General features: G+C 38.4%; 7 protein-coding genes, 1 long non-coding RNA gene and 1 pseudogene across 8 annotated transcripts; 4 read left to right on the forward strand and 5 right to left on the reverse strand.

Annotated features, from left to right (window-relative positions):
* Positions 1–8161: 8161 nt before the first annotated feature.
* On the reverse strand, positions 8162–43533 carry PDE149 (integral membrane TerC family protein). The gene is made up of 14 exons (XM_088097318.1): positions 43191–43533; positions 43035–43109; positions 42469–42587; positions 42296–42372; positions 41797–41884; positions 41570–41650; positions 41419–41475; positions 40969–41050; positions 10838–10887; positions 10603–10659; positions 10444–10522; positions 10001–10059; positions 8624–8681; positions 8162–8542 (listed from the first exon to the last, which is right to left on the reverse strand). The coding sequence occupies exons 1-14, from the start codon at positions 43306–43308 to the stop codon at positions 8451–8453; spliced, it is 1092 nt and encodes a 363-aa protein (XP_087953444.1). The 5' UTR covers positions 43309–43533; the 3' UTR covers positions 8162–8450.
* On the forward strand, positions 32111–37237 carry LOC148194251 (uncharacterized; annotated as a pseudogene).
* A 20924-nt stretch (positions 43534–64457) lies between the features above and the next one.
* Positions 64458–66014, reverse strand: LOC124819903 (uncharacterized). The gene is made up of 3 exons (XR_007027296.2): positions 65555–66014; positions 65342–65485; positions 64458–65211 (listed from the first exon to the last, which is right to left on the reverse strand). It is a non-coding gene; the product is annotated as an uncharacterized LOC124819903 (long non-coding RNA).
* A 1513-nt stretch (positions 66015–67527) lies between these two features.
* On the reverse strand, positions 67528–73235 carry LOC148194252 (uncharacterized). Its single transcript, XM_088097157.1, has 2 exons — positions 73190–73235; positions 67528–68291 (listed from the first exon to the last, which is right to left on the reverse strand). Exons 1-2 carry the CDS (start codon positions 73233–73235, stop codon positions 67528–67530), a joined length of 810 nt encoding a protein of 269 aa, XP_087953283.1.
* A 59-nt stretch (positions 73236–73294) lies between these two features.
* Positions 73295–75296, forward strand: LOC148194253 (uncharacterized). The gene is made up of 2 exons (XM_088097158.1): positions 73295–74189; positions 74266–75296. Exons 1-2 carry the CDS (start codon positions 73295–73297, stop codon positions 75294–75296), a joined length of 1926 nt encoding a protein of 641 aa, XP_087953284.1.
* A 4311-nt stretch (positions 75297–79607) lies between these two features.
* On the reverse strand, positions 79608–80675 carry LOC148194254 (uncharacterized). Its single transcript, XM_088097159.1, has 2 exons — positions 80177–80675; positions 79608–80095 (listed from the first exon to the last, which is right to left on the reverse strand). The coding sequence occupies exons 1-2, from the start codon at positions 80673–80675 to the stop codon at positions 79608–79610; spliced, it is 987 nt and encodes a 328-aa protein (XP_087953285.1).
* A 2057-nt stretch (positions 80676–82732) lies between these two features.
* On the forward strand, positions 82733–84193 carry LOC148194255 (uncharacterized). The gene has a single exon (XM_088096084.1). It carries the CDS (start codon positions 82971–82973, stop codon positions 83832–83834), a length of 864 nt encoding a protein of 287 aa, XP_087952210.1. The 5' UTR covers positions 82733–82970; the 3' UTR covers positions 83835–84193.
* An 11133-nt stretch (positions 84194–95326) lies between these two features.
* Positions 95327–96473, reverse strand: LOC148194256 (uncharacterized). The gene has a single exon (XM_088097474.1). The coding sequence runs from the start codon at positions 96471–96473 to the stop codon at positions 95613–95615; it is 861 nt and encodes a 286-aa protein (XP_087953600.1). The 3' UTR covers positions 95327–95612.
* A 2286-nt stretch (positions 96474–98759) lies between these two features.
* LOC148194257 (uncharacterized) lies at positions 98760–99660 on the forward strand. The gene is made up of 2 exons (XM_088097160.1): positions 98760–99028; positions 99195–99660. The coding sequence occupies exons 1-2, from the start codon at positions 98760–98762 to the stop codon at positions 99658–99660; spliced, it is 735 nt and encodes a 244-aa protein (XP_087953286.1).
* The last annotated feature ends 20367 nt before the right edge of the window (positions 99661–120027 follow it).

The raw sequence follows: 120027 nt of genomic DNA on the forward strand, positions 1-120027 counted from the left end.
CATTTGTTGGATATTAAGTGACTTTGTGAACACTAAAGCATGTGTATGTCTTGATTGAAGTCTTTGTCATGAGCTTAATTGAAGTTTTTACTTATCTTGAAAAGAGGATTTTTGAATGGAGTAAACCATTGTATTGATTGGTAGAAGATTGAGTTACATTTTGTTTCCTTGAGGACAAGCAAAGTTCTAAGTTTGGGGTTGTGATAACAAAAACTGTTATTTTTGTGCTTAAAACTGATACTAAAAGCAACCTTTAACACTTAGAAACTAGCTTGGAATCATGTTTTTGTTCATATTTTTGGAAATAAGAGAGCTGGACAGGTTTATGCTTGATTTCAGTGTTTTATGCAGGTTTTAAGGTGAATTTGGTGAAAGAAGTGAAGAAGGATAGATATGGAATCAGAAAAGAATTCAAAAAGTGCAAAAGGAGAAGTCGCAACTACCGCTCAGCGGCAGTTTATCGCTGAGCGGCACTCAGAAACCCACGTTGGCTCCGTTGAGGGGTGAAAATGACGCTGAGGGGAAGAATCAATCTCACGCACTCACCGCTGAGCGGTATTTTACCGCTCAGCGGCACTATTTTGGGCTTGGGCCTAATTTTCTGTAATATTACGAACAGTATATAAGCTTTAGGTCTTCCTAGGGTTGGTATCTTTGGCTGGAAACGAAGCAAACACTCTCTTTTCCACCCCTTGGAGGAAGATCTTGGATGTTGAGGCTACCTACTCATCCTTCTAGGGTTCTATCTTTCATTCTTTCATTATTGTTCATCTAGTTTCACCATGAATATGGTGAACTAAACCTTGTATGGTTGTTGGGGAATCAATGTAGTCTTATGAAACTCTCATATATGAATTATTGTTCATCTAGTTACTTTTATGCTCATTCTACCTGGGTCAATGTAATTGACAAAATATATTGTTGGCATATACATTTCATTAACGTTGTTAGATAGCTGCTATAATGCTATCACATTCTGGAATTTCTCAAATCCATGATTGCAACTGTCTCCTATTGCAACTGCTATCATTGATGTGGTTGTGGTGTGCTGCATAGTCTTGTCATCACTGACAAATCTTAAACCAATTGGACTTCTGGAGTTAACATAATATTAATTTTTATTTATTTTGCGAACAACTTAAGTTTTATAGATATATAATTAATCTAACATATTTCAACTGTTTTGTGAGTTACGCAATATGATGTTGCAGATTATTGACTTTCCGCCATTTTCCGCAATCTACGATTAAGAACATTGCTTTTTCACTTGGCATGCCATTGTCTGCACTGATTCAAGTTTTACTGTGTTGTTCGCTTATCATCTAAAATCATATTTCTGACAAAATTATTGCAGCGTACTATGATGGAGATCGATTCATAACAAATCTTGGTGGGGTGTGGAAAGTAAGTTGTAAATTACTAATCGTCTTTATTTTGATTAATTTTTATATTTTTCTCAGTATGATTACATTGACACTAGACAATCATGTAATTACTTAACTAATTAAGACTTTGAATAACAATTTTAGGGTTTTTGAATGCAAAACAAGAAATTAAATATGAATGCAAATTGATCAATTGAGGCTAAACACTAGAATGAATGGATGAAGTTGAAAATATGAGATGAGTATGTTGTTGGGGTTTATATTTCACCTAGTTTACTCTCATGCATATATGAATTTGTCTTCTTCATTCAATTGTTAACATCACTTTCTAAATTACTTAAAACCCAATGTCTCGGCGAAGAAAGCTTATCCTTAATTACTAGATCACAATGTCTTGTATCACTAGCAATTAATTCTGCATTACGATTAGAAGCTTAAGATGACTAAAACTCATATCCCTATGTCTAGGCAATATTGTTTTTGGGAGAAAATTCTCTAGATCTAGGTTTCCCCGTATGTGTCCATATCACAAAAACCAATAATCATGTCATGAATGAGTTAAACATAACAAGCATAGAGCAAAGAAGAATAACCCTAACAATTGATGAAAGAAGCATAAATAAAGATGTTTAAACTTGCATACAGGTCATTCTAACTTCAAATGAATTATTCTAATAGCTGTAATACATCAGTTTGGAGTTGTTTAAACTTCGAAACATCACAGAATCACAACATAACGAAAAATGATCTGTAATGACTCAATTATGTAGAATTTTGATCAACCACACCACTAAAATGAAGTTCAACAGAATCAAATGTTAAGGTAGCAATGAAAATGACTCAAGAAGGTCCTAATACATTAATCTAAGCTAGAAAAATGAAGCAAGCATGATTAAACTCATATTTTGAGAAACCAAGCTATGCAAATTGCATTTCATTGCTTGTTGTGGTTTGTTACACCTTTTGCAACCTTAAACAACACCAGACAGTGGTGTAAATTGCTCCAAACAGAATTAAACATAATTACAAAATGCTTAAAAGAGATTTGAAATTTAAAGTAGAAATAAAAATTGAAATAAATGTCTAGTGCTTTTGCTCATATCACCAAGGCTAGAACAGGTTCTCAATACCTTATTTGGTTGATATATGGCTACACTTGCATCTAAACTCAATCAAAACCAAAATGAAAACAAAAGCAGATTAAACTGGACTGAAAATAGTGGTAAAACTACAAAAAAATTAGCACATGACCTTTGACAAAACAGATTTGGATTTAAAACGAAAATGACTCAAAACATAAAGTTTCACCGATTAAAATGCTAGAACAAACATGAGTAAATACTTGAATTACATAAACACTGATTGGAAATACAAAATCAGCTGAAAAACTCAAATTAAAAACACAAAACAGTGAACTGAAACAAAGAACAGAACAATAAGGAAGAAAATAGAACGAAAGAGTGGCTTAGATCTTGATGGAAACATGGATGACCTTGCTCTGACTACCAAGTGATGGAAGCACATCCAAGCATCACACGGACAATGCATTCCTCAGTCTAGAGTAGTAGTGGAATGTAGAGAATGCCATGGAGGTTTGGTGCATTGAAGGTGTTTGATGAAGGTTGGAATGAAGAAAGGTGAATGTGTGGAGTCTCTAAGCTCAGTAGGCCTTCCTACCAGGGAAGGAAGCTAGAGGAGAGTGAGAGAATAATGACTCAAGGTTTGACCCAAGAGTATAAGAGCCGGAAAACATTTATACAGCATTTCATTATAATTCAAAGGTGCTTTTTACAAGATATTGGCCCTCTTATATATAGGTGAAGAGGAGCCTTCATTCTGACCAAGTTTCTCTCCAAAAACCAAATACAAATCGTGCAAGAGGCGTCATCTAGTAGATCACACGTCTCATGCTTCAAATAATATTAGATTTCACACATGTGTAAAACATCTCTTGCATGGCTAGGCTTCAGAGGGTTTTGGCTAGGCCACTTCTTCAATCCGGAAGCTAAAATCCTTCATGAGTCAAAATCGGAAGTCATCCTATCCAATCCAAAAAAACACCCTTTTTGCATCCTAGCTTTGCTCCTTTGCTTCCCTTGGTTTATCAAGCTTCTTGGTTGGTTGATCCATGATCTCCTAACCTTATTGGACCCTACAAAATAACAATATAAGTATATTTTGAAAAGAGAAGAAGGATTTAGTAAGTGATTTTCCATAGAAGTAAAGTGTTGTGTGATCCTTCTTCTTCTTGAATTCTCCTTAACATTGCTCTTGTAAGGAGAAGGAATAGTAGTCTTGTGGACTACTCTATTATAAGCAAATTCAATGTACAGTAGATGATCATCCCAATTTTTCTTATTGCCTCTTACTATTACCCTTAATAAAGTAGATAGAGACCTATTTACCACTTCAGTTTGCCCGTCAATTTGACATGTGGTTAGTTATTTTAATTAAAAGATAAAATGGTTTGTTATTTATATTTAAAGGATATAACTTATCTATTTTAGTAATATTTATATATATAATTGTACAAATACATTTTTTTATGTGACACTTTTGTTTTATGATTTCATGATATATTAAAATAATTGTTTTATTTAAGAACGTAAAATTATGGTTTTAATATGGTTTGGGTTGGTTATAGTTTTATTTTATATATATATATATATATATATATATATATATATATATATATATATATATATATATATATATATATATATATATATATATATATATATATATATATATATATATATATATATATCCACATTTATATGCCGTACTTATATATAAATAAATAATTGTTGTCAGGGTTTTTGGAATGTTGAGATATTATTGTTAGGCAATAATAATAACAATAATAATAATAATAATAATAATAATAATAATAATAATAATAATAATAATAATAATAATAATAAAAATAGTAATAATAATAATGATAATAATATATTATTAATAGATTTGTCAAAATCAGTTAGAATAAAGAGTTATGATAAACTATATTATTTATTAACTTATTAGAATCAATTAGAAGAAAGATAATTTTATTTGATTATATTATGAAAATAATGGGGTTTTATAAAGATTCAAAAAATAAACCGAATAAAGAGAGGTAAGTCTCCTATTTATATTATGTTAGCATAGAAACCCTACCCATGAGGAAAAAGGAGATAGAAACTTTGAGGGTGAGAGTGAGAGTTTGATCGAGTGAAGATTTGTGAAAGCTTAAGGGTGTTATTGAAGGGCATTGTTTATTCTAGGAAAAAGTCTTATCAGAAAAACCAGGTAAGGGGAGCTTACATTGTTGACTTTTGTTATTCTTTGTTTTTATATTCTCGATTTGTTTTCATGTGTGAACTGTGTATATGTGTGTTGTCGTTTGGATGTATGCGTGTGAAGATATGATAGGTTAGTGAGGGGTTGTCTCGTCGTACCTAGTAAATCCTTTTTTGCCATGCGACGCGGGAAAGGGGTTCTCTTCTGTCGTGTGATGCGAGAAGAGGATGAGTTTGGAGATTAATGGCAAGATGACTCGAACTGGGTGGTTCTTATGAACAGGGGGTATGGTAGGGTACGATGGATAGATCACTGGTTTGTGATGATGATGGTTGACTGTATTTGAACTATTGGTGGGTTGTTGTTGTGTTTGTTTTTGTGATGAATGTATAGCATATGTGTTTATGTTATTCTGCGTATGATTGATTCTCAATTAACCTGTATGTTTGTAATTGTGATTTTCACCTACGATGATCGTTTATTACGGGAGCAAATGATCAAGCAGATAATTCAGATGCAATATAGCCTGACTAATGAACAGGGGGTATGGTAGGGTACGATGGATAGATCACCGGTTTGTGATGATGATCGTTGACTGTATTTGAACTGTTGGTGGGTTGTTGTTGTGTTTGTTTTTGTAATGAATGTATAGCAGATGCGCTTATGTTATTCTGCGTATGATTGATTCTCAATTAACCCGTATGTTTGTAATTGTGATTCTCACCTACGATGATAGTTTATTACGGAAGCAAATGATTAAGCAGATAATTCAGATGCAGTATAGCGTGACGAGCGAATTGAGAGAGTTAGAAAAATTTACGAGTTTATTTTAAAGTAAACTATTTTTTTGGGAATTTTATTTTGTGATCAATTGGAATTATGGTTTACTTTTTGTTGATTGTAAAAGCTTATGGAATTTGGATTTCTGCATATGTTTTAAAATTTCAATTTTTACTCGTAACTTTCACATTCCAAAAATTGGAGTGTTATATTTGACATATTCTAGCTTAAACGTCAATCCAAAAAACAATTTAATACTAAAAAAATTAGTAATGTGGATTTAAAAGATTACATCTATTCATTTGTAAAGTTGAAAATCAAAATATATTAAAATTTTGAACAAAAACTAACTCTAATTTCATTTACAAAATTAAAAACATACTTAATATTTATTTAAAACATTTTACGAATATATATATATCTATATATATATATATATATATATATATATATATATAATTCATGCTAATTTTTTATTAAATAATATTAGTTTAATTTTTATATAATTAAAATATGAAAAATATTCAACAATAAGAATATTTATATAATAATTTAATATAATAATGATAAATATAATCTTTTATTAATAGTTTTTTTAAATAAAATTATATTATTTTTAATAAATATATATTAATTTTTAAAATAATATTATTTTAAGAAATAAAAATAAGATATATTTTTTCTAAATTTAATTTTTTTTATATGAATAAGTAATTAAAATCATAAAAGAATAAAATTAAAAATTAAAAAATAGTATGAGAAAATAATTAATACTTTAAATATAATTTAATCATTAATAACTTATTAAATGATCAACCAAGATATAATTATAAAGAATGAAAAAAATAACAGAAAAGAAAACTTAATACTTTAAATATAAGTTATTATTTAATTATAAGTATATTAAAAATACATTAGATAAAACTTTTAATTATAGATAAAATGTATTAAAAGACACAGAATAAAATAAATAGCTATTAATTTATTTTAAAAGTTAACTAACTTTTAGAAAGGGTTAAATATGTTTTTCGTCCCTTAAATATCACATCATTTTGGGTTTAGTCCCTACTCGAAACTTTGATGGTTTTTAGTCCTCATAGTTTTGAAACTATTAGTATTAGTCCTTAAAAATGGACGGCGTTAAGTTTTAGTAGATGAGGCAAACGGCGATGCCAGGTTTGATGCCAGCTGCGCTCTGCACTCTCTGCCAGGTTAGATTTCTGATTTTAATTAGGGTTCTTAAAAGAGATTTTCTCGAGGATTAAATTCCAGAAACATTGGGATTTAATTTCATATTTTATCATAAACATTAAAGTTTCCCGAATTGGATTTATCATTAATGCTAATTGGTTTGGGTTTCATATACTGGAGAATACCAACTATGGAAGAGCAGTGCACCGAAGGAGAAGAAGAGCAGAAACAGAACGCGAAAACCAAAAATGGCGAGACCTGATGTGCGAACTACCACTGCCTGCGCCTTCACGACCTGAACCAGGAAGAAGAAGAAGCCTCTAGAGGTTGTTTCTCCACGGCACCAGAGAAGAAGGAAACCAGAAAATTGGATTTTCCTTAGGGTTCAGGAGCATTAGGGTTTCAAATTGAAAATTTTTCCAATTTAGATTTCTTATTTTAATTAGGGTTCGAGATTTTCTGGATTAAATTCCAGAAACATTGGGATTTTAATTTTCAATTTTATCATAAACATTAAAGTTTCTCGAATTGAATTTATCATTAATGCTAATTGGTTTGGGTTGGAGAATACCAACTATGGAAATTTTATTATCATAATTCAAAACGCATTCATGAACTAAGAATTTAATGTAGATTATAAACCATTAAATGAAAACCCCCCAAAACCGCGACTTCTCGTCGCGCCTTCACCAGCAACCTCAGCTAAACTCAGAAAATCAAACACAAAACAAAAATCCCTAATTTCTTAAAATAAACAATTACATTTCTGCCACGGAAAAGACTCTTTATTTAAATAAGAAAGTCCACATAATCAAAAAATACATATCAACATATTATTTGTGCACCACGTCACCAAATATTAACTTGTGACAATTTAACGAATAAGGTAAAATTGACTTAATTTTACAAATATTATGACCCAATTGAGACAGTTACAAATATGGATACCCAACTGAGATTCTTATACAAATATGAGAATCATCCGAGGGTTTAAACAAAAAAAAATTATACTTTAAATAAAATTTATTCTTTAATAATTTTTTAAATGACTAACTAATTAAAATTTATAATAGTATAAAAGTAAGAATAAATAAATAATATAGACAAATTAGTTTAAAAATAAAATAAATAGATAAAAAAGTAAAATAAATATTATGTACATGTAGAAGTAATATAAATATAATTAAAAAAATTAAAAATAGCAAATGGTTAAAAAAATTAACTTTTGAAACACTTGCTCAAAACAAAATGAATAATACCGTAAATTTGCTAGTATATTCTTTTCTTATATTATAATATATTAGAAATGCCTTTCTAGTAACTTCTTAAACAAAATAGAGTTTTCTTTTGGTAGAGAAAATTTTATATCCAAAACTTTTATTTTTAAAAATCAATGAAACTTATTTCTCAATATAGTATTTTTGTGCAAACTTCTGTAAATCCATAAAAAATATGTTAACTCACAATTTAGGACTTGTTTATTCTAAAATTAATTTTGAACTATTTAAAGCAATTGGAATGTGTTAAAAAATTAACTTCAAACACATTTCACATTATAACTTGTATCACTGAAGAATTGATAATGAACATTTTCCAAAGTGATACTTAGAATTATGCTTCATCATTGAACATCAACTTTACAGAATAATCAGCAAACTTTCCTCAATTGGCAAATGAAACCAATGTATTAAACAAATTATCCTCACTAGAGGGTTTTCAACATAAAAGAAGAAACGATGGGTCTATTTTCATTGTTTTGGGGAAGGTGTGTCTGGGGATGGAGACGATGATGAGTTGAAATGAGCTTCTGAGTTACTCAGACTTCTTAGCCAGACTTAATACCACTCCAATGGTAAGACTTGAGGCTACAAAACCAAGAGATTCCTCTGTGGAGACATGAAATCCTGAAGAGTGAATGAGCAGATGTGAAAAACCAAGCACAGTAAATTTTGTATAAATTAAGTTGACAAGCAATGTATACTCACCAAAATAGTCCAGGATCATCTTAACCCCAATAAATCCCAGAACAACAGCAATGGAGGGCTAAAGAAAACCAAAAATTGGAAATCAATAACAAGGATGAAAGTATAAGTAAACAGAAGCGTTGTAAGATACAACAATTAATATGCAACATGCTATGTAAGGAGACAACAAAATTCTAGGTAGCAGATTGTCCTGAGCTTAAATTAATGTTGGGACGCCCTTCTATGAACTTCAGTATAAAATACTAGATTAGTAAATATATGACATAGATGTTACAAACCAATCATAATTCGTTTCAAGACTTATTACATTGGATAAACTACTAATAGTCATAATTTAGAGTTCAAACGGATTATCGCGTAATGCTTTGAACCAAAAACCTTTGACAGAACAACCACGAATTTGAGATTCTCAATGATGTATCAAGTGGATCACCAACAATTTTGGTTTCTGAAAGGAATTTAATAAGCAATGTGCAATAAAAATAGCCCACATTAGGTGTACAAGAAAGTATTTAGTGTCCCGCAAATGCATTGGTAGATGTGCAGTATAGTACCCAGCGGTTTTATGCTAAGTTAACGTTAAGGTGACAGCAATACAATTGCAATTGGTTTTTATTCTTTCATTTCAATTTGTGATTATTGATTGCTATTCTATTTTAGATTATCTTAGGGAGTGAGGACTGCAAATAAACCATCAATGTAAATAGTAGAGCTGTCAATTTGGTCCACCCCACAAGGCTTGACCCTGACCCACATGGATTAAGGTCAAAAAATCCCATAAGATCAAAATGTCCATAAAAACCCTGTTGTCTAAGACCAGTCCATGGACTTTCTTTTTAAACATGACAATTATTAACTTTTTTAAATATTTTATTAGACATTCGGTTTAGACTAGCTTGTCTTGACTTTCAATCGACTTTTAATCTGAATAGATCTAACTTGACCTTCAGCCACACAGGCTAGGGTCAACTTTCAGCCCAGGCTAGCCCATCTGACCTTTTGATAACTTTTTGTTGCTGTCCTACATGACTAAGGCATTCCTTTAGTATAATCATGAAAATTGTCTATCTTCCTTGAAGGATAAATTTGCAGTAACTTTTGTTTTCCACTCATCATAACTCAAACACATGTCTATTTTCCTGCAATAATTGTGCTCCCGATAAAAAAAAGAGCATTTTTTTCAAGGACAATTTAGGATGAAGTAGAAAATTTCTATACGAAGCAGGAAGCCCAAGGAAGCAACAATTTGAAATGATATCAGAACCATAGTTTAAGTCCCAACAGTAATACACATGGTCATGTTAAATGATAGACATGTAAACGGAAAAAGTTATGCAGCAGCCAAGGTATATCAAAACAGACAAAGTCAATATTTACCTGTAAGTATTTCAACTCAGACATACCCTCCGATACTATTAAATAAAGCGACCTTAAACCTACATTTGACAAACAGAAGTGGTTTAAATACAAATAAACTTCTGAGAAAAAGCATCCATAATTGGACAGATACACACGTGATGAGAGTACGACAAGAATGAACTATTTTGCCTCTCTGCGCTCCATAGGGCAGTGAAGTACGGAAATATAATATAGTTAGAAAATAACAGTTTCTGTGCAACAAATTCTCAGTTATAAAATTATATACTACAGCATGTTGCCCAATAAAATAGATGAACTATACCGTTCAAATCTTTAACTTTAGTTTGTAAGCTTTCTGGGAATCAGTATAGTATACTAAAGGAATACAAATCCCAATTCCAAAACATTATAGAAAACAAATTCAGATATGCATGAGGGGAATGTAAGCAAAGAGAACGTACCCAAAATGGCAAAAAGATTAGAAGTAAAGACTATAAATGGATCCCGCGTTACACCAAATACTGCAGGTATTGAGTCAACCTAAAGGAAAACTGAGTTAACATTCCAATGCGAACTTAACTAGACATTCCATACGAAATAGATGGAGGAGAAAAACCTACTGCAAATGCAATGTCACTGAGCTCAATAACAGCTACCGTAAGAAGCAACGGGGTGGCCTGCCCAAAATGTTTGATCCCTGTTAGAAATCAAGTTCAAATTAATTTAATTCATAAAAAATATTTTTTTACTGAAATAGAAGGAACAACTATGATGTAGTAAAAAGTTCAATGTAATCATACTGAGAAAAATATAAAAATTAATCAAAATAAAGATGATTAGTAATTTACAACTTACTTTCCACACCCCACCAAGATTTGTTATGAATCGATCTCCATCATAGTACGCTGCAATAATTTTGTCAGAAATATGATTTTAGATGATAAGCGAACAACACAGTAAAACTTGAATCAGTGCAGACAATGACATGCCAAGTGAAAAAGCAATGTTGTCAATCGTAGATTGCGGAAAATGGCGGAAAGTCAATAATCTGCAACATCATATTGCGGAAGTCACAAAACAGTTGAAATATGTTAGATTAATTATATATCTATAGAACTTAAGTTGTTCGCAAAATAAATAAAAATTAATATTATGTTAACTCCAGAAGTCCAATTGGTTTAAGATTTGTCAGTGATGACAAGACTATGCAGCACACCACAACCACAACAATGATAGCAGTTGCAATAGGAGACAGTTGCAATCATGGATTTGAGAAATTCCAGAATGTGATAGCACTATAGCAGCTATCTAACAACGCTAATGAAATTTATATGCCAACTCTGGAAATTAGGTTAAATGGAAATTGATATATTTATTACAAAGAGATCATACAAGATATATACGGGAGACCTAAGCTATTTTAGGAAATATAATAACTATATTCTATTCTAGAATCCCTTGATTTATGGGATTGTCCCTATTTATTCAAATCTGTACTGATTACAATAAAATATATACTTGTTATGAAATACACAAATTTCCTAATTTATTCTTTCCTAAAATACTATTTGATTTCCCACACTCCCCCTCAAGCTGGTGAATAGATGTTTTCCATTCCCAGCTTGGATACAATCTTCTCAAAATTGTGGCAGCCCAGCCCCTTGGTAAGAATGTCTGCAATTTGATCTTGAGAGGACACATATGGAGTGCATATCAAGCCACTATCAAGCTTTTCTTTGATGAAGTGTCTGTCTACTTCAATATGCTTTGTTCTATCATGCTGCACTGGGTTGTGGGCTATGCTGATTGCTGACTTATTATCACAATAGAGCTTCATAGGTTCTTCCCATTTTATCCTCAAGTCTTCTAAGATGATTTTAAGCCATAGCAACTCACATATACCTTGTGCCATGGCTCGGAATTCCGCTTCAGCACTGGACCGAGCCACTACACCCTGCTTTTTGCTTCTCCAAGTCACAAGATTTCCTCCAAGAAAGGTGCAATATCCTGTAGTTGACCTCCTATCCACAGTTGACCCTGCATAATCAGCATCAGTATAGGCTTCAAGCTTCACATTACCATTCCTTTTGAATAGAATCCCTCTTCCTGGAGTTCCTTTAAGGTACTGTAAAATTCTGTGGGCAGCTTGTAAATGGGTCTCCTTTGGGCTATGCATAAATTGGCTAATTAAACTCACTGCATAGGCAATATCTGGCCTGGTATGAGACAAATATATAAGTCTGCCCACTAATCGCTGGTACATCTCTTTTTCAACAGCAACGTCTTCTTCTGCATTTCCAAGCTTTATGTTTGGTTCTAATGGGGTACTAGCAGGTTTGCACGCTGCCTTGCCAGTTTCCTTGAGCAAATCAGTGATATACTTCTACTGGGATATAAATATCCCTTTCTTGGAGTGGGCAACTTCAATTCCCAAAAAATATTTTAGTTTTCCCAAGGTCTTGATCTCAAATTCCTTGCCCAAGCCTTGGCTCAACAATCGCTGCTCTTCTTTATCATCTCCAGTTAATATTATGTCATCCACATACACCAATAATATTGTTACTCCCCCTGACTTAGAATGTTTAAAGAACAAAGTATGGTCCCCTTGGCTTTGTTTGTAACCTAGACCTATCATAACTTTAGTAAACCTGCCAAACCATGCACGGGGGGACTGTTTTAGCCTATATAATGCCTTTTTCAGCTTGCAAACAGTGTTGGTAACAACGTCTCTACCGTATCCCGGAGGTATCTCCATATAAATTTCTTCTTCAAGGTCTCCATGTAGGAAAGCATTCTTAACATCAAATTGTTCCAAGTTCCAGCCATAATTGGCAGCAAGAGACAATATCACCCTAACTGTGTTCATTTTGGCAACCGGAGCAAAGGTCTCCAAATAATCAACTCCATAGGTTTGGGTGAACCCTTTGGCAACTAGTCTTGCCGTATATCTCTCAATTGATCCATCAGCCTTGTATTTCACTGTATAAACCCACTTACATCCAACTGGCCTCTTTCCTATTGGTAAGGTGACTAACTCCCAGATGTTGTTCTTCTCTAACGCCTCCATCTCTACATCCATGGCTTGCCTCCATTTTCTGTCAGACAATGCCTCAGATAGGGTATTAGGTAGGAGTGTAGTGTTTAGGTTTACTAGGAAGGCTTTATGGGTAGGAGAGAAATTTTCAAAGGACAGGTAATTTGAGAGAGGGTAGATTGGCTGTTTGGTGCATTTTCTTGGCCCTTTTCTAATGGCAATTGGGAGGTCAAGATCATTTTGGGTTTCAATTTCAAGATCATTTTGGGTTTCAATTTCAGCCTGCACAGCTGGAGAAAAAATTGTTACCTCTTTTTGTGGATTTGAGTTGGATTCTTGAACATTGCTTGATCCTGGAATGGCCTTAGTCTTTCTTGAGTATACCAGCTTCTTACCAAATTTTCCAGCTTCAACATCTCCTTGATCAGCTTCACAATTAATTTCACTTTCTTGACCTATTTCACTTGGTACAGCTTCAATTTGATCTAGTTTAGGTTCAAATATCAGGTATGGAAGAATGGGAAAACCAGAATTACTACTTTCCTTATCTTCCCTGAAACTCTCCCCCGGAAGATAAGGTTGATGGAAATAGCCCTCTTGTTCATTGAAGGTAACATCCCTAGACACAAAGAATTTTTTGGATGGGGGGTGGTAGCATTTATACCCTTTCTGAGTGAGTGAGTAACCAACAAAGACACACTTTAAGGCTCTAGGATCAAGTTTCCCCCTGTCTGTATTATGAATATGGACATATGAGATGCACCCAAAAACTCTTGGTTTAAGATTATTTGTAGTGGATAGGTTTGGATAGAAAGACGACAAAGCTTCCATAGGGCTTTTTGATCCTAAGACTCTAGAGGGTAGTCTATTGATAAGGTGTGTTGCTGTAAGAACAGCTTCCCCCCAGAGATTTTTTGGAACACTATTTTGGAACAACAATGCCCGAGTCTGATTTAATAGATGCCCATTTTTTCTTTCTGCGACCCCATTCTGCTGTGGTGTTTTGACACAAGAGGACTCATGAATTATACCTTCTTTTTGACAAAAAGAATTAAGGACATGATTGAAGTAATCTTTGGCATTATCTGACCTAAGCCTCTTAATATTAACACCAAACTGACCTTTTATCAGGGAGTGGAAGTTTAGGAAGACAGAACTGACTTCTGATTTTTGTTTAAGTAGGAAAACCCAAGTGACCCTTGTACAATCATCTATAAAGGTGACAAACCATCGAGCACCAGACACATTTGAAACATTAGAAGGTCCCCATACATCAGTATGAACAAGATAAAAGGGGAAATTGCTAATTTTATTACTTATTGGAAAAGATACACGCTTGTGCTTAGCAAGTTCACACACCTCACAATGAAGACTCTCAACATCTAACTTTGTAAACAGAGAGGGAAACATAATTTTGATCACTCCAAAGGAGGGATGTCCCAACCGACAATGATAAAGCATGATTTTTTCTCTGTTGGTCATCAAAGATTCAGATATAAAGGAATGAGAGATTCTGTTTTTGTTGTACAGATTTGGATCTTCAAGATACTAAAGGCCATTCCATTCTCTAGCATGTCCAATCATCCTCCCCGAATCCTTGTCCTGAAATACACAATGATCGTTGTAAAAAACAACCTTACATGACAAATCCTTTATAAGTTTTCGTATAGAGACTAGGTTGGTGGACAGCTTTGGGACATGGAGAACATCTTTTAAGGTTATTAAAGAATTGATTTGGATATTTCCTTGACCAGCTGCAGTTATAAGGGTTCCATCTGCTGTGGCAATTTTCTTGTTGCTGGGACATGGGGAATATGTGGAGAAGTGTTTGGCTAATGGTGTCATGTGGTCTGTGGCTCCAGAGTCCAATATCCAGTAATTGTTAAAGGGTGTATCTGAGACATTTAATCCAAAAGAAAGTGGAAACTTACCTGAATATGCCAAAGAACACACACCTGTAGGTTTTTCCAGCTTACTAAGAAAGGTTCTCACCCTTTCTATCTCCTCTTGATTAAGATGGGCAGCAGCTTCTGGATTATTTCCTTCATTTGTTCCAGCAGCAACATAAACTTGTCCTCCTTTCCTTGAGGGGCCTCCACTGTGTCCCCCTTCTCGATCTCGATTTAAAGGCTTCCCATGCAACTTCCAGCACTTCTCTCGGGTATGACGAGGCTTATTGCAGTAGGTACACCAGAGACCATCACCTTTTCTCTCCACATTTGCTGATCCTCCTTTCTTTTGTTCGGCTACCATGGCCAACGTCTGTTCTCCTTTATGGTCAGCCACCATTGCTGAGTTCTCTACTACTGCTGGACTCTCCAACATGAGACCCCTTTTGCTTTCTTCACTTCTCACAATAGCCACCACTTCATTGAAGCATGGTACCTTTTGCTTCCCCAATATTTGAATCCTAACTTGATCAAATTCAGGATTCAAACCAACAAGGAAATCATAAACTCTGTCTTGTTCGATATATTCCTTGAGAAGTGCTGAATCTTCAGTACATTTGGCTTTTATGACTCTATAATGGTCTAGCTCCATCCATAATGATTTCAACTGATTGGCATATTCTGTAACAGTCTTGTTCCCTTGTTTTGCTGCCAAAGTTTTCACCTTTACGTCATATACTTGAGCAGCATCTTTGGCTTTAGAGTAGGTTTGCTCTACAGCATCCCAAATCTCTTTTGCCGAATTAAGGAACATGCATGTGTCGCTGATTTCTGGAATCATTGAATTCCACAGCCACGCCATGATCATTGAATCTTCCTCATCCCATGTAGTAAACTTGGAATCCTCCTGTTTGGGTCCAGACTCCATCAGGTGACTCAACTTCCCCTTTCCCTTCAGCACTGTACGAACAAGTTTGGCCCACTTCAAATAATTTCTTCCATTGAGTCGATATGCAGAATGGATATTCTGCAGTTCTCCAGGAAGCTGGGAATGGGAATTCCCTGTTTCTGGGGTTGGGTTCACAACTTCCTCTTCCCTTGACATCATAGCAAGAAGATGGCTGAGCGGAAAAAAGGAAAGGCTGTGCAATTAAGGCACAGAGAAGACAGCAGCAACAGAAGATTGAGCGATAGAGAAGGTTGCAATAGCAAGGGAAAAAAATGTAATGAATATAGGAAAAGATGCAGCAGCAATGCAGGCTGCCGTCTTAGGGTTAAGAAAAATGCAGCAGCAATGCAGGCTGCCGTCTTAGGGTTTACAATGCGCAGACAGAGCTTCCTAGATCGGAAGCTCTGATACCATCTGGAAATTAGGTTAAATGGAAATTGATATATTTATTACAAAGAGATCATACAAGATATATACGGGAGACCTAAGCTATTTTAGGAAATATAATAACTATATTCTATTCTAGAATCCCTTGATTTATGGGATTGTCCCTATTTATTCAAATCTATACCGATTACAATAAAATATATACTTGTTATGAAATACACAAATTTCCTAATTTATTCTTTCCTAAAATACTATTTGATTTCCCACACCAACAATATATTTTGTCAATTACATTGACCCAGGTAGAATGAGCATAAAAGTAACTATGTAGCTACGCCTTTGTTTATCCATGTATTCTAATCAAACATTCCAAAAAGGAACCGTGGATCAACCCAATATAAAAAAGTATTCCAGGTTATACTAGAAGGAAGCTACAATAGGATATACCTTTCTCCACAATTCTGGTCAAAATATATTTTAAGAAATTTTAGATTTTATTCCCATGAATTTAATTTGTTATATTCTCTATATCTTACTATTATTACTAGAATAACAATCCCACAATTTCAGGGATTTGTTCCGTAGAATAGGTTGTTCATTCAATAAGCTCTTGTGTATATATCCAATCCATGTAAGGAGACAAATAATAAGAAATATATTCTCTCTCCTAAATTTAAGATGGTATCAGAGCTCCTGATCCTTGGAAACCTCTATCCGTGTGATTTGATTGCAGCCTTCATTACTGTCCAACCCTAGAGTTCCATCACATTCATTGATGTCCAACCATAGAGTTCCATAGCAGGCTTGATTGCTACCCAACCCTAGAGTTTCATCACAGCCTTCGTTCCTACGTAATCTCAAACACTCATCATCAGTCTTCGTGTTTGGTGCCTTAATTGCATATTTTTGTAATGGTTGAAATGGAAGATGGTATCTGTGAAATAGTAGAGAAGATTAGGAGAAATCTCCCTTATGTGTTTAGCATACACATAGGGTAGTTTATTTATAATGTAAGATAAGGGTTAAACCCTAAATACAGAATGGGCTACGCCCAATTAACATAAACACACAACTTAACATCTAACACTCCCCCTCAAGCTGGAGCATATAAATCATATGTTCCAAGCTTGTTACAAAGATAGTCAATTCTAGGTCCTCTTAGTGAATATGTCTGCCAACTGGTTGCTTGAGTTAACGAACTCAGTCTTGATATCTCCGGATATGATTTTTTCTCTAATAAAATGACAATCAACTTCAATGTGTTTGGTTCTCTCATGGAAGACAGGGTTAGAGCTAATATGAAGAGTGTGAGAACCTGATAAATTAATACACACTAATCCATAATCTGATCACTATTTTACTGCACCGTGCCAATTCAAATTTCACTTACACTTCACTGCATGCATCTGCCAAGTGTAATGTTTGAATGTTTGGAATTTAGATAGTGGAAAACATTTGGCAGTGGACGAATGGATGTTCATTCTGCGTAAGAGGGAAATCAATTTCACTCTCTTAAATTCTGCATACACTGAATGACATCTGTTATGTTGGAAGCTTCTAAAAGCTGTAGTGGAAGCCAGGTGGCATTGCATGAGTGCTTCACCGTTTGAAGAGGAAGAGAAAAACAATTTCTCTGAAAACATCTCTCTCCTTCCCATGCAATCTTCTTCTTTCTCTCGAATTCTGATTTCTCATCTTCTCTGTATTTCCCTGCACTCTTTCATCTTCTCTCTAAGATAACTCACTATCAATTCCTCCAATCCTATTTCAGACACCGTAGAAACCTCCTCTCGCTGTGAGCATCATTTTGATCCGAACAGAACTGAGAACTGATCTGGTAAGTTCTCGTCCCTGCACTTGGTCTGTTTTAGTTCATGCGAACCAAATCCTGGTTGCATGCATGGGTTATAGGTTTGAATCTGATGTCCTTTTTGGTATCAGATTTAGTGGAATTGGTTGAGTGAATTCCTGGATAGAAAGCCGTGAGTGCAAGAGTGAAATTCTAAGCAATTGGAAGTACACTGCAGTAACAGGTAAGGGAAGCTTTAGGGATTTAATTTAATACTGTTTGATTGTATGAAAGCAATGTAATGTACTGGAATGTCTGAACTGCATGACAGAAATTATGTTTGAGTGTGCATAAATGAGTATGGTAGTACCGGATGTTGGAATTGTATGAAATATATTAATTTTTGGAGTCTGCATGCGAGATTCTATTGTACTGGTTGTATATGATTGATAAAATTTGAAACTGTATGTGGATGATGCTATTGTTTGAACTGTATGCAGAAAATGATATGTATGAGTAGAACTTTGATTGAATTCTGTATAAATTGGAAAGATGATTTTACTGTATATTGATGATGATATGTTGAACTGGAAAATTCTGTATTTAGGAGATGATAATACGAATTCTGTAATGTATGAAATTATGTTGAAGATAAATTCTAAGTCTATGAATTGTATGAAAACTGTGAGGTTATCGTGAATGAAAAATCTGGAAATCTGATCTTCTCTGATTGATCATGAACGCTCGTCATCGAACGGTCTTATACCGTTCGGTTTCCCTGGAAAATTTCTTAGAATGAGGATCCTTTCATTTGGAAAGGACTCTGGTTGTGAACGAGCGTTATTTGTGTGAAGGATTAAGTTTGAGCGTTCGGTTCAGCTTAACGTGCCCAACAATTCAAATAAATTGAAAGTACTTAGAGCGTTCGGTTTTGTTTATTAGCATTCGTCATAAGCAGCGCTTAGTATTATACTGAGCGTTCGTCCAAATGAACTCTCGATCTTAGATTGAGCGTTCGTCCTAGTTAGCGTTCGGTCTGTTACCGAACGATCGTTATGATGCACGTTCGTTCAAGTGCACGTTCGTTCAATTACGCGTTCGTTCTATTTGGCGCTCGGTCATTGGTCTGGTGTTCGTCCGAGCAGCGTTCGGTTTTGTAATTGAACGCTCGTCTTTCATGGCTTCGTGAGCGAACGTATCTGGCGTTCGTTCAAATTATTAATTTACGTTCGGTCTTTGACTGGCAGTGTTGCTTTCTGAATTCAATCATATTTGGTTGTTTATCTAAATATTTCTTACTGGCTTTATTCTTTGGATTCTGCCTGGAGTCTTTATACTTAAAATTTTTCTAAGTATTATCCATAATTTCTAAGATCAAGCTATTCAAAGTATTAAGTGTCATCAAGTATCAAGTGGATAAATGGCTCGTTTCTCTTGTTCAGAAACGTGGATGTATGAGTACTGCAACATGTTCTTTCTTATCTAATGAATGATGGATGTTCCTTAAAAGTAAGAGAGTGAATACAGAATGAAAATTTGATTAAGAGAAATTGTGAAAATGTGCGAATGATGATTTGAATGGATTTATGGGATTGGATTGTGAAAGAGCGTTCCAAGGAGGAACTTCTTATGATGTGAATATGAGAAGTAGTGTAGTATGACCATGGATAAGCTACTGATGGCTGTTCATCCTGATATTCCGTGATTGCTTATCCTCATGTAGAGGAGAGTAGTTCATGCGTGGGAATGGCAGGAGGCACTAGTCCTACATAGTACTTTGGGCTGATAAGGGTTAACCTCGGGTGGCAGCTGTTGAGGGTATCCCAGTTACTACATCACCCGGGTGCAAGAACGCCTGTAGATACATGGATCATACAGTCCGGACAGTCTTTAATTATGAGAATTTGGATGAGTTACTGTATGCGTGGATATGTGTTTAATATTGTATGAATTGTATGACTGATTTTATATGTTAAATTATGTTGATTGTATTGAATTAAATTACCTAAGCTTACCCTTGCAAATTTCCTTGTGTTGTCTACTGTTCTGTATGTCCGTCTTGTCAATGCAATGATCATCCGTTATGGATGTGAGCAGATGGTGAGGCACCCCTTGAAACCATGCTGGAAGAAGAAAATTTGGAGGATGCCAACCTTGTGGAAGTTGAAGTTAAAGCTGAGCAGTAGAGGCGCGTTTCTGTAGTAGCTTTAGTTAGTTTTTCTGTACTGTATTTTGACATTTCTGTATATAGTTATGCAGAATAGTAAATCAGAACTGGTTTCTGTATTTATTTTGAATTCTGAATACTGTAAAGTGCTGCATATTCAGTTTTAAATATGTGTGAGCAGTTGATGTAAATTGCTGTACGTGCTGTTTTCTTTTTGAGCAGCTACTGTAAATATTAAGACTGTACTGTATTTTCTGTAAATGTGATTAGTTCTGATTAATGGTGATTACTATTTATTGGGATGTTACATTTATTGGTATCAGAGCAGTTTTGTTCTTTTAAGGACATGTAGGGTATGAGTGCACTGTGCTTTTCGTTGTGTGCTTGTTGTATTAAATTTTAACTCTTGAACATAACTAACGTACGTTTTCTCTGGTCCAGAAAACGAATGGCTCCTAGACTTCCTCCCCCACCTCAGCCGAATGAATCTGATGCACCAAATAATGCACGTGTGTTGGAGGCAGTCATAGACAGGCTTCAATAACAAAACACGACCTTGATTGAGCAGAACGCTGCCTTGATGAGGCAAAACCAGGAAGCACTGAATAGCTTGGAGGCTTCGCGGGTTAGTTCTGAGGCAACGCAGAGACAGTTGATGGACATGCTGTCTGCTGCGAGAGGCACACCAGGAGCCTCTTCTTCTACTGCTACACCTCATGCAGAATGGAGTTTGGAGAGTTTCTTACAACACCACCCAGCCAAATTTAATGGGAAAGGACTGTCGGATGAAGCGGATCAGTGGTTGAGGGATATGGAACGGATCTATGATGCAAAAAGATGTCCAGATGACAACCGTTTGGCGTTTACAGAATATTTGTTAACCGGTGAGGCTAGTCACTGGTGGACGAGCATGAAAGCCATATTGAGGGACGCGCAGAATCCCATTAATTGGGAGGTTTTTAGAGCAAAATTTTATGAAGAATATTTCCCGGACAGTGTGCGGTTTGCAAAGGAGGTGGAGTTCCTTCAGTTGGTACAGGGTGGTATGTCTGTCTCAGAATACACCAACAAATTCAAACATCTGGTCCGTTTTAATACCATGGCTACAAGCGAAGAATGGCAGTGCAGGAAGTTTGAGAATGGACTTAGAAGTGATTTGAAAGTGTTGATATCCTGCCTGTGCATTCGGTCTTTCCCTGCCATGGTTGAAAGAGCAAAGGTACTGGAGAAGAATGTGGCTGAGAACGAACAACAGAAGAAGCAGCAATTGAATAGGGGGCAGGTTACATCCAGAAACACAACTAACTTAAGAAGATCCCCATACGTTCGTCCAACTCAATCATCTGGTGGATCACAGGCCTTGGTCACTGTTGGCCAAACTGGACAGCCAAGGACTTTGACGTGCTATCAGTGTGGAGGACCACATTTGAGATGGGCTTGTCCTCAATTGACTGGAGTAAAGCATTGCAACAAATGTGGGAGAAATGGACACTCGGATCAGGAGTGTAATATGGGAGGCCGTGCGGTAATGAGACCTCCAAATGCTGGAAGGACTCAACAAGGTAGAGGTGGACGTGCACAAGCAACAGGAAGGGTGTACGCTATTACTGGTGCTGAAGCTGCTCGCTCAGGTACCCTTATCACCAGTACTTGTTTACTGTTTGGAAAGCCGTGTGGTGTATTATATGATTCGGGGGCGACTCACTCCTTCATCTCGAAGGCGTGTGTTGAGAAGTTGGGGCTAGTGGAGAGCGAGTTACAGTTCGATCTGGTGGTGTCAACCCCAGCGGCTGGTGGGATCAAGACATCTACAGTTTGTGTAAGATGTCCTATAGAAGTTGAGGGGCGTAGATATAAAGTTAATCTCATTTGCCTACCCCTTCAAGACTTAGAAGTAATTTTGGGGATGGATTGGCTGACTACCAATCATCCTCATTGATTGTGGGAAGAAGGAGTTAATATTTCCAGATGTAGAAGAAGAAGAACTGTCAATCACTGTTGGGCAGTTTAGGGAGGATATCATGGAGGGAGCAAGCTGTTTTCTAATAATGACGTATGAAGACAATGAGGTTGAGCGTTCAACCAATGTTGATAACAGTAGAGGACGAACTGTAGTAGATGAATTTCCGGATGTCTTTCCGGATGAAGTCCCTGGACTACCTCCCATTCGTGAGGTAGAATTCACAATTGATCTGGTAACCACTGCTGCACCCATCTCGGTTCAACCTTACAGAATGGCACCAGCTGAATTAGTGGAACTTAAGAAACAGATTGAGGAATTGATGGACAAGAGGTTCATCCGTCCAAGTGCTTCACCGTGGGGAGCACCTGTATTATTGGTAAAGAAGAAGGATGGCAGCTCCCGTCTCTGTATTGATTATAGGCAACTTAATAAGCTGACCATCAAGAACAAGTATCCACTGCCAAGGATAGACGATCTGCTGGATCAATTGCATGGTGTGCGTATTTTCAAAAATTGATTTACGTTCGGGCTATCATCAAATCAGAGTTAAAGAGGAGGACATTCAGAAGACTGCATTTCGGTCTCGTTATGGCCATTATGAGTATGTGGTGATGCCCTTTGGAGTGACAAACGCACCTGCAATCTTCATGGATTATATGAACAGAATTTTTAGATCGTACCTGGATAAATTTGTTGTGGTGTTTATTGATGACATCCTCATTTATTCCAAGAGCTTTGAAGAGCATGAAGACCATTTGAGGACTGTCTTGAGCGTATTGAGGGAGAAAGAGCTGTATGCCAAGCGTTCAAAGTGTGAATTCTGGATGAAGGAGATCCAATTTTTGGGACACGTTGTGTCTGCTGGTGGTATTGCAGTGGATCCAGCCAAGGTGAAGGCAGTGCTGGATTGGGAGAGTCCACGTTCAGTCACGGAGGTTAGGAGTTTTGTGGGACTCGCTGGCTACTATAGGAGGTTCATTGAGGGATTTTCTAAGATAGTAGCCCCTCTAACTTACCTCACCAGGAAGGACCAGCCATTTGCTTGGACAGATAGATGTGAGGAAAGCTTTCAGGAACTGAAGAAGAAATTAACAAGTGCTCCTGTGTTGGTGATTCCAGACACGGCCAAGCCTTTTGAAGTATATTGTGATGCGTCGTATCAAGGCTTGGGCTGTGTACTGATGCAGGAAAGAAAGGCAGTGGCATACGCTTCCAGGCAGTTGAAAGTTCATGAGAAGAATTACCCCACACACGACTTGGAGCTGGCAGCAGTGGTGTTTGCGTTAAAAATCTGGAGGCATTATCTGTATGGTGCAACGTTTCAAGTATTTAGTGATCACAAGAGTCTCAAGTACCTCTTTGATCAAAAGGAGTTGAATATGAGGCAAAGGAGGTGGCTTGAATTCTTGAAGGATTACGAATTTGAATTACTGTATCATCCTGGAAAAGCAAATGTGGTGGCTGATGCATTGAGTAGGAAAGCCGTAAGGGTCTCTGCAATGATGGTGAAGGAGCTGAATTTGGTGGAAAGCTTTAGAGATCTAAGATTGCAGTTTGACTTGGGAACGGACGTTATCAGATGCTGTAATCTCAGAATTTCCAGTGATGTGTTTGACAGAATTTGGATGAAGCAACGTGAGGATGAAGAATTGGTGAAAATCTTGAGCGTGCTTGGTACAGATCAGGCTAAGGGGTTCAATGCTGGAACGGATGGTCTACTGCGGTATATGGGAAGAACGTGCGTTCCAAAGGACAGTGAGTTGAAGAGGATAATAATGGAGGAGGGACATCACAGCCGTCTTAGCATGCATCCTGGCATGACTAAGATGTATCAGGATCTTCGTTTATCCTTTTGGTGGCCTGGTATGAAGAGTGATATTGCACATTTTGTGTCTTCTTGTTTAACTTGTCAACGTGCAAAAGCTGAACACCAAAGACCAGGAGGATTGCTGCAGCCTTTGGAAATTCAGAATGGAAGTGGGACAGCATCTCTATGGATTTCGTGACTCATCTGCCACGTACAGTCCGAAACCATGATTCAATTTGGGTGATTGTGGACAGATTGACTAAGAGCGCTCACTTCCTGGCAGTTAATTTGAAAATGTCCATGACAAATTTGGCCAAGCTGTACGTTAAGGAGATTGTTCGGTTGCATGGAGTTCCTTCAAGTATTATTTCAGATCGAGACACGAGATTCACATCTCGTTTTTGGCAGTCATTGCAAGGAGAATTGGGAAGCAAACTGCAAATGAGTTCTGCTTATCACCCTCAGACGGATGGCCAATCTGAACGAACCATCCAAACTCTTGAAGACTTGTTGAGGACCTGCGTTATAGATCATATGGGAGTATGGGATGAGGTTCTGCCGCTTGTGGAATTCACGTATAATAACAGTTATCAAGCAAGCATAGGAATGGCACCGTTTGAAGCTCTTTATGGAAGGAAGTGTAGAACTCCTTTGTGTTGGTTCCAAGAAGGTGAAAATGCAGTAACTGGACCTGAATTAATCCAGCAAACAACTGAGAAGGTGAAACTGATTCAAGAACGTTTGAAGACTTCTCAAAGCAGGCAGAAATCGTATGCAGATAAGAGAAGAAGACCCTTAGAATTCACTGCTGGAGATCACGTGTTTCTGAGGTTGAATCCAATCACTGGTGTGGGAAGAGTCCTTCGTCCAAAGAAGCTTTCTCCCAAGTACGTTGGACCCTATCAAATTCTGAAGAAGATTGGAGCAGTGGCGTATGAATTGGCTTTACCACCTCAATTGTCCAACCTTCATCCAGTCTTTCATGTTTCCCAACTCCGTAAATATATAGCTGATCCATCACACGTACTGGAGTTAGAAGACATCCAGATTCGTCCAGACAGGACACTGGAGATGCAACCTGTTTGTGTGGAAGACAGCCGCACCAGACTCTACAAAGGAAAGGATGTTCGTCTGTGAAAGTGGTGTGGAATGCAAAGACTGGTGACTCAACATGGGAGGTGGAAGAGGCTGTGAAGGAATTGTACCCTCACCTATTTCCTGGTAAGCTTTAGAATTTTCGAGGACGAAAATTTTTGTAGTTAGGGGGAATGTGAGAACCTGATAAATTAATACACACTAATCCATAATCTGATCACTATTTTACTGCACCGTGCCAATTCAAATTTCACTTACACTTCACTGCATGCATCTGCCAAGTGTAATGTTTGAATGTTTGGAATTTAGATAGTGGAAAACATTTGGCAGTGGACGAATGGATGTTCATTCTGCGTAAGAGGGAAATCAATTTCACTCTCTTAAATTCTGCATACACTGAATGACATCTGTTATGTTGGAAGCTTCTAAAAGCTGTAGTGGAAGCCAGGTGGCATTGCATGAGTGCTTCACCGTTTGAAGAGGAAGAGAAAAACAATTTCTCTGAAAACATCTCTCTCCTTCCCATGCAATCTTCTTCTTTCTCTCGAATTCTGATTTCTCATCTTCTCTGTATTTCCCTGCACTCTTTCATCTTCTCTCTAAGATAACTCACTATCAATTCCTCCAATCCTATTTCAGACACCGTAGAAACCTCCTCAGCGCTGTGAGCATCATTTTGATCCGAACAAGAACTGAGAACTGATCTGGTAAGTTCTCGTCCCTGCACTTGGTCTGTTTTAGTTCATGCGAACCAAATCCTGGTTGCATGCATGGGTTATAGGTTTGAATCTGATGTCCTTTTTGGTATCAGATTTAGTGGAATTGGTTGAGTGAATTCCTGGATAGAAAGCCGTGAGTGCAAGAGTGAAATTCTAAGCAATTGGAAGTACACTGCAGTAACAGGTAAGGGAAGCTTTAGGGATTTAATTTAATACTGTTTGATTGTATGAAAGCAATGTAATGTACTGGAATGTCTGAACTGCATGACAGAAATTATGTTTGAGTGTGCATAAATGAGTATGGTAGTACCGGATGTTGGAATTGTATGAAATATATTAATTTTTGGAGTCTGCATGCGAGATTCTATTGTACTGGTTGTATATGATTGATAAAATTTGAAACTGTATGTGGATGATGCTATTGTTTGAACTGTATGCAGAAAATGATATGTATGAGTAGAACTTTGATTGAATTCTGTATAAATTGGAAAGATGATTTTACTGTATATTGATGATGATATGTTGAACTGGAAAATTCTGTATTTAGGAGATGATAATACGAATTCTGTAATGTATGAAATTATGTTGAAGATAAATTCTAAGTCTATGAATTGTATGAAAACTGTGAGGTTATCGTGAATGAAAAATCTGGAAATCTGATCTTCTCTGATTGATCATGAACGCTCGTCATCGAACGGTCTTATACCGTTCGGTTTCCCTGGAAAATTTCTTAGAATGAGGATCCTTTCATTTGGAAAGGACTCTGGTTGTGAACGAGCGTTATTTGTGTGAAGGATTAAGTTTGAGCGTTCGGTTCAGCTTAACGTGCCCAACAATTCAAAATAAATTGAAAAGTACTTAGAGCGTTCGGTTTTGTTTATTAGCATTCGTCATAAGCAGCGCTTAGTATTATACTGAGCGTTCGTCCAAATGAACTCTCGATCTTAGATTGAGCGTTCGTCCTAGTTAGCGTTCGGTCTGTTACCGAACGATCGTTATGATGCACGTTCGTTCAAGTGCACGTTCGTTCAATTACGCGTTCGTTCTATTTGGCGCTCGGTCATTGGTCTGGTGTTCGTCCGAGCAGCGTTCGGTTTTGTAATTGAACGCTCGTCTTTCATGGCTTCGTGAGCGAACGTATCTGGCGTTCGTTCAAATTATTAATTTACGTTCGGTCTTTGACTGGCAGTGTTGCTTTCTGAATTCAATCATATTTGGTTGTTTATCTAAATATTTCTTACTGGCTTTATTCTTTGGATTCTGCCTGGAGTCTTTATACTTAAAATTTTTCTAAGTATTATCCATAATTTCTAAGATCAAGCTATTCAAAGTATTAAGTGTCATCAAGTATCAAGTGGATAAATGGCTCGTTTCTCTTGTTCAGAAACGTGGATGTATGAGTACTGCAACATGTTCTTTCTTATCTAATGAATGATGGATGTTCCTTAAAAGTAAGAGAGTGAATACAGAATGAAAATTTGATTAAGAGAAATTGTGAAAATGTGCGAATGATGATTTGAATGGATTTATGGGATTGGATTGTGAAAGAGCGTTCCAAGGAGGAACTTCTCTATGATGTGAATATGAGAAGTAGTGTAGTATGACCATGGATAAGCTACTGATGGCTGTTCATCCTGATATTCCGTGATTGCTTATCCTCATGTAGAGGAGAGTAGTTCATGCGTGGGAATGGCAGGAGGCACTAGTCCTACATAGTACTTTGGGCTGATAAGGGTTAACCTCGGGTGGCAGCTGTTGAGGGTATCCCAGTTACTACATCACCCGGGTGCAAGAACGCCTGTAGATACATGGATCATACAGTCCGGACAGTCTTTAATTATGAGAATTTGGATGAGTTACTGTATGCGTGGATATGTGTTTAATATTGTATGAATTGTATGACTGATTTTATATGTTAAATTATGTTGATTGTATTGAATTAAATTACCTAAGCTTACCCTTGCAAATTTCCTTGTGTTGTCTACTGTTCTGTATGTCCGTCTTGTCAATGCAATGATCATCCGTTATGGATGTGAGCAGATGGTGAGGCACCCCTTGAAACCATGCTGGAAGAAGAAAATTTGGAGGATGCCAACCTTGTGGAAGTTGAAGTTAAAGCTGAGCAGTAGAGGCGCGTTTCTGTAGTAGCTTTAGTTAGTTTTTCTGTACTGTATTTTGACATTTCTGTATATAGTTATGCAGAATAGTAAATCAGAACTGGTTTCTGTATTTATTTTGAATTCTGAATACTGTAAAGTGCTGCATATTCAGTTTTAAATATGTGTGAGCAGTTGATGTAAATTGCTGTACGTGCTGTTTTCTTTTTGAGCAGCTACTGTAAATATTAAGACTGTACTGTATTTTCTGTAAATGTGATTAGTTCTGATTAATGGTGATTACTATTTATTGGGATGTTACAAAGAGCAGCTTGATTATCACATATAAGTGTCATGTGAGTGACATCTCCAAATTTCAATTCACTAAGTAATTGTTTAAGCCACACAAGCTCGCAAGTAGCAGATGCCATAGCTCTATATTCTGCTTCTGTGTTGGACCTTGCCACAACACTTTGCTTCTTACTTTTCCAAGATATCAGGTTGCCACCAATAGAGACACAATATCCAGAAGTAGACCTCCTATCAGAAGGGGAACCAGCCCAATCAGCATCTGAATAGCAAACGATTTTTGTATCGTTGTTAGGGCCATATAACAACCCTTTTCCAGGTGATCCTTTAATATACTTCAGTATGCGAACAACTGCATCCCAATGGTCTTCACATGGGGAGTTTAGAAATTGACTCACCACACTAACTGCGAAGGAAATGTTAGGACACGTAACAGTAAGATAGTTTAATTTACCAACTAATCTTCTGTACCATTCAGGATCTGAGAAAGGCTCCCCCTGATTTGGTAGGAGTTTGATGTTAGGGTCCATAGGTGTCTCAACAGATTTACAGTTCATTAACCTTGTTTCCTCCAAGATGTCTAACACATACTTCCTCTGAGATATGACAATACCATCATTGGATTGTGCTACTTCAATACCCAAAAAGTACCGGAGTTTGCCAAGATCTTTGGTTTGAAAATGGTGACAAAGGTGTTGTTTCATCTGAGAGATACCGAGATAGTCACTTCCTGTGAGAACAATATCATCGACATACACTATTAAGTAAATACATCCAGCACTTGACTGGCGATAGAACACTGAATGATCCGCTTCACTGCGAGACATACCAAATTGTTGAACAACACAACTGAATTTACCAAACCAGGCCCGAGGAGACTGTTTTAGGCCATATAAGGATTTGCGAAGACGACCTACCAATCCAGATGACTCCCCCTGAGCAACAAAGCCAGGTGGTTGCTCCATATAAATTTCTTCATGCAAATCACCATTTAGAAAAGCATTTTTGACATCAAGTTGGTAAAGAGACCATTGTCGAAGAGCGGCCATGGCAATGAATAGGCGAACAGAGGTATTTTTGCCACTGGAGAAAAAGTATCACCATAATCCAAACCAAAAATCTGTGTGTAGCCTTTGGCAACCAGTCGAGCTTTCAGACGATCAATTGTGCTATCAGGACCAACCTTGATAGCATACACCCACCTACAACGAACAACAGACTTTCCAGATGGTAATTGGACAAGCTCCCAAGTTTCACTTTTTTCTAGCATAGCTTGACGCCAGCCAGGATGAGTTAAGGCATCACCCACAGATTTAGGAATTGACACAGAAGAAATGGATGAGACAAGTGTAAAAAGATGGAGATAATCTGTGGTAACTAAGAACAGTATAATGGGGGGAAGGGTTACGGGTAGAGCGTATACCTTTACGGAGGGTAATAGGCAAGTCAGACTCATTTGCTGGAGCCGGAGGAGACACAGGAGGCGGCACTGGAAGTGAGTCATGAGGGAGACAATTGCGGCGACTATAAACCTGAAGGGGTGGTGGTGAAGGACGATCCTGTGGTGAATGAGAGTCTAAAGAAGGAGGAGACAAAATGGGTGGAGCATCACCAGGAGGATCACAGATAAGAGGAATATCAACAGTAACAGGGAGAAGTACAGAACTAGAAGATAGATGTGTAAAGTAAAAAGAAGATTCATCAAAAGTGACATCAGCAGAGATAAAATGACGATTGAGGAAAGGGGAAAAACACTTATAGCCCTTTTGTGACCGTGGAAATCCTAAGAAGACACATTTGTGAGACCTAGTAGATAACTTATCAAGACCAGGACTAAAATCATGAACAAAACATGTAGACCCAAAAACTCTAAGAGGTAATGTAGAGGGTCTTGAGGAAATAAGATAGAATGAGGGATTTTGTTATCTAGGATGGAAGATGGCATGCGGTTGATAAGATAACATGCCGTGAGAACAGCATCACCCCAAAAACGTGAGGGTACTTGACCATGAATGAGAAGGGTACGAGTTGTTTCAATAAGGTGTCTATTCTTGCGCTCAACCACCCCATTTTGTTGAGGGGTATAGGCACATGAGGTTTGGTGAAGAATGCCATGAGAAGCCATGAAATGTTTAAACGGTTGAGAAAGGTACTCACGGCCATTTTCACTACGTAAAGTGCGAATAGAAACCCCAAACTGAGTTTTTATTTCATTGAAAAAAGATTGAAAAATAGAAAACAACTCAGAACGATTCTTCATGAGAAACAACCAAGTACATCTGGAATAGTCATCAATAAAAGTAACAAAATACTGAAATCCTAAAGTTGACTTAACACGACTAGGTCCCCAAATATCAGAATGAACCAATGAAAAGGGGGATGACACTCGTTGTGAAACACTACGACGAAAGGAACTACGAGTATGTTTACCTAACTGACAAGACTCACACGACAAACTTGATAATTTCGACAGACTCGGAACAAGTTGCTGCAGTTTGGCAAGACTGGGATGACCTAACTGAGCATGAAGAAGGGATGGTGACTCCATGATTACGCCAGCATGTGGAGAAGGGTGAGATGATATAGGCCATGAGACTCACATCCTGTGCCAATCATGTGTTTCGAACTCCGATCCTGCAACCAAACAGAATCTTTGGTAAATGAAATAACACAATTAAGGGAACGAGTTAGACGACTTACGGACAATAAGTTAAAAGGAGACCCAGGGACATAAAGTACATTATCAATGGATATGGACGGAAAAATATGAACAGTACCAATACCATGAGATGAGACTCTAGACCCATCAGCCATCGTTACCGAGGGTAAATTATCCGAACATGACAAGGAAGAAAACAAGTACTTGTTACCAGTGATATGATCGATGGCCCCGCCTGAGTCAAGGACCCGAGATCCGAGAGAGTGAATCAGACCAACATAGGAGTACTTGTGCGTATAACAGAAGCAGATGTAGTGGAACTAGAGTGCTGACGGTCCTCGTACCATCTAAGAAATTCCTGAAAGAGTACAGGGTTATTTATGGTATTTGATGAAGTAGGATGGTCCACAGACGGTGATCGGGGAGGACGTCCATGAAGCGCATAACATCTATCAATTTTGTGGCCTAGCTTGCCACAGTGGTCACATTTTAGACGTCCTTTACTTGGCTGGCGAGACCGACTCCGATCATCAAGTTGGACGCCATGGAGAGGGAGAAACCCTAAAAAAATCCAAAGTGCTCCGATTGACGCTACGACAACAGATCCAGAAAGAGGACGAGGACGCGAGCACGACGGTCCTGGTCGGCGGCGGATCTCGCCGGCGACGCGCCGGCACGCGCGGCGGGAAGCGGCGGATCTGGTGACCTTTGCGGCGGCGCGTGGAGGCGCGTGGGTGGTCCGTTCACCGCGATCTTTGTACCACGGTGGTCGACCGGCCGAGACGATTCCGATGGTGTGGTCGTCAATCGATTCTGGAACTCCGGCTACAGTTGCGGCGGCGGTGGCAGCGGCGACGGCGACGGCAGCAGCGGCGATGGGTACCGGAGACTGTGGAACTGGCTGGAACAAAACCTAAGCTCTATCCGTGTTCCATCATAGCCTTCATTGCTGCCCAACCCTAAAGTTCCATCGCAGCCTTCATTGTTGCCCAACCCTAGAGTTTAATCGCAACTCATCATCAATCTTCGATTTTGTGCCTTAATTGCACATTTATGTAATGGTTGAAATGGAAAATGTAGACAAGTTCCAGAGTATGGGAGAATTGTAGAATGTTCATTCAACTTATCGATTGAATGGAAAAAAATATCTTAAATGGTCTCAACTCATTAAGACCATTCTAAAAGGGAAAGGAAAGGTCAACCATCAAACTAATGATGCCCCTACGAAAGATGCCAGATTCAAGTTATGGGATGAAGAAAACTCCATGATCATGACATGGCTATGGAACTCAATGGTTCCCGAAATTAGTGATACATGTATGTTCCTTACTTCTGTGAAGGCTATATGGATTGCAATAGAGCAAACCTACTCTAAGGCAAAGGATGTTGCCCAAATTTATGAGGTGAAAGTAAAAACAATGACAGTCAAACAAGGCACTAAAATTGTCACAGAGTATGCTATTCAACTCAAATCTTTATGGATGGAATTAGATCATTACAGGGTCATAAAGGTGAAATGTTCTGACGATTCAGCAATTCTAAGAGAATACATTATTGAACAAGATCGAGTGTATGATTTCTTGGTAGGCCTAAACCAAGAATATGATCAAGTCAGAATCCAAATATTAGGCAAGGGGAAGGTTCCTGGACTCAATGAAGTACTGGCAATTATTCAAAGTGAAGAAAGCAGAAGGATTCTAATGCTATTGACCCCAATTGCAAATAATTCAGCTATGATTATTGAAGGAGAAATAGCCAGGGCTGCAGAACAAAAGAAAGTAGGCCCTCTTCCAAGAGGACAAAGAACAAAAATGAAGGAGTTTGGTACCTATTGCAACAAGTCGTGTCACACAAGGGACAAATGTTGGAAGTTACATGGAAAACTTCAAAGCAAAGATTGGGGACACAAAGGAGGCCTTCGAAGGAAAGGGGGGCAAGCTCATGTTGTTGCTGGTCCTAAAAGTCAATAAGGATCTATCCAACTCAACCATGAGGAGTTAGAAAGAGTAAGGTCCTTTCTTAGTAAATTGGAAAAATCCACACGTACGTGTTCATTGACATACTCCAATAATTTCCCATTTTCTTGTGGATTTAATGTCTCAAATACCCCCTTTACTCATTATTGGATACTAGACTCTGGAGCCACAGACCATGACACCATTTGTTAAACACTTCTCCACATATTCCCCATGTCCCAACAGCAAGAATTTCTATAGTTGATGGACCCTCATAACTACAGCTAGACAAGGAGATGTCCAAATAACCCCAACCATAATACTAGAAAATGTTCTTCATGTCCCTAAATTATCCACAAGTTTGATATCTATACAAAAACATACCAAGGACCTCTTATGTAATGTAGTTTTTCATCACAACTCTTGTATATTGCACGACAAGAAGTCAGGGAGGACAATTGGACATGCTAGAGAATGGAATGGCCTTTACTACATAGAAGATTTGAATCTGCCCATTGAGAGTCACTCTTTAATATCGTAATCCTCCATAGCCAACAAATAAAAAATCCAATTGTTTCATTGTCGTTTGGGACATCCTTCATTTCAGGTCATAAAGTTAATATTTCCTTCCTTGTTTATTAAAAATTTAAATCTGAAAGATCTTCATTTTGAGATGTGTGAGCTTGCCAAACACAAGCATGTACATTTTCCTATCAGCAACAAAGTAAGCAATTCTCCATTTTATCTTGTTCATACGGATGTATAGGGTCCCTCTAATATTCCTAGTACCTCAGGGGCTAAATGGTTTATAACCTTTATAGATGATTGTACAAGGGTAACATGGCTTTTCCTTCTTAAACACAAATCTGAAGTCAACTATGTTTTTCTACCGTTTGTTTCAATGATTAAATATCAATTTGGGGTTAATATAAATGTTGGAAGTGCCACATCGACTAGAGATAAGGCCAATTCATAGTATATAAGTGGGTAGAAACCTTACCTTACAAGCCAGTTTTGTGGGGTTGAGTTAGGCTTAAAGTCCACTTCTTAACACGGTATCAGAGCCATGATTAGAGCCTATCCTAGCGATATTTGTTGTTTGTTGGGCATATTGTTCCACCCGCTATCGGGCCGCTATCGGACCACCCATTAATGTCTAGTCCCAAGCTCGAGATATATATATCTCGGCGTGAGGGGGGTGTGTAGTGCCACATCAACTAGAGATAAGGCCAATTCATAGTATATAAGTGGGTGCAAACATCACCTTACAAGCCGGTTTTGTGGGGTTGAGTTAGGCTTAAAGTCCACTTCTTAACATGGTATTAGAGTCTATCCGAACGATATTTGTTGTTTGTTGGGCATATTGTTCCACCAGCTATCGGACCGCTATCGGACCACCCATTAATGTCTAGTATAAAAATAATTAGGTTAATGCCAAAGATTACTTCAATCATACTCTAAATTCTTTTTGGTTAAAAGGAAGGAATAATCCATGAATCCTCATGTGTAAACACACCCCAACAAAATGGGATTGCAGAAAGGAAAAATGGGCGCTTATTAGATCAAACTAGAGCACTTCTTTTTCAAAATAATGTTCCGAAAAGATTTTGGGGAAGCTATTCTCACTACTACTTACTTGATTAATTGATTACCTTCTACTGTTTTATCCTCAAAGCCTCCATGGAAGTCTTAAACTCATTCTACCCACACATATAATCCATAAAAATAACCTTCAACCTAGAATATTTGAGTGCATCTCCTTTGTACATGTTCATAGTAATGGAAGAGGAAAACTTGACCTAAGGGCAATAAAATGTATTTTCTTGGGGTACTCAGCCACACAAAAATGGTATAAGTGCTTTCATGCCCCATCCAAAAAATTATGTGTCAAGAGATGTTACTTTCAATGAATGCGTAAGCTACTTTGACCAATCTCATCTTTAGGGGGAGATGTTAAGAGAGGAAGCTGAGCCTTTTATATTACCAAATCTGTCTTTTGGACCGGAAACAAAAATTCAAAAGAATACTACCACTATATGTGAAGCTAAAGCTGAAGAGGAACAAGTAGAGGTGAATAAAATACCTCAATCTGCAGGACCAACAACTAAACTAGATGATAATACAAAGTTTGGGAAAAATTTGGTGTACACACAAAGAGGAAAGGACATTCCAAGATCTACTCATGTTCAAGAATCCAACCCTACAACATTACTCAAGGTAATTCCTTTGGATCCTATAAATTCTAACTCTACTGCTTGTGATGAATTTCCTTCTGAAAAATCAGTTCAACGGATATATCATAATTTAGACCTCCCGAACATGCACCAAACAACAACCTTACCCCTTGACAAATTATCTATCCTTTGGAAAATTCTCACCTACCCATAAAACCTTTCTCACAAGCCTAAACACCACAACTACACCTTCTATATCTGAGGCATTAATTGACAAAAAATGGAAACATGACCATGGACTTGGAGATGGAGACGTTGGAGAAAAACAATACTTGGCAACTAGTCACCCTACCACCTGGAAAAAGGGTTGTTGGTTTATACTGTGAAGTACAAGGCCGATGGGACTATTGAGAGGTATAAGACAAGGTAAGTGGCCAAGGGATTCACCCAAACATATGGAGTGGATTACTTAGAGACTTTTGCACCATTTGCCAAAATGAACATGGTTAGAGTAATTTTGTCGTTGGCAGCGAACTACAATTGGGAATTGCAACAATTTGATATAAAAATGCATTCCTACATGGGGATCTTGAAGAAGAAATATACATGGAGATACCACCCAGGTATATGGGACAAATTGAGGCCAACATAGTTTGCAAATTAAAAAAGGCAATATATAGGTTTGAAACCGTCACCTAGAGCATGGTTTGGGAGATTCACCAAAGTTATGACAAGTCTTAACTACAAATAGAGCCAAGGGAACCACACTTTATTCATACTTGAGATTAAAACTGAGAAAATATATTCTTGAGGGCTTAACAGATCCCTCTCATTATCTTCTATATATATTGAAAACACAAGAGTACATGGAACATCAAGAGTCTGCACTAGACCTCTAGGTACAAAACTAGGTACGACTCACTAATGGTCTAGCAAACAAGCCTTAATGATGATATATAACAGTAATTATTCTAACACTCCCCTTCAAGCTGGAGCATACAGATTGTATGTACCAAGTTTGGAACAAATAAACTCAATCTGAGGTCCCCTTAATGACTTAGTCAACACATCTGCGAATTGGTCATTTGATCCAACAAACTCAGTACATATTTCTTTTGACAATAACTTTTCCCGAACAAAATGACAATCAATTTCTATATGTTTAGTTCTCTCGTGAAACACTGGATTTGATGCAATGTGAAGAGCAGCTTGGTTATCACAATACATCTTCATACTCTGGATGTCACAGAAGCTAAGCTCTTGAAGGAACTGCTTCACCCATATAAGTTCACATGTTAGTGACGCCATTGCCCTATATTCAGCTTCAGCTGTTGATTGAGCCACTGCATTTTGTTTCTTACTTTTCCATGAGATAATGTTTCCTCCAAGGAAAACACAATATCCAGTAGTAGATCGTATATCAATAGGAGAACATGCCCAATCGGCATCACAATATCCTGCCCAATCGCACAAGCGGAGAGCTTGTCTAGCCCCGGAGGCATGTCGTGAACAAAACATACATAACCAAAAACTCGAGGAGGGGTGTGAAAGAGAGGATCATTAGGAAAGAGAATGGAGAAAGAGACTTTATTATTGAGAGAGGAGGACGGCATCCTATTAATAAGAAAACATACAATTAAGATGGCATCCCCCAGTGATGAACAGGAATATGGACACCAAGCAAAAGGGTACGAGCAGTTTCAACCAAGTGTCTATTTTTTCTTTCGACTATACCATTTTGCTGGGGTGTATGAGGACAAGTGGACTGATGCAAAATACCATGGGAGCTAAGGATTGCAGAAAAAGTGGATGAGAAATACTCTTTAGCATTATCACTTCTTAAGATTTTAATTACTTGACCAAATTGGTTCTTGATTTCATTCAAAAAGGATGTGAAGATGGATAACAATTCAGAGCGATCTTTCATTAGATAAACCCAAGTACATCTAGAATACTCATCAATAAATGTAACAAAATACCTAAAACCAAAAGAAGAGACGCGACTAGATCCCCAGACATCAGAATGAATAATAGAAAAACTAGAATTACACATTGATTGAGACCTTTTAGGAAAGACAGATCTAATATGTTTTCCTAGTTGACAAGACTCACATTCTAAACTCTGGAGACCACTAAGTTCAGGACACATCTTTTTTAACTTTGACAGGTGAGGATGGCCAAATCGGTCATGTAACACTTTAGGAGGAAGAGCTGCAACACAGGATACCCGTGGACGAGATCCAAAATGGTATAAACCTCCAGCTTCATATCCTTCTCCAATCTGTCTCCCCGAGCCACGCTCCTGTATAACAAAAGATTTTGAATCAAAAGTTATTGAACAATGTAACATTTTGGTTAACTAGCTTAAGGAAATTAAATTGAATGGACAGTTAGGGACAAAAAGAACAGATTTCAGAGTTAGACAGGGAGACAGGGAGACTTGACCGACTCCCTTTGAACAAGTTTTAGAACCATTTGCAAGGGTAATGAAATGGGGTTTTTCTTGGAGGGAAAGGGTTAAGAACAATGAGCTATCACCAGAGATGTGATCAGAAGCACCCGAGTCAATTACCCATGAATTTTGACCTTCCATGGATTGAGAAATGCAAGCTGTGGATGTACTTGGGGATTGAGATGATTGTGCCAAGCTGTTAGACTTTAATCGCAGATACTCTTGATACTCTTCCTCAGTGAACTTGGAGTTGGAAGTGGGAGTTTCAGCCTTAGAGATATTGGCTGTTTTTGAAGGAAAACCATGCAAGGAGTAGCAGTTTTCTTGGGTGTGACCCACCCTCTTACAGTAAGTGCACTGTGGACGTCCCCGACCTCTACGTCCTCCTCCTCTAGTGCCATGTCCTCCTCTTCCTCGCGTGGCAACCATGACAGATGGTTCCATTGTTTCATGAGCTTCCTGAGATTGAGGCACTGGAACATAAAGAAGACGTGTGGTCAAGGCTTCCAAGGAAGGGACCTCATGAATTGTTCAGAAGTTGATCTCTGATATGATTCAAATTTGGATGTAAAGCACGGAGGATCCTCACCATATAATACTTGTCAAGCTTCTTCTTGATGTCTTCCGAAGAGTCCACTTCCAAGAACATTCTCAACTCTTCCACAGCTGCTTGGGCTTCAGTCATGAAGGAGACCATATCATGGTTTGTCATTTTGAGACATGCAAGCTTGTTTGTTGTATCATAGAGACGTTGCATATCATTAGCATAAATGCTTTGAGCTTTCTTCCAAAAAGAGTGACACATTTTGAAGGCTCTAAGAGATATCAAAAGTCGGAGTTCCACAGATTGCCACAATAGGACACACAATTGGAAATCTGCTTGTTTCCATTGTTCAGCTTTTTCAGAAGGTACTTGGCTTCCATCCTGCTCAAGGTGGTCATAATGTCCTTGACCGAGGAACCACAATTCCACGGCAGCAGACCAAGACAGATAATTCTTTCCGTTTAGCTTTTCGAAAGTAATTGAGGGACTTCCAGAGAAAGAAAGAACACTTCCAGACGCCATTCTTGATAAAAATAGGAGAAGGAAAAGCACGATAGTGAGGAACCAGAAAACCCTAGAGGGTTTCTTAGGGTTTTCTTCAAGGGGAGCTTCTGGACTTCAATGAAGTAAGGTTTTGAGGGTCAGAACAGAGAAAGGAGGCTCAGGTGACAGCTATGGAGGTGTCACGGTGACTTTCCGACGAGCAGAGCGTGGAGGAGAATCAGACTCTGGCACCGGTGGGGGTGGTCGTCGCATGAAGAGACGAACCAGATCCAGTGGTCGCGGGACAGAACAGTGACGGCAGATGGCGGCAGACGGCGGCGGACGGCGGACAGATGTGAGATGGCAGAGAACCAAGTTGAAGAGCCTCAAACTGCAGTTGACAGCTGCAGATAGTGACAAGACAACCGCGGACAACGGCAAAGGGTACCGGACAGATGCGAACAGAAATGACAATGCTGGTGGACAACCCAGGACAGAAACCAGAGCAGGATGAACCTGCTCTGATACCATATTAGAAGGTGAGTTTTTAAGCCTAACTCATCCCCACAAAACAGCTTGTAAGATGAGGTTTGCACCTCAATTATATATTAAAATTTGGCCTTATCTCTAGTAGATGTGGGACTTCCAACACACCCCCTTCACGCCGAGGTATAGACATCTCGTGCGGGATAGTAGAGATTGGATGGTCTGATAATGGCCCAATAGCGGGTGGAATAGAAATGCCCAAGAAACAAGAAATATCGCTAGGATAGGCTCTAACCATGGCTCTGATACCAACTTGAGATTAAAACTGAGAAAATATATTCTTGAGGGCTTAACAGATCCCTCTCATTATCTTCTATATATATTGAAAACACAAGAGTACGTGGAACATCAAGAGTCTACACTAGACCTCTAGGTACAGAACTAGGTACGACTCATTAATGGTCTAGCAGACAAGCCTTAACGATGATATATAACAGTAATTATTCTAACATTCATCAAACATTCTGATTTAGGGAGAGTAACAATACTAATGGTCTATGTGGATTATATAATTATTACTGGAAATGATAAAAAGGAACAACAAAGGTTGAGCCAATACCTTGCCAAGGAATTCGAAATCAAGACTTTAGGGAACCTAAAATATTTTTTGGGGATTGAAGTAGCCCATTCCAATAAAGGAATTTTCATATCCCAACAAAAATATATCATTGATTTGCTAAGGAAACAAGTAAAACAGCCTGCAAACCAGCAAGTACACCTATTGATCCAAATATAAAGTTCAGGAGTGTAGAGGAGGATGTTTTTGTGGATAAAGAAACGTACCGAAGACTTGTGAGAAGACTTATTTACCTATCTCACACTAGGCCAAATATTGCCTTTGTTGTGAGCTTAGTTAGCCAATTTATGCATCAACCAAAGGAAGCACATTTACAAGTTGCACTTAGAATTGTCCAGTATTTAAAAAGGGGACTTCAGGAAGAGGAATTTTGTTCAAAAGATATAAGAATGCTAGTCTTGAGATGCTGATTATGCAGGTTCAACTATGGATAGGAGGTCAACTACTGGATATTGTACCTTTCCTGGTGGAAACCTAGTAACTTGGAAGAGCAAAAAATAAAGTGTGGTAGCTAGATCTAGTGCTGAAGTAGAATGTCGAGCAATGGCCCAAGGAATATGTGAACTTTTATGGCTGAAGATTATATTGGAAGACTTAAGGATAAAGTGGGATGATCCTATAAGGCTATATTGTGATAATAAATCTGCAATTAGTATAGCCCACAACTCAGTACAGTATGATAGAACCAAACATATTGAGGTGGACAAACATTTTATCAAAGAAAAGCTTGATTTGCATCCCATATGTGTCCACTCAAGGTCAACTTGTAGACATACCCACCAAGGGACTGAGCAACAGTAATTTTAAAAGAATTATATCTAAACTAGGAATGAAAAACACTTATTCACCAGCTAGAGGGGCAATGTCAAAATATATTTTAGGAAATTTTAGATATTATTCCCATGTATTTAATTTGTTATATTCTGTGTATCTTGCTATTATTACTAGAATAACAATCCCACAATTTCAAGGATTTGTTCCGTAGAATACGTTGTTCATTCAATAAGTTCTTGTTTATATATCCAATGCATGTAAGGAGACAAATAATAAGAAATATATTCTCTCTCCTAAATTTAAGACTATGATATAGTACTTGTGAAATCAAAATTACTGTTTGCATTTACCAAAGAACATGAGTTACACTTATATGGACATACACAATTCCATAAGAAAAAACTAAAATTTTCTAGACCATTGGCAAATTAAACTTTGATTCCGCCATTTCTGCTTAAACATCCATTTTCAATTTTAGCTAAGTCAGATTAAGCTTTCCACCAATTCTTGTGATTTTTTCAAAATATAAATAAAAATTCAATTTCAGAATACCCAAGAAATCAGCACTGAATTATCGAACTACGAGAGAAATAAATAATCATGATTAGAGAACATTACTTGTTACAGGGATAAATTTCTGGCACGTCTTCACCACAAAGTTATCAGATAAGTCGGATTCATCTTCTTCACTGGAAAACAACTATTCATAAAACAATAACATGCTGTGATTAAAACCAGTGCATAGAATTGAAAATACCACAAGTATGAACCTCCTAATATATTATATTGTAAGAGATAAAAATACTCTAGTGATTCCGTCTAAAAGTTTAATATTTTAGATGATTTGTTTGTGATCCTCGTGATTCTCACTCCTTCATAATTAAACTGAATTTTAAAAGTAATTATAAAATGGAAATATTCTTTAATCGTTGTATAATATCAACATTCATATGCTTTTGTCTAATATCTTAAGCTATTAAGGATCATGTTTCCTTGACAAACATGAACATGGATAGTGTTATAAGGATCAATAGATGGAATCCAAATTTCAAATACTGTGAACATCACCTTAAATGATGAGTAGAGTAATATTGCGGCCAAGAGAAGGTTGACTGCTTCAAATCTCTAATGGCATGATAATGAACAAGATGATCAGCAACAATTATAAAAGTCACTGAAAATGGTTAAATATGGAAAATATATCCATCATGAAACACACCTGAAGGGTAGCTGTTCCAATAAGTATTAACGTCAGACGAAAGATAACTGCTCCAGCAATACCATAGGAGAGCACACGATTCTGTGAGTTCAATAAGTAAAGGGAAAATGACCAATTAACAGTTTTATTAATTTTTATAATAAAACTAAAAATTCATAATCTGAGAACCATTAGAACAAGAAGTTGAAATTGCTCATAGTTTACCCGCGACAAGTTCTATACATCACCTGATATGTAACCGGCACTTTGAAGTAATTGAATATCAGAACAAAGAGAAAGAGATTATCTACAGAAAGACTTTGCTCCAATATGTACCTAAGAAATACATAAAAGTCAAAGGCCACCATTCCAGTAAGTACATCACTCAAGAAAGTGAAAGCAAACCAGAGAGAGAAATGAAGTGGTGCCAGCAAGGTTCAAACCATAGACATAGAGTTCATAAAACCAAAATAAGCATCCAATATGCTATAACTTCAAAAATCGGTGTTTGATCAATCTCTAGGATATGTACTTAATCAGAGGGCATAAATATAGAGGAACAGGAGAAGCATATTGAAAAGAGAGAGGGAGAGAGAGATGAAGGCATCAGAAACACCCTATGATAAGTAATCTTCAAGAAACTTTGCATGATATCAAACTTTGACTCATCCAGAACCTTAATTACTCTAGCACTGTAAAATTGGACCAACTTTCTAGTTGATAACGAAATTAAATTATTCAGCGTACCCTGCAAAGAATTCCGATGCTTTGTCAAAACCTTCCTTAAAACCCAAACCAACACCAAATGCCACCGCAGCGCAGACCTACAAGAAATCTTACACAATTGATGTAATTCTAATTCTATACAACTAGAGAAATTGTAAAAGAAAGCAGTAAAGACATAGTAGATGTGTGCCCACCCATAAGGCTACATTTCTAATGGAGGAATTGTAATCTTCATTCGCTAGAGATTCCTGAGAAGGAGATTTGTCAATATTGCCAATGTCATCCTTTGGTTGAGCATTAATCCTCTTTACCTCTGAAAATTCATACGATTTTCACTTACAATTCTTTTGAGAGAGAGAAATTATATATTATATATAATACACGGATCAGAAATGAATAGTTTAGCCTCCAACTTCAACATGGGAGTATAACTCCAACGAAGATGGATTTCTATACATAATTTGAAGTGAATAAGAGCATGCTTGATTCCCTGTTACCTTTTTGGTTTTAAAAGCTGTTTTCTAAAAGAATTCCAGACTACTCATGATAAATTCTTATTCAAAATCTATTAAGTTTTGAAAATCATTATGGAAACAAATGTTTTAAACACCAAAACACGGTGATGCCCCCTCATCTTCAAATACCTTTATGGGCAGTCTTATTTAGTAGCATTTCAAAAACTAAAACCAAATAGAAATCAAACACACCCTAAGCAAACAAAGCAAACAAATTTCCTTGTTCTGAATGCAGGGGTCATCACCTGAGGCATAATTGTCTTGCCCAATTCGTCTGGAGATTAAAAGGGGAACAGGGTGAGGAGGTCGATGATGGTACACTGCCACACACAAAGAAAACCCTTGAATGATATGAGTACGTTTGCGTTTGAGGTAAGAGAAAAGAGAGAGTAGCAGCAGACCTGAACAAAAGGAAGAGATGGGATGGTGAAGTGCATAAGCAGAGTGTGAAAGCCTGCGAATGTGATCCAACTTCAATGGAATTCGGACGCCGTTGTGAGCAACAGAGGCCAATCCCATAACTTTGGGGTTGGGTTTGGGACACTTCTTGATGGGTACAACACAAGTTGCCACACAACACAGCAATGAAACCAAAGTTAGAGAGAGAGAGAGAGAGAGAGAAGGAATATAGGAGGAATCTCTGATGTGGTGCTCTTCTCCCACAGCTGTGTTTCGACCAGAATTGTAAAAGGGATAAGCTGTTGTTTCTGCCTGGTTCGTGTAGTGTTTGTGTTTCGATCAGGTGTGGTCACCGCTTTGTTTTAACAGAGATCTACAAATATTATTATGTAATATTTTAAATAATTATTAAGACGGTTATCATTTATTTTAAGTAAATAGCTAATTACGGAAGAAAATAAAAATTTTAGCTTATTGTAAAACAAATAAAAACGCTTTTACATGTAAAAGAAAATGAAAAGTGTTTACTTTCCTAAAACGTGAAATTCATAATGATTTTATAAGAGTCAAATAGAATCGAAAAATGATTTTTAGATTAATTATTCTCAAAAATAAAAAATAAATATATGTTTATTTTCTTTTATAGTATAGCTTTTCTTGAGTTTTTATTAATTCGCTTTAGAGAAAAATAAAATAAAATTGTGTGTCAAAGACTTTTTTTCTTTATTTGTTCGGAATAGCGAGTCTTAGTCCTACGATTAGAAATTTAATATATTTGGATTTTGGAACTAAGTATAAGGTTTAGATAGGAAAAAAAATTAATTTTCTTTTATTTTATTTCACCAAATTCATTATCTTATTATTCGACAAATAAAGTTTTAAACATGAGTAAAACTTACTTTACATAAAAATTGAGATACTAAAATCAGATTTAATTCTTAAATTAATAACTAAATATTGGTTAAAATATCACATACAAATAAATAAATAAATAATGTAAATTAATATAAATAACAATACATAAATGTAGATAAATTCAATAACATAAAATTAAATTTCATGAAGACGACTATGCCTATATGAAGATATAAATAAAATAATTATGAATTAATAAATATGGTCCATGCATAAGATTACTGCATGATTGGAGATAAACTAGATAACATAAACATAAATATATGAAAAAGACCGATGTGGAGATAAATTAAATTACATAAACATAAGTAAATAAAGAGGATTAGTGTAACTCAAAGATAAATTAAATGACATAAATATAAATAAACAATAATTATCAATGCATAACTAAAGATAAATTAAATTATATAAATATGAATAAATAAAGGGCGGTAGTGCATAACTAGAAATAAACTAAATGACATCAATATAAATAAGGCTTAATACCCTATTTTGTCCCTAGTTTCGTTCGAAAAAGTTAAATTAGTCCATCCTTTAAAAAATGCATCAATTACATCCTCACTTAATAAAACATTAATAAAATAAATAAAACATTAATAAAACACAAAAATTTATAATATTATCTAAAATTGAGAAATGATTGATAGATTAGACAATCTGGAAAGTATTCTCAAATTTGATATTGTATTTTGGGTTGACTAATCTAAAAACAACATGTGTATATTAGATTGAGTAGTCTAAAATAAATTCCAGGATCGGATACTTTAGATTAGTCAAGATTGAGCATTTCAAAGCAGCTTCTTCTTCACGCAGAACTAGGGGATTCTCTTCTTCTCTCCTAGGGTGTGTTCACTTTAAAGGATTGATTTGGACGAGAGTGAGTAGATGAATTTGAGAGGATTTTGAAAGTGACTTTATTGTTGTTTTTTGAAGGGGTTTGGAGGAAGTGAGAATGAATTTATAAGTAAAGTTTGTGAAAATTAATGTAGAATTTGACCAATGTGACAAATAAAAAAAATGTTTAATTAATAAAAATTGAAGATTACTAAAATATCATTAGTAGTAAAAGTAATATTAAATTGTAATTGTTAATATTATATATAATTGTAAAAATTATAATAATAAGAGAAAAAAATAAAATTAATTTTTAACATGAAAAAAAATTGTATCATTATTATTATTATTATATTATCATTATTATTAGGGTTAAATATGCTTTTCATCCCTTAAGTATCACTGATTTTTGGTTTTAGTCCCTACTCAAAACTTTGATGGCTTTTAGTCCTCATAGTATTGAAACATGTAATATTAATCCTTAAAAATGGACGGCGTCAACTTTTTATTGATCTGGCAAACGGCGAGACCACGTCTTCTTCTTAAGTATATGTCATGTTGCTTCTTCATCATCTCAGTTGGGGGCAAAGCTGGATTCTTCTTCTGGCTAGCAGGGTGCAACCTTGTAGGCCCCATTCCTCCTTCTCTAGGAAACTTGACGAAGCTCACAAACCTCGACTTGTCCATGAACGAACCTCGACATTACTTTGCTTGATGAGTCTTCGACATTGTCTGCGGAGTTTCTCATACTGCTTTCTGTGTATAAAGATATCGAATAAAATTAAAATGATGTTAACACCCCTCCCAAGAAGGAAAAAATCCAAACAATATACATTTTAAGTCTAACAGGACATGATGGATTGAGCACAAGCAATAAAATGAATCAAACATTTGGAGATAAAACTTGCATTCCCACCTATTTTGAGTTCTTATAACATCTCTTTCACCCTTGGTGCTGCCTAAGTCATACCTGCATGTTTAAAGTATAATTAGCAGTTGTATAAATTTTATCTGAATAAATTTCAAATATATACATGATGAAAAAGTATAATCAAGGAACTTATTTCCACCATCACAGAATTTACCATCTTTTGTAAACAAGGATTTGCATTGATGAGATGACAGAACGTGTTTTCTTCTCCTTTGTGACCATGGTGATTTAAGTCGGCCCCTAAAACACGGGGTAATTAATTACTACTTGCAAGTTATAGAATAAAGGATAAGTAGCCAATTAATCATGAAAGTAACGAAAGTTGCAGAAAAATGCACATACAATTGTATCCCAAAAAATAAAAAGCACAGAGAAACATTCTTCCACAAGTAAACAACAGTAGCATAAAAGACAACTTCTACAAGTAGTTGTGTCGGTGCAGGGGAGCTTGCGAGATGAAGGCGCGACGGAGAGGCTTAGACGATTTAGGGTTCGTCGCAACACTCGCGATTTGGGATTTCGCTTGGTCGTGGTTCTCGATTGGTCGGAGCGAACTCAGTGTTCCAGCACGATGCGATTTGGGATTGGGGTTGCTCGTGTTTTCTGGATTTGTCTGAGTTTCAGGTGATTCTGGGAATGCCATGGATGACTCGCGAGGAAGAAAAATGGGCTCAGTTGTTTGATTCTTTGCAGGTGAAGAATGGAGATGCTTGCTTGATCTGCGGTTGGGGCTGTTGCGCGATTGGGGTGATGGTGCACGAGAAGTGAAACCGTGATTGCTCTGCCGGAGAAGATGAATGAAGTTTAAGCACAAGCAACGTGGCAGAGAGTGAAGAGGCAAGCTGTCATAAGACGTGGCCTTGCCGTTTTCCAGATCAATAAAAAGTTGACGCCGTCCATTCTTAAGGACTAATATTACATGTTTCAATACTATGAGGACTAAAAGCCATCAAAGTTTTGAGTAGGGACTAAAACCAAAAATCACTAATACTTAAGGGACGAAAAACATATTTAACCCTTATTATTATTATTATTATTAGTAAGGGCTATTTTGTAATTTTGTTTTTCATCCCTCAAATCCTCTCATCTGAGGAGGGATTGCTTTTAATCTTCACCCCTCAAATTCTCACCCACAAATCAACACAATTCAAGTGAAGTGAACATAATGAATCTATCCTTTGCCTTCCTCTTCTTCACAAATAGTGCATTCTCCCAAAGTGAACACAACCCTAATTTCTTGTCCTTCATCAACCAATACAGACCCACATCTTCATCTTCATATATACACTGTTTCCATAACTATCTTTGTCTTCTCGAATTCAATTCTCCAACACCGCACTAATTCCTCACATAGTCATAACATTTACACAATTATGCAACAACATTCACTCAGGTAATTAGCCAAAACAGATGCATTGAAAAGAAGATCATGCATAGAGAAGAAGCCCTCGGCAGAAAATCGGTAACATGGAAGGTGCTTTGTGATTACTCATTTTCGGCATAAGTGGGTCCTTTGATGGTGTTTATGAGTGGTCGCATCAACGTATCCGAGTTGGTGGCGTGAATTGTCGGTTACTACAAATAGAAGGAGGAGCTCGCCAGTTGTTAGCACATTTGAATCAGGGGAGGCCTCTCATGTCTTTGATGAAGAAAATGAAGAGAAAGAGAACATATGTAGCTCATCGTCGCAACACCCAACTAAAGCCATCACTAACACTTCGTACTTGAAACTCACGGCTTCCTTCGTCGCCACCACGTATCCTAGGCCATTTCCAACCCCACACAAAAGTTGAGAATAACAACATAAGTTCAAAAACAATTTCAACTGGTTTTTCTCAAGATGTTTATTTGAATAAAAAACTAAAATAGAACTTAGGGAAGATAAACTTTAATCAAAACAATTATATCTAATCAGAAAGACATTCTAAACATATAAGACTTTACATCTTCAATCTTCATCTTGAATAAGGTTGTATTCTTAAAACTTCATCAATTAAAACAACACAAATATGGAAAAGATGTTGTGTGTGAATTAAGTAATTTAGATGCATTAGTAGACATTATAGTTAAGCTTTTATTATCTAACTCAATTAACTACACTACTACATCAATATTAAAAATTGTATCACAATTATCATCTCCTTTTAGAACATTAGATAATATAAACTCAACCATCTCAATATATGCCTTGCACAAAGAGGAATCAAATTATGAATCACAAGGTGAGTATTAATGTAATTAATAAGATCAAATAAATATAAATCTTTTAGAAACTAAAGAAAATTATTGTCTACTAAATTTTCAGATTCTTCTTCTTCTTCTCCTTTTCTTTTTTGTCCTATTCTATCAATACAAGTTCTTTAACTCCTTCACGCCAAAAGAGATTATACTTACACTCCTTGGAAAAAGATCAACATCTTGTACAAGTTCATGCATAACTAATTGACTAACTTGATTTCCTATTATTATAAGTCTAGCCTCTATACTATGTTGAAATTTCATTTCACTTACTATCACTTTCCTAACAAACTACTACAAAGATGGTTGTTAAAAATAACGAGTAACATCTATGCTAGCCTTCATACAATGCCTTAATTAACCTATTTACCGCACAAGCTCTTCTAAAGATGTTTTTTCAAAACTAGGAGTAATACTTATCTTATGTTGTATAATTTATTGATTTTTTATATTGAATATTGCTGAAAGAATGATTGAACTTACTCAGATTCATCATAATAATAGGACTGCCAAAAACATCACATCACATTTGAAAATTATGTTATTGATCATGTTGAAATGAAAAATAAATTCCATATGAAGATGAATCTAAATCGTTATTTTGTACATGATATAATTAATTAATTACTTAAGCCAAATCAATATTCACAAAATTTAAAACAAAAAACTAAAATGAGAAAACAAGAATATTGTAACAAATACTTTAGTAGTCTCTATATTAAATGTTATATATGAAGTGATATGTGGAATGAGATATGCATGTTAGCTTATATTAAACGAGTATGAAGTCATACCATATCACCTATAACTCAACACTATAAAAGAAAGAAGCAATAAATGCTTTTATGGCACCAAAATTTAAAAAAAAATCGAAATTAACAAAACAAAATTAGGAATGAAAAAAAAATGTAGGCAAAACAAAGAAAACTAGATAATGAAATTAAATCGAGTTCTCTAGCAAAGGCATCAAATTTAATCACTTATGCTTTTAAATCAAATTAAAAAGTAGACGTTAAACGTAATGATAGTCATTTAATGAATGAATAAATATCTATCGTAGAAGTAGATCATTCAATGTGTCTAAAAATGTATACTATATAAGAAGTCAATAGAAATTACTTATATACAGGGTTAGTTAATCCAAAGTTGTCTCCATATAAATTTAATTGCAATCTCAGTATTCCAAATTCAGAGGCTTCTTAAAAGAAAAAACCAGATAAAATAATCAAGCAAATGAGGTTTGTTGATATATACAATGCTTAAAAGAGTGTGAATAAAAATAATTTAAGAATATTGATTCTATAGTTCATTTGTAATTATCATTCATCCAAATTATATAAAAATAATTATCATTCATCAAAATTCTAAATGGAATTGAATTAATCAAACCAATCAATCAATTCATTGAGTATCTCTGATGTCTCTAAATGTTTACTCATGATAATTATATTAAGCAAACAACAAAACCTCCAATTAAGCGCAATTTAATTAATTCATTAAGTATCTCTAACATCTTAAGGTGTTTACATTGGAAAGCGTAATAATCGATTATCTATAGTGATAATCGATTATTGCCGAACCTTGGACAATATCAAAACTTACGGTGATATTCGATTATCCCCTATGATAATCGATTATTGCCATAATAAATCACTAAGTTATGAAACTTCTAAGTGCTTACAATTGTAAAATAATTCCTATACAAATGATTTCTACAGAAAGTGCTTTTAACATTTACAGTATAGGTTCTTCAAGTCTTCAAGTGCATCATCATCAAAATTACTTCAAAGCAACAATGCTTCACATAGGTAACAATCTCCCACTTTTTTATAATGATAAAAAAATCCTTTTTGTTAAAAGCATTTATGACTATCTACATTGTTTTATACTTACAAACAACATAAAGAGGTTAATAGCTTTAAACAATAACAACGCATATAGTTTCTCCCCCTTTTTTATCATAAGCTAAAAGGCTTATAAGAAGGAGAGGCTCCCCCTCAAATTATGCTCCCACTCAACAAAATAATGATGCAAATCCAAGAAAATAAAGTTTAGATTCCATAAAGTCAAAGATGAGAATAGTAAAATGTAGGAAATACAAAGAAACAAGGATTCAAACATAATGACATCTAAACCTAAAAGTCAGGGCTAAGTGGTAAATCAGGAGGTTGGATGTTAAGACAATCCTCAATGTTTTCAAGCCTAACATCAAAATATTCAAGGCGCTCAATTACATAGCTATAATGAGATTGATGCATCTCAAGGAGTTCTTCATGCCTTGTTTGGTGAAGATTGCTCATCCATTTGCCGCGAGAGATTGGTAAGATGTTCTTCAATGGAGAAAGAAGAGGATGAAGGAATAGTTGAAGGACCAACTTTAGTGGAATCAACTACATTGACTGGTTCTACCATATGAGCATCTATATCTTCTTCTTCATCGTCATTATCTTATGCGTCTTTGTGAACAAAAATGTTTCCACGAGCCATAAAGCCCATTAGTCGCAGTGTGGTTTCACCAATTTCCAAACCAGCAGCTCAAATGGAACGTGTGTTTTCTCCATCAACATTTACTCCTTTGTACTCAAGGATGTGAGACACAAGCATAGCATATGGAAGGTGATAGACGGGATAGCATTGCGCTTTCATCATGGTATCCATAATGAGAGAAGACCAATGAATATGAATGTGATTGAGAAGCCCATAGATAATGAGAAGGTCTTGTTTTGAGCATTGAGCATGATTTGTGGCTTGGGGGCATAGAACACAAACGATCAAATAATGAACAATCGTTCTTCAAATTTGAAGCCTCCCACTAGAAGTTGTCTTCTTCCGGTTTGTTGTTAAGTGTTTCTTAAAAATGATTGAAAAGCAAGTAGATGGTTGAATCCCGGTACACCAAGAGGAACTTTGACAACGTCATCACACGAATAGGCATCATGGCACATTGGCCTAAATATCATAATCAAGGATGATGTTGATACCTTTTACCTTGGTAGTAGCTACTTCATCACAAAGGCGAAGGTTGAAGTAGAAGACTCTTATGAGATCAAGATAAATACAACCTTATTATTCTACGAGATGTTTCAGCCCTTGATCTTCGAAAAGGATTGGGAATTGAAAGTCATAATACCTGTACCATCCCGATCTAACATATTTGCAAGAAATGATCTTTTTTTCGATCCAAAAGGTAGAGAACTCTATTTGTTTTTCGGTGTCAGAGATCCACTCTTCAATGGTTGCAGGTCGAGTGGCACGAGGGCGAGAGGAGGAAGAACCTGGTTCTTCTTCAGGTAGGCATTTTTCTACAAGCATCAACCATGAAGTTGGAAGGGTAAAGAGATGGGAAGAAGAGAGTGCAAAGAGTATGTAAGAGATTGAGAGGCTTGGAAGATCTTAATTAGGGCATAGTTTAGGTGCAAGTGTGAGTTTTAATCGATTACGAGGCAGTATTTATAGAGAGAAAAGGAAACTAGCCATTTATGGCCGTTTATAGCCATTTTGGACCGTTACAACGGCTAGTTTTTTGAAATAACGTCGAGTGATAATCGATTATCACTAACGGTAATCGATTATCATTTCCAAACATTTTCCCAGAACATCGCAGATAATAGATTATTGATTCAAATAATCGATTATTACCGAATGCAAACCCTAGTTGCTGTAAAATCCCAAGATAATCGATTATGACACTCAATAATCGATGATTACGAATCAAAAATAATTCTTAGTTCAAAGATAACTGATTATGCCCTAGAGATAATCGATTTTTAAGCGGTGATTTACGAAAAACACAAAATTGACTCAAATTTTAATCCTAAGACATATCTAACACTTTTAAATCTCTTATAAGGTCCTAAAATCTATCCTTGGGTAATGTCTTAGTGAAAATATCATCTTATTGATGCATTATGTCAATGTATTCTATGATGCAATCACCTTTTTGTATATGCTTAAAAAGTAATGTCTAATCTCAATATGTTTGGTCCTAGAGTGCATTATGGGGTTTTTAGTTAAGTTTATGGCACTTGTGTCGTCACATTTTAAGGGAATGTGACTAAGGTAGATATCAAAATCATCAAGTTATTGTTTCATCCAAAGTATTTGGACACAACTATTTCCAAAAGTTGTGTATTTTGCTTCTGTGGTAGACAAGGTTACACACGCTTATTTCTTTGAGTGCCAAGAAACTAAGGAACAACCTAGAAAGTGACAAGTTCCACTAGTGATCTTCTTATTTATTTTACAGCCCTCATAATCAGCATTTGAGTAACCTATTAGACTAGGTGTTGCATCTGAAGGATACCATAACCCAAATGAAGTAATGCCTTTAAGATATTTCACTATTCTCTTAACAGCTACAAGGTGGGATTCTTTGGGATTGGCTTGATATATAGCACACACAAAGACACTTTGCATTATGTCTGGTCTATTGGCTGTAAGATAAATCAAAGATCCTATCATTCCTCTAAACATAGTTTGATTTACTTCTACCCTTGATTCATCTTTGTCCAAATAGCAAGAGGTGCCCATGGGAGTGTTGGCTTCTTTGGAAGTATCCATTCCAAATTTCTTAAGGATTTCTCTATAGTATTTTGTTTGGGAAATAAAGCTTCCCTCATCCATTTTGTTTTTTTTTTGTAATCCTAAGGAAAAGGTTAACTCCCCCATCATAGACATTTCAAATTCTCCTTGCATTATACTAGCAAACCCTTCACATAAGGAATTATCAATTGACCCAAAGATTATATTTCAATCAAAAAATTGTTAAGTCTTTCATACCAAGACCTAGGTGCCTGTTTGAAGCCATACAAAGCTTTCTTTAATTTGTAAACATGATTTGGAAACTTAAAATCCTCAAAGCCAGGAGGTTGATCAACATAAACTTCCTCCTTAATGAAACCATTTAAAAATGTACTTTTCACATCCATTTGATACAGTTTAAATTTCATCAAAGGGGCATAAGCAAGTAATAATCTAATAGCTTCTAACTTGGCTACCGGTGCATAGGTTTTATCATAGTCAATACCTTCTTCTTGGCAGTAGCCTTTAACAACTAATCTTGCTTTGTTGTTTGTGATATGACCATCCACATCCAATTTGTTTCTGAAGACCCATTTGGTACCAATCACTTGGTAGTGCTCTTCTCTAGGAATGAGTTCCCAAACTTCATTGCTCTCAAATTGATTCAACTCTTCTTGCATAACTATACATCATTTGTCATCTTGAAGAGCTTCAACAATGTGTTTGGGTTCTATCTGTGAAACAAAGACAACAATTAAGCAAAAATTATTAAAATTTCGTCTAGTAGTTACCCCTTTTGAAATATCTCCATTGATGTTGTCCATAGAAAGACCTCGTGGTTGTTGCTAGCTTCTAGGATCATCTTCTTGTTGCACATAGGGAACTTTAGAGGGAATATTCTCATTTAAATACATTTCTTCAAGGGTTTCTCTTAGATAATCTTCATCACCTGCAATTGGCTTATTTGACTCAAGAGGGTTCTCCTAAAGGTCCACTATTTCATAAAAAACAACATGCACAAATTTTTCAATTATCAATGCTCTTCTGTTGAATACCCTGTACGCTTTGCTAGTTAGTGAGTAACCTAAAAAAATAGCTTCATCATATTTAACATTAAATTTTCCTAAGTTATCTTTACTATTATTCAAAACAAAGCATTTACACCCAAATATTTTTAAGTGAGAAACATTTGACTTTCTACCTTTAAACAACTCATAAGGGGTTAACTTTAAAATTGGTCTAATGAGCATCCTATTTAGAACATAACAATCAGTACTAACTGCATCAGCCCAAAATTATTTTGGTATATTTGATTCATTTAATAAATTTATTTAAATGTTGCATATGTATGTGTGCAACTCTTTTATGCCAAAGTCAAGGATTTTCTTCCTTTTCAACTAAACATGTTATACTATGACTAGATGCACTTTCAATGTCAATCAAATAGATATTATTATGCCTAACACCTTGTAATGAAATGTGTTAACACATTGGCAAGTGTACCAAATCGTATCAAGTAATATAAAATTGTAAGACCAAGTATTGTATCCCAGAAGACTCACGACACTAAAAAATTGTATAATTACTTAACTAATTAAGACTGAAAAGTATTTTGTTGGTTTTTAAATGCAAATGCAATACAAGTAAATATGAATGCAAATTGATCAATTGAGGCTAAACATAAGAATTCATCTTACTCTTAAGCATATAAGAATTCATCTTCTTCATTCAATTGTTAATGTCACTCTCTAGATTACTTAAAACTCGATCCCTCGGCGAAGAAATCATATCCTTAATTATTAGACCACAATCCCTTGCATCCCTAATAATTAATTCTACATTACGAACAGAAGCTTAAGACAACCAAACATCTTATCCCCATCCTTGGGCAATATCGCTTTTGGGAGAAATTCTCCAGATCGTGGTTTATAGGTATTTCCCAATAACAAAGAAGACCATAAAATCATGCCATGAATGATCAAAACATAACAAGCAAAGAGAAAAGGAGAAAATCCCTAACAATTAATGAAAGAAGCATATAATAATTCAAAACAAATTCAAATACATGAGAGTTTAGAGGTTACATCTTCCCCAACAACAAATAAGATTAGTTCTCCATCATCATCAAGAAACTAGGTGTACAATGGAATGAAAGAGATAGAAAAAGCGTAGAAATTGAAGAAGAGAGCTCCCGCATCCCCAAATCTTCCTCTAAAGGGGTGAAACGTGTGTTTCTATGCTCAAGCCATCAAGACATACCAACCCTAGGGCGTGCAAGTTCCTAAATAGAGCAAAAATAAATTCCAAGCCCAATAACGTTGGTGCTCAACACCCCTACTTAGGGCAACCGGGCGAACTTGCGAGAGGAGTGACGCTCAAGGCCCCTTAGAGGGCGCCCAGGCGGTGGGCGGCACAAAGAAGTTGGTGCTCAACGCCCTTAATAGGGCGCCCAGGCGGTGATGCTTGACATCCTACGCTGAGGGCCCCTAAAGGGGCAACCAGGCGCCCTGCGACCTTCTTCAGCCTTCTTCTCTAGTACTTTATATGTCCCTCTTGAGTTCTAACTCCTTGATACTTTTTCTCTTCTTCCAAATCATACCAATAACCTACAAAATTAAGGGAATTTAGTGATAAAATCATTAAGTATACCCTCTACTCACTTATTCACAAAACTAAACTAAAAACATGAGTTCAAGCAAGCTTCTAAGTCAAAATGGGTTGATAACAATACATTTATCACTTTCAAAAGTTACCTTGAGACGTTTATCGCATAATTGACTTATGCTTAGGAGGTTGTGCTTTAGTCCTTCAACATATAGCACATCTTTGATTGTCAAGGTACTTCCTCCTCCAATGTCTCTGGTTCCAATTGCTTCTTTTTCTTAAAGCTTATGAACCTTTTCTTGTCACCCGTCATGTGTCTTGAACATCCACTATCAAGATAACACAATGACTTCTTTGACTTTGAAGGTTCCTACAAAAAAAATTAAGCAAGAGTTTAGGTCCCCAATCTCATTATGGGTCCTTGAAGTTAGTAAGATTTAGAAAAATTATTTCATAATTTTGATCCAAACATATTTTCCACTTGGTATAACAAAATGCTTAATATTACACTTATTAGAAGTGTGACCATGTTTCATACAATAGAAGCAATAAACACTATGCAGTTTTGTTTTTAGAGTTGTCCCTTTTTTAACCCAAACTCTATGTGTTCTATTAGTTTTATTTCTCCTCTTTTGATGCACATTTCTGTTTTTCAATGCATTCTTTCTAACATTTTATTTTACATAGGATGCAGAGTTGCTTTGGCAAGTAAGTTCTCCAAAATGTCAATATCAAACATGTGACTCTTACACGACAAACATTCAACAAAATTTACAACAACATTAGACTCTTTCTATTCAAGATTACAAATTTTATTTCTTAAAATCACTTCTTCATTAATGTCTTTTCATACTTTATTTGTAAATCATGAAATTCATTTTTTTAATTTTTCATGTGCAACATCCAACTTTTCAGACTCATTTAACAATTCAAGAAATGCCTTTTTGCAAGTCAATTTCACTAGTTTCAAAGCTAGAACAACTTACTTGGCTTGTAGTGTCATCAAGATCAGCCATTAAACACAAGTTTGCTTCCTCATTTGAATCACTTGAACTGGATGAGCTAGAAGCACTCTCTTCCCAAGCAATGTATACTTTCTTCTTCTTTGAAAATCTCTTTTCTTTCTTTTCTTCACTTCTTTTGTTTTTAGGACAATCCGCCTTGACATGTCCTCTTTCTCCACACCCATAACATTTGTAACTAGAGGAGGACCCTTGATTATCCTTCTTTTCACTTCTAAACTTATCCTTACCGTTTGCTCTCATGAACTTGGCAAATCTTTTGATCATGAGGCTCATGTGCTTATCATCATCAAAATCATCTTTCGTTCTTGAGCTCTTACCTTTGGAGACTTCGGTTTTGAATGCCAAGGTCTCCTTCTTACCTTGGTCTTCTTCCGCAGTTAATCTATTGAACTCAAGCTCATGCTCATGGAGCTTTCCAAACAGTATTGCCATGGACATTGGGATAAGTTTTGAGACTCTGAGATTGTAGTCACCTTGGGCTGCCAAGACCTATCCAAATACTTTAAGATTTTAACATTTAGTTCATCAGTTTCAAAGGTCTTAACCAATCCTATGAAGTGGTTGACAATGTGTATAAAGCGCTTTTGCACATCTGTTATAATCTTTCTACGTTGCATTCTGAACATTTTGTACTCTTGGATTAAGGCGTTCTTCCTTGCACACTTTGCATCATATGTACCTTCATGAGTGACTCTAAGGACTTCCCACATTTCATGTGCTATCCTACATACTGAAATTCTATAAAACTCATGAAGCACAACAGTAGAAGGAATTATATTATGAGCTTTAATTTCAAAATGAGCTCTTCTATTTTCCTCAATAGTCTAATTCAAATAAGGTTTTTCTTGTTCAACACCACCAACAATTCTCATTGGAATAAAAGAACCATTTTCAACTACTTCCCAAATGCCTCTGTCAACAGACCTCATAAAGATTTGCATTCTAACTTTCCAGAAAGCATAATTATATCCAGTAAAAAGTGGTGGTCTGTTGATGGAAGCACCTTCAACATAAACTTGGTTATGACAGACCATTTTCGTAAAGTTTGAAAAACTATCAAAGCAAGCTTTGATACCAATTATTGAGATTGGTATCGCGTAGCGGAACATTTTAAAGAGCATGTAAACGATCGATAACCAAGAGGGGACGGGTGAATTGGTTCTTTTAAAATTTTCGTTTAATTTTTGAAATATTATCGAACAATTTATAAATAAAAGGATGAAGGGATAAAGAGAATCAAGCAAATGATTTTATCTTGATTCGAATCAAAACATTTTATGTCCATTCATTAATCACTATAAAGAGTGATTAACCTTTTTCACTAGAAATTAGTTTCATATTACAATGAGAATAATAAAACAATTAAGAACATAAAACACCTTCCTTCGACACATGATGGAATGAATAACAGCTGAATCAACTTGAAGAGAACTGCTTGCCTCTTTAGCACACTAACCACAAGCTTCTATTTTTCATAAGACTTTAGGTCGCACTTAAACAAGGGAACTTCCTCAGAACAATTATGTGCTCTAAAATGGTTTAGGTTTTAGTAAAAGGTTTAGGAGGGTTCTATATATAGGCCAGGGTCAGAAAATGAAAAGGCAACTCCCAACTGCTAGTGATAATCAATTATTTCAGGCCATTGTGGGTTTTGGAAAACGTAATAATCGATTATCTTTAGTGATAATCGATTATTGTCGAACCTTGGACAATATCAAAACTTGCGGTGATAATCGATTATCTCCTATGATAATCGATTATTGTCTAGACGAACCCTTTTCTACTTTTACTTGTAATAATCGATTATCTCCTATGAAAATCGATTATTGTCGTAATAAATTATTGAGTTATGAAACTTGATGAGTGCATATTTATGCCCACATTTATGCTTTAAAATTAAATTTTTGATGAAATTCATGTGCTTGAATGATTGATTTAAAGAGGATTTGTAATGATTTGATATATTGTGTTTGGAATTAAAAGGGACTTAAAAAGTGATTTTAATTGCATAAATTATTCTTGGAAATTCTTACGTTTATTTGTGCAGCGGAAATTATAAGTTTTATTGGTCCAAATGGCAATTCAAGGCCGAAAATCAGGTTTTATTTGGAAAATAATGTACAGATGGGCCAAACAGGCAGACTTTACCCTTGCACCTCCTAAAATCCCTACATACACTCCTATTTCTGAAACAGGCCAACAACCAAGCCCAAACACTAAGCCTTTTCTACTACACCTCCCTAAGTTTCCTATTCTTACCCCTCTTAAATCAGATTTCACCAGATTCTGCCACGTGTCCAAATCCTCCACACATAGATCTGACCAACCAGAACATGCCACCTCATGCCTCTTGCCACGTCAGCCTTGTCTTCTCTAACAGAGAAACCCTAATCCAACAGAACCCTAGCCACCACCATGTGCCACCACCGTGAGACAGCGTCGCCGCGCCGCTCCGTCATCAGACAGCCACCATCATTCTCGCGCAACCCAACCTTCGTTAGCCGCCGTCTCTACCGTGCCACAACCCCGCCGCGAGGTTGCCACTCACACGCAGCTATCCATCCCGTGCTAGCAAGGCCGTCGTTGCGCACCACACTCATCACCATCCTTGCACGAGTTTCTTCATCCGTCAACCATGGCAGCCCGTCAAACCAAACCGCGCCACCGCAAGCAACCACCACGCCGCAGATCCAAACAACGCCACCGCTTCTCGCGATTCCTTTTATCGCGCCTCTGCGACTTCGCGTCTCGACCACCATCGCACAACCATCTTCATCTTCTCATCCACACTTCTCGCGCACCATTGACGCAACCATCAACACGAACATAACGCTTCCATCGTCCGCGAGCACCTCCTCCAAGCCAACATCCAAAACAACCACCACCTGCACTCACAAAAACCACATACCAAAACCTAGAACAAAAATCACCACTGCAACCACCGTGGCAGCCTCCACATTCTCGAGCCTCGATGTTTTCAGCAAGAACGGCAACGTTGGAAGCCTCTCCTCTTTTCCTCACGGCGGCGCAGGGGAAAGCTCTTTCCCTAATCTGAAACCTAATTTGGAGAAATGGGGAATTCCACGTGGCAAGCTCTCATTGGGCGCGACCTCTCTGGTCAAAGCTGGTCAACAGGGGCTTCGGGTGCAATTTTGGAGAATTCTGAAGGGGCTAAAGTGCATATAGAAGAAATTTTAGGGCATTTTTGCAATTTTGGAAAGTTAGAAAAGCTAAAAGATAAAATTCAGTTGTTGAATTAATGTAATTTGGGAATATCAACAGAAAATATATTCTAAATAATGTTATAATTATCTAAATCTTTTAGTTATTTGGAAGATATAAGATAAAAGATTTTGTCAACTGAATATTCAGAGTCCAAGCCCAATCAAGCCCTATATAAAGAGACCCAGGGGGGACTTAACTTCACTTCATTCATTCTTTCATACTCCTCTCACTTTTCTTTCATCTTGTATTCAACTCCATTCATGGAGAGCTAAGCATCTAGGGCTATTTTGTTGTAATTCTATGAGGTTACGTTAGTTAATGCAATTGTTTACTTTGATTATTGATTTAAGTTGTTCTTTCTATGTCTTTCATCTCTCTATCTTGTTAAAAGTAAAGATTTTTGCATCATAATGTGTTTGAATCTACATGCATATTGATTATATGAGTTCTAGGGTTTCTAGGTTTAATTGAGAATCTACTTTAATTTAATTTAAGAACTTTCATATGATTAAATGATTTTTACTATCAATTGAGAATGTACTTTGGTTGGTAGTAATAATTTCAACTATAATCAATTGAGAATTTACTTTGATTGATTAACTTTTAACTTGGTTAGGAGATTTAAGAATAGACATGATTAAACACAATAAAATTTGATTGAGAATGTACTTTGGTTGAATTTATTGTGAATAATCTAGAAAGGTTTTGCATTTGATTGAGAATTTACTTTGGTTAAATGCATGATCGCCCTCAAATTAATTAAGAATGTACTTTAATTAATTTGAAACTTAAACAATAATCAATTGAACAATTATCCATGAATAACCGATGATGACTCTATCTTGGAAAAGCAGTGAAATTAGCCTATTTAATCATAACTGTTTTTAAGTTTCTTATTTATTCTTTAAACATTCTTCAACCCTTACTTTTATTCATAAGCATTGCATAACATTCATAAGATTCAGATATTTGAAAGCAATTCCGTGTTCGTAGGGAGACGACTCAGGATTACTTTAGTCCTATCTACTTTCTTGGATACTACTTGGCAATACTGAAGTTGCCTTGAAAAGTAGTATTAATTTGATAGCTTCAACGATAGAGTATCAAAACTTCTAAGTGCTTACAATTTGTTAAATAATTCCTATACAAATGATTTCTTCAGAACGTGCTTTTAACATTTATAGTATAGGTTCTTCAAGTCTTCAAGACTTTAAGTGCATCATCATCAAAATTACTTCAAAGCAACAATGTTTCACATTGGTAACAATCTCCCCTTTTTTTATGGTGATAAAATAATCCTCTTTTTTAAAAGCATTTATGGTTATCTGTATATTTTTATACTTACAAACAACATAAAGAGGTTAATAGCTTTAAATAATAACAACAAAAAATTATAATTAAATTATCAACAGGGTTCAAAAACAATTTCAATGTCATATACCAAAATTCAAAAAGAACAAACTACATAAAACAATTGAACTTGCTTAGCATAGAACCTCATAATTTACTATGATCACTAGAGAATTAATCAATAATTACAACAAAGGAAATAAAAAAATTTAATGTGTGACTAAGTGTGGAGTATAGAGTTGTGATTTGTGAGTGGTGATTGATGGATCAATCTCTTCAACCCTCAATGTGAAGAATAATATTTGAAGCTCTAAATCACCAATTACTTGACTCTACAAAATCTACAATATTAAGCATGTATCTTGATCTTTTTGGCGTAAGACTTTATAGGAAAGTTTTGATAATATCACAAATCATAATTTAAGAATAATCATTTCTTTCCATGATTAGGTCGCACAGATATTTCTTGAATAAAATTACTTAATTAAAATCAACAAATCAAATGCATTGTTAGCATGTTTAAATCTATCTATTGATACTCATCTAGCTAGACACAATGACTTAACTTTACTCTTTAGTTGCACAAAATATATATTAGCATGTCTGAATTCAATTATAAAAGTCATTTAACAAATATATGGTCCATTAAACCGTTTACTGGAATTCAACATATTAAACCTTCTGGTGAGAGTGATCTAGTTAGGCTAGCCTAATGTTTTTAAAGGCTTAAAAACTTATTTTTATTACTAATTGAAATACTTGGTAAAAAAAAGTTAAAATAGTGCAATCAGTCTTAAATACACTTTGATAAAGCTAAAATTACATTATTCTAAATATAAGTAAAAATGTAATCATCAATATACACTCTCTCGTTGTTGCAATTCTTGTTAGATATAGTGATTACCACTAGGGAAAAAATTATAATTGATATTCAGGATGCAATTACTTTTACTTAAGAGCATAATAGTCCAAACGCTACAATTTTATTGAATCTTGTGTTGAGAATCCAAGTATGAGTCCAAGTCCCACATTTGATAGAAATGAGAAAGTTGAGCAATATATAAAGTTGAACACTCATTAACCCATTGCCATAAGGTTTTGGGTAGAGAGTGGTGTTAATCCCTTATATGATTAGGCTCATATCTCATTGGTGTTGTATATTCCTAGTGAACCTCCTCCTCATAGATCTAACAAGTGGTATCAGAGCCAGGCTAGGCTCAAATGTGTACAATGGTCCATGTATCGAAAGTCTTTCTGACAAAGGGTTCCAGGTAAGAGTGTCCCACTAAGATGAATGACGGTACGAAAAGGGGTACTCGAATCCTTCCGCTAGAGGGGGAGTGTACTACTATGGAAGGAACTCACCCTTGAGGGGGGAAATTGTTGAGAATCCAAGTGTGAGTCAAGGTTACACATTGGGTAGAAATGAGAAAGTAGAGCAGCATATAAAGAATGTTCAAATGAAAAAATATTCTTCTCTTTACTTTAATAATATATTTTTCTTAAAGTTGCTTCATTCCTTGCATTAGTTGTTTCATAAGAGATCAAGGAGACCATGCACTTAGATATCAAGGACGTAACATAACAAGCTTCACAACAAAAGAAAGATAATAGAATTCAAAGAAGAACAACACTTAATGAGTTTGGTTGATTTTGGCATTTCTTGCATAAGACAGGTAGGTATCTTTGTGTTCTAATGAAAGGGTATCTTTATAAGTTTATGAAATTATGAATTGAGTGATGATAGATGGATCAATCTCTTTGACCATCAACTCTTCATGTAGCCATGAAATTATGATCTTTGAAGCTCTAAACCACAAAATACCTTATTCTATAAAATTTGCAATATCAAGCCTGTATCTTCATCTTTTTGGTATAAGACACTATAAGAAAAGTTCTAAAAATTGTTTCAAAACATATTTTGATATATTTTGCTTAAGGAAACAAATATGTTAAGACAAGACTGTCTAAGCAAACCTTGTTTTGAAGTTTAACATAACGCGTGAACAAAATAACTTTTAATCGTCTAAGATAAAAAGATAAGAAGCGCTAAACGCTACATTTTATATATCCTAAATAATATAAAAATGTCTAACTAGAATAACTCATAACGTATGTTTTACAGTCTAGAATAACTGCTAAACAATACAGTTTTCTAACAGAGCGTTTAAAACGCATAGCGTCTAACGAATTTTAGACAACATTAAACGCTATAACGTGTTTTTATAAAAAAAATCTGTAGGTATTAGTGAGTATTGCACAGCGGAATAAAAAGAAGATTATAAGAGCGAAAAACGTGTAACGGTCAATAAACAAGATATAATGGTCAGTTTTAAAATTTGATTTTCTTAGAGAACTTTTATCAAACAATTGGTGTGCTAAAAATTTAAAGAATGTAGGGTTCAAGAAAATCAACATATAAATTTTATCCTGGTTCGAATCAAAAGATTCTACGTCCAGTCGTTAATCACTATGAATAGTGATTACCCTTTTTCACTAAAATATGGTTTGCAGATTACAATCAGATAATCAAAATAAGCAAAGAATATAAAACACCTTCCTTCGACAAACGAATCAGAAGAAAACTGCTCAGCCAACTTGAAGAGAACTACTCCGACCTTAGACACACTAAGCGCGAGTTTCTCCTGTTCACAAGACTTGACAAAAGTAACACTATCACTTGAGAAGACAAATTGTATTCTCAAATGGCATAAATCACTTTTCACTCATAGAGAGTTTCCCTTAGGCACAAAGCTCTAATACTCTCAAATGAAAATTTACTTTCAAAGAACTGTGAAGACCTCTATTTATAAGCCCAAGGTTCAAAAAATGAAAAGACAACTCCTAACTGCCAAATATAATCTATTATCATAAGTGATAATCGATTATTTGTGTTTGTTATGGGGTTTTCAAAAAGTGATAATCGATTATCCAGAGTGATAATTGATTATTTGCGTAACATGGGCAATATTAAATCAAACAGTGATAATCGATTATTTTGGGCAATAATTGATTATTTGCATGAGCAACTCCTTTCCAAATAGGCTCGTGATAATCGATTATTACACCAAATAATCGATTATCTGCGCAAACATCTTCTAAACAGGAAAACTTCTAAGTGTTCTTACATAGTTATTCCTATACAATTAATTCTACAAAATGATTTTAAAGAAACTACAACAAGAGTCTTGAAGTTTTTATCTTGTAGCATCAATAAAACCATAATATCTTCAAGACACCAATGCTCCTCACTTAGTAACAATCTCCCCGTTTTTTATGATGATCAAAATTCTCTTGTCAAAAGCATTTCTAATTTTCCTGCACAGATTTAGACTTACAAACACATAAACATGTTAGTAATAACTACACTAACACTAATGGAAAAACTTCTTTTTATGATAGGTAAAAATGACCTATTATGATAGGTGGCCTGACATCATAGTTATGGGCATCATAATAAGGTTCAACGTATTATGACATACTTCTGTCACCTATCATTGTATGTCGAATATATTATGACAAGTAACTTTTTACCTATCATAAAAACTTGATTTTTTTTTAAAAAAAATTACATGCTTAGATTTGATATCTAATCAATTTATAATTAATTTTCCTGTATTATGATCTCATCCAATCAATTTATAATTCATATATCTTGAAATGAACAAATTCAATTAAACAAATAAAATGAAATTCATTTCAAACATTAAATTGTTTAATAATATACATCAAAATACTAAGTCTGTGTGTTAAGTACAACTGTGATTCCCGCTTTGCAATGGATATTGTTTGCTGTTCCATGGCTTCATGAATAACAACTCTGCATAAAAAACAATATATGAAGTTTCATAAAAAATTTACAGTTGCGACTTACATAAGAATATGACAAAATACTGCGTACTTATATTTTATCAAACTCATCAATACATACAACACCTCCATCAGCCAAGACCATGGCTCCTCCTTCAAGATAAAACTCACGCTGAAGTACACAACATAAATCAATGACTACTCAAGCAAGATAGGTGAAGGTAAAAGCTTATAATTATGCTCTTGTCCAGGCTACTCAAGTCAGGGACCACAAGTCAGGGATCAATTAGGCCAGGCTCTTCTCCAGGCTATAGAAGCCCCTTATCTCGTAAGTAAATCATAAGCATATAACACCAAACAAGCAAAGACAGTGAATATAAACATGAACTAAACCTGAGGAACATGATCACAGGATCGAGGAACAATGGCTCCTCCAAGTCCTGGCCGGCATGGAACCTGCTTCCCCTTATGGTTTTTACATATCAGGGTAACATAAGTAGCCTTTGCCTTAGTCCTAGAGGCAACAATAGTAATCCCGACGATTTTGACAAGTCTCTATATGTACTGAGCCTATAGAAAGAAAACACCAATATGATGTCCACAATTCAACTGTACTCAACAAAAAACACCCCAATTTTAACCAAAAACATTTTAAGCACAAAATTTCAATTTGTAATTGCATTAGATTTAATCCACATACCCCAAGAGATCTCATGGAAATCAGATCCTCCTTGGAGGTGAGCAAAATCTGAAGATCACCGAGAATAGGATCCTCCATGGCTCTAGTATCTCTAGCAACCTTGGTGTTCAAACTCACGTTAACTTGCGCCGCTGCCGTTTCAAACTACAAAAGTAAGAAATAATGTCAGAATAAACGACAATGTTTGAGGAGAGAGGGAGAAACCAAGAGTACCAGGGGCAAATCGGCAGGGGAAGAGCGGATTTTGGCAGAAAGGTCGAAGTCGAACGTGACGAGATCTCCCGTATCGACGAGAAGGAACTTAGGGTTGTGGAGTAGGGTCTCTCTGTAAGGGAAGACGTTGTTGGCGGTCTCGAAGTTTCGAATGAACTCCTTGAATTTCTGGAGGAGGGAGTGGTTCGAATCCGTGCCAGCCTCCCCACAGGCGTCGGCACCGTCGTCTCCGGCGAACGCTTGGTCGCTGTAGTAGACGGCTCCTTCGTCCCATCTGACAAATCGTGGAGGCCTGTCGTCGTTAGAGGCTCAGACGAGTGTGCGCGCATGGAGGCTCTCGGAACGAGAGTGTGCGTGAAGTGTGCTTCGAGACGAATAAGTGTGCGCGAAGTGTATGATTCAAGGTGACAATGAAGTTTCGAAATGGGAATGAACTTTCGAAATAGGAAGTTTGCACCTTTTATGATAGTTATTTCAATATCTATATATCTTTTCATCATAATTTCCATTATGTGAACGCTCCAACTTATTATTATAGGTAGTCTTTTACCTATCATAATCTATATAACTTTTATTATAAAAATGTCACTAGTACATCTCTTATGATAGATTTCTTAAAATACATCATAATATATCTTAGTTTTATTACAAAATTGTCATCGGTCAATGTATTATAACATGGTAGATTTTACCTATCATAATATCCCGTCATAGAATCCTCTTTTTCTACTAGTGTAATTAGAAGTTTTTCTCTCCCTTTTTTTATCATAAGCAAAAAGTAAAAATAAATATTCTCCCTCAAGTATAACTCCCCCTCAACAAAAGAAATATGCAATTCAAATATTATAAGTGGAAAAAGAGTAATTAATATATAGCACAGAAATAAATAAGAAGATATCAAACAAACTCATATATCTCCCCCTCAAATAGGTACCAGTTATCACAAAGATCATGACATAAGATGTAAATCAAAAATTTCTCCATCTTTTTATCATAATAAAAAAGCATCTAACCATTATACTCCCCCTAAATAGTTAACTTAAAAAGAATTTAGGTCTTTTTAATTCATAAAAAATTACTCCCCCTAAATGTAATATTCTCCTTAAAAAAATTAATTTTTTTTTAAAAAAAATTATTTTTATTTTATTTTATTTTTTAATGGTTTAACTTAAGATAATCGATTATCCCTTGAAATAATTAACTATTTGCGAGTCAAATTTTCAAAATTCATATTTTGAGACTGAGATAATCGATTATTATCCTTGGTAATCAATTATTTACGTTAATTTCCGAAAAATGCAAATTTGGGTCAACTTTTCAACCTAAGACACATCTAGAATTCATAAATTATTTTCAAAACTCTTAAAAGTTACCAAGATACCATAGATATTTCTTTTCCTTTTGAAAATTAACCTGCAAAACAAAATAATATAGTTTTGGTCCCCATAATCTCATTTGGGTCCTTTGAGGTTAGAGGCAAATTACTTAATAACAGGAATCCAAGCATATTTTCCATTAGGAACATCAATGTTTAATTCTACATTTGCTAGAAGTGTGCCCCTTTTTCATACAGTAAAAACATGTGACAACACATGGGTTCCTAAAATAAGTTGTTCCTTTTTCAACCCATACCCTACATGTTCTTCCAATTTGATTGTTCTTTTTATGCACACTTTTGTTTCTATAAACCTTTTTAACAAATATAGGTGTTTCAACATTATTATTTGTGGTTGCCACTTCAAGAATATTTTCTAGAATATCAATATCAAGCATGTGACTCTTACATGAAAGACACTCAAAAAGATGTTCAACAATTGAAGACTCTTTCATTTCTAAATTACAAATTTTATTTCCTAAAATAACTTCCTCATCTAATGCCTTCTAATATTTAATTTTCAAATCCTTAAACTCATTTTTCAAAATTTTATGAGCAACTTTCAATTTCCTTCATCAAGTAATTCAAGAAAACCCTTTTATACATCAAATTCACTAATGTCAAGGCTAGAGGAATTTACTTGGCTTATAGTGTCATCAATATTAACCGTCAAACATAAGTTGGCTTCTTCATTGGAAACACTTGAACTAGTTGAGCTTGAGTAATTTTCTTCCCAAGCGACATAAGCATTCTTCTTCTTGAAAGACTTCTTTTCTTCACCCTTTTTGAGGTGTGGATAATCTGCATTAACGTGCCCTTTTTCTCCGCAACCATAACACTTGTAATTTGAAGAAGATCTTTGTTTCTTCTTCCGGTCCTTTTTAATTTGTTCCTTGCCTCTAGATTTCATGAACTTGTTGAATTTTCTAAACATGTGAATCATATCTTCGTCGTCTGAGTCTCTATCTTTAGACTCCTCATCCTTTTCTGAACTCTTACTTTTTGAAAGTTCAGATTTGAAGGCCAATGTTTTCTTCTTTCCTTGGGCATCCTCAACACTCAGTCTATTCAACTCAAGCTCATGCTCTCTCAACTTTCCAAAAAGGAAAGCCATGGACATGGACGTTAAGTCCTGAGACTCAGTTATTGCAGTAACCTTTAGCTGCCATGTCTTGTTCAAAGATCTCAAAATTTTTACATTTAATTCGTCAATGTCAAATTTCTTACCTAAACCAAAAAGATGGTTGACGATATATGTGAAGCGTTTTTGCACATCAGCGATGGTTTCACCCTGTTGCTTCCTGAACATATCATACTTCTGTATCAGGGTGTTCTTCCTAGCATGCTTCACATCGTTGGTTCCTTCATGGGTTACTTGAAGAACTTCTCACATCTCCTGAGTCGTTTTGCACACTGAAATCCTGTAAAATTCTTCTAATACCAAAGCAGAGGATATTATATTGAGAGCTTTTATATCAAAATGAGGTTGTTTGTTTTCTTCAACAGTCCATGAAAAATATGGTTTTTCTACTTCTACCTCATTAACAGTACTTTTAGGCATATATGGACCATTTAAAACAACTTCCCAAATACCCCTGTCAATTGACTCTAAAAATATTTGCATTCTTATTTTTCAAAACGCATAATTTTCTCCCGTAAACAAAGGAGGTCTATCAATAGAAGCACCCTCAAGATACATTTGGTTATGACCGCCCATTTTCGAAAAATTTGAAAAACTATCAAAGCAAGCTCTGATACCAATTGTAGGTATCAGTGAGTATTGCACAGCGGAATAAAAAGAAGATTATAAGAGCGGAAAGCATGTAGCGGTCAATAAACAAGATATAATTGTAAGTTTTAAAATTTGATTTTCTTAGAGAACTTTTATCAAACAGTTGGTGTGCTAAAAATCTAAAGAGTGTAGGGTTCAAGAAATCAACACAGAAATTTTATCCTAATTCAAATAAAAAGATTCTACGTCCATTCGTTAATCACTATGAATAGTGATTAACCTTTTTCACTAAATTATGGTTTGTAGATTATAATCAGATAATCAAAATAAGCAAAGAATAGAAAATACCTTCCTTCGACACACGAACGAAAGAACCTTCCTTCAACAAATGAACCGGAAGAATATTGCTCAGCCAACTTGAAGAGAACCGCTCCGACCTTAGACACACTAAGCGCGAGCTTCTCCTATTCACAAGACTTGAAAAGAGAACCACTATCACTTGAGAAGACAAATTGTATTCTCAAATGGCATAGATCTTTTTTCACTCATAGAGAGTGTCCCTTAGGCACAAAGCTTTAATACTCTCAAATGAAAAGTTACTTTCAAAGAGCTGTGAAGACCTCTATTTATAAGCCCAATGTTCAGAAAATGAAAAGACAACTCCCAACTACCAAATATAATCTATTATCATAAGTGATAATCGATTATTTGTGTCCATTATGGGGTTTTCAAAAAGTGATAATCAATTATCCTGAGTGATAATCGATTATTTGCACAACCTGAGCAATATTAAATCAGACAGTGATAATCGATTATTCTGAGCAATAATCGATTATTTGCGCGAGCATCTCTTTTCCAAATAGGACTGGATGAAGAGAAGACAAATAAGAATTATATTATTGCAATATGCTCACGCTGCTTCACTCCAAGCTCCTTCTCTTAAGATTTATCTTTGAAAAGAAAAGTACTTTTACAAGTTTTTAGAACTTCATTATATTAATTTCATATCCTTTCTATGATAGCAATCTTTTGTACTTGTATTTCAAAAATACTTTGTTGTTTTTAGATTAAAAAGTGAATTCAAACACTTGTAAAGTTAACTCAGTGGAATTAGACTGTCTAGTCAGATAGACTAGTGATACCAGGAATGGTTATACTCGTCTAACCAATTGGTTAGTGTGTAAATCAGGAGTGGTTAAACTCGTATGTAATCTTCGTGATCAATAGAACCACTTAAATAAATTTAAAAGAGAAGTGTGCTTTGTTGTTTTTGTTTTTTGAAAGTTTTCCATTTAACGCGGCTTTATAAACTTAAGTGTTTATCTTCTGTTGCAGATCATCTAACCCCTACAAAGTAAAATTAAACACTATTTGCGAAAAAGTTTAAAACATTATTCAATTCCCTCCCATTTTTCCATTTATAGTGTTTTCCTACGTTTCAAAAACAAACGATATCACAAATCATAATTTGAGAATAATAGTTTATTTTCATATAGCAAACATATTTCCTAAATAAATTTGTTCAATTTGAATAAGCAAATAAAATAAAATAGATAGCTAATGTGTTTTACGGTTATCTATCAAGACTCCTCTAGGTAGACACTACTTAGAACATATATTATTTATCAAATGATTGGGTCTCTATAAATTTCTCAAATTATAAAAGATATTTCTCAAATTATAAAAAAATATTGGTGAGATGCGTATAGCTTTTATATATATATATATATATATATATATATATATATATATATATATATATATATATATATATATATATATATGGATGGTTGAATAATTTGAATTAGGTGGTCGATTTATTCATATTTAGAGAGGGAATTGGTTTTTCTAAGTTGGTTTTGAAAGGAAGATGAGGAAGGAACAAAAGTTTGAAAAGGGAAAGAAAAAATTTAGCCAAGATTAAAGGGGAACTTTTACTTGAACCGAATAGAAAAGGTGGACTTGATCTCCCCAAATCCTTGTATGTTAAGAAGTACCACCAAGGAAGAGAATCATACTTAGGGATGGCAACGGGTCGGGTCGGGTCGAGTCGGGCACGGATAGTTCCTACCCGCAACCCGACCCGCATGCAAAAAACCGTACCCGCAACCCGATCCGCTACCCGCTGGATATCCGCATAAAAAAAATTCGCGAACTTTTTTCAACCCGCGGATACCCGTTTTCAACCCACAAATATTTAAAAAATATATTTTGTGAATTTTTAAATAAGGTTTAAATTAAATTACAAGTTAAAGAGAACAATTTAATATATTATCTACATATTAAAAAGACACTATGTAATTTTTAAGTAAGTTAAAAGAAAAAAAATATGAACAACTTTTGAAAAAAAAAAAGATATGAGGAAGAAACATGGCGTAATTGAAGTCTCAATTTAGTCACAGGATTAACCCACAAATACCTATCAAAACGCAAACAGGAACCCTAAACCCAAATTTCGAAAATGAACGCAATCACAGAAATCTCCAAACCGCGATAACCACCATGGTCTTCAAAAGTCCAATCTGCATCAATGAACTAAAATCCAAAAAAACTCAAAACACTCATTCGAAACATAACCCCAAAGTCGCGTCACCAATCAATAGGGAAGAAATCAAGAAACGAATTCCCAAAACGCGAATCAAAATGTACAAAAGAAACCCCCAAAATCAGAGAACAAATAAAACCCTAATTTTAAATCCTAAATCGGAATAAAACGCCAATCAGAACCAAGAGAGAGAGGAAGAGAGAATGGAGCCTACTCCCTACGCGAGCTAAACCAGAAGGAAGAAGAAAAGAGTCCTCCCTTAAGAGAGAATTTTCTAATGGGATTCCATGTATATGTTTGATATCTCTATTAGGGTTAGGTCAAAAGTAATGTAACCCCTTTTTTCTTTTTTTCTTTTAAAAAGAAGTAATTGAAAGGAATCGTAAGTCATTGTTATTAAAATTTTCCTTTTTTAAGAGTAATAAAAACATTTAATTTTAAAAAATATTAATTAAATTTTTTTTCGGGTAACGGGTATCCGTAGATTGAATACTATAATACTCGCATCCGACCCGTTTAGAAGCGTATATTAAAATACCCGCTACCCGTTACCTGCGGGTAATAAATATCCGCGGATAATAACTATCCATCGCGAGTTTTATCTGTGGATATCCGTGGGCGTGGATTTTTTTGTCATCCCTAGTCATGGCTTCAATTCCAATAGACTGTATATTAAATTAAAGAGAAAAATACTCTTCACCAAACTCATCCTCATGTATTGAACAAAATCAAGTTATGCACAAAGCGCAATTTACTATATAGGTCATGTTTATATAATAAAATACTTAAGACATTTATAGTCTTTTTAAGTATTTCTTAAGGTGAATGTTCAATTTTCAGGATCACAACATTTGTTCATTTCATTTATCAACAACAGTTTTTAAGACATTTAATTAGCTTATGCTACTTTTACTTCTTTTTATCATACTAATTCATGAAGAAGAAAAATTATTAAACATTATATTAAATACAATTGTTTCTGTATGGATGTGAAACCGAGATACGAACCTAACAAATCTCCACTGCTCCTTCTTGTGATGCTGTTACTGTGATATCTCTCTTCCTGCGTTATCCTTTCTGAGAGGAAAGTGGGCTGGGTACCTGCAAAGGCACTCCGACGCTCAAGTCAGGAAAGGGGTCTCCCTAATCTTTTCGGTTCAAAGTGATCAAGTAGAAGAATAATTTCTCTCTCTTAATTTCTCTAAGGGGAAAAACGTACCTTTTTTCTGATGTGCTTTGTATATTTAAAACAGGAAAATAAACCGTTTACCTGGAAATCCAGACAGTTACCGAAGTGGACTATTTGAAAGTTGTAACTACTAGGTCGTGTCTGATACTGAGTCAACTACTTGCGTGATTCGTGGCGTTGCATTAGCTAATATTTGTAACTGCTTATTCTTTACTGCTGAACCGTTTATTATGATGTCGTTCACTATATGTCGACCACTATTTGCGTCGACACAAACATATTAAATGTCGTGAGAGCGATAGATGTCGCGACATCGTCGCTGGCTTGTGGTCTGCCAGTACGTCGACATCAACAAAATGAATGTCGACCTCACAAACGATTGGCCAGGAGTGTTCAATACTCCTGTGATTATGAGAGGGGTCGACACTCTATCGTCCGTGGTGCTCGTCGACAGTTGGTGAATTTAGGTATCCTATGGTACATGCCCCCCGAGTCCTAGTAAACGAGGACGGATTTTGCATGTGAGTGTATTGAAGGACGTCGAGTGGTGGTATATTAGGGAAATGATACGCACCGTTTCGGGGTTAGAAATTTTAGGGTTTTCTTGCTTTTATGAGGAAGCGAAGAGACGAGAAATTATAGCCGCTGGATGGGACTGGATCTGACGGCGCTGGATGCATTTGCGGTCTTGGCTTCTTTAATACGAAACGAAGAGGAAAAGACGCGCACCAGAACCTAAAAACGCTGTGCTTTCCTGAATCGAAAAGCGTCCTTTGGCCGCCGGTGAGAGTTACCTTGCGTGCTGCGAAATCGCTCCTCCTTCTTGCTTTCATACGCCATATTCCAGGTAAACATCCAACCTTGTCTTCATCCTATCGTGGGTTAGTTTGTGACCGATAATGGAAGAAAAAGGGCAGAACTCTGGTGTAGAACTACCGGGGCCGTCGTCATCGGCTGAGTGTCCTGTTGTTACCACTATACCATTTGGTGAGAGTGCGTTTTGTTATGGAAATGTGGGGAGTGAAGGCCCAGAGGCGCGTGGAATATTACCAGCCCGTGACGGTGATTACGCTTGGGTGGCGCGTGAAGTTGACGAAGTTAGTAGTCTGTTTAGGAGTAGGGGAGTGTTAGCAGATTGGGTAGAAAATAGTTGTATTTTGAGAACCCTAGGGTATAAATCTTGTATAAAGTTGGTAGCTTGTAGGGAGGATGAGAGGGTGTTTCATGGGAAGGAGAATAGCTCCAACGAATTCTTTTATTGCTATGCGTCTCCGTTTTACGACTTGTATCTGAGAGTGCCTTTTACAACCTTCCAAATGGATGTGTTGAGGACCTTAAATGTCGCGCCTAGTCAATTGCATCCCAACAGTTGGGGATACATGCAGGCATTTGCTGTTCTGTGTCGAGCCTTGGCTATTAGGCCGACAGTGGCATTGTTTTTACACTTTTTTAGGTGTCGACCAGCCGCTAAAAGAGGTTGGGTGTCGTTAATTTCGGAGCCGGGAAACGCTCTTCTAGAGCTTTTCCTGCAATCGTATAGGGGTTTTAAAAATAAGTTTTTCAAAGTGTCGATCCTTGACTCTGGGCGGAGGCACTTTTTCGATGGAGAGGGAAATCCCAAGTTCCCTTTGTACTGGACGCAAGAACCACTGAGGTTTACCTCGTGGGCTGAGGATATAATGACTATCGAGGAGATAGAGGCGTTGAACGTGCTAACGGCCTTGCCGCGCCCCTTTTCTTCCCGTCGGCTCATAAACTGCCTTGAGCATGATGATGCTGATGCGAGGGTGTTTGGTACGATCCTCTTCTTATTATTTTTATTTGTTGCTTTGTTGTTGTTGACTGTTCTTGGTTGATCTGTGTTGTGCAGAGATAATGGGAAGAAAGGGAAGTGGCCGAAATTGGTTCCAGGCTATCGACAATGAGAGGACCGAAGGTGATCTTCCTGGGTCATCCTCCAGACGCATGCAGGGACCACAATGTGTTCAAGTGCAACCAGCTGGGCCAGTGGTGGCGGTGGCCTCGACTGATGAGATCACGGCCGCTGAAGAGCAGCCCTTGATACGAAAAAGGAAAGGGAAGGTGGCCGACACTAATGTTGCCGCGCCAAAGAAGAGGAAGGAGATTGTAGATGAGACAGAGCGTCCCCTTCCTCTTGGTGTGTGGGATCCCTCCTTTACCATGAGCCACAGGGTTGAACCCATTTTGGACAACTCGGAGAAGAAGGTGGTGGAGGGCATGACTGAGCAGCAAATGGCCGACGACTTGCTGGAAATGACGACTCGGTCACAGATGTTAGCGTGGCATCTTGCATATGCCTCCGACAGAGGTGCGCTGCGGGGCGAGTTGGACAAAGCGCGGATTCAACTGAAGGAGCTTACTAAGGCTCATGCTGGTTGTGATGCAAGGCAGAAACGGTCAGAGCAACTGCTGAGAGAGGCTGAAGTGTTGCTGAACGATGCCCGGGATGCTGGCTTGACGTTGAGGAAGGGGCGTGATGAACTGTTGATCGAGCTAGAAAGAGCCAAGAAAATAGGGGCGACGGCGAGCAAGGAGCGAGATGCGCTGAGGGCAGAAGGGAAAGAGGACCGGGAGCTGATAGAAGAATTAAAGGAGGCAGTGATGATCGAACATACCAGGGGGTTTCGGAAAGCTCTGAGGCAAGTCGGACACTTGCTTAAGGTGTCGACTGATGGAGTGGATTTTGACGTCCGGAAAGATGTGTATGAGGGGCAACTGAAACCCCTTAATGAAATTCCCGAAGATGCCTTCATGGACGAAGAAGAAGATGAAGAGGTGGTTATGACCGAGGAACCTGTGGAAGCAGTCGCTGCGGATGAACCAGCTGCTGAGACGGTCAAAGATGTTGCTGGCAACACACCCGACATTGTAATAGACTAGGAGTTTATGAACTTTGAAATGCTAAACTTGGATTGTTAAATGGTATACTTGGATTTGTTGAAAATTGGATGTGTGTAGATACTATAAACGTTTCTTGTAACGCCTTGTATGTTGAATAGTTGTCTGAACAAGCTAATGTCAAAGATGATGATCAATTAAGAAGATAACACCTTAAGTGTCGATGTCGAATGCCTACATAGCGTCATGCGCCACGGTCGAGGGTGAATATTGGGTGTTCAACGGAGAACAGTTACCCTTGGGAGTGTATCCCGAATGGACTGGGTGTTCAAGGGAGAACAGTTACCCGTGGGAGTGTATCCCGAATGGACTGGGTGTTCAAGGGAGAACAGTTACCCGGGAATAGTTCCTATTCGTTCGGAAATGCGTGTGGTGATCCACGATGACCCTGGGACTCGACATGTGAGAAATTAAATATGACTGAAATGATAATAATAATGAAAAATACTTCTTGTTTGAAACTGTAATGAGTAATGTTTCAGCAAAAATTGAATGCTAACTGAAATAATATTTAAGATGGGTAGCATTCCACGTGTTGGGAATGGCCTGTCCGTCTAGGAGTTGGAGGCGGTATGCACCATTTGTCATGTCCTCGGCGACGCGGAATGGGCCTTCCCAGTTGGTGGCTAACTTGTCGTGCGCTCGATTCTTCCTAGCTTCTCCTCGTTTTCTCCAAACCAGATCGCCACTTTTGAATGCTCTGGGTTTGACTTTGGTGTTGTAACGGCGAGATAGCATTCGCTATTGAGCTTCTGCGCGGATGGTAGCAACCTCTCGACGTTCAGGAAGAATGTCGAGATTCATCCGAATTTGTTCGTCATTAAGCGTCATATCAGTGATATGTCGTCTTAACGAGGGTTCACCGACCTCGACCGGAAGCATGGCATCAGTGCCATAAGTCAGGTTGAATGGTGTATCTCCTGTAGATCCGTGTGGAGTGCAGCGATATGCCCACAAGACCTCTGGTAGCTCTTCTACCCACAAACCTTTGGCTTCGCCGAGTCGCTTTTTTAACTCAGTAAGTATGGCTTTGTTTGCGGCTTCGGCCTGGCCGTTCGTTTGAGGATGCTCGACTGAGGAAGTGACATGTTTAATGCCTAAGCTGCTGAGGAATGCCTCTAGTTTGCGCTCGATGAACTGGCGACCGTTGTCGGTAATGATTTTCTGCGGTAGTCCGAATCGACAGATCAGGTGCCATATGAACTTTTGTATCCGCTGAGCACTGATGACGGATAGCGGCTCAGCCTCTATCCATTTTGTGAAATAGTCGACTGCCACAAGAAGGAACTTGTTCTGCACTTTGGTAAGGGGTAAAGGTCCGATTATGTCGAGGCCCCATTGAGCGAAGGGCCAGGGGGAAATGATACCATGCAAGTCCTCGGGAGGTGCGTGGATGTCGTGACCATGGGCCTGACAGGATAGACATTTCTTGACGAATGTTTCACAATCTTTGTCGAGCGTAGGCCAGTAATATCCGGCTCGGAGTACGCGTGCTCTGAGCGTTCGTTTACCCGAGTGTAATCCGCATACACCTGTGTGCAACTCGCGCAAGACGTAGTCGGCTTCTTCCTCTGATATGCACTTCAATAGAGGAGTACTGTGGCCGCGGCGGTATAAGTCGTCGTCGTTGCACGAGAAACGTGCAATTCGCTTTGAATCGGCCAAACTAATTCTCTCTCCCTGTTCCTGCCGCACCATTAGATCTCTGATCTTCTGGCGCCAGTTTGTGGCAGGAGTCGACACCTCGGTGACGAAGGCTTCCACGACAGGATGGTCGAGCGTCATCTTGATGATTGACGACAGCTGTGCTCTCTCCTTAGAGTGAGTTAACTTGGACAGGAGATCTGCTCTCGTGTTTTTCTCCCTAGGGACATGGACGATGTTGACTTCGGAGAAATTCTGAAGTAGAGTCTGAGTTTTGTGGAAATAGCGCAGTAACTGATTATCTTTAACCTGATAAGTTCCGTTCACGTGGCCGACCACCAACTTTGAATCCATCCGACATTCTATACAAGTGATCGCGAACTCTTTGGCTAAGGATAGACCAGCAATCAAGGCTTCGTACTCGGCCTGGTTGTTGCTAGCAGAAAATTTGAATGTGATGGCTTGTTCGACAATGAAACCATGCGGGCCTTCTAGAACAACCCCGCCTCCCCCCCTTTTTATCGGAGGATCCATCTACACTGAGGAGCCATTTTGGTGTAGAGTCGTCGGGTGTGGGTATTAATTCAGCTGCAAAATCCGCTAAATGCTGACCTTTGACGGAACCCCTCGGCTTATAACGTAAACCGAACTCGGAAAGCTCTATGGACCAAGAAACCATCCTTCTTGCTAAGTCGGGCTTGCGGAGGATCTTGGCGATCGGGTGATCGGTACGGACTACCACTTGGTGGCTCTGAAAATAAGGTCGGAGTCGACGTGAAGCTGTGAGTAGAGCTAGTGCGATTTTCTCAATGCGAGAATATCTTTCTTCCGGCCCCTGTAGAGTACGGCTGATAAAGTATATTAACTTGAGGGACGGTGCTTCTTGTATTAGGGCAGGGCTGACAGCGGAGTGGGATGCTGCGATATACAGTTGTAAGTCGGACCCAGTGTCCGGTCTAGCCATAGTTGGAGGACTAGTGAGAATACGCTTGACAGTATTGAATGCTGTTTCACAGTCATCATCCCAGTGTCGGGTAGTGCCCTTCTTCATGTTCTTCAGGATGGGTTTGATGTGTTCGGCTAGCTTCGGAATGAAGCGAGAGAGGGCCGTGAGCCTACCAACCAACCGTTGTACCTCCGTGAGGGTTGCTGGGGCGGTCATGTCGAGTACAGCTTTGCATTTATCTGGGTTGGCTTCGATGCCTCGACGAGTAAGCATGAAACCCAAAAACTTGCCTGCAGGGACTCTGAAGGTACACTTAGAAGGGTTGAGGCGCATGTTATACCTTCTGATTTGGCCAAACACCTCTTCTAAATCCCGTAAATGTTGCTCCATGGAATGGCTCCGAATGACCATGTCGTCGACGTAAACATCCATGCATCGACCTATCTGATGATGAAAAACCTTATCCATGAGGCGCTGGTAAGTTGCCCCGGCATTCTTCAAACCGAACGACATTACTTCATAACAATAATTGGCGCGCTCGGTAATGAAAGCTGTCTTGCTTTGATCAGGTGCATACATGGGGATTTGGTTGTAGCCCGAGTATGCGTCGAGGAAACTGAGTACAACATGGCCGAAAGCTCCATCTACCAACCGATCAATGCTAGGCAAGGGATATGAATCCTTAGGGCACGCTTTGTTGAGGTCAGTGAAGTCGACACACATTCTCCACTGACCGTTCGACTTCTTGACCATGACTACGTTCGACAACCACGTAGTGTATTTTAACTCTCTGATGAACTGAGCGTTCATCAACTTCTCTACCTCGACCTGAATGGCCTTGCGCTTCTCCTCGCCGAACCGTCTCTTCTTTTGCGCGACTAGGCGTGCCTCTCTGAAGATAGACAATTTATGGGCCATGACCCCGGGGTGGATTCCTGGCATATCGGAGGCCGTCCAGGCGAATAAGTCTGCGTTTGCTCGGAGCATATGTCCCAGATCTTGTTCATCTTTCAAGGCGAGGTTCGCGCCAATGTTTGTGCTTTTGGAGGTGTCCGCCGACAGTGCAAGGAGTTTGACATCGCCTTGTGGATGGAGACGCTCATCTATGTTAGTTCGGGGGTCTAAGTCGACCGCTGCTGTTTCAGCTCCCCTCGCCCTTTTGGTTGGGATAAAAGGGGTGACCTTAAGACCAGCCACATAACACTGTCGGGCCGTGCGCTGATCCGCCTTTACGGTGCAAATGGTGCCACGTTCCGTGGGAAACTTCATGGCCAGGTGGGGGGTGGACACAATGGCTCCAAATGCATTCAAACAAGGTCGTCCCAACAAGGCGTTGTATGATGTATTGGCCTCGACTAACAGAAAGCGGATTCTAAGTTCCGGTGTTTCTCGACCAGTTCCAAGGCGCGTTCGCAGGTCGAGGTATCCTCGGGTGTCGACTCTTTCCCCTGCGAAGCCAACAATTTGCTCGTTGAAAGGATCAATAAGGTCCTCGGATAGATCCATCTTTTTGAAGGTGGACCAGTATAGGATATTGATCGAACTCCCCTGATCGACAAGTACCTTGCTGACGTCGTATCGAGCTATTTCAGCAGTGATGACCATGGGGTCATCGTGATCAGGGTCGGGCGCATGGAAATCTGCATTGGTGAAGGTAATATCGGGAATAGACCGAGTCTGTCGATCTACCATGTGTACTGACTTTAGCTGTCTGAGATGTCGTTTCCTGGCGGAGGACAACACTCCCCCCCGGCGAAACCACCCGATATGGTGTCAATTCGACCTCTGACTGAACGTTCTCTCTCCGTTCGTCGAGGTGGACTGCGCGATCGCCTGCGGCGTCGGTCATCCCTGGGAGGTGATCGCTCAGGGCTCCGTCTGGAGGGATCCTTTCGGTGAGGAGTTGTGGCTCTGGTAGAAATTCTGTCCTTAACATAGTTCTGGAGGTAGCCTGCTCGGATGAGTCGCTCCAGCTCGTCCTTCACCAAGTTACATTCCTCTGTGTCATGCCCACGATTCATGTGGAGACGACAGGTCTTGCTGCTGTCCGCGTTCTTGGGAGTAGCTCGTCGTCGCACAATTAGGAGTTCTGCGTGCAAAGCCTCCTCTAGCACCTTTGCTCTAGGTGCGTTGAGGGTTGCATAACGATCGTACTTAGGCGTCCACCCTGACTCTTTTCGGGGCGGTCGATCTGATTTATAGTAGTTGGTCGATCGCTTTACGATTTTCTTGACATCGTGACGGGAGGTATCCTGTTGCTACTTCTTCCGACAATTTCGGAGATCCTCGATGCGGATGAATTTTGCAATTGTGGATTGCAATTCTTCCATTGATGCTGGAGGGTCAGCATATAATTGTTCTGCAAAATATCCTGGCCTTAAGCACGAAGGTAGATTGCTGATAATGAAGGTGTGATTGATATCTTTCACACGCCGGGCCGTCTCGTTGTATCGTTGCAAGAACGCTTTTAGTGTTTCATCCTTTTCCTGTTTGGTATTTACCAGCTCAGCAGCCGTCATCTCCGGTTTTCTGTTGTTTGCGTACTGTTTTCTGAATAGAGTTTTAATTGTCGCAAAACAGTCTACTGAATTTCGTGGAAGAGTGTGGAACCACTCCAAGGCCTCATCCTTGAGGGATAAGGAGAAAGCTCTGCAGATGACAGGGTCATTATCTGTGTAGAACGCCATGGCGTCTACAAAGTTGCGCAGGTGATTGTCGGGATCGGCAGAGCCATCATAACGTTCTAACGTTGGGGGAGGTTTATCCGGCATGTGCGCTTGCATGATGGTCACTGTGAACGGGAGTAGATTGGTGAGGCGCATGGAAGTAGGCCCTTTCCTCCCCCCACCAAAAGGGTGAGATGGTCCTCCATGGTGACTCGATTCATTATTATCCTGTCGATTAGAGGCAGATACTTCTAGCGGTGGGCGTTGCGCCCTCAGTGCCGCCAGCTCCTCCGCCTGCTTGCGCTGGAGTTCCTGCTGTTCCCGTATAGTTTGTGCTTGTGCCTCGATCTAGGTTTGCAGTTGCTGGATTAAATCACGAGTGTTGAAGTCTTCCATAGCTCCGGTGGTCGTCGTTGGGATGTTAAATCTCGGCCCCACGGTGGGCGCCAAAATGTTTCTGTATGGATGTGAAACCGAGATACGAACCTAACAAATCTCCACTGCTCCTTCTTGTGATGCTGTTACTGTGATATCTCTCTTCCTGCGTTATCCTTTCTGAGAGGAAAGTGGGCTGGGTACCTGCAAAGGCACTCCGACGCTCAAGTCAGGAAAGGGGTCTCCCTAATCTTTTCGGTTCAAAGTGATCAAGTAGAAGAATAATTTCTCTCTCAATTTCTCTAAGGGGAAAAACGTACCTTTTTTCTGATGTGCTTTGTATATTTAAAACAGGAAAATAAACCGTTTACCTGGAAATCCGGACAGTTACCGAAGTGGACTATTTGGAAGTTGTAACTGCTAGGTCATGTCTGATACTGAGTCAACTACTTGCGTGATTCGTGGCGTTGCATTAGCTAATATTTGTAACTGCTTATTCTTTACTGCTGAATCGTTTATTATGATGTCGTTCACTATATGTCGACCACTGTTTGCGTCGACACAAACATATTAAATGTCGTGAGAGCGATAGATGTCGCGACATCGTCGCTGACTTGTGGTCTGCCAGTACGTCGACATCAACAAAATGAATGTCGACCTCACAAACGATTGGCCAGGAGTGTTCGATACTCCTGTGATTGTGAGAGGGGTCGACACTCTGTCGTCCGTGGTGCTCGTCGACAGTTGGTGAATTTAGGTATCCTATGGTACAACAATAAAATTTATAAAATGATAGACATAATAAAGAACCTTTTTTCAATTCGTTAAGCAGTTATAGACTAATTTCACTCCCCTCGTCATTCGTAGTTGAAGAAGGTATTAGTCATCATTTGTTTGTTAAATTTTAGGTTTAATCCTTTTCGACATCCCTATTTATGTACGAATGTCTCAATTGGGTCCTCGTTTTCTAAAGTGTATCAAAATGGTCCTTAATTTTGAAAATTGATATCAATTGAGTCCTTTCCGTTAAGTTGGCTGGACGGCGTTAAAAAAATTGATGAGTGGATGCTGAGATGACGAGCGAACGCTCGTCCACCAGCGAACGAACGCTCGTCCATCAGCGAACGAACGCTCGTCGACCACCGAACGAACGGTCGTCCAGTGTGGAACGAACGGTCGTCTAGCAGTAAGAGGTCGACGAGCGTTCGTTCTCTGGTGGACGAGCGTTCGTTCGCTGGTGGACGAGCGTTCGTTCGTCATCTCAGCATCCACTTATCAATTTTTTTAACGTCGTCCAGCCAACTTAACGGAAAGGACTCAATTGATATCAATTTTCAAAATTAGAGACCATTTTGATACACTTTAAAAAACGAGGACCCAATTGAGACATTCGTACATAAATAGGGATGTCGAAAAGGATTAAACCTAGATTTTATTAATGTTATACTAAAAAGCCCTAGCCACAAAGATAGCATAGTATATTCTCTCCAATTAAAACGACAGATAATTATAAGCTTTAAAGCTTCAATAATTATATTGTACATCTCAAAGCTTATCGTGACCAAGTTTAGTTAAGCTACCTTCGCAAACGGGGCATTTTACCCTCGTTAATGTTTATCACAAAATGAAATTCCAAATAAGAGCCAAGCCCGTTTGGTGAGCCATTCCATTCATATACAAAAGAAATATTATTAAAAGAATAGGGAACTTAGAACTACGTAACCAATATGGTCAAAGTAGTTTGCACATTTCTATATACACGCAATTGCAAACCAAACATGTTAAATCTTATACTACTATCCCTCTTGCTTTGAATTGCTTTCTTATTCTTTTGAAAATGCCTTTTCTTCTCTCACTCTAGAAGAAAAGCGATATAACATATAGACTCAAATACTCTCCAATCCCTTCGTATAAATAAATGAACCACCGTCACAAAGAGCAAGACGACTCAGCAACCAACATTGAAAGTAAGACAAATAACTCCAAATAAACTTTTTCTTTTTCCTTCTCTCTCAAATTACTATTATGCCACAGGTCGATTTGGAGACGCTGGTTTCCGCCTGCAGCGGCGGTTGCTCTGACCAGAAAATCGCCTGTGCCGACAACGACCATCCAGACTTGCCGCCGGAGTCCTTCTGGCTCTCCGGTGACGCCGAGTACGACTGGTGGGACCGCAACGCCGTTTACCAGAGGAACGAATCCACCAAAGGAAACTCAATTTCCTCCACGAACCTCAACCCTAGCTCGAACAACAACTCGCAGCGATTCTCCAAGAATCTGAAATCCAAAGCCGCAATTATCGGCTTGCCGAAGCCGCAGAAAACCTCCTTCGCCGACGCAAAGTGCCGTCGCAATCACCGACTTGCAAACGCCAGGCTCTTCCCCAAGCGTAGCGCGTCTGTCAGCGGAAAATCGGAAAACTCCCTCGTTGAACCCTCGTCGCCGAAGGTCTCCTGCATAGGGAGAGTGCGATCCAAGCGAGACCGCAATCGGACACTTAGAACGCGCCAGAGATCAATCTCCTCCACCGCCACCGCCACTACCTCCGTCGCCGCCGTTACCATCACGCGGCAAAAGTCGAAGCGGAGCCAGAGGAAGAAGGCTGGATTCTTCGCAAGCGTTCGTGCTATATTCCAAACTGGTCGCAGGGGAAAACCAGTTCAGAAACCGGACCTTCAGCCTGGGGATTCGTCTTCGAAGAAGAAATGGAGCTATGGCAAGAAAACGAGGGGAAGCACTGGTGGCAGCACGGGCAGCCGCAAGGACGAGTTGTTTGAAGAATCGTTCTCGAGTGAGCCGCGCGGTTTGGGTTCCGTGAACCGGTTCGTGTCGGGGAGAAGGTCGGAGTCGTGGGTAGTTGGTGAGTCCGAAATCCACGTGTCTCATTAGGATTCGCTTTTTGTCTGCTATACAATTTGGTGACGGCTGCGGTGGGCCCTGACATTTTGAATATTGGATTAAGGGATGACGTGGCAAATTGAATAACGGTATGAACGCTATATTATACTACAATGTATGTAATATAGGTTGACGGTAAAAGTAAGCGTGATTGAATTTGCCGCTGCTGTCTTTTTTTGTTCCTTTCTGTTCCGGCGATTACAACGACAGCGTCGTGTAAATATGATTAGTGTAACGTGCCTTTTCACAAATGCGCAGCCTTTATCAATCCTTGCTGTAGTTATCTTCCCAGAGTATCCATACTTTTACAGTTCCCCTATCTCATTAATAAACATTAATTTTTAACAATATTTTATTCCTAATTACGTTAATCTTATTAATAATTCATTTAAATATAATTATTTTATTATTGAAAATAAATTATTATATCGCTGTTTATAAAAGTATTAATCAAAAGATTATTTTATCTTATAAAATGGTTATAATAAATGAGAAGGGTTGCCATATTTTTTTATAAATATTTTTAAACAATATTATACCAGAGTCCGACCATTCATAATTCATTCTAAGTTTAGAATTCTGACTTCGAGAAGTTGATTTGTAGTCAAGAAATTAATTAAAATAGATTATTAGAAGAGGATAGGAAGATTGGACTTTTAGTGACCTTTTTCATGTTAAAAGTTAGTATTATTCATAATTGTTGTTTATGTAAATTGTTGTTGATGTTGTAAAATAAATGTCATCCCTATAGTGTATTGTTCATCTAGAGTGTTTCGGCAGGATTTAGAACCCTAATCCAAAGTTGTCTGCTCTGATGTCTAGTTGTAATGTCTTCTCTCTTCTCCTTGTCCAAGTCGCAGGGGAGGGTGCCTGCAAAAGACACTCCGACGCTCAAGTCAGTGACTTTGCGTAATAATCTTGTAATCAAGATTTACTTATTAGAGCTCTAAGTTTCAGTTCAAGTTCAAGTTACCTGTACCCTTTGTCAGACAAATATTTATAAATTATAATGAGCTTACCGTTAGGTCTGACTCATTAACCACCAATGAATGACAATATTAATTGTCAATAAATGACAATTATTTTCATTAATTCCCCGATAATTATTATTATTAATTACATTAACGGCTGATTTAACCGATCGGTTCACTGACCTGAGAGGTATCATCAGTCGGGCTGATTTTACCGATCGGTTCATTGACCTGAGAGGTACCATCGGTCGGACGACTCTTCTGCACTTTTACCGTTCGGTCGGCTATGAGCCCATAGTAACATAAGCCTCCCAAGCCCTAGCAAAAATTTTGATGTTGCGTTGGGTTTATAAAGTTATATCGATCGGTAGAGGATTTTTACCTGAGTTTCGATTCATACTAGCATGCGTTATTTATCGTCCGAGCGGGTTTTGCACTAAGAGTTCCTTTGAAATGTTCCCAGACCAAGGCGAGAGTTCACGAAAGAGCTTGCTTTCCCGCTTGATTTAGGTCTTAGGAGCTCTCTAGAAGCGTGCCCTAAGACCAAGGTGAGAGTTCACGAAAGAAATCTACCTCACCCGCTCGGTTTAGGTCTTAGGAGCTCTCTAGAAGCGTGCCCTAAGACCAAGGTGAGAGTTCACGAAAGAAATCTGTCTCACCCGCTCGGTTTAGGTGTTAGGAGCTCTCTAGAAGCGTACCCTAAGACCGAGGTGAGAGTTCACGAAAGAAATCTGCCTCACCCGCTCGGTTTAGGTCTTAGGAGCTCTCTAGAAGCGTGCCCTAAGACCAAGGTGAGAGTTCACAAAAGAAATATGCCTCACCCGCTCGGTTTAGGTCTTAGGAGCTCTCTAGAAGCGTGCCCTAAGACCAAGGTGAGAGTTCACGAAAGAAATCTGCCTCACCCGCTCGGTTTAGGTCTTAGGAGCTCTCTAGAAGCGTGCCCTAAGACCAAGGTGAGAGTTCACAAAAGAAATCTGCCTCACCGGCTCGGTTTAGGTCTTAGGAGCTCTCTAGAAGTCTGCCCTAAGACCAAGGTGAGAGCTCACGAAGAGACTGCCTCACCGAGTTGAAAAATGTTCGCCGATCGGTTGCTCAAAGTTGGCCAGGTAGTTTGCATGCAGAGCCTTGTCATCTGCACTTAAGAAAAATAATGATTTGGAATGGTCAGGAAAAAATGTACCCAATATAAGGCCGGACGGCCAAACAAGTAAGACCGCTTTGTGTGAAATCCATATTAAGATGTGCTATGAGTTGTAAGTGCTTTTACTGTCCTGCCAAATAGATAAGAAGGTGACCGTAATAACATTAATATCACATCTTTTTGGACTTTGGCCACGTATGAAGGGCTTGACAAGAGTTGAAAAGATTCACTGCTAGTCGGTTGCTCAAATTTGGCCAAGTAGTTCGTACATAATCCTGTCATCTTTGCCTGAAATCCAAGGGCAGCGGAAGAGATAACATTATGCCAAGTCCTCGAGTTCCATGCTCTAGGTTATCTGAGTTCCAGAATCCACTAGTCAGCATAGCAAGAGACAAGTGACAATAAAAAATCTGATTTTATGTCCGAAGAAATAAAATTAAGCTAGTTAAAGTTTATAAGGCCAAACGGCCTGACAAGAGAACCGTTCTGCTTTCGATTGGATGACCAGAATGGGGAAACCCGTATTAAGATGTGTCAGAGACATCAATGTCTAACACTTTTGTTGCCTGCAAAAGAGCTAAAGTCATTAATCGTGATTACTGTGACCTCTGTAGTTTCGATGAACGCCTCATAGGCATCTTCTTTTATGCTAGCATTTGTGTCCGTAGGCCTATTAGGCAATCCGCAACATGTAAAAGAGCAAGATTAACCACTCTAGAAACTCGTTCGACAATTCTTCCAATAAGCTCGTACTGGTACGCATCCCAGGACATGTGCCTCGACGCGCTTAGCGAGTTAAACTCCATCGTTGCTCGCGGCTCTCTCCAGGAGATATAGGCCACCACGGGGAATTCCAGGGGGTTCACAATCAACATCTTGGCTGTCGTGATTAAGATCCCTCCGCTGCCGTCGCAGTTCGAGAAACCGAACCACCACCTGCGGCCGTTATGACTTTCGTAGAGGCTGGGCACGACGAAGTGATGGTCGCTGGGGGAGAATACCGAATCGACGTCTGATGCTGTGTTGGCAAAGGACGGCGCCGAAGTTGGACCGGACGGCGCCGCGGATGGCGCGGACGGTGCAGCGAATGGCGCGGACGGTGTCGCAGTCGTTGCGTCCGCAAGCGTTACCTGCATAATTTCCAATCACTATGATAGTGGCACCCTCTCCCGCGTGCTTCTCCCCTGGCTGCCGCTCCACGGCAGTCGCTACTGCCGACTGTCCCCCACACTAAGCCAGAAGTCCCTGCCATCGGCGACGTAAGACGAGCGAGAGATCTTGGAGTGGTCAAACTCTAACGCGCTGACAGCAGATCGGCACAACGGACCCGTGAGGCTCAATTGGAGTCGTTGTAGAGTAAGCAGGGCGCGACGGAAATTTAGGAACGGCGGGGGCGAATTCGAGCTTTCTTTTGGAGGATGCTTTGAATGTCTTTAAGCAAATGAGAAGAAGAAGATTTAACGGGCGAGATCGAGAATGAGAGGGCGAGGGTGATGACGAAAGTAACAATGCCGGCGGCGGTATCGATGAAGACGATGATTTCGCGGTGGAGACAGTGAGGCGGCTCCCGTAGAAGGGGTTGATCCCAGAGATTCATCCACTTCGCTGAAGCTGAGTTGTAAGCAGTGGAGATTGGAATTTGGCATTGCACTTGAAACCATTAAGGCACCGAGATCATTTTTCTTTTTCTCATAATAATGCCCAATCAAGATCTGTCAGAGGGTTGTTTCTCCTTCTTTCTTCTTTCCGCCGAATGATAAAGAAAGGATTATGCATTAAATAAACAAAAAGTGGTTAAACAGTATACCCAAGTGATGAAGGTAATCCCAGATAATAAAATAATAGGTTTAATCCTTTACTACATCCCTATTTATGTACGAATTTATCAATTGGGTCCTCGTTTTTTAAAGTGTATCAAAATGGTCCCTAATTTTGAAAATTGATATCAATTGAGTCCTTTCCGTTAAGTTGGCTGGACGGCGTTAAAAAAATTGATGAGTGGGATGCTGAGATGACGAACGAGCGCTCGTCCATCAGCGAACGAACGCTCGTCGACCACCGAACGAACGGTCGTCCAGTGTGGAACGGTTGTCCAGCAGTAAGAGGTCGACGAGCGTTCGTTCTCTGGTGGACGAGCGTTCGTTCGCTGCTGGACGAGCGTTCGTTCGCTGCTGGACGAGCGTTCGTTCGCTGCTGGACGAGCGCTCGTTCGTCATCTCAGCATCCACTCATCAATTTTTTTAACACCGTCCAGCCAACTTAACGGAAAGGACTCAATTGATATCAATTTTCAAAATTAGGAACCATTTTGATACACTTTAAAAAAACGAGGACCCAATTGAGAAATTCGTACATAAATAGGGATGTAGTAAAGGATTAAACCAAAATAATATTTTTAGTTCATTCAAATCATTATCAATTGGACCAACAAGTACTTGTTTTGTGCATATAATCATTATTCATATGAATCAAGAAAAGCACGAAGAAGACCAAATCAAATAAGATGTATATATTGTGGTCAGTTGAACCAGATTAAGGATATTGCCCCAAGATTAAATGCGTAGAGGAAGATGGGAGATGGCCTTGAAGTGGCCATTGGTCGGGCCAAAACTGGCGTCAGGTTTGGTCCTCGCGGAAGACCTAAGTTACCACCACCTATACTTGGAGAAAAATTGTTTGCTACTGAAGCAGGTCTGGAGGACGATTAATGATACGATCGGGCCGACAAACTTGTTACGCTGTGACCCTTTCACGAAGTTGGTCAAGTATAAGTCCTTTCGACTTAAAATGTAAACCCACCTTTGCTGGACAAAAGCCACTGGTCATATATCGAGTTCAACTATAAATTGAATTTTTCGACAAAAATAATAAAATAAATTTGAGATGGGTATATAAAAATGGTTATCAAACTATGGGTATGTTTGGATGGCGCTTAGTGCACGCAAATGCCGGAAGTTGGTAACTTTGATCTGGATCAATAGGCAAAGGTCTAGTCGAAGTACTACTGTTGAAATCGAGCACTCGTCTCTCTCCTAGTGGCCAAAAAGGGATGTCGCTCGGCTCCACGATGGGCGCCAAAGTGTTTCGGCAGGATTTAGAATCCTAATTCAAAACATTCAAAGTTGTCTGCTCCGATGTCCAGTTGTAATGTCTTCTCTCTTCTCCTTGTCCAAGCCGCGCAGAAGGGTGCCTGCAAAAGACACTCCGACGCTCAAGTCAGTGACTTTGAGTAATAATCTTGTAATCAAGATTTAGTTATCAGAGCTCTATGTTTCAGTTCAAGTTCAAGTTACTTGTACCCTTTGCTAGACAAATATTTATAAATTATAATGAGCTTACCGTTAGGTCTGACTTATTAACCACCAATGAATGACAATATTAATTGCCAATAAATGACAATTATTTTCATTAACTCCCCGATAATTATTATTATTAATTACCTTAACGGCTGATTTAACCCATCGGTTCACTGACCTGAGAGGTATCATCAGTCGGGCTGATTTTACCGATCGGTTCATTGACCTAAGAGGTACCATCGGTCGGACGACTCTTCTGCACTTTTACTGTTCGGTCGGCTATGAGCCCATAGTAACACAGAGTAAACAATAAAATATAAACCTAATTTCAAATTGATTTATAATATTACCCAAAAATAATATTTATTTAAATTTGCGCAAAAGGTTAGAAATATTTAGGATAAAAAAAGTTTAAATATTAAACGTAATAATATATATATATATATATATATATAATATATATATATATATATATATATATATATATATATATATATATATATATATATATATATATATATATATATATTATATTATATATATATATATATTATCGTAATATTTACTCTAAATATTCTAACCTTTTGCGCAAATTTAAATAAATATTATTTTTGGGTAATATTATAAATCAATTTGAAATTAGGTTTATATTTTATTGTTTACTCTGTGTTACTATGGGCTCATAGCCCGAACAGTAAAAGTGCAGAAGAGTCGTCCGACCGATGGTACCTCTTAGGTCAATGAACCGATCGGTAAAATCAGCCCGACTGATGATACCTCTCAGGTCAGTGAACCGATGGGTTAAATCAGCCGTTAAGGTAATTAATAATAATAATTATCGGGGAGTTAATGAAATAATTGTCATTTATTGGCAATTAATATTGTCATTCATTGGTGGTTAATAAGTCAGACCTAACGGTAAGCTCATTATAATTTATAAATATTTGTCTAGCAAAGGGTACAAGTAACTTGAACTTGAACTGAAACATAGAGCTCTGATAACTAAATCTTGATTACAAGATTATTACTCAAAGTCACTGACTTGAGCGTCGGAGTGTCTTTTGCAGGCACCCTTCTGCGCGGCTTGGACAAGGAGAAGAGAGAAGACATTACAACTGGACATCGGAGCAGACAACTTTGAATGTTTTGAATTAGGATTCTAAATCCTGCCGAAAACTTTGGCGCCCATCGTGGAGCCGAGCGACATCCCTTTTTGGCCACTAGGAGAGAGACGAGTGCTCGATTTCAACAGTAGTACTTCGACTAGACCTTTGCCTATTGATCCAGATCAAAGTTACCAACTTCCGGCATTTGCGTGCACTAAGCGCCATCCAAACATACCATAGTTTGATAACCATTTTTATATACCCATCTCAAATTTATTTTATTATTTTTGTCGAAAAATTCAATTTATAGTTGAACTCGATATATGACCAGTGGCTTTTGTCCAGCAAAGGTGGGTTTACATTTTAAGTCGAAAGGACTTATACTTGACCAACTTCGTGAAAGGGTCACAGCGTAACAAGTTTGTCGGCCCGATCGTATCATTAATCGTCCTCCAGACCTGCTTCAGTAGCAAACAATTTTCTCCAAGTATAGGTGGTGGTAACTTAGGTCTTCCGCGAGGACCAAACCTGACGCCAGTTTTGGCCCGACCAATGGCCACTTCAAGGCCATCTCCCATCTTCCTCTACGCATTTAATCTTGGGGCAATATCCTTAATCTGGTTCAACTGACCACAATATATACATCTTATTTGATTTGGTCTTCTTCGTGCTTTTCTTGATTCATATGAATAATGATTATATGCACAAAACAAGTACTTGTTGGTCCAATTGATAATGATTTGAATGAACTAAAAATATTATTTTGGTTTAATCCTTTACTACATCCCTATTTATGTACGAATTTCTCAATTGGGTCCTCGTTTTTTTAAAGTGTATCAAAATGGTTCCTAATTTTGAAAATTGATATCAATTGAGTCCTTTCCGTTAAGTTGGCTGGACGGTGTTAAAAAAATTGATGAGTGGATGCTGAGATGACGAACGAGGCGCTCGTCCAGCAGCGAACGAACGCTCGTCCAGCAGCGAACGAACGCTCGTCCACAGCGAACGAACGCTCGTCCACCAGAGAACGAACGCTCGTCGACCTCTTACTGCTGGACAACCGTTCCACACTGGACGACCGTTCGTTCGGTGGTCGACGAGCGTTCGTTCGCTGATGGACGAGCGCTCGTTCGTCATCTCAGCATCCCACTCATCAATTTTTTTAACGCCGTCCAGCCAACTTAACGGAAAGGACTCAATTGATATCAATTTTCAAAATTAGGGACCATTTTGATACACTTTAAAAAACGAGGACCCAATTGATAAATTCGTACATAAATAGGGATGTAGTAAAGGATTAAACCTATTATTTTATTATCTGGGATTACCTTCATCACTTGGGTATACTGTTTAACCACTTTTTGTTTATTTAATGCATAATCCTTTCTTTATCATTCGGCGGAAAGAAGAAAGAAGGAGAAACAACCCTCTGACAGATCTTGATTGGGCATTATTATGAGAAAAAGAAAAATGATCTCGGTGCCTTAATGGTTTCAAGTGCAATGCCAAATTCCAATCTCCACTGCTTACAACTCAGCTTCAGCGAAGTGGATGAATCTCTGGGATCAACCCCTTCTACGGGAGCCGCCTCACTGTCTCCACCGCGAAATCATCGTCTTCATCGATACCGCCGCCGGCATTGTTACTTTCGTCATCACCCTCGCCCTCTCATTCTCGATCTCGCCCGTTAAATCTTCTTCTTCTCATTTGCTTAAAGACATTCAAAGCATCCTCCAAAAGAAAGCTCGAATTCGCCCCCGCCGTTCCTAAATTTCCGTCGCGCCCTGCTTACTCTACAACGACTCCAATTGAGCCTCACGGGTCCGTTGTGCCGATCTGCTGTCAGCGCGTTAGAGTTTGACCACTCCAAGATCTCTCGCTCGTCTTACGTCGCCGATGGCAGGGACTTCTGGCTTAGTGTGGGGGACAGTCGGCAGTAGCGACTGCCGTGGAGCGGCAGCCAGGGGAGAAGCACGCGGGAGAGGGTGCCACTATCATAGTGATTGGAAATTATGCAGGTAACGCTTGCGGACGCAACGACTGCGACACCGTCCGCGCCATTCGCTGCACCGTCCGCGCCATCCGCGGCGCCGTCCGGTCCAACTTCGGCGCCGTCCTTTGCCAACACAGCATCAGACGTCGATTCGGTATTCTCCCCCAGCGACCATCACTTCGTCGTGCCCAGCCTCTACGAAAGTCATAACGGCCGCAGTGGTGGTTCGGTTTCTCGAACTGCGACGGCAGCGGAGGGATCTTAATCACGACAGCCAAGATGTTGATTGTGAACCCCCTGGAATTCCCCGTGGTGGCCTATATCTCCTGGAGAGCCGCGAGCAACGATGGAGTTTAACTCGCTAAGCGCGTCGAGGCACATGTCCTGGGATGCGTACCAGTACGAGCTTATTGGAAGAATTGTCGAACGAGTTTCTAGAGTGGTTAATCTTGCTCTTTTACATGTTGCGGATTGCCTAATAGGCCTACGACACAAATGCTAGCATAAAAAAGATGCCTATGAGGCGTTCATCGAAACTACAGAGGTCACAGTAATCACGATTAATGACTTTAGCTCTTTTGCAGGCAACAAAAGTGTTAGACATTGATGTCTCTGACACATCTTAATACGGGTTTCCCCATTCTGGTCATCCAATCGAAAGCAGAACGGTTCTCTTGTCAGGCCGTTTGGCCTTATAAACTTTAACTAGCTTAATTTTATTTCTTCGGACATAAAATCAGATTTTTTATTGTCACTTGTCTCTTGCTATGCTGACTAGTGGATTCTGGAACTCAGATAACCTAGAGCATGGAACTCGAGGACTTGGCATAATGTTATCTCTTCCGCTGCCCTTGGATTTCAGGCAAAGATGACAGGATTATGTACGAACTACTTGGCCAATTTGAGCAACCGACTAGCAGTGAATCTTTTCAACTCTTGTCAAGCCCTTCATACGTGGCCAAAGTCCAAAAGATGTGATATTAATGTTATTACGGTCACCTTCTTATCTATTTGGCAGGACAGTAAAAGCACTTACAACTCATAGCACATCTTAATATGGATTTCACACAAAGCGGTCTTACTTGTTTGGCCGTCCGGCCTTATATTGGGTACATTTTTTCCTGACCATTCCAAATCATTATTTTTCTTAAGTGCAGATGACAAGGCTCTGCATGCAAACTACCTGGCCAACTTTGAGCAACCGATCGCGAACATTTTTCAACTCGGTGAGGCAGTCTCTTCGTGAGCTCTCACCTTGGTCTTAGGGCAGACTTCTAGAGAGCTCCTAAGACCTAAACCGAGCCGGTGAGGCAGATTTCTTTTGTGAACTCTCACCTTGGTCTTAGGGCACGCTTCTAGAGAGCTCCTAAGACCTAAACCGAGCGGGTGAGGCAGATTTCTTTCGTGAACTCTCACCTTGGTCTTAGGGCACGCTTCTAGAGAGCTCCTAAGACCTAAACCGAGCGGGTGAGGCATATTTCTTTTGTGAACTCTCACCTTGGTCTTAGGGCACGCTTCTAGAGAGCTCCTAAGACCTAAACCGAGCGGGTGAGGCAGATTTCTTTCGTGAACTCTCACCTCGGTCTTAGGGTACGCTTCTAGAGAGCTCCTAACACCTAAACCGAGCGGGTGAGACAGATTTCTTTCGTGAACTCTCACCTTGGTCTTAGGGCACGCTTCTAGAGAGCTCCTAAGACCTAAACCGAGCGGTGAGGTAGATTTCTTTCGTGAACTCTCACCTTGGTCTTAGGGCACGCTTCTAGAGAGCTCCTAAGACCTAAATCAAGCGGGAAAGCAAGCTCTTTCGTGAACTCTCGCCTTGGTCTGGGAACATTTCAAAGGAACTCTTAGTGCAAAACCCGCTCGGACGATAAATAACGCATGCTAGTATGAATCGAAACTCAGGTAAAAATCCTCTACCGATCGATATAACTTTATAAACCCAACGCAACATCAAAATTTTTGCTAGGGCTTGGGAGGCTTATGTTACTATGGGCTCATAGCCGACCGAACGGTAAAAGTGCAGAAGAGTCGTCCGACCGATGGTACCTCTCAGGTCAATGAACCGATCGGTAAAATCAGCCCGACTGATGATACCTCTCAGGTCAGTGAACCGATCGGTTAAATCAGCCGTTAATGTAATTAATAATAATAATTATCGGGGAATTAATGAAAATAATTGTCATTTATTGACAATTAATATTGTCATTCATTGGTGGTTAATGAGTCAGACCTAACGGTAAGCTCATTATAATTTATAAATATTTGTCTGACAAAGGGTACAGGTAACTTGAACTTGAACTGAAACTTAGAGCTCTAATAAGTAAATCTTGATTACAAGATTATTACGCAAAGTCACTGACTTGAGCGTCGGAGTGTCTTTTGCAGGCACCCTCCCCTGCGACTTGGACAAGGAGAAGAGAGAAGACATTACAACTAGACATCAGAGCAGACAACTTTGGATTAGGGTTCTAAATCCTGCCGAAACACTCTAGATGAACAATACACTATAGGGATGACATTTATTTTACAACATCAACAACAATTTACATAAACAACAATTATGAATAATACTAACTTTTAACATGAAAAAGGTCACTAAAAGTCCAATCTTCCTATCCTCTTCTAATAATCTATTTTAATTAATTTCTTGACTACAAATCAACTTCTCGAAGTCAGAATTCTAAACTTAGAATGAATTATGAATGGTCGGACTCTGGTATAATATTGTTTAAAAATATTTATAAAAAAATATGGCAACCCTTCTCATTTATTATAACCATTTTATAAGATAAATAATCTTTTGATTAATACTTTTATAAACAGCGATATAATAATTTATTTTCAATAATAAAATAATTATATTTAAATGAATTATTAATAAGATTAACGTAATTAGGAATAAAATATTGTTAAAATTAATGTTTATTAATGAGATAGGGAACTGTAAAAGTATGGATACTCTGGGAAGATAACTACAGCAAGGATTGATAAAGGCTGCGCATTTGTGAAAAGGCACGTTACACTAATCATATTTACACGACGCTGTCGTTGTAATCGCCGGAACAGAAAGGAACAAAAAAAGACAGCAGCGGCAAATTCAATCACGCTTACTTTTACCGTCAACCTATATTACATACATTGTAGTTATATAGCGTTCATACCGTTATTCAATTTGCCACGTCATCCCTTAATCCAATATTCAAAATGTCAGGGCCCACCGCAGCCGTCACCAAATTGTATAGCAGACAAAAAGCGAATCCTAATGAGACACGTGGATTTCGGACTCACCAACTACCCACGACTCCGACCTTCTCCCCGACACGAACCGGTTCACGGAACCCAAACCGCGCGGCTCACTCGAGAACGATTCTTCAAACAACTCGTCCTTGCGGCTGCCCGTGCTGCCACCAGTGCTTCCCCGTTTTCTTGCCATAGCTCCTTTCTTCTTCGAAGACGAATCCCCAGGCTGAAGGTCCGGTTTCTGAACTGGTTTTCCCCTGCGACCAGTTTGGAATATAGCACGAACGCTTGCGAAGAATCCAGCCTTCTTCCTCTGGCTCCGCTTCGACTTTTGCCGCGTGATGGTAACGGCGGCGACGGAGGTAGTGGCGGTGGCGGTGGAGGAGATTGATCTCTGGCGCGTTCTAAGTGTCCGATTGCGGTCTCGCTTGGATCGCACTCTCCCTATGCAGGAGACCTTCGGCGACGAGGGTTCAACGAGGGAGTTTTCCGATTTTCCGCTGACAGACGCGCTACGCTTGGGGAAGAGCCTGGCGTTTGCAAGTCGGTGATTGCGACGGCACTTTGCGTCGGCGAAGGAGGTTTTCTGCGGCTTCGGCAAGCCGATAATTGCGGCTTTGGATTTCAGATTCTTGGAGAATCGCTGCGAGTTGTTGTTCGAGCTAGGGTTGAGGTTCGTGGAGGAAATTGAGTTTCCTTTGGTGGATTCGTTCCTCTGGTAAACGGCGTTGCGGTCCCACCAGTCGTACTCGGCGTCACCGGAGAGCCAGAAGGACTCCGGCGGCAAGTCTGGATGGTCGTTGTCGGCACAGGCGATTTTCTGGTCAGAGCAACCGCCGCTGCAGGCGGAAACCAGCGTCTCCAAATCGACCTGTGGCATAATAGTAATTTGAGAGAGAAGGAAAAAAAAAAGTTTATTTGGAGTTATTTGTCTTACTTTCAATGTTGGTTGCTGAGTCGTCTTGCTCTTTGTGACGGTGGTTCATTTATTTATACGAAGGGATTGGAGAGTATTTGAGTCTATATGTTATATCGCTTTTCTTCTAGAGTGAGAGAAGAAAAGGCATTTTCAAAAGAATAAGAAAGCAATTCAAAGCAAGAGGGATAGTAGTATAAGATTTAACATGTTGGTTTGCAATTGCGTGTATATAGAAATGTGCAAACTACTTTGACCATATTGGTTACGTAGTTCTAAGTTCCCTATTCTTTTAATAATATTTCTTTTGTATATGAATGGAATGGCTCACCAAACGGGCTTGGCTCTTATTTGGAATTTCATTTTGTGATAAACATTAACGAGGGTAAAATGCCCCGTTTGCGAAGGTAGCTTAACTAAACTTGGTCACGATAAGCTTTGAGATGTACAATATAATTATTGAAGCTTTAAAGCTTATAATTATCTGTCGTTTTAATTGGAGAGAATATACTATGCTATCTTTGTGGCTAGGGCTTTTTAGTATAACATTAATAAAATCTAGGTTTAATCCTTTTCGACATCCCTATTTATGTACGAATGTCTCAATTGGGTCCTCGTTTTTTAAAGTGTATCAAAATGGTCTCTAATTTTGAAAATTGATATCAATTGAGTCCTTTCCGTTAAGTTGGCTGGACGACGTTAAAAAAATTGATAAGTGGATGCTGAGATGACGAACGAACGCTCGTCCACCAGCGAACGAACGCTCGTCCACCAGAGAACGAACGCTCGTCGACCTCTTACTGCTAGACGACCGTTCGTTCCACACTGGACGACCGTTCGTTCGGTGGTCGACGAGCGTTCGTTCGCTGATGGACGAGCGTTCGTTCGCTGGTGGACGAGCGTTCGCTCGTCATCTCAGCATCCACTCATCAATTTTTTTAACGCCGTCCAGCCAACTTAACGGAAAGGACTCAATTGATATCAATTTTCAAAATTAAGGACCATTTTGATACACTTTAGAAAACGAGGACCCAATTGAGACATTCGTACATAAATAGGGATGTCGAAAAGGATTAAACCTAAAATTTAACAAACAAATGATGACTAACCTTCTTCAACTACGAATGACGAGGGGAGTGAAATTAGTCTATAACTGCTTAACGAATTGAAAAAGGTTCTTTATTATGTCTATCATTTTATAAATTTTATTGTTGTACCATAGGATACCTAAATTCACCAACTGTCGACGAGCACCACGGACGACAGAGTGTCGACCCCTCTCACAATCACAGGAGTATCGAACACTCCTGGCCAATCGTTTGTGAGGTCGACATTCATTTTGTTGATGTCGACGTACTGGCAGACCACAAGTCAGCGACGATGTCGCGACATCTATCGCTCTCACGACATTTAATATGTTTGTGTCGACGCAAACAGTGGTCGACATATAGTGAACGACATCATAATAACGATTCAGCAGTAAAGAATAAGCAGTTACAAATATTAGCTAATGCAACGCCACGAATCACGCAAGTAGTTGACTCAGTATCAGACATGACCTAGCAGTTACAACTTCCAAATAGTCCACTTCGGTAACTGTCCGGATTTCCAGGTAAACGGTTTTTTTCCTGTTTTAAATATACAAAGCACATCAGAAAAAAGGTACGTTTTTCCCCTTAGAGAAATTGAGAGAGAAATTATTCTTCTACTTGATCACTTTGAACCGAAAAGATTAGGGAGACCCCTTTCCTGACTTGAGCGTCGGAGTGCCTTTGCAGGTACCCAGCCCACTTTCCTCTCAGAAAGGATACGCAGGAAGAGAGATATCACAGTAACAGCATCACAAGAAGGAGCAGTGGAGATTTGTTAGGTTCGTATCTCGGTTTCACATCCATACAGAAACATTTTGGCGCCCACCGTGGGGCCGAGATTTAACATCCCAACGACACCAACGCCGGAGCTATGGAAGACTTCAACACTCGTGATTTAATCCAGCAACTGCAAACCTAGATCGAGGCACAAGCACAAACTATACGGGAACAGCAGGAACTCCAGCGCAAGCAGGCGGAGGAGCTGGCGGCACTGAGGGCGCAACGCCCACCGCTAGAAGTATCTGCCTCTAATCGACAGGATAATAATGAATCGAGTCACCATGGAGGACCATCTCCCTTTTGGTGGGGGGAGGAAAGGGCCTACTTCCATGCGCCTCACCAATCTACTCCCGTTCACAGTGCCATCATGCAAGCGCACATGCCGGATAAACCTCCCCCAACGTTAGAACGTTATGATGGCTCTGCCGATCCCGACAATCACCTGCGCAACTTTGTAGACGCCATGGCGTTCTACACAGATAATGACCCTGTCATCTGCAGAGCTTTCTCCTTATCCCTCAAGGATGAGGCCTTGGAGTGGTTCCACACTCTTCCACGAAATTCAGTAGACTGTTTTGCGACAATTAAAACTCTATTCAGAAAACAGTACGCAACCAACAGAAAACCGGAGATGACGGTGCTGAGCTGGTAAATACCAAACAGGAAAAGGATGAAACACTAAAGCGTTCTTGCAACGATACAACGAGACGGCCCGGCGTGTGAAAGATATCAATCACACCTTCATTATCAGCAATCTACCTTCGTGCTTAAGGCCAGGATATTTTTGCAGAACAATTATATGCTGACCCTCCAGCATCAATGGAAGAATTGCAATCCACAATTGCAAAATTCATCCGCATCGAGGATCTCCGAAATTGTCGGAAGAAGTAGCAACAGGATACCTCCCGTCACGATGTCAAGAAAACGTAAAGCGATCGACCAACGACTATAAATCAGATCGACCGCCCCGAAAAGAGTCAGGGTGGACGCCTAAGTACGATCGTTATGCAACCCTCAACGCACCTAGAGCAAAGGTGCTAGAGGAGGCTTTGCACGCAGAACTCCTAATTGTGCGACGACGAGCTACTCCCAAGAACGCGGACAGCAGCAAGACCTGTCGTCTCCACATGAATCGTGGGCATGACACAGAGGAATGTAACTTGGTGAAGGACGAGCTGGAGCGACTCATCCGAGCAGGCTACCTCCAGAACTATGTTAAGGACAGAATTTCTACCAGCCACAACTCCTCACCGAAAGGATCCCTCCAGACGGAGCCCTGAGCGATCACCTCCCAGGGATGACCGACGCCGCAGGCGATCGCGCAGTCCACCTCGACGAACGGAGAGAGAACGTTCAGTCAGAGGTCGAATTGACACCATATCGGGTGGTTTCGCCGGGGGGGAGTGTTGTCCTCCGCCAGGAAACGACATCTCAGACAGCTAAAGTCAGTACACATGGTAGATCGACAGACTCGGTCTATTCCCGATATTACCTTCACCAATGCAGATTTCCATGCGCCCGACCCTGATCACGATGACCCCATGGTCATCACTGCTGAAATAGCTCGATACGACGTCAGCAAGGTACTTGTCGATCAGGGGAGTTCGATCAATATCCTATACTGGTCCACCTTCAAAAAGATGGATCTATCCGAGGACCTTATTGATCCTTTCAACGAGCAAATTGTTGGCTTCGCAGGGGAAAGAGTCGACACCCGAGGATACCTCGACCTGCGAACGCGCCTTGGAACTGGTCGAGAAACACCGAACTTAGAATCCGCTTTCTGTTAGTCGAGGCCAATACATCATACAACGCCTTGTTGGGACGACCTTGTTTGAATGCATTTGGAGCCATTGTGTCCACCCCCCACCTGGCCATGAAGTTTCCCACGGAACGTGGCACCATTTGCACCGTAAAGGCGGATCAGCGCACGGCCCGACAGTGTTATGTGGCTGGTCTTAAGGTCACCCCTTTTATCCCAACCAAAAGGGCGAGGGGAGCTGAAACAGCAGCGGTCGACTTAGACCCCCGAACTAACATAGATGAGCGTCTCCATCCACAAGGCGATGTCAAACTCCTTGCATGTCGGCGGACACCTCCAAAAACACAAACATTGGCGCGAACCTCGCCTTGAAAGATGAACAGATCTGGGACATATGCTCCGAGCAAACGCAGACTTATTCGCCTGGACGGCCTCCGATATGCCAGGAATCCACCCCGGGGTCATGGCCCATAAATTGTCTATCTTCAGAGAGGCACGCCTAGTCGCGCAAAAGAAGAGACGGTTCGGAGAGGAGAAGCGCAAGGCCATTCAGGTCGAGGTAGAGAAGTTGATGAACGCTCAGTTCATCAGAGAGTTAAAATACACTACGTGGTTGTCGAACGTAGTCATGGTCAAGAAGTCGAACGGTCAGTGGAGAATGTGTGTCGACTTCACTGACCTCAACAAAGCGTGCCCTAAGGATTCATATCCCTTGCCTAGCATTGATCGGTTGGTAGATGGAGCTTCCGGCCATGTTGTACTCAGTTTCCTCGACGCATACTCGGGCTACAACCAAATCCCCATGTATGCACCTGATCAAAGCAAGACAGCTTTCATTACCGAGCGCGCCAATTATTGTTATGAAGTAATGTCGTTCGGTTTGAAGAATGCCGGGGCAACTTACCAGCGCCTCATGGATAAGGTTTTTCATCATCAGATAGGTCGATGCATGGATGTTTACGTCGACGACATGGTCATTCGGAGCCATTCCATGGAGCAACATTTACGATTTAGAAGAGGTGTTTGGCCAAATCAGAAGGTATAACATGCGCCTCAACCCTTCTAAGTGTACCTTCAGAGTCCCTGCAGGTAAGTTTTTGGGTTTCATGCTTACTCGTCGAGGCATCGAAGCCAACCCAGATAAATGCAAAGCTGTACTCGACATGACCGCCCCAGCAACCTCAGGAGGTACAACGGTTGGTTGGTAGGCTCACGGCCCTCTCTCGCTTCATTCCGAAGCTAGCCGAACACATCAAACCCATCCTGAAGAACATGAAGAAGGGCACTACCCGACACTGGGATGATGACTGTGAACAGCATTCAATACTGTCAAGCGTATTCTCACTAGTCCTCCAATTATGGCTAGACCGGACACTGGGTCCGACTTACAACTGTATATCGCAGCATCCCACTCCGCTGTCAGCCCTGCCCTAATACAAGAAGCACCGTCCCTCAAGTTAATATACTTTATCAGCCGTACTCTACAGGGGCCGGAAGAAAGATATTCTCGCATTGAGAAAATCGCACTAGCTCTACTCACAGCTTCACGTCGACTCCGACCTTATTTTCAGAGCCACCAAGTGGTAGTCCGTACCGATCACCCGATCGCCAAGATCCTCCGCAAGCCCGACTTAGCAAGAAGGATGGTTTCTTGGTCCGTAGAGCTTTCCGAGTTCGGTTTACGTTATAAGCCGAGGGGTTCCGTCAAGGTCAGCATTTAGCGGATTTTGCAGCTGAATTAATACCCACCCGACGACTCTACACCAAAATGGCTCCTCAGTGTAGATGGATCCTCCGATAAAAAGGGGGGGAGGCGGGGTTGTCTAGAAGGCCCGCATGGTTTCATTGTCGAACAAGCCATCACATTCAAATTTTCTGCTAGCAACAACCAGGCCGAGTACGAAGCCTTGATTGCTGGTCTATCCTTAGCCAAAGAGTTCGCGATCACTTGTATAGAATGTCGGATGGATTCAAAGTTGGTGGTCGGCCACGTGAACGGAACTTATCAGGTTAAAGATAATCAGTTACTGCGCTATTTCCACAAAACTCAGACTCTACTTCAGAATTTCTCCGAAGTCAACATCGTCCATGTCCCTAGGGAGAAAAACACGAGAGCAGATCTCCTGTCCAAGTTAACTCACTCTAAGGAGAGAGCACAGCTGTCGTCAATCATCAAGATGACGCTCGACCATCCTGTCGTGGAAGCCTTCGTCACCGAGGTGTCGACTCCTGCCACAAACTGGCGCCAGAAGATCAGAGATCTAATGGTGCGAGGAACAGGGAGAGAGAATTAGTTTGGCCGATTCAAAGCGAATTGCACGTTTCTCGTGCACGACGACGACTTATACCGCCGCGGCCACAGTACTCCTCTATTGAAGTGCATATCAGAGGAAGAAGCCGACTACGTCTTGCGCGAGTTGCACACAGGTGTATGCGGATTACACTTCGGGTAAACGAACGCTCAGAGCACGCGTACTCCGAGCCGGATATTACTGGCCTACGCTCGACAAGATTGTGAAACATTCGTCAAGAAATGTCTATCCTGTCAGGCCCATGGTCACGACATCCACGCACCTCCCGAGGACTTGCATGGTATCATTTCCCCTGGCCCTTCGCTCAATGGGGCTCGACATAGTCGGACCTTTACCCCTTACCAAAGTGCAGAACAAGTTCCTTCTTGTGGCAGTCGACTATTTCACAAAATGATAGAGGCTGAGCCGTATCCGTCATCAGTGCTCAGCGGATACAAAGTTCATATGGCACCTGATCTGTCGATTCGGACTACCAAGAAAATCATTACCGACACGTCGCCAGTTCATCGAGCGCAACTAGAGGCATTCCTCAGCAGCTTAGGCATTAAACATGTCACCTTCCTCAGTCGAGCATCCTCAAACGAACGGCCAGGCCGAAGGCCGCAAACAAAGCCATACTTACTGAGTTAAAAAAGCGACTCGGCGAAGCCAAAGGTTTGTGGGTAGAAGAGCTACCAGAGGTCTTGTGGGCATATCGCTGCTCCACACGGATCTACAGGATACACCATTCAACCTGACTTAGGCACTGATGCCATGCTTCCGGTCGAGGTCGTGAACCCTCGTTAAGACGACATATCACTGATATGACGCTTAATGACGAACAAATACGGATGAATCTCGACATTCTTCCTGAACGTCGAGAGGTTGCTACCATCCGCGCAGAAGCTCAATAGCGAATGCTATCTCGCCGTTACAACACCAAAGTCAACCCAGAGCATTCAAAAGTGGCGATCTGGTTTGGAGAAAACGAGGAGAGGCTAGGAAGAATCGAGCNAACTAACTCTCCTGAATTCCAACCAATACTTAAGGAATAAGTCAAGTATGGAGGGCTTAGGCCGGATCCAATGCGAGAAGAAAATCAAGGTGTTAAAGACTATCTTTAGAATAATTCACATACGGAAGTCAAATGCCAGTAAATGACCGAACATGGAAAAAGGGAAATATTATTACAGTTGAACGAACGCTATTTTATCAAGGTTGGTTATACAATAATTCGAGCGCTTGGTATAAGACCGAGCACTACTTAGGACGGACGCTAGGTGTAGAACCGAGCGCTTCTTGTTACGAAAGCTAGGTGTAAGACCGAGCGTTACTTATTACGAACGCTAAGTAAAAGACCGAGCGCTACTTATTACGAACGCTAGATGTAAAACCGAGCATTACTATTTTTAAAATACAAGGTATAAATATATATTACTTTATTTCAGATATCCAGATACCACTAGGTTGAGCCGAACACTCAAACATAGTATTTCACATAAGGACGCTCGTTCTGGACCAGAGTTCTCTCCAAACATAGTATTTTACAGAATTCCACATTAATAATTCATACTTCATAGTGATAACTCATATTCACATTTATACATCTCAAACATCATCATGCATATCAACCAGCATGGATCATATTCGTTCAATCAACTAAACGAACGTTCAAACATTTCCATAGCATACAAATTAAATTAAATAAGCTTCCCTTACTTGGATTCGTGAGTGAAAAACGTCCTAACGTATTGTTCTTGGTTCGCCCAACTACAACTTCTACCCTCAAGATCACTCAACTCTTTCAAACAGTTTTAGATTCTGAAGCTGTTCGGTTCAGAATGGATCTCACGACGCAGGGAACTCTTCTATGGTTTCTGAATGGTGATCGGAGAAGAAAGTAGTGAGTTACAGTAGAGAGAAGAGGAAAACTTTTTAGAGAGAAGGAGGAGAAAATGAAAATCAGTCTTCAGGAGGAAGAAGGGTGCATGCAGAGAGAGAGTGGAAAGAAGGTTTCAGAAATCATTTTTCTTCCCAAGGTAAAACGAACGCTCCCTCTCATGCGGACACCTGTCTTCCACTACTGATTTTCGAACCTTCCATTCTTGACACCTGACGTCAGTGTGCAGAATTTGGGAGTGCGTTTTTAATGTACCTGAGCAGGGTTTAGGGTGTAATAAATGAGATTTAACAGGTGGGGTTTGGGTTAAATTTCCAAGGTCTGACACTAAACTTTTTTAATATTGTGAGGTTAAAAAGATTATATCCAATCTACTAAGATCGAAATATATTAAAGTTTAGTACATACAAAAATTTTAGTTTTGTATTAAATTTAGGAACTAAAAAAGTATTAAACCTTTTACTTATTAAAATATTTTAATCTTCTAAGTTTTAATTATATTTCGTAACAATTAGACAAATTGAAATAGCGTACAAAATATTTGTAAAAAGATTTTGAAGAAAAATGTTAACAAAAAAAAATAAACATCTTACTTTAATAAAGAATTTTGACGATGATAAATCAACGAAGAAGTGTTAAAAACTTAAAAAATATTTACAAGATACATTGAAAACTTCTTTTACTCATAAGTCATATTCATCAATACAATTATCTTAATGTAAGGAAAAATGCCAAACAAATAAAAAAAAACTTGTAGTTGCGCTTTATTTTCTAAATACAAGAATCTTCCAAGCTAAACGATCAATTTTTAAGAAAAGTTCTTACAAAGCGCTGCAATATATATATTCTGAATAACACGTCAAAAATTACTTTCGTTCATACATATTTATCAAGTCGAGCATTTAAGCTTTTAAAGAATAATTTCAAGAGCTTGCAACGTGCTAGAAGGCTTGTGAAAGTTTTCCATTAACACTATTCAAGCCAGTCTATTCTCACCAATTTTTGATATACCATATGTAGTTATAAGTAGAAGCTTCAAATCCCCCATTTCTCCAAGCCTTCGTTGATCCCAAACACAACTATCAGCTCTTCAAGATTGAGTTGATGCTTTTTACTGGAGGTGAGACCTTGAATGATGGCGAGCTATAGGTTGGAACAACCCGGGGTGAAAATTTTCACAAAGAAGGGACTTTAGAAGGGTTTTAGCTTTTTCTTAAATAGAAAGAAGATTTATGTTTTGTGATTAGGGGTGCCCCACAAAATCCATTCACGTCATATATTTTTTCTCTAGTCCACATATATTTAAAATCTATTTTATTAAAGACTCAATTCATTTAAGATTCATTTTATTAAATTTAGATTTTAATATATTTATATTCTTTTTTATTAGATAATCATTCTTTTAATATCAATTTTCTAATATAGAAAATTTAGATTTCTTGTTTATGTTTTTATCTAAATTTTCAGTAGATCCAGACCAACCATCGAGATAGTCCAAATCGTGTCAAAAGTTGAGATAGATCATCCATGTTAAAGGTCGAGAAAAGTCGACTCGAGCCAAAGGCCGAGAAGGATTGATCGAGGTCAATTTGGGAAAAATTTCGAGATAGGTTGGCTCAAGTCAAAAGGTCGAGATGGATTGGTGTGAGTCCAAGTTTAAAAGGGCCAGTCCAAGCCAAAGGCCACCTGAGTCGGCCCATTCAAAATTTGATTGAATTCTATTGAGACGGCCTAACCAAATTTTGACCGAATTTGGCCAACTCGATCTCAAGCGAAATTTAACTGAGTAGGTCGTGACTGAAATTCGGCTGAATTTTACTAAGTTGGTCTCAACGAAAATTATCTCCACTTTTGATGAAAAATCAAGGATCACGTAGTTCTGACTGAGATTGCCATTTGAAAAACAGGTTGATATTTTTTTGTTTTAGAAGTTTTATGATTTTTTTGGTATTTTTGATTTTTTGTAAAAAAGTGTCACAACGTGGACAAGAGCTAGATACAAGACACAGATGGAAAACAAAATTATTTTTTCTGTGATTTTTGAGGGTTTTGTACTTTTTATTATGAAAAATTAAGATGACAAAGACAAATCACACAAATATTTACATTTATTTGTAAGAAAAATATTTTCAATTTTTTTTATTTAATTATCAAGCAAATCCGAAACTTGATATGATAATAAATATTTTTAATTATTATGAAAAATACAATTATCAAGTGAGTTCGAGACATGATAACCAAAAATAATAAGAAAGTTTAAAAAATTAACGAGATTCACTACTATGCATAAATGACATAATAATGAACAATTTGAGAGTGTACAACTAGCAAATAAGATGTGTGCATGTGAACAATTAAGATGAGTGTGCATGTGAACAATTAAGATAAATATTCATACGAAAAATTAAGATGTGTGTGCATATGAACAATTAAGATGTAACAAACACAATCAAACCACAACAAAATAAAACATAGGGGTGTGGGGTTAATAATTGTGGGGGACATGAACTGAAAATAAATAAAAATAAAATCCAAAGATAATAAGTGAAAACATAATAAACCAGGGGTGACGAAGTGTTTGGTCCAACCAATGAAGGAAGAGACTGAAATCGGGGATGCACAACGAATTGGCTTCAACACTTCCATTCTCACAGCTTCAGCCTCTCCTTTCCACTAACCATTGCTCAATGTTTTATTGATAACTTTCTCCACAAACTCCAAATACAATGAAACTTTTTGGGTTAGAATCTAGACTCAAAGTGCTTTCAATCGAATACTCACATATTTTTTGGACATCTGAGTTTGGTGTAGTATAATTTCGAAATCCGGCTTTGCAGTTCCGTTTCTGGCACTGACTTGGCTCACTGTTGTGCTCATATATTTTTCCATAGAACTCTAAATGCAATAAAACCTTTTGGGTTAGAATCTAGACTCAAAGGGCTTTCATTTGAATACTCACACATATTTTTTGGACATCTGAGTTAGTTGCATTATGATTTCAAAATGTTTTGGACATATGAGTTAGGTGCAATATGATTTCAAAATCAGGCTTTGCAATTCCGTTTCTGGCATTGACCTCAGCTCACTATTGTGCTCATATCTTTTTCCATAGAACTCTAAATGCAATGAAACTTTTTGGATCAGATTCTAGACTAAAAGGGCTTTCATTTGACCTCTGAGTTAGGTGCAACTCAATTTTGAAGAAACGAGTTGTGAAAGGATTTCAGTGTTTGATTATGATGATGGAAATCAAATTTGTGGATGAAACATTTTGAAGATGGTTTGCTGAATGATGTAAGGAATATGGAGAGTGCAGAGGAGGAAAGAGGTTGAAAGCAATTGGGTTTGGTTTTAGAAGACCTATTTTCAATTTCTCGGATATGCTAGAATGGATGACGGGTTTCCCTCATGTTCTTCATTGTGATGACCTTGGTACGTAGTAGGAATTGTTCTATTTGTGACCATTAGTTCAGAGGGAAAGCTAGAGAGGAGGATTCTAATCAGACTTGAAAGGTTCCCCCTTGTCATGGATTCAAGAGCTTCTTTTTTGTAGAGAAAAGAGTGTTAGATATGTAAAATGTCGGTCATTTTGATTGGCTTGTGATGTAGTGGGTTGGTAGGAAAATTTGTTTGTGTATATCATTGGAGGGTTGCTGGAAAATGTTACAAAGAGGGGTCAGTAGGCCAATTATTAACATAATAAAAAAATGGGAGAAAAACCAAGGTGTAGTGTAATTGGTGGAGTATTATTCAAATGAAGGTGAAAATAAAATGGCGGGGTAGGATTATTGAATTATTCGTAGAACCCAACAAAATGTTGAGTGTGATACTATTAGCTTCTATTACTAGGTGCAAGTATATCGAGAGATAAAAGAAAGAAAGAAAGAAATATTTGTCAACGTGAAGTGTGGGTTGAATGTGAGTAGGAAAAGATTGGGAAAGAAGAAACCAAAGAGAAAAAAAATTATTTATTACTTGTCTAATTTTTTTACTTATATACAATGTTTTATTTTTTATTTTTTATATTTTTTATAACAAATTATCCGGACAAAATTGGATGTTGACAGATGTGATTCTTTTTCTATTAGAAAATAGACTAAAAATCTTTCCAATGACAAAATTCTTTTTTTAGACACCAACACTCAATCCTAAAAAAAACAATCGTAATCAATTACGAATGCTAGGTAATTGATTACAGAATGCTAGGTAATCGATTATAGAATGCTAGGTAATCGATTACAGAATGCTAGGTAATCGATTACAGAATAAAACCCTGTTTTGTTTCCCAACACTCTACGTCGTCACAATTGTTTCTCTCTCCCACTTTCCCTGACATATCTAAACCCTTCAAAATTTCTTCGTCCTTCCAAAACCTTAAACCCTAACAAATCCCCAATGGCAGAATGCGCTAATTAAAAGCAAATGGCTTCCTCTTCCACAACAGCATGTCGTTGTCGCGACAACCCACCCTATCCTTCCACCAACTAATGAGCTTTTCTCCACGACCGACGAATATGAATGGTGTATTTCCAATAACGGTCCTATGTTCCGGGGTCAATCTTCCATTGAATCCATAAACAAATTAACTGCATGAAAAAATTAAAACAATAACCAAAGGGCGAACTAAAAATGAAAATGGGTATATCAAAAACACCAAAGGATAAATGAAAATGAAGTAAGAGAAAAGAGGGAAAGGGGAAAGGGGAAATGGGAAATGGGAAACAGAAAATGCAAAGGAGAAAGGAAATACTTTGTCACCGGAGCTTTCCATTGCTTCACCGAAGTCTTGCCGGATTGTCTCGTCGGAGAAGATGACCCTTTATGCTTGCTTCGTGAGAGAGAAGGAGAAAAAGCGCACACAGAAATTGCAAACGAAAATGCACAATGAAGGAAGAATGAAAACAAAAATAGGAGGGGTATTTTTGGATACTAAATTCATTAACTCTTGCACGCTAACTTTTTTGAATAAAATATTATTTAAAACGATTCAATAACATTTTGACTCATGTTCATTCGTGTAACATCCCAAAAATATAGTCTAAAACTATATAATAGAATAATCACATTAGTTAATAAACCAGATCAGTCTTATACTAGAGTCGAGCGTACGCTCATGGCCGAACGGCCTTACAGAATGATTACAACTAAAACTGCACAGGATAAGCAAACCTGACCGAACGGTTTACAAAAGTTTATACCGAACGGTCAAATAAAATCAAAAGAGAAGGTGATCGAACGACCACCTCACTATAACTAGACTATTGATCGAACGTCCTACTGTTCGGTCTTCACTTCAATTTCTTCCAAATTTTCTTCTTCCAGCGCCTCTTCCAGGAGCTCGTCTCCTTCTGCTCACATCCACACGGATGATCATTGCAATGACAAGGACGGACGTACAAAACCAGACAACACAAGAAAACACAAGGTAAGCTTATGTAATTTAAATCATGCATAAACGTACATTTCACAAAATCATTAAAACAAGATAATTCATAGTTCGTTCACACAAAGCCTATTACTAGACTGACTGTCCGGACCGTATGAAATCTGCGTAGCTACAGGCGTTCGTGCACCTGGGTGATGTAGTAACTGGGATGCCCTCAACAACTACCACCCGAGGTTAGCCCTATTTGTCCAAAGTACCCCTAAGGACTAGGGCCTCCTGCCGTTCCCACACATGACCTACCCTCTTCTACGTGAAGACAAGTACACACGGAACATCAGGATGAACAACCAACTTAGCATGCCCACAGTCATACTTTATAAATTCAATAATTCATCTCATATTTTCTTCATCTTTCAGTATCATCTCCTCAAATTCATCTTTCATTAACAATCATCTAAATTTCTTCTTGGTTCAAAGGTTATTAAGGATACTCAATACCGAACGTTAAATGCTGACTCAGAACTAGAATTAACACTTGGAGCGAGACCGAGAGGTCTCCAGTTCCATAATAGATTAAAACCGAGAGGATTACTATCGGTTTGAGAAAGAAGCCGAGTTCAATCATATAAGCATAAACGACCAGAACGAACGATCGTTACTTAAAAGGTGAGCCAATTTTTAGATGAACTGACTCTTGTGAGTTCTAACCGAACATCGAAAAGACCATATCAATTACTAAGGCTCTAGGCCGGAACCAATAATTCAGACACGTCAAGATTTTTAAAGAACCATACTTAAAAGAATTCACATAAAGAAACATATCATCAGTCAATGACCGAACACGTTAGAGGGAAATTCTATTGACGTTGGACGAACACTATTTTCATCAAGATATATTATAAAAGGAATGAGACGATCGCTTGGTATAAGACCAAGAATTATTCAGACGATCGCTTGGTATAAGACGAAGCAATACTTAGACGATCGCTTGGTATAAGACCAAGCAATACTCAGACGATCGCTTGGTATGAGACCAAGCAATACTCAGACGATCGCTTGGTATGAGACCAAGCACTACTCATACGATCGCTTATGCACAGTATTTAGAAACGAAGACGATCATCCTCAACTAAGATTCTTCCCAAATGAAAGAATCCGAGTCTAATCAAATTTATTATTGAAATACCAAACGGTCGATGACCATTCGGTGACAAAGTACTCTTTCATATATAAGTTTCATATCGTAATCATTTGTCTCAATTAAATTTCTAAACATATATCTTCATACTTTCATATATTAATATCATGGTCCATTTTCATACATCAGAACATAGCACAATCATATTTCATTTCCAATAATTAAATAACCGAACGTTCATACAATCCAAACATATCAACCATCATGCATTATATTCATTTCAGTCAATTAACGATCGTTCATACAACACAATAAACATACAAATTAAATTAAATAAGCTTCCCTTACCTTTGAGCGTGAACGAACGTTTCCAGAGGCAGAATACAATTTCACCACTACCGGTTTCCCTACCGTCAACGCTCGACAATTCCAACTACACAAAGTGACAACCCAACACTATCAGAACCACTCATTTTGAGAATGATGATCAACACAGGAACCCAGAACTGAGTTTGCATGTTTAGGAAATGAACGACTAGGTGAAAAGAAAGACTTACCAGCTCAGCTTCACAAATCGAACGGTTTATTTGGAAGCTCTTGACGCTGGAAGTGCTTCTACGGTGGCTGAACGGAGATCGAAAAAGGGAAAGTGTGTGTGGTCTTAGAGAGAAGATGAAGAGGATGTAGAGAGAAGGAGGAGAGAATGAGATTCTTCAGAAATTTGAAAAGAGGGTGCATGCAGAGAGTGGAGTAGATTTTCTGAAAATCCAAGTTTTGCTTCCCACGTCAAAACGAACGTCCCCTCATCTGTCGACACCTGCTTTCCACTAACTGATTTCCGGATCCTCTTCGCTTGACACCTGACGTCCGTCATCTGGAGCCCCCCTCTTGACACGTGAACTCCACTAAAACGATACGTGCGTGGATTTTACTGGTTCTGACAATTCGTTATCAAAATATTGTCAAAATAAATTATCAAATATCGAGATCTAAAAAAATATTAATTAATAATATTAAAATACAAAATAATACATAATTAAATTAAATTTAGTTAATTAATAAACTAACTCAACTTATTACGAGTTAAATTTGAATAAATCGATTTCTAAATGGATTAAATTGAAAACTAATATAAAAAATTATATATATATATATATATATATATATATCACATGTAACGTTTTAAGAAAATTATCCAACATTTACATGTCCACGTGTCTCTCTCTGTGCAAGTCGCAAGTCCCAACTAAATTAATACAATTAATTACTATAGAGAGAGTCAAACTGGTATATATTTATAGGAAAATGATACTCGAACAACCAAATTTGACAACATTTGGACACAACACACGTGTCAGCGTTTGAGCGGTCCACGTTTTTAATGGAAAAAGCTGCTGCAATCTGAGAATTTCTGATCAAACCTGCTTCAACGCTGACGTGGCGAGGACGGGCACGGCCAGTTTAGGGTGTGCGTTTCAAATTTGAATTTTATTTTCTCACTTCGTAGACAGAGAAGCGGCGCGAACAACCAAAACGACTTGTGTGACCTAGACAGAGAGACGAGAGAGTTGGAGAAAGGAGGGATCACGAGCGACAGAGAGAGACGGAGTCCTTGCCGGAGTGCCGTCGTTCACTGTTGAAGGCCGTGTCGGAGAGATCGAACGTCTCCAGCCCGTTCCGTTTCCGGCGGCGCAGGTGCGACGTGGAGCGGTCGACGCGAACACGGCATCGTGTTTCCTCCGTTCCGACCCAGCGACCTAGGGAGGCGTTGAAGGTGTCGCTTCGTCCCAGGGGGTTCCGTCCCTGTCCCGGAGTGCCGCCGAACGTTCGCCGGAGTCTCGCCGAAGTGTGGGCTGTGAGGTGGACCAAAAAGAGGGGTTTTCTGGGTTGTCCGTCCCACCCACACCTTAGACAACCGTCTCTGTTCCAACCGCCACACGTCGTCCTTACCCAAGGTTGGTTTGTTTTTTGATTTTTCGGTGGAATGAATGTTTAATACATGGATGTTGTTGTTCTTGGATTGCATTTGGTTATGTATGAAACGTCTCCCAAGTGGATGTTGTTCTGTTACTCATTTTTATACAAGTTCTTTGGTTAATCTTACACTGTTGCTGTAATTCTGTTCGATTGGTAGTCATGGACCTAGTTGGCCTTGCTGTCAAAAAACTTCAACCCAATAACCCACTTCATTCGGGTTTGGTAGCAGTGATGTTGGTGAACCAAGGGTCCTAGAGAATGTATTTTTATGCGAGACGAATTTGTTAATAAAATGTTAAGAAATTGTTCCCAAATTTTGTTGGATTGGTAATATGTTGTATGTGTATGAGTCCCCTTGTTGGGGCTTTAACTTTAGAGGCTGTAATGATTGGCTTGTGGAACTGAATTTTGAGATTTTCTGTTGAATTTATACAGAGCAAAAAGGGTTAGGTTTCCAAAGGGCAAGAAAGTGAAGCCAGGAGATGAAGTTGTGGACAAAGGAAATGTCGAGGAGGGTGAAGTTGACTTAACGAATCCCCAAGTAGCTGCCAAAGCTGCCAAAGAGCGGGCAAATCTAAGAAATCAATCTAGTATTTACTTAACATTGTTCTACTTTTCTTTCAGGTGGAGCATTGCAAAATGATTATGTGTATGATGAATCTTCTAGGTATGGCTCTTCTCTTCCATGTAAATTTTGGGAAATAGTCTGATATACATGACATTATTTATCTTTGTTGTAAATTTCAAAAGCAAAAAAAAATCATTATGGTATTAAGGAGGTGGCAAAAGTTGAGGGTTTGTACCCACTTCTTCTTCTAATGAATTCTGTTACCAAAAAGAGCTGTTATAAGCTTGTTCTGACATCAATATTTGATGGTCCAGGTACTATTATAGCAGCAGTTTGGGCTATTATTATGATCCAAATACCGGGCTTTATTGCTTTGCAGCATCAGGACAATGGTACAGCACATTCCTTTATCATCTTTTCGTGTGGTTTGTCAATTTTTATGCTGACATCTTTTAGCCTTTGTTTACAGTAAGTGGTGCCAAACATAGATGTGGATTTGGATGTGTCTTTAGTTGTTTGTTAAAATTTAATCTTGATTCGTGATATTTTTTGTTGGAAACTATATCAAGAGATGTGATATGTGTACGTCAATTTATAGATCTTTGGTGGCATAAAAACATGCAGGGTGATTAGTTGTATAATTAACACCTTTGGCTGAGAGGAGTGATAGGTGTAAATTTTACTTGTTTTTGTTGCTTAAATTGTTGTGCTTTTGAGTAAGTTTTAGTGTTAATTGTCATGAAAAAGTATATAATTGTTGATATAAGTATAATTTTCACTGTTTAAATGTTTTTTATGCTTTTGTTTGTTTATTTCGAAGTAGAATAAGGATTGGGAGCGCATCATTTGGCTGTCGGCATCGAGAAGAGGACGCTCGTCCAGCGCGCAAAGGAGGCTCGTCCAGCGCGCAAAGGACGCTCGTCCAGTGCGCAGAGGACGCTCGTCCAGTGCGCAGAGGACGCTCGTCCTATCCACAAATCAGGATCAAGTGCTTGGGTGTTCCTCAAACCATTTACAGCAGATATGTGGTGTGCTACGACTGTCTCATTTTTTGTGATTGGAATTGTTATATGGATTCTTGAACACCGAGTCAATAGTGACTTTCGTGGTCCTCCTAAGAAGCAAATTGTAATTATGTTAATGTACGCCTTTGTAGCGTCATATGATAACCTTTTACGGCCAGTTTATTGAATTTGGTGCAGCAATAGGTGCCCTAATGTTCATCTTTTGTTTAAGATTCTAAATCCATTTAACGAGTTATTGATGATTTCAATTAATCCAAAATTGCGGTTCAGTCATAGATCACACACGAAAAAAAAGGGGGGGTTTTTTTGGATTGTTTTGCAAGGAAAATTAAATTAATTAAAAGTTGAAAGTTAAAAACAATTGAAAAAATTATGAAAACTAAAAGCTGAAAGCAGAAAACCGAACGGTTCAAAGCACAGAACGAAAGGTTGAAGTATAAATTGCACGGAAGTAAAAACCGAGCTGTAATAACATTGAGACCGAGCGGTCTCTGAAAACGGATTTGAGCGAACGCTAATTACCGAGCGTCCTAACCGCACGGTTCTTATAACAAGGCCGATCGGTTAGGCAGTAAATCAGAAATGAGCACAATAAAGCCGAACGGTAAAAGCAGCTTAAACAGTTAATGAAAAGGACGAACGGTATTAGGTGACCGAACGGTATGAAGATAACAGGCAATGGAAAATGATATTGAAAACTAAACCAAACACAAAAACGAACGTTAATGACCGAACGGTACAAGAATATTCATTCATCAAGCTAAAGGTACCAAGACCAGAGCTAAACCAGAAAATAAAGAATCAACCGAACGGTTAAAGCAGCAAGGTAAAGACCGAACGTCCATACTGTGACCGAACGGTAGATGTAAGTATAAATGAAGGAGCCATTCGATCTCTAACAAAGAACGAACGGTCGATAAACAACAAGCACGAACACAGAGACAAGCCGAACGTCACAGAGCAAATAAAAATCAGATGAAAGATGGACGAACGATCTCTAACAGTGACGTTAAAGACCGAACGGTTTGACAGGCAGAAACAGTAAACGTGCAGAATTCAAAACCAGCAGAAACGCAATTGCAGGAACAGTAAACTCGCACAATAAAGCTATCAGTACAAACGAACGTAAAAATTAAATTGCAAACAATCAACAACAGTATAAATTAAATGGCAGACACACAACAACACAGATCAGATTTCAGCAGAAATTTAATCGCATCAGTAGAATAAAATTGACAATTCAGTAACAGGAAATTAAATGACATTGTTCATTCAAATTAAAATTCATTACAATCTCACTATGCACCTCACAGCACCTCTCGGCACCTCTACTCTCATACAACAATCTCACTACATTACATTATCTGGAGTTCAAAACTAATCTACTGAACTTGGAGGAGAAGAACCGAGAGCCTCCTCCCAAGCGTAACCCTCTCACTCACGGCCTCTCACTCTTTTAAAGCCAAATTCTCAAGTCTCGTTCTGGTGCTGCCTCGTGCGTTTCCAGCCAGGTTGCCATGTTGTTGTCTCCCATTAGCAACCTTTAATGAATTTCTTCCATCACTCTTTTGCTTCTCTGTCAGATAAAGCCATGTGGGGCCCTCCATTTTGTTTACACTTCTGCATGTTCTGCACACCATCGCTGCCCATGCTGGAATAAACAAGGTCTGTGTCAGCTTTCCACTTCTCTCCCATCTCAACATGTGCATCCAATTCGGCTGGACTTGAAGACGGTGTGTGTTGTCGTTGCTGCTGTTTGATGCAGCTGGACGTCAATGCTTCCAACGTTGCAGCTCCCAAGCTTCTCATGGGTGTGCTGCTGGAACTGCTACACGGATGGGGTGTGAATGAACAGAAAACGGAAACTTAATACATAGTATTCATATTCAAGCATAATGAATTTAATTTAAACTCTCTTTAAGAAATGCCAGATATTTGAACTAGACAGGAGGTGACCAACATGACAGTAATCCCCAAATCAAAATAACACAGAATTCAATGTATAATAACACTACACCAACACAAAAAATGAAAATACATTACACCAACACAATCAACTAAAACAACAAATTGGAAATCATAACAAACATTGTCAGCATTTGTTAAAACACGACAAAAAATACAACAAAAATATAATAATCATTTATTAATTCATATAATTCGTGCCACATAAAACATCATTTTCAAACACCCATGCTACAGGAACAAAACTGGTACCTTAGGCAATATAAGTGAGTACCTGGGTGACAGTTTTTGCTCACCACGGCCAACTACGTCCACCACTATGATTTTGGGCTGGCTTGTTTGTTTTCCCTCATTTTATCTACTTCTAAGTAATCTGGGAGCACTCATGTCAACATATTTTCAACATATAATTCGTGCCACATAAAACAACATTTTCAAACACCCATGCTACAGGAACAGAACTGGTACCTTAGGCAATATAAGTGGGTACCTGGGTGACAGTTTTTGCACACCAAGACCACCTACGTCCATCACTCTCATTTTGGGGTGGCTTGTTTGTTTTCCCTCATTTCAGCTACTTCTAAGTAATCTGGGAACAATTTCTTAACATTTTATTAACAAAATCGTCTCCCATAAAAATACATTCTCTAGGACCCTTGGTTCACCAACATCACTGCTACCAAACCCGAATGAAGTGGGTTATTGGGTTGAAGTTTTTTGACAGCAAGGCCAACTAGGTCCATGACTACCAATCGAACAGAATTACAGCAACAGTGTAAGATTAACCAAAAAACTTGTATAAAAATGAGTAACAGAACAACATCCACTTGGGAGACGTTTCATACATAACCAAATCAAATCCAAAAACAACATCATCCATGTATTCAACATTCATTGCACTGACAAATCAAAAAAGAAACCAACCTTGAGTGAAGACCACGTGTGGCGGTTGGAACAGAGACGATTGCCTAAGGTGTGGGTGGGACTGACAACCCGGAAAACCCCTCTTTTTGGTCCACCGAACAACCCAAACTCCGACGAGACTCCGGCGAACCTCCCGCGGCACTCCGGCGGCACTCCGGGACAGGGACTGAACCACCTGGGACGAAGCGACACCTTCAACGCCTCCCTAAGTCGCTGGGCCGGAACGGACGGAACACGATGTTGTGTTCGCTTCGACCGCTCCACGTCGGACCTGCGCCGCCCCTTAAACGGAACGGGCTGGAGGCGTTCGATCTCTCCGACACGGCCTTCAACAGTGAACGGCGACACTCCGGCAAGGACTCGGTCTCTCTCTCTCTCGCTCGTCAACCCTTTCTCCAACTCTCTCGTCTCTCTGTCTAGGTCACACCAGTAGTTTTGGTTGTTCGCGCCGCTTCTCTCTATGAAGGTCAAAAATAAAATTCAAATTTGAAACGCACCTTCTAAACTGCCCGTGCCCGTCCTCGCCACGTCACAGTGTGAAGCAGGTTTGATCAGATTATCTCAGATTGCAGCAGCTTTTTGATTTAAAACGTGGACCGCTCAAACGCTGACACGTGTGCCGTGTTCAAATGTTGTCAAATTTGGTTGTTCGAGTATCATTTTCCATATTTATAATATGTTGTATTAAATATCCGTAGATAGGATACTCTCTAATATCAATAGGATCTGGCCCATAAAGATTATATATATATATCTATATATATATATATATATATATAGATATTATTGTACAACATTTATTTATGCAAAATTGGAATTTTTCATCATTTTATTCAAGGAAAAATTGGTTTTACATGTTAAATATTATATTTTAAATTAATATTTGAATTATTTATATATAACACGTGTTAGTAAAAATATAAAAAAACTGGTTTCTCTAAATTAAAGCAACTATTCAATTTTACATATAAATTTAAATACTAAAATCATATTTAACTTTTATATTTTATATTTTGATGGCGGGAAACGAAGAACGAAAGAGTATTTGCTTGAGTCTATAAATAGGCTCTTATTTTCCTTCAACATCAACTCTTTTCTTGTGCTCTAGATCTCTGAAATCATTAAGAATTGTGTGTACTCTTGCTCAGCTAAGGAAACTCTTGTCTACGAAGCTGTTGAAGTGCTACTGCGGTGATAGAGGAATAACTGGTTCATCCTTGGTGCAACTAAGGAAGTGTTTGGAAGAGGTTCATCCTTCGTGAAGTATTCGGAGGAAGTTATTCATCCTTTGTGAAGACTCAAAGGAGGTGCAAGTTCATCTCTTGTGGTATCAAGAGAGGTGGTTTCTAAACTTTTACAAATTGTTTCTTTGTGATTGTAATTTGTAATCATTTTGTGATTAGTGAAGTGTTTATCTTGGTTTGAGATAAGCGACTGGACGTAGGACTGGTAAGATCCGAACTAGGATAAAATCATCTGTGCAAATTTCTCTCAACCTTACTCTTGTTATTAATTTTTATTATATGCTTAGTAAGTAAAACTGAGAAGAAATTTAAAAAAGCACACTTTATTATTAAAACCAATTCAACCCCCCCCCTCCACCCGTCGTGGTTTTTTATCCACGCTAATCATTCCATTGCAGCTGCTCTAACAATCAGGGGTACGTAGTTCTTTAGAAAATAATTTTGGAAAGATGTTTGAGAAATTGATTTGGAAAAGGATTGAGGAAAATTTTAGATTTTTGGGAGGTAAACCTAGCAAGGACTAGCCTTGCTCCTATTTATCTTCACTTTTGATGAAAAATCAAAAATAACGTAGTTTTGACCGAGATTGCCATTTGAAAAACAGGTTGATATTTTTTTGTTTTTAGAAGTTTTATGATTTTTTTGGTGTTTCTGGTTTTTTATAAAAAAAGTGTCACAAAGTGGACAAGAGCTAGATACAAAACACATATGGAAGATAAAATTATTTTTTCTGTGATTTTTGAGGGTTTTGTATTTTCTTTATGATTTTTTATTATGAAAAATTTAGATGACAAAGACAAATCATACAATATATTTATATTTAATTGTAAGAAAAATATTTTCAATTTTTTTTATTTAATTATTAAGCAAATTTGAGATTTGACAAGATAATAAATATTTATAATTATTATGAAAAATCTAATCATCAAATGAGTCCGAGACTTAACATGATAACCAAAAATAATAAGAAAGTTTCAAAAATTAACAAGATTCACAACGATGCATCAACGACATAACGAACAATTTGAAAGTGTACGGCGAGCAAATAAGATGTGTGCATGTGGACAATTAAGATGAGTGTGCATGTGAACAATTAAGATAAATATTCATACGAAAAATTAAGATGTATGTGCATATGAACAATTAAGATGTAACAAACACAATCAAACCACGATAAAATAAAACATAGGGGTGTAGGGTTAACAATTGTGGGGGACATGAAATCAAAATAAATAAAAATAAAATCCAAAGATAATAAGTGAAAACATTATAAACTAAGGGTGACGAAGTGTTTGGTCCAACCAATGAAGACAGAGACTGAAATCGGGGATGCACAACAATAACATTTTGAATAAAATATTATTTAAAACAATTCAATAACATTTTGACTCATGTTCGTTCGTTATTAAAATATTGTCAAAATAAATTATCAAATATCGAGATAAAAAAATATTAATTAATAATATT

Source organism: Vigna umbellata, chromosome 8 (genome assembly GCF_029865625.1).
Source record: "Vigna umbellata cultivar VRB3 chromosome 8, Vumbellata_1.0, whole genome shotgun sequence".
Classification (NCBI taxonomy): domain Eukaryota; kingdom Viridiplantae; phylum Streptophyta; class Magnoliopsida; order Fabales; family Fabaceae; genus Vigna; species Vigna umbellata.

Coding starts and splice junctions, on each gene's coding strand:
- LOC148194252 (XM_088097157.1), bottom strand. CDS start 73,235: ATGGCGTATGAAAGCAAGAAGGAGGAGCGATTTCGCAGCACGCAAG. Junction 68,292..73,189: donor GCGATTTCGCAGCACGCAAG/GTAACTCTCACC, acceptor TAACCCATGAAG/GAACCAACGATGTGAAGCAT.
- LOC148194256 (XM_088097474.1), bottom strand. CDS start 96,473: ATGCCACAGGTCGATTTGGAGACGCTGGTTTCCGCCTGCAGCGGCGGT.
- LOC148194257 (XM_088097160.1), top strand. CDS start 98,760: ATGCCGGATAAACCTCCCCCAACGTTAGAACGTTATGATGGCTCTGCC. Junction 99,029..99,194: donor GAGATGACGGTGCTGAGCTG/GTAAATACCAAA, acceptor CTGACCCTCCAG/CATCAATGGAAGAATTGCAA.
- LOC148194253 (XM_088097158.1), top strand. CDS start 73,295: ATGGAAGAAAAAGGGCAGAACTCTGGTGTAGAACTACCGGGGCCGTCG. Junction 74,190..74,265: donor TGCTGATGCGAGGGTGTTTG/GTACGATCCTCT, acceptor TGTGTTGTGCAG/AGATAATGGGAAGAAAGGGA.
- LOC148194254 (XM_088097159.1), bottom strand. CDS start 80,675: ATGCCGGATAAACCTCCCCCAACGTTAGAACGTTATGATGGCTCTGCC. Junction 80,096..80,176: donor CATCGAGGATCTCCGAAATT/GTCGGAAGAAGT, acceptor ACTATAAATCAG/ATCGACCGCCCCGAAAAGAG.
- LOC148194255 (XM_088096084.1), top strand. CDS start 82,971: ATGCCACAGGTCGATTTGGAGACGCTGGTTTCCGCCTGCAGCGGCGGT.
- PDE149 (XM_088097318.1), bottom strand. CDS start 43,308: ATGGGATTGGCCTCTGTTGCTCACAACGGCGTCCGAATTCCATTGAAG. Junction 10,060..10,443: donor TAATCTTTTTGCCATTTTGG/GTACGTTCTCTT, acceptor TGTCAAATGTAG/GTTTAAGGTCGCTTTATTTA. Junction 8,682..10,000: donor CTGAGTTGAAATACTTACAG/GTAAATATTGAC, acceptor GGTTTTCTTTAG/CCCTCCATTGCTGTTGTTCT.